At 37.8% G+C, this 144179-nt stretch overlaps 8 protein-coding genes and 3 long non-coding RNA genes across 23 annotated transcripts; 5 read left to right on the forward strand and 6 right to left on the reverse strand.

Moving 5' to 3' along the window:
• Positions 1 to 23792: 23792 nt before the first annotated feature.
• LOC125139711 lies at positions 23793 to 27512 on the reverse strand. The gene is made up of 2 exons (XR_007138771.1): positions 27194 to 27512; positions 23793 to 24390 (listed from the first exon to the last, which is right to left on the reverse strand). It is a non-coding gene; the product is annotated as an uncharacterized LOC125139711 (long non-coding RNA).
• Positions 27513 to 31938: 4426 nt separating this feature from the next.
• On the reverse strand, positions 31939 to 48101 carry smad2 (SMAD family member 2). 4 transcript variants are annotated; one of them, XM_027141068.2, is made up of 12 exons: positions 47931 to 48083; positions 47504 to 47614; positions 45334 to 45786; positions 39697 to 39786; positions 39037 to 39230; positions 38580 to 38714; positions 38395 to 38469; positions 37450 to 37503; positions 37065 to 37277; positions 35927 to 36064; positions 35679 to 35823; positions 31939 to 34213 (listed from the first exon to the last, which is right to left on the reverse strand). In XM_027141068.2, the coding sequence occupies exons 3-12, from the start codon at positions 45567 to 45569 to the stop codon at positions 34090 to 34092; spliced, it is 1404 nt and encodes a 467-aa protein (XP_026996869.1). In that variant the 5' UTR covers positions 45570 to 45786; positions 47504 to 47614; positions 47931 to 48083; the 3' UTR covers positions 31939 to 34089. The 4 variants fall into 4 exon arrangements, with proteins under 4 accessions (XP_026996869.1, XP_026996870.1, XP_026996868.1 ...); XM_027141069.2 differs by lacking the exon at positions 47504 to 47614 and having other exon boundaries at positions 38407 to 38469; positions 47931 to 48100; XM_027141067.2 differs by lacking the exon at positions 47504 to 47614 and having other exon boundaries at positions 47931 to 48100.
• An 82-nt stretch (positions 48102 to 48183) lies between these two features.
• LOC113639290 (coiled-coil domain-containing protein 17-like) lies at positions 48184 to 55850 on the forward strand. Its single transcript, XM_027141066.2, has 13 exons — positions 48184 to 49176; positions 49415 to 49537; positions 49669 to 49780; positions 50016 to 50157; positions 51285 to 51398; positions 51535 to 51665; positions 51753 to 51872; positions 52088 to 52224; positions 52342 to 52421; positions 52545 to 52748; positions 53611 to 53833; positions 54304 to 54414; positions 55510 to 55850. Exons 1-13 carry the CDS (start codon positions 49072 to 49074, stop codon positions 55630 to 55632), a joined length of 1725 nt encoding a protein of 574 aa, XP_026996867.2. The 5' UTR covers positions 48184 to 49071; the 3' UTR covers positions 55633 to 55850.
• Positions 55851 to 57359: 1509 nt separating this feature from the next.
• si:dkey-88l16.3 (low-density lipoprotein receptor-related protein 2) lies at positions 57360 to 79870 on the forward strand. Of its 8 annotated transcripts, none has more exons than XM_047804991.1 (61): positions 57360 to 57493; positions 57833 to 57952; positions 58211 to 58441; positions 58545 to 58658; positions 58983 to 59102; positions 59203 to 59328; positions 59423 to 59626; positions 60140 to 60308; positions 60380 to 60548; positions 60802 to 61024; positions 61103 to 61222; positions 61592 to 61807; positions 61885 to 62205; positions 62310 to 62528; positions 62803 to 62832; positions 62954 to 63130; positions 63202 to 63405; positions 63483 to 63650; positions 63829 to 64044; positions 65124 to 65273; positions 65350 to 65526; positions 65607 to 65810; positions 65890 to 66039; positions 66119 to 66295; positions 66376 to 66579; positions 66664 to 66831; positions 66958 to 67173; positions 67512 to 67661; positions 67741 to 67917; positions 67998 to 68201; positions 68310 to 68474; positions 68569 to 68784; positions 69149 to 69358; positions 69436 to 69699; positions 69820 to 70035; positions 70315 to 70473; positions 70560 to 70826; positions 70910 to 71125; positions 71406 to 71558; positions 71656 to 71922; positions 72001 to 72216; positions 72674 to 72832; positions 72918 to 73088; positions 73162 to 73365; positions 73444 to 73611; positions 73716 to 73931; positions 74029 to 74258; positions 74471 to 74600; positions 74814 to 75007; positions 75333 to 75519; positions 75657 to 75872; positions 76048 to 76231; positions 76336 to 76537; positions 76726 to 76890; positions 76991 to 77197; positions 77386 to 77935; positions 78139 to 78270; positions 78472 to 78579; positions 78893 to 79367; positions 79489 to 79606; positions 79729 to 79870. In XM_047804991.1, exons 1-61 carry the CDS (start codon positions 57412 to 57414, stop codon positions 79750 to 79752), a joined length of 11595 nt encoding a protein of 3864 aa, XP_047660947.1. In that variant the 5' UTR covers positions 57360 to 57411; the 3' UTR covers positions 79753 to 79870. The 8 variants fall into 8 exon arrangements, with proteins under 8 accessions (XP_047660947.1, XP_026996872.2, XP_047660949.1 ...); XM_027141071.2 differs by having other exon boundaries at positions 70318 to 70473; XM_047804993.1 differs by having other exon boundaries at positions 67512 to 67577.
• Positions 79871 to 81508: 1638 nt separating this feature from the next.
• Positions 81509 to 84827, forward strand: LOC113639302. 3 transcript variants are annotated; one of them, XR_003439803.2, is made up of 5 exons: positions 81509 to 81658; positions 81761 to 81863; positions 82370 to 82659; positions 82827 to 82937; positions 84175 to 84827. It is a non-coding gene; the product is annotated as an uncharacterized LOC113639302 (long non-coding RNA). The 3 variants fall into 3 exon arrangements; XR_007138841.1 differs by having other exon boundaries at positions 81533 to 81658; positions 81741 to 81863; XR_003439801.2 differs by lacking the exon at positions 81509 to 81658 and having other exon boundaries at positions 81668 to 81863.
• Positions 84828 to 85454: 627 nt separating this feature from the next.
• On the reverse strand, positions 85455 to 87138 carry LOC113639298 (claudin-23-like). The gene has a single exon (XM_027141085.2). The coding sequence runs from the start codon at positions 87037 to 87039 to the stop codon at positions 86227 to 86229; it is 813 nt and encodes a 270-aa protein (XP_026996886.2). The 5' UTR covers positions 87040 to 87138; the 3' UTR covers positions 85455 to 86226.
• Positions 87139 to 92322: 5184 nt separating this feature from the next.
• On the reverse strand, positions 92323 to 94031 carry LOC113639299 (claudin-23-like). The gene has a single exon (XM_027141086.2). The coding sequence runs from the start codon at positions 93908 to 93910 to the stop codon at positions 93098 to 93100; it is 813 nt and encodes a 270-aa protein (XP_026996887.2). The 5' UTR covers positions 93911 to 94031; the 3' UTR covers positions 92323 to 93097.
• Positions 94032 to 101893: 7862 nt separating this feature from the next.
• On the forward strand, positions 101894 to 106959 carry parm1 (prostate androgen-regulated mucin-like protein 1). The gene is made up of 4 exons (XM_027141083.2): positions 101894 to 102110; positions 104662 to 105381; positions 105785 to 105863; positions 106154 to 106959. Exons 1-4 carry the CDS (start codon positions 102083 to 102085, stop codon positions 106224 to 106226), a joined length of 900 nt encoding a protein of 299 aa, XP_026996884.2. The 5' UTR covers positions 101894 to 102082; the 3' UTR covers positions 106227 to 106959.
• A 5884-nt stretch (positions 106960 to 112843) lies between these two features.
• Positions 112844 to 114515, forward strand: LOC113639301 (suppressor protein SRP40-like). Its single transcript, XM_027141089.2, has 3 exons — positions 112844 to 112978; positions 113091 to 113157; positions 113275 to 114515. Exons 2-3 carry the CDS (start codon positions 113098 to 113100, stop codon positions 113740 to 113742), a joined length of 528 nt encoding a protein of 175 aa, XP_026996890.2. The 5' UTR covers positions 112844 to 112978; positions 113091 to 113097; the 3' UTR covers positions 113743 to 114515.
• A 2622-nt stretch (positions 114516 to 117137) lies between these two features.
• spp1 (secreted phosphoprotein 1) lies at positions 117138 to 120046 on the reverse strand. Its single transcript, XM_027141088.2, has 6 exons — positions 119900 to 120046; positions 118803 to 118872; positions 118565 to 118624; positions 118338 to 118379; positions 117805 to 118074; positions 117138 to 117652 (listed from the first exon to the last, which is right to left on the reverse strand). The coding sequence occupies exons 2-6, from the start codon at positions 118854 to 118856 to the stop codon at positions 117398 to 117400; spliced, it is 681 nt and encodes a 226-aa protein (XP_026996889.2). The 5' UTR covers positions 118857 to 118872; positions 119900 to 120046; the 3' UTR covers positions 117138 to 117397.
• A 2124-nt stretch (positions 120047 to 122170) lies between these two features.
• Positions 122171 to 127400, reverse strand: LOC113639303. Its single transcript, XR_003439804.2, has 3 exons — positions 127125 to 127400; positions 122602 to 122753; positions 122171 to 122473 (listed from the first exon to the last, which is right to left on the reverse strand). It is a non-coding gene; the product is annotated as an uncharacterized LOC113639303 (long non-coding RNA).
• Between the last annotated feature and the right edge of the window lie 16779 nt (positions 127401 to 144179).

The raw sequence follows: 144179 nt of genomic DNA on the forward strand, positions 1-144179 counted from the left end.
TCCCACTACAGGTATGATTATGAAGCACAATAGGACGAGATTTCCTTCTGAAATTAACCAATAACTCGGATACGTGAACAAATGCCAAAGGAGCAGCGCTTGTCGCAACGCTCTTTTCCATTATTTCATCCAAATATCATCACTTACTCTTAATAAGTGGTCTGTAAAAGACTATCTGGGTAAAAATTGCAAAAAAATCAAGCTTATGAAAATCGTTTGAAAATGTATCTAATCGTATTACAGATTTTTTTTCCTGATTACATGAATCAGTCACACTTTTGTTGAACATTGGGACTTCATAACACATTTATAAGCATAGTGCATAAATATTAGACTGGATTTAAGGTTGATGCCAAAATCTGTTCATATACTGTACTGTATGTTTATGGACAATTCACTGTTTGCTTATTTTGTCTTTACTGAATGATTAAATTATGACTGTATTAGTTATTTGACTTTCACTATACTTTTTACCTGTTCATGGATGTTATGATATTGTCTTTAGTAATAATACACTTTCATGAAGTATTGAGAAACTATGATCATACCACTGCTGCTGAATACTCAATTCTGATTGGTCAGAAGGTCTTGGATATTGTTCTATAGCACTCCTTTGTATTGTAACATAAACATTAAAAAATGTGGGTAAAATGTAGGCTGACACAAGTCTTCAGAATAGAATGCTCTCTAGTTTCTTTGTAACATCAAGCTGCGTTTTATGGCATTTATTTTAAAGCAGAGAGATAAAGAGACGACGATGTAAGAGACTGTTTAAAGCTGTTATAAAAAAAATGCAGAAATGTAAAAAAAATAATAATAAACAGGATCTACGTTGATTTTTGGTCGTTCCACTATATTAACAGTAATTGAAAAGCATGATGTTTTTTTTTCTATAAAAATAAAAAATAGCATACATTTAAAAAAGTAGTCAGAACTTTATCAACTTTGAGATGATAACAGAAACTGTTTTAAACACTGTATTTAGTCTGTATTTAATTAAAACAGCACAACTTTTCAGGTTTTAGTCCTTACTCATGAAGCTGAATTCCAATATACATCCATCCATCCATTTTCTGTAATTCTTATCCTACACAAGGTCACAGGGAGCAGGAAGTCTACCCCAGGGGACTCTGGGCATCAGGCAAAAGAAACCCCCTGGACAGGGCACAATCTCACACACACTCACACACCCAGGCACAAGTCTCTGTCTAAATGTTGTGAACTTGCTTGCTATGAAATTTAAGAAAAATAATAATCTGGGTCATAAAAATTCTTGTCCCTTTTTCATGTAAAGACAAGGTCAAGTAAAACCACTCATTTCTAAATTCTCCAGCATTGCTTTATTAAGTTAGCTGAGTGGGGTTGGTAGCTCACAGCGGTTAAAAGCTAACTGTTAATAATAGATGGTTTTGTTAATTTAATGTATAGCTGTGATACAGACAGCTGTGGGAAGTGAAGACTCTTAATCCCATTAAATCTAAAGCATATTATTTACTAATATGAATTATTCAGTAACTACCATGATACTAATATGCAACCTGTGTTCGGAGAGGGATGAACGTAAGTGGTGCCTAAGGTTTTACATTTAGGTTTACATTTATTGTATTTGGCAGACATCCTTATCCAGAGTGACTTACATTTATCTCATTTACAAAATCAACATGAGCTTTTAAAACCGGCGTCAGCAGTCATAATGTCTGTTTTGTCAATGCTGATATGTTTAATAGAACAAGTCAAATATTCTATACTTTTCTATGACATAGCCTAGTCATAGACTCTTCTATTTGACATACTTTCCAATTAAATAAGGATTCGTTGAGTGGCACAGTGTGTGCAACGTATTATTGTCATCTTTGAGCTCCAGGGTCCACGGTTCAATCCTCAGATCAGGTTGCTGTCTGTATGGAGCTTTGTATGTTCTCATTCTGGTACTCTGGGTTTCTCCTTCAGTCCCAAAAAAGGTGGATTTGCTAGGGGTGTTTGTGGTGTCTGCAATGGACTGGCATCCAATCCAGGGGGTATTTTTCTGCTTACATGTGGTCTTTGAGGACAACAACCTCCTAATCAATACACAATTGTCAGACTGTAGAAAAGACATTATTCATAATAACACGCTCAGTTATTTAGAACAGTTTATAATCACACCCTCCAGTGTGACCCAAATAAGGATGAGGTTCAATTTTGAGTCTGGTTCCTCTCAAGGTTTCTTCCTCTTCCATCTAAGGGAGTTTTTCCTCACCACAGACACCTCAGTCACCTCAGGCTTGTTCATTGGGGATAAATACAAACATATTGAAAAAAATAAGTCTAATATTTATCTTGATCATTTGTATAATAAACTTTTTGTATTATATTTCTTATGTTCTGTTAAGCTGCTTTGAGACAATGTCCATTGTTAAAAGTGTTATACAAATAGAACCGAATAGAACTGAAATGAATTGAATTGAGTTACCATGAATAAGTCAGTTTTCATGATTAGAATTCACCTGGAGCTGAAATTTCTGAATGACAATTAGATTATTACAGTGTATCTGACCAAAACAATCGTAACTCAGTGTAAGTGCCTTATAGATCGAGACACCCACCGTATCCACCCCCCCGCCTTAACTGCCGAAAAACCACTTCGGATTGAATCAACAGTATTGGCAGCTTTCACATTACATCATCTGAAATGCATTGTTGTTGAAGCAGGGCCGTGTCCTCCCTGTCTACGGCCCAATCAATCTAGATGAGAATCACATTGGCCTTCTAAACAAAAATCGCTTGGAGAGATTTTTGGGCCAACGGTGTCACCAACCTGATTTCCAACACTGCCCTCTGATCTGAAGTGTCACAGGCCAGGGGGACACCGAGCGGTCACCACCAATCAATAGCCGGCACTAGGGTCACTTCACCTTGTATAAAAGAAAGACATTATATATTTATTTGTATAAGAGCTCGGGTTATACTGCTGCTACGCCAGATGAACCGTCCAGACTAATCAGACGTCAATCTCAAGAAAAATGTCAGCAAGACAGACAGACAGACAGAAGGTTAAATGAGCTGCTGTGTGAAACAAAAGCTTCAAATCATCCAATGCTAAGAAACAAAAAAAATGCAGTGTTACTGTTAATCTTACTATACTAGTTAAACTGAGGATTAAATAAGGTTTTGCAACATATTGAGAATTTCAGTAGATGATTGTTCGAAAACAAATTTAATTAAAATTAAAAGGGGGAAAATTTTTAAAATTGAAAATATATACCATAGATATAAATTAAACAGGTGATTATGATTTGTTATAATATTTTATATACCTTTTTAAGGTTAATATGTAACATCAATGATGTATTTACAAACATTATTTTCTTTCTAAACCCAAAAAGTACTGGACTGGCATCTGCCATCATATCAGCTCATTTTTTAAAAAAAGAAATATAAAAAAAAATACAATAAAACAGATTACAGAATAATTGGAAATCCTAAAGTGAGAAACACAATTTTAAATTTATTGATTTAATACATATTTTAAAATTGTTTACTGATATTAAAATTGTGTACTTTAAAGTATTACTACTCTGCTACATTTAATTGAATTGCTATTAGTCATTTCTTACTTTGTTTTATTTAAATAAATAAATAAATAAATAAATAAATAAATAAATAAATAAATCAAGCAAGCTTTGGGCTGAAGACAAATGTATACATTTCATCTTTGACCCGCAAATAAAATGTTATTTATGAATTAAAATTAATATTCATTTAATTAGTAAAATACAGATCAATAAAGCTTACTGTATTGACTTAATTGTGTAAGCAAGAAACTGTGTGTGTGTGTGTGTGTGTGTGTGTGTGTGTGTGTGTGTGTGTGTGTGTGTGTGTGTGTGTGTGTGATTATCTTCCTGTTTGCCTCATCAGCTCTATGATTGTACAATGCTTACATCACCTTAATTATATCCACACAAACAGCTTTACACATGCTTCACATGGCAGTATATTAGCATGCCATAAAGACATATGTCTCCTCTCCTCTGGCTGGTTTTCTAACGCCCTTTTTGGAGGGGGTCATACCCCGATTTGCGGCCCCACCCTGGACCCCCGAGTCAGGCCGCTGTGTTGGTAAATGGAGAGCTAAACAGATATATCCAAGCGTAAAATCTAAAAATGTCCCCAGTGGGAGCCTGAGGGCTGTTGTTTGAAATCAACTACATATCAATTCAGCGGCGTAGAGCGGATCCTATGATAAATTCTATTCCTCAGACACCTATAAATTACTGTCTCTCTCCCGCCCTCTCTCTCTCTCTCCCGCCCTCTCTCTCTCTCCTGCCCTCTCTCTCTCTCTCTCTCTCTCTAAACACTCGCCTGTACTCCTCCCCCTTGATTCACTATTTTTCCCTATCTTTCATTCCAGCGACCACAAACTATACCTTTAATGTTGTCCCCTGAGGCTTTTCCATGTCAACGAACAATTGAGTCTCAGCGATGTTCAAAGGAATATTTTCAGAGCTTGAGTGACAATATTAGCACAATCAGGACAAGATGGTGTGTGTGTGTGTGTGTGTCATTAATGCTCCTCACGGCCCTCCCCCTCATGCCCACCCTGGCTTGATCCTCTGCGTGTAATCCAGCAGTTCATTATCCTGCTGTTTTCTGTAAGTACAAGCTCAGATTGAATTACTATTGGCTCTATTGTCTATTTGGAATTCTCCTTCCATGTGGCTCTGCTAATAAATGGCCAATTTACTGCAGCTTTGTAAAGGCTTCTTCTGTGCATCAGTCACTTAATTACTCCCACACTGCTGCCCGGGCTTTTATTACACCACTGATACAGACCGGTCGAGGCCCAGTGAGCAGGGCAAAACAGCTCTGAGGAGGATGGAGGATTGTGGGTAATCCTGAAGCAGGTAGTGAATCAATATTTGTGCAAACACAGTAAACAGTACTTCACACTCAAAGTTGAATTTAACTTAACATCACTGCTAGAGCTACTTAAGTCTGAGTGAAGGTGAATTCTCACAGAATAGGTTTCTGCCAAAACATTTTCATTTTAAAATATACCTGTCTGAAATATACTAGTCTGAGTATAGCATTATTATTCATTTCACTGAATAGATAAATACATAGTAATGATGTAAGTGTAGAGGTGTGTGTAAACTGGTGGCTTTGGTCAGTTTTACACAATATTGTAATTAGTTTATTACTTAATTAGTCTATACTCATTCTGTGGAATTAAAATATACAGACTTTTGAATGTAACTTAGTTATATGCCATTAAAATAATAGATATTTTTATTAATGTTTAGTAAATTACAATATAGTATTATTAAAATATTAAGGCTTAGTCAAGAGAAAACTTTGATTATAATTTTATGCTATGTATTTTTTTGTTTTGTTCATAATTTTGTATTGTTTAATTCAAATGAGTGTCACCGAGCTGTATTAGCTTTAATGTAGTAGAACTCTTCATAATGCTTCTCTAATTTTTGTCACACACTACAGTTTTCCTTTTGACTCACGTGCAAATTAAAATTTAAAGTGCAATTTTTGAAAAGAGTGACTCAAGGTGGTGATCGAAACGCAATCTGTGACTTGATACCACTGACAACACTGGGTCAAAGCTAAAAACACACAAAAACGTAAATCGGTGTTCTGCCAATCCAACCCTACCACCATACACACCTCTCAGGATCCCCTGTCGAGAGACAAGGGAGAGGGAGAACTCCATTCTGCACTTCACAGTCTCCAGCCTTAAAGTATTGAGACTTCTTGTATTATGGGACTCAGCAGGGTAGTACAGAAATGGGCGAGAGAGAGAGAGAGAGAGAGAGAGAGAGAGAGAGAGAGAGAGAGAGAGAGAGATGCATAGCCTCAGGCCAAACCACATTCAGATGTGCCCATTGCGTCCAGCGGCCTCTATCTGAATGAAGACGGAGACAGAGTCGCTTCTTTCCCTCTGCTCACCAGCAACCAGGGGATTTGAAAATCTGGCAGGTTAACTGGAAAATCTCCATATGATCCAAATGTGATTCAAAATCCCATCCAAACAGCAGTGCACAGCTCGGCAATAATTTCCACTGGGGTTTAAATGCCCTCTAAATAGGAATGATATTGTTATTATATTGTTATTGTACTGTATGTAGAAGAGTCTGTAACACAGATTTACAAGAGAGAAGATAATTATTCTACTTGTCACTTCAAAAGTCCCAGTGGCTACTCGACTCCACTAAAAATATATTTGATATGCAGTCAGATGTTTCACTTATTTTGGTATTTAGATTCAATAAAAATAAAAGTGTGTGAGCTAGTACTACTGTACTACTACTGTTAAATTCTATTTAATTCACTTTTATTTGTATAACACTATTAACTATGAACATTGTCTAAAAGCAGCTTTGCAGAACATAAAAAATATAGCTGCAGGGTTGGGCTATTCTCTTCTTCTTCTACTACTCCTACTACTACTACTACTACTACGAAGAAGAAGAAGAAGAAGAAGAAGAAGAAGAAGAAGAATATTTAAACAAAAAAAAAATAAATTATATATATATATATATATATATATATATATATATATATATATATATATATATAATTTATATATAAATATATAATAATAATAATAATAATAATAATAATAATAATAATAATAATAATAATAATAATAATAATAATAATAATAATAATAAAAGATTATCCTTTATGTTCCTTGCTGTATATGTAGAATATTATTAGTTTGTTAAACATTTACATTCAACATTTGCATTATTTTATGTAGTATATAGGATAAATGATGACTTTATGGTCTCCTTATAGACCAGTCCATTAAATTTGCTAGTTTTGCATTTCGAGCTTTGTTATATATGATAATAAGAATAAGAATTAAGCAAAAAAATAATAATAAAACTCTACAAAATTAACCTGCACTGAAATAAACAAAAGTAAAGTCTAGTCTTTATTGTTTAAAGATGATCATGTTATCATTTTATATTATTTATATTTATACTGTTTAAATTAGTCATAGTCATGGATTCATGTCATTTATAAATTGATATTTTTTGCTATCAAAATAAACTAAAACCTATTTTTAAAACTATACAATGTGATTTTAATAACTTTCTTTAAAAACAAACAAAAAAAATCATGTTATAATTACACAAAAGATTTCATGGATATGTGACACAATGTATTAGAAGGATGAGTGGGCGGAGCTAAAGTCTTTAAGGTTATCCTACTCTGTTATGTTGTTTTCCAGAGTCATCATTTCTGTATGTTTTATGGGAAAAATCAGTTAATTGCATGTTTGTGCTACAGACATTTAGGTCCAAGTTAACATTTTCTTAATCATCTTATTACTTCTTGATATCCTGTAAAAATCCAAATGTTTGTCTAAAGTTAGTAAAACCTTTATTAACATATACTCACATTTGTAATCCACACTCGTTTGTACCTTTTTAACTTAAGCATGCTAATAATAATTAAGAAACTGATCTTGATAATAATGAAGCTAAACTATAGGATGTTCAATCAAAGCAGCACAGTTTTATTTAGCACATAAAACATGATTTGTACTCATGTTTGCAAACAACGTCATACTGATATTAAACAGTGAATCACTTTAGATGAATTTTAAGACTAGGGCTGGATATAATCTTTAAAAAAAAATACAGTGCGCTAAAATCTACAAGTTTGCTTTTGATATTATCACTTGCCAGCGTTAAAAATTATAAATAGTGCAAATTGGTAAAACTATCATGGAAATAAAATTGTCTAGTACTGTAGATGAGCCATGTCTGTGTTGTGTGATTTCTGAAGCCTTCTCAGATTAAGTTACTGTAGGTGGTGATGAGTTTATTTTAATAGGTTGATTAGGGAGCTTTGCATATTATGACATATTTAATTGCATTTTTAAATAAACATAATGTCTATTCCAATGGACACAGTGTCTGAATTGATTAACACATATTTTGTCCTGTAGAGATCTGGCATAGATGTGTCACACCCCTGTCATACAAATAGTAAATCAGTGCAAATTCTCATGGCAGAGGCCCAGAACAAGTCTCTTAAATCCACTTAATGACAATTAGATTGCGCGAATAGTCGTTTTTTACGCCGGCCGCAGATTAGCAGTGACAACGAGTGCAGCAGATGACTGATGAGAAAGAGGGGAGAGGTTCTCGCTAACACAATTCAGCATGATCGGTGATCATGAACTACACGTGTTAGATGATGTTCATGTGCATTATAAGATGAAATAGTGACAGACAAGAGCAAGACTCATTCGTTTTCATTCCAGTTGATTCCGTGTAATTATTTACTACAAAATCAGATTTTAACTCACAAATCTTATTCGCTTGTTACTCAGTGTTCTCTGTAGAACCCTAATAACCGAGAGTTCGACTTCCAGGTGAAATGATAAATCTTTCTCTTTTATATGTGGTCTTCATGCTATATTTTATAACATTTTTACTGAAGCTTAATAAATGAAGTTAAGCAAATATAAAAGATTTGATTAAGGTTTTTGGTCGGTAAAATATTTGTTAAACATTTTGACACAGATTCATCTGTCCCTAATTTCAGTGTCAGATTCAAATCAAGAGCCTGTCCTTGTTTCACGTGTTTTAAATGGAGTAATAAGAGGTAAATTGTTGCTTGGCAGGGCTCGTCATCTATAAAGCCCTCGTTCCAGGGGGACGACCGTGATGTACGTGTGCCTCACAGATTCCTACAAAGCAGACCGTCGCCTTTTACACCCGGCCTCAGATTCCAGCAAATTGTCTAAGCCAAGCTGCCAATTAACCCTGGGTCCCTCGCCAGTGGAGGGGAAGGAGGTGGGGGAAACTCACTGTTAGGTTAATTGCTTCATGTTACAGCATTGCAGTGTGAGCAGAGCTCAAGCTAGCCAGGGGAATCTCTTCAGAACACACACACACACACACACACAGGTGGATCCCATCAGATTTACACTGGACTTTATTGTAGGTCCAAAGCCTGGATTTACAACATTGAAAGTTATATATATTTAGATAATTATATATTTATAATATATTAACCTAAATATTGTGCCCACACTGTAAAACAGTCTTTTTCAATTAGTATTAACAAATTATAAAATGATTCAGGACTCCTGGCGTTGGTGTTGGCTTTCAGTGTGAGACGTTTGTTTTTCCCCCTGTTGGATATCTTTGCACAGAATTTTAGTAGTTGAAGATAACACCTTTGAATATTAGAGGCTTATAAACAAGCACTTGGGGCATCTCAGAGAGCTGAAATAGATTTGAAAAACATTTACTTTGAAGTTAGAAACATTTGTGTGAAGAAAAAAAAAACTAATCGTTTTTGGGGTTTTTTTTGGAATTTTAAAAAAGAAATTTAATCTAATTTTGAATTCTCATAAAATTACTACACAAAAGTACAAATCCTTAAAGCGGTGAATGTCTTTTTCCATGTAAGTCATAAAAAATATTATCTGGAATGTGACATAAAGAAGAATTCAATGAAAAACATGTGGACAACAAAAGAGAATTTTTTGGTATCTGGTATAAAGAGTTGATTGTGTCAAGTGTCCACCTAAGATGACTCATTATCTCAACCTGATCTCTGCCCTTAAAGATTACTCCAATTCCAAGCCCTTTCATCTCTGACCCTTGGCTCGCTTTTTTCAGAGTTAGACTTTATGGCTAATTCATGACGTGAGAAAGTGATATTTAGAGTAAGATCCCGCTGTAATTACACTCCAGCTACAGTGTAAAATGCACCATTCCTTTCTCTGTCTCTTTATCACCCTAGTTCTCACATGCCATGGAGGCTGAAACCAGACCTGGCTCCATCAGACATGTCATAGATGAACAACAGGTTCATTAAGCAGCAATTTTGACAGGCAGGATTTGATGGTTAGTAATGTGTAGCACAGTGTAGAAAGAAGTGTTGAGATGCTTCAGATGTGTGCAGGAGATTAAACGCCAAGAGACAGAAGCGCAGTGGTTCACGTATCAGACCACTCGGTGACACCAAACACAACCGCCCTGGTGTTTAGTTGGCAGTTTCTTGGACAGCAGCACATGAAAAGGTGGCACTCCTGCGTGAGAGATCCTGTGAAGTGATGACATACGCAGCCAGTGTTTACCATCAGCCTTGCAAACAGAGTGTTGGTGTGTAATGTGAACACAGAGCTGACCTGATGTCTGGCCGATGAATAAGTAACAATGAACTCTCTCAGGTTGCCTGTAAGGATCCATGTGGGCTAAGTACTGAGGGGTAGCCTGTAACAGGGGAATAAAGCTAGGCCATCGCAATGCTATGTTAATAATATAAACATATTTCAACCTAAATCAACTAAACCTAAAAGAGAGCTTTTCGATGTTTAATCATTATTTCACAAGACTTCTTTTGTTACCCATGCAAACGTATATGCATTTAAATGAAACGAGAATATTAATTATTGAATGGCAAGTGTGACAAAGAAAATGAGAGCAGATGCGTACATGACGATTGGTCATGTGACCTGAGGTCTAAGACGAGTCCAATTCAAGGTCAGCGAGAGGAGCTGAATTTCCATTAGGAGGATTGAAGTGCAGCATTGAGGGCTTAACGTAACACAATGAAGTACACAAACTACAGGATTAGTCTTTTTGATTCTTTAAGTACTCCTTTAACTCAAAAATTTGATTTCTATAAAGTTAATTCATACTGAATAGCGGATCGATAACACACAGATTGATTTTTGGGCCACGTTTGTTGAAATATAATTGAAAAACTGACACTTTGTGAAAATAAAAAAGGAGAATAACACACACGAAGAAATTCAAAACTCTGTATTATCCTCAATTACTGTAATATTTACAAATTATCTTTTTAGCCAGCACCCCAACATGCAAAAATCACAAAATTAAAAAAAAAAAAAAATCACAGGTTCCTAGCATTTAAGCTCAGTGTATGTCATAAAACAGGCTTAAACTGGTCATATCTTACATCCACATTAATAAATAATAAATTACTAAATGTTAACTAGTAAGTCTCAAGCCGAGAAACCTAAATGGTAAGCTAGCTGTTTTGCTAACTTAACTAATCTTGATAAGCAAAATGCATCTTAATATGCGAAAGAATTTATTTTTTTAACAATTTTCACTCCAGTTAAATAACATTTAAAGAATATTTCACAGCAAATGAAAATTTTGCTACTGAAAGTATAACTGTGTCTAACATTAGCTGCTAGTTATGCTATTACAATTAGCATCAAGTTGCACACTCAGATATTCACAGATTTAGTAAGGACCTGGGTATAATGATGCTCATAGACTACTCTAGTAACCACAGGATAACCATTACAGAAAACACCTGCACTTTATAATGCTGCTATGGGACACTTTGCTGTTATGAGGTATGTTTTTTTTTCCTGATGCTGCAGCTACATTTTTCTTCACAGCTAACAGTTTGTACTGCTTTCTCTTTTGCTTTCTAGTTAGAGGTATGATCATAAACTTGTCTACTTGTATTCACCCACTTGGGTGTTTAAAAAACATATTAGTCAGTTAATTATTCTAGATAGACTTTTAAATGACATCATGCAATAACAAGGTTAATTAAATTAATCACACAAAGACACTATCACACTTTTTAACAAGTCTGAATATGAGATCATTTATACCCTTTGCACCAACAATGGATTTTTGTTTGTTTCCTTGTTTGTTTGTTTGTTTGCTTGTTTGTTTATTGCTGTGTGATTGTTTTAGTTTGGTTTGTTTGTACATGGCACAAATGAGCCACAAAAAAAATGATGGCCACAAGCTAAAATCCTTGACATTTAATGAGTCGATTCAGAGTCAACTTGCTTTCAGACTGCAATCAAACTGCACTAAAATTAACTTATTAAATTAGCCTTGCTTCAGTGTATTTAGACCAGTCAGTTTGCTCCACACCATAATGTGATCTGAACCGCACTCATTCCAATGGGACAAATGTGACAGCACCAGAAAGTAGTGTTAAGACTTAAATTCTTATGTTTTTTACCAGATCAGCATGACATGCATTATAATATTTACAGATGGTTAATTGCTTTATATCACTATTGCTTGGGGAGAAGGAAGTGCACAGGACTTGTGTCTCCCCTTCTTCCCTGAGTGTGTGGCCCAGACACTGGTGGAAGTGCAAATGGGTGGGCCGGCATGTCACATTCACTCAGATGTCGTCTGTGTGTGTGTGTGTGTGTGTGTGTGTGTGTGTGTGTGTGTGTGTGTGTGTGTGTGTGTGTGTGTGAGTAAGTGTGTGTACACATCCTGCGACACCCTGCCCTGTTATTAAGCGTATGTAAACCGATCCAACACCCCAGAGGGGCAGGCTGACATGCTGCATATGTGTGAATATGTGTGTGTGTTTGTGTGTGTGGTGTGTGTGTGTGTGGGGTCAGAAAATGGAGTAATTAATTTCCATGCATCTCATTGCCAGAATTGCTTACTGATTCAGGGAGCAAGATCAGAGATGTCAGTGGCTAAATTGAGTCAGAGGCCCTGAGCCTTTTTGCAGCCACTTGCCCAATTTCACGCACCTTCTTTCTGATGAGGTAAGGCAGGGATCGGGACGGGAGGGCAGCCGCTCTGATGGACACAGCGAATTGGCCCAATAAATTGCGCCCCGTAAAAAGCAGTGTCTTGTTCATTAAAACACAGTGAATCCCGATTGCTATTTATTAGGAGGCTGCCTGACCAGACAAGATGTTTAATCTAGAGAGCACGCACCTCACCTCGCCTGGGCCGGTCGGCCAAGACAACTCCATCCAGCGGAAAAAGATATTCTTATTTATTAACACAAGGTGACAGGTACTGAATAAGTTGTTTTTGCTGCTCAATTCTTTTGTCCAGAGCTCTTTCCATGGGCAGTAAATTGCAGGCCTTGCTTATGAAGGGGGGCTAAATTAGCCATGTCTGTCTTTTTAAACTAAAGTTGACAGCGCAGTGTTCGGTCAAATGAAGCATCTATACGTACATAAAAATAAACTAAAAAAAGGTTTCTGGCTTAAGATTAAACTCTGGATAATATCTCTGGAAAAATGTATATTCATTCATTCATTCTCTCATTCATTCTCTCATTCATTCTCTCATTCATTCTCTTTCTTTCTTTCTTTCTTTCTTTCTCTCTTTGGCACCAATCCACTGCAGAGAGAAATAAAGCTTTATTTCATTGTGTACATGATTGGAAACTAATGTCGCATAATTAGCCATTAATTAGCAAACAAAACAATTCATTAGAGCATCGTTTAGTGTTCTCATACACCCACTTTCTATTCTAGGTGTCATCTGATAAAACAATGCGCTTTAAAAATGTATTTAAACTATTAATGTAGTGCTGCCAGTATTTCTGGAGTGTGAGAAACTCTAAAACATGTACCACATAACGTATTGTATTGTTATATTAAGAAAATAATGCTATAAGCATTTAACCAATATACATTTAGACTGTATATATTTAAAGACACTCAGTATTCATTATTATAGAAGGGCAGGTAATACCTAAAATAGAAGGCAAGAATATGAGAACACTTACATGTTAATGTCGCCTAATACAGAGATGGGGGACTCGAGTCATATGACTTGACTCGAGTCAGACTTAAGTCGCAGATTTGAGACTTGATTGACAAATATTGAAAAAAGACTCGACTTGGAGAGAACTTAAACCAACACTGGTTATCCTGTTTATTGTTATTGACATGCAACCAGTCCATCAATATACTTTATTGATGCTCATTGACTTCCATTGATTTGGGATTTTAGCAGTAACAATGACGAATAAACTAGTTGTTAAGAGAAAAACAAAAAACAATGTCACATCTATCTATCTATCTATCTATCTATCTATCTATCTATCTATCTCTCTATCTATCTCTCTATCTATCAGCATTTTCTGGTTTTAGATGTTGCTTGAGAAATACGAGCTGAAACAGATACACATCATAGTTCTTTTTCCTGAAGGGACTTCCCGCTGTAAATAAATAAATAAATAAATAAATAAATAAATAAATAAATAAATAAATAAATAAATAGTACAATATAATATTTATTTGTTTGTTTGTTCATTTACTCATTTCTGTTTTAAGCTCATTGTCTTAAGCAAGACAGAGAGGTCTCAGTCTCAAACAAACACCAAAATATATAATATATATAATATATAAATAATGGTGAAAACATTAAATTGCTTTATTTATTCCTAATTAAATATAAAAAATGTTCAGCAGTTGAAATGTATCTACAGGGCATGAATCTGGCAACAAGCAGAAAGAAAAAGCACTTTTTAGCTACATGAACACAGACGGTCTGTTTCTCAGTATCACCACGCAATTCCTGACAATGCCAGAGGTAGCAAAGACAACAAATAAAATAAAAAATAAAAAAAAATCAAAGGAAGAAAAAAAAATCATCATCAAAAACAATTTTTGAGGCAAAGGTCCCATTGTGTTTAGTCTCGGAGTCGTCAAAAAAATGGAGTGTATTCCCAGTGCCTGGACCTGCTAGAAGGATTCCATCCATTTTATGTCTCCAATCAATATTTATGAATCCCTGAGGATTTGTGGCATAAAGCACATAAACAATCAACGGAGTAGATGGGTCAGGCCGTCCGTGCCTCATGCTAAAGAACACTCAGCTAGCCCTAACCACTTCATTCAAATGAGAGAGGCCTCCATTAGAATTGGCATCTCCATCTAGAGATGCATAAACACAATGGGTCTCTACAGCTTCTAATAGTATCAATGAATGACGGGCAGGAAACCCCGTCACCACTGGCTGGAGTACGAGATCCTATATAGTGTCTATATGGTGTGTACTCATTTGAATTACTGGATGTTGGAATGGGAATTACCACTAACCAGAAATGATTCAACTCTGTACTATTTAGGTTAAGGACCATCAATTAAGCATAAAACATATATTACAATAACTACAGTGAAGCTAAAAGGTAAGGTGAAGATACAGAGCTACAGTGAGTAGTAGACAATAAAACACATTTATTTACTTTAATACATATTGGTTACATTTCCTGTTTGTGTAACTGATGTAATTGATAGTAAGTACACCTGAATAGATTTTAAAGCAGCTGATGTTTCCTTTCCTGAATTTGGCTGAAGTCTAACTAAAATGCAGTCCAAATATTTATCAAATTAAACAACTTTGGTTAATATATATTATATATATATATATATATATTTTACAATTTAGAGTTTGGAGCATTTGCGCTCTTTCCGTTCGTTAACATGTACATTCAATCTAACAGACAAGCCTCTCTGACATCACTAAGGTCTCCCAGCTAATTGATTAATCAACAATTACTTGCCTTTATACGTCCAAAAACAATGTTTGTCCTGATCTGTCTCCTTTTTTTTGTTTTAGAGTGCACCTATCAGCTGTGCAGGTGAAAACATGGCATGTAATTAACATGTCATAATCAAAATGACTAAGTTTGACATATTGTAATCACTGCATGGAGATTAGCCTGTAGCCAGGGGCCATCCATGCGGCCTGTTTTAATATCATTTGCATAATGAAAGCCCAGCGACAGTAATAGCTTTCCTTTCTCTTATTATCATCTTATTTCACCCAGGGCAGAGAAGACTGCCACTGTGTCTACCCATTACCTTGGAGGAACTGAGAGACAAAGTCACGCTCAACTCTGGCACGTGTCTTACCGAAACTCACTCAGCTGGCCAGAAGTGCACTTTTAGCATGAGACATTTCTGTGGCTATTAAGAGCCAAAGAGCAGAGTTGAACAAAAGGAATGAATGTGTCCTTATCAAGTCACCTTGCTGAATTAGGTCTAACCAACCCAATCTTACTAGAAAACTCTTGGAAGTTCTAACGGAGAGCAAAATTGGATTTCATTGGATTTTATATAAATCAAGATTTATAAGAATTGCTAACTGAATGCTAACCAAAATATCATACACGGTCAGTACTATAGTTATACTATAGTATAAATCTTTGAAGTCAATGATCAATTAACAGACACCTTCTCAGATCCTACTGGACTCTAAACCGAGCTTTATTAATTAAAGTTAGACCTTGAGGTGCAAGTTATTACCGTTAATATAACTTTTTTTTATATTAATACTCCCTTAGAGTGCACACATAAAAGCATAATGCATATTCATTCATATTCATTAAATTCTTTATGCTAGTCAGACTTGAGATGGATCAGCAGTAGAGGTAGGGTTGTGACACCAGTCAATCACAGGAGATCACAGTACGGTTTGGAAATGTGGGAAGAAACAACTAAGCCCTGGTAGACAAAGAGAGAATATAAAATGTACACAGACAGCACAAAAGTAATAAAGCTGGAACAAGGATCAAAAAGGGGATGGATCCATCTACTCACTATAACTGATGTAAATAATATTTCCCAAAAAGCACAGTTACATTGTTAGTGATGTTTTTGTTGATTTTGTCTGCAAAGAAATGTGCTTTTAAAACAACAGATTTCAAAATATTTCAACGGCCATTCTTCCATCATCTCCCGAGTCGAGCCCTGTCCACAGTTTACTTCATTATTATTACTATAAACAAAATGATTACTATAGGTAAAAGACTAAAAGTCATAAATCATAGATGTTGTTCAACAAACATGATAAATCCATAAAGCTTTATCATATCCAGCAAAATAAAGGTTGAAAATTGTTACTAATTCCTTATACTGTATTTATTCCTAAATAAAGTTTTCAGTCCTTGCTTGATAAACCTATTGAACTTATAGAACCCATTAATGCATCAAGCAGGTATGTGCGATTTTTTAAATCACAAATAAAATACACTCCCGCTTAATTTCAAAGAAATTCTGACCACTCATTCTTACTTCCAAAAACAAACTCCACCAGCATCAATAGTAGTTCTGACCATTCCCACTCAATTCCAAACGAACTCTGACTAAACCCACAAACTCTACTCCACACCTACTCCAAAAAAATACAAAGAAATTCTGGTCAAACCCACCTGGTTGGTCCTAAAGAAATTCCTACCTATCCCACCAACTCCTGGAATACTGACCAGTTCCACATATTTCCTTCAAATTCTGACAGAATTCTACAGAACATTTGATAAATGCGACCTGCAACTGCAGTTACTTATTTATTTATTTTTTTGCATGTACCCACAGAAATGTTTGTAAAATACCAATTAAAACTGAAGTGACCTTGATCATAAAGCATTGAAAGCATAGACTTAATATGACTGCATGAACGTGGCAATCCTGTCACATCCACTGTGTTAATGTGGATATCAACACATAATCAAGACACCACTGTGTCAATAAGCATGGCTTTTCTTTATCTGATGAGCTTCATGACTCCTCTTACAACCATTTTTGCATCCCAATCCAAATGCCCACCTATGATATACCCTAATATACTCCATGCTTCTATTCACTCTAGTTACTGAAGAAATTGGTGACAACAGAGAGTTAAGGGGACACAAAAAATATTAATGAGATACTAAAATCTTCTAATCAAAGAATTCATGGCTCACTCATCTTCCCAGGAGAGCAGAGCTGCCCAGAAAGCAGGAAAATTTGTCAGGATTTAGTTCAGATCTACGTTGTCTAATCCACACAGCAATAGGCACTCACCTTGCAGTTAATATAATGCAACAAAACAGCAGTTTAAGGTGTAAAGGTGTAAAGGTGTAAAGGTGTTCATTTCTTATTTTGTGCTCATAAAAATTTTAACTGACATGAAGCAACATGCTTTCATTCATTATTATTATTTTTATTTTTATTATTATTTAACCTTAATTCTCTACTGAACATCAGTATGTAGCGCTGATTTCTTTCTTCTGATCTTATCCTAATAAAGAACAACATAAGACCTCGAACGACGGTGCGGGTTAAAAGTGAGGTGTTTCTTTCCTACCTGAAGAAGACAAAAATTAAATTGCATATCGAGATATAAAATCAAAGCACAGCGAGCGTGCAGGACTGATACGGTGAACGAAAGAGTGTTCTCACATGAAAGGACAAAGATGAAAAAGAAGGAGCTGAATGTTAAAACCGATTGAATGTTAACTAGACTGTATTCATCTGCACCAACCTCACACCTGAGGCCATGGATCTGAATTAGTAACAAGAGACTAAATACCACAGTATAGGCTTCTTATACAGGCTTTCATTATAAACTGAATAAATTATAAAAAAAAAAAAACATAAAAAAAAAATCTAAATAATACACAATCGCTTTATGATGAGCACAAAAATTATGCAGGAAAACTGTCTTTTGTACTGCATGTGCTTTAAGTCTACTCCACTATATTAACCAGCTTTCCAACACTCTATTTATAAGACTGTTACAGTTATAACCAGAAATCAAATTAATGTGCCGTTTCGTCTCCACAATCCCATTGATTCCTGACAAAAATAAAATAGCAATGAAACGAATGCGCCATAAAAGCAGGATCAAGTTTTGCGCCAGCAAGACGCGAAGGATACCTCGGCTAATGTAATTCATCGTAACCTCCCTGTTGCCACATCTATGAAGCCATAAAGCTCTGATCCGAGCTCCAGAGAGTGGGGTAGGGTGGGCACCCAAACCCAGCAGTATTGACAAAGACATGCATTTGCTAAAATGATAATGAATATTTCATGTGGACAAGGGTTTCAGAGCTCCTTGGGCGGATGTAAATAAGTGAAGAGCATATGATATTTACCCCAGCATAAAACATTGATGAGAGCCAGGCCTATTTAAGAGGGCTAAACATGACATGGTGTTTACACTAGGGTCAGACAGAGGGGTCAGCCAGAGCCACGGGCCCCTGCTCTAAAGAGCAGGATAACGTTACAGGACCAAAAAAAAACGCAAATATTGCCACTGCAGCAGTGACAGCCATCAGGATAATACACCTACTTAGCTGTCCTGAAGTATCTAAGTATCTCGAAGACTCTCTCTCTCTCTCTCTCTCTCTCTCTCTCTCTCTCTCCCTCTCTCTGAGTGATTGAGTGAGTAGTGCTACAGTAATAATGACTGTAAGATGCTGCAGAGTCTCTGAGCCAGTCTCTGTTTATTCTGTCAGCTGCCATGATGTTAGTCAGACCAGCAATCATAGACCGGTTCATGCATCAGCGCCACCACTATAATCATGATCATAAAGTTGTCAGGCGACTCATGCAGGCCTCATTCTCATGTCACCTGAGACCAGAGCTGTCTCGTTAGCTAATCGAGGCTCCTCGGCATTAGCAGATCGAGAACGCTTAAAGCTGAGGGCCATTTTAAGTGCGGTCAGCGGAGGAGCGTAAATACTTTGGCAGCGGTTTGAGCTGCTGCATTATGTATTTTGCGGGAACTAAACAAAGGCGCTGTGGTCAGGCCGCAAGACCTGTTCAGGCCCCTCACTCAGAGAAAATGCATCTCACTCACCGCATGAATACTGCCTGTTTGAGTGCATTACATCTCCACTAGCCACAGCCATATGATACAAGGCTGAGTGGTAGTGTGTGTGTGTGTGTGTGTGTGTGTGTGTGTGTGTGTGTTGCACATGATAAGAAATAACAAATACGATCCTTCCTACACCCACACACAAGTCAACAAGAAAAGAAGTCAAAGCAAAGACACAGTAAAAGGTAAAATGGGACTGCATGGTTTAAAAACTCCGGCAGCTCCAAAGAGGCAGAGTGAGTGAGAGACAAGACGGAGCCACATTACATCTTGATCAACAGATGACTGATCATATTGAGCGCTGGCCATCTTTCACAAGCCCGTTGTTTGATGACAGAACGGCGAGTTGCCTACGTGCATCCATTTCCCACAATCCCTCCTCCCCCCTCCCCTCCCCCTGGGGCGGGAGCATCAATAACCCAGGCGGCCGGCCGTTCGGGAGGACAGGAGAGGGCCTGCTTTGCCCCGGGGGCTCCTGCTGCGAGCCCCCACCATTACAGCCCGCCCATCCGTCATCGCCCCGACCCCGCCTGAGGTCACCGGTCTCCTTCGACCAGCCGGGGCGTGATGGGACGGTCCGAGGTTCTGCCCTCTCGTCATATCTTTATACAACACACATATATCACAGAGTAGTACATGATATACAGCCTTCAGATGGTATAACGTTAAATGGACAGTTTAAAAAATACAAATGTTTCTACATGATTAAAAAATATTTCATACTATATCTACACTACACCAAATAGATTTTAAGGACTTAATCATTCAAACACTTGAAGTACTGCATCATATCTTGATAACATTACTAATCCCATACACCAATGGTACAAGGCTCAGCACAGTAGGCCCTGCATCGCTAATTGAATGTAATGACCCGTGGCTGTTGTCCAAAGCCTGGCACCTCCTGAAGAAAACAAAGCTCTTCCCCTCCCACAGGCCAGGCGCAGCACCTCACAGTGCCTTCAGCTTCCCCTCAGCCTCCACACCATCTTCAAATCTTATTCAGTTTTGGGTTATAGCACAAGATAGCTCCATGAGAACAGATACAGATGGGACTCTGAAGAAATCCAACAGAGATATATTTTCCATTCATTCCAAAGAGAAAGAATATGTGTTTAATCTTTAAAGACACTTCGTCAGGCAATAAAGCATTCCTAATGTTCACTGGAACACAGGGATGCTGTAAGAAAAACAAAAATATTTGTCTGGGTAACAAGAAGTGTTTTTTCCTTGTCATGTTTGATCAATATTGATCTAATAAATGAATGTCTGAAGGACTTGTGAACTGGTGGTAATCATCATCATCAATATCATCATCATCCTGAGGCATCTAGAGATCTACCAGCTCCAGTTAGACTCTGCGACACTAAAGACGAGATGTGAACTCATCAATACAACATTTATATGACTGTATATTTATAATCACACCCTCCACTGTCACCCATATGAGGATCGGTTACCCTTTGAGTCTGGTTCCTCTCAAGGTTTCTTCCTTTATCGTCTAAAGGAGTTTTTCCTTGCCACTGCTGCCTGAGCCACCTCAGACTTGCTCATAGGGGATAAATACACACGCATTGTGAACTAAATATATATTAATCTTGAATTTTGTATTCTATTAATCCTTATATTATTCTTTATATTAACCTTTTTTTTCTGTTTATGATCTGTAAAGCTGCTTTGAGACAATTTTAAAAAGCGCTATACAAATAAACTTGAATTGAACTGAATCATTATCCTCATGTTTTAAATTCTTTGTCCAAAATCTCAATTCAATTCATTCATTCATTCATTTTCTACCGCTTATCCAAACTACTACTCTCGGGTCATGGGGCGTCTCAGGCGTCATCGGGCATCAAGGCAGGATACACCCTGGATGGAGTGTCAACCCATCGCAGGGCACACACACACTCTCATTCACTCCCACACTCCCACACTACGGACAATTTTCCAGAGATGCCAAATCAACCTACCCTGCATGTCTTTGGACCGGGGGAGGAAACCGGGGTACCCAGCGGAAACCCCTGAGGCACAGGGAGAACATGCAAAACTCCACACACACAAGACAGAGGCGGTAATCGAACCCCCAACCCTGGAAGTATGAAGCAAATGTGCTAACCACTAAGCCACCATGCCCCCCCCCCCCCCAATTCAATTCAAATATATTAATATTTTAGTTGTCAGTATTTTTCTAGCACTACTCTTTCCATTTAACACTGTGATTTTTTAGTAACTTTGAATAATCTTAGACCTTCTGCCATTTTTATGTGGACTTAGGAATTGGTTTTGCTAAATATGCTAAATCTTAGTCTCATCCTAGATGAATAATAATGCTTGTGTTGTCTAGTGGTAATGCATTTATATGCAAATCTATTTTCCAGACATATCCTACAGATAGCACACAAATGTAAGGATGTCTTTCTTTTCTGAAGCATCACAGTTTCTCATCTCTGGAAGTAAAAGGCCCAAACACTGCTCTAGCATGACAATGCACCTGTGCTCAAACTGAGCTCCAAGAAGACATGGTGTAGTTTCAGGCTGGATTGGAAAATTCAGGCTTGAATGTCCTCCGCAAGGCGCTGACTCAACCCCACTGACTCAACACCTATAACCTGGAACACCAAGTGCACCCTGACCTCCTCACACAACATCTTCCCAGAGTACATCTTAGAAGAGTGGAGCTTATTATCAGTGTTGTAATGTAACGGAGTACAAATACTTCGTTACTGTACTTGAGTAAAAATTTCACGTATCTGTACTTTACTTCACTATTTAAATTTATGTCAACTTTCACTTTTACTCCACTACATTTCCTAGATAAAATGTATACTGTTACTCCGTTATATTTCCACTAAGCATCTCCGTTACTCGTTACTACAAAATAAAATCAGAAGAAATGTGTGCGACTGCAATAAGGGAGCTTTGGCGAATCACTGCTGTATTACGCAGCTCCGCGTGCGTTACGGAGAAGCACAGGCACGCGCAACGTGCGCGCGGATTCAGAGATGGAGGCGTTTATCTATAACGGCGGCAACGAAAAGCAGTGAAATGTCACTGTTCTTATTACCAGAGTTGATAGCACAAACAAAATATTAATGCAGTATCAATACTAAATAAAAATGTATTGATTTGGTCTTTGTCTTGTGAATATTTGTTTATTAATGACTGCATTCATTGGACACACTGTTTGTAGAGAATGCACACATACATGAACTGATTTGATTCAAGACTGGCATCATTACATCATGCATAAAATTTTGGTGTCCACTTTTGCCATTTAATAATACCATAACATTTGGCTTACTATGTAGTCATATAATAAAATGGGTTTTAGCCCTCAGTGAGAATTTAAAACAAGAAGAGTTTTATATTCTCACTGAGGGCTAAAACCCCTAAAGATGAAACCCTAGAACCGCCCCTGGTCTTATGCCTACCGAGAATCACTGAAATTTTACTTTTACTTCAAATATAAGTACATTAAATATCAGAAAATTACTTTTGATACTTAAGTACAGTAAATATCAGATACTTTAAGACTTTTACTTGAGTAATATTCTAAAAGGTGACTTTCACTTCTACTGAAGTCTTTTTCTAGTACGATACTTGTACTTTTACTCAATTATTGCTTTCTAGTACTTTATACAACACTGCTTATTATAACAACAATGGGGAGTAAAGCTGGAATGAGATGTTCAACAAGCACTTATATGTCTGATAATCAGGTGTGAACATACAAAAATGGATGATTTTTCATTACAAAAACTGGTACTTAAACTTCATATTGGCTTTCATGACTACAGGTCTTGTGAAATTTAGAATGCAGACATAAGCAGAATATGTACAACTCGGAGAGACAGACAGTAATCCAAACTGTAACCAGAGCTGTGAGATGGCAACGCTACCCACTGTGCCACATTACTGCCTTCTGGCAATCTTGTTCACTCTTAAAAGACATTGGATATTGGCTACACTAAACCAGTACATCTTAATCTGTATTCAAAAAAGCACCTACAGCCCTAACATCCATTATTTTGTCTTAAACACCACTGCAGAGTTCAGGGGCTATGTAAGAGAGCTGTGACTAATCCTTCAGATTAACAGCAGACCTGTCTTAACTGGCTGAAATGCTCAGGATGGGCTGTGTTGCTTCAGGAGATCAGCACGATATGCTTATAAACCTTTTTATACTGTTTACATTATAAGTAGGACTTTGCAGTCACAAGCAGCCAAAGTATGTTGAATTAGACTGGGAGAGTGTTATTCACCTACAGTATTTCCCTTTTTTGGTAAGGATTCCTATCTAAAGAGAGAGCAGAACAGGTTTCATGTCTCCTGTTCTACAACTAGTTCCTTTGACTCAAAAGTTTTAAATCGGTTTTATGTCTTGCATTCTGGAATAATGACAAGGAAGAGGAAGAGGAAGAAGAGGAAGAGGACATTTAATTGTTGATCATTTCAATTCCGATTTAAAGAAAAAGCAGGGCAGGCTTCATGCCTCCTGTTCAACAACTCCTATGAAGAAGTCATCTAATTGTTGATTATTTCCCTATAATTTTCTGCTTCATCATTTTTATTCCTTACACACATACACACAGCCAATTATCCATCTCTCTTTTCAGTAATAAAAAGACCATGATTGAGATTAATTAGCAAAACATGAGCCGATGTAAATGACTGAAGTTTCCACCACATAAGAAGCCATTTGCAATCATGCAAACTGGCTAATAAAGCGTCGTCATGAAAAGAGCTGTTATCACAGAAGGTGAGAGAAGGTGGGGGAAAGCTGTGACAGTAAGCCTGCCTCTAACTGCTCACCGCGTAATAGGAGAATCCTTCAACACCTGAGACCATCACACTTTCTCAAGGCCTACGGTTCCAGTCACTACATCCTCCACTCTCTCTCTCTCTCTCTCTCTCTCTCTCTCTCTCTCTCTTTCGCCTTCCTTTCTTTCATCTCTTCTTCAATTCTCCGATGGCTCCTCTTCCCCATTTGCTGAAGGGATGTCTCTTCTCCAGGCTAGAGAAAGAGGACAGAGGATTAAACAAACAAATACAAAGCTTCCTCAGGCAATACTTAATAAAGGCACACATGGCTTTCTTTTCATCTTCTCAATAGCTACAGCCAATGCACATGAAAAAAAAAACAACAACACAACACTCCAGTCATCTCGTCCTCTCTAGTCTGCTCTCTTTGTCGCACTGGAGCCTTGGATCAGTGGCGCGAGGTCTACATCAGTACATCACATCAAGTAGAGGTCACTTCCTTCTGCTGCCTTACCTTTTAATTAGATTGCCAGCTGGGTTTTGGTGCTAAGCTTTAGACATTAAGGAATACAACACAGAGCATGTAAGCAAATTCCAGGTTAATAGCTACGCAGACATGTTCTGAATTGAAAACACAGCAGTGCAACCTAGAATCAAGACATTGAGAAATATATCCATGAGCACACGCTTTAAGCTTTGAGTAAACTAGTCCAGACATATCGACAGAGAATCAATCAGACATGAACAGAGCAGTAAACGACCACTGGTCAATCCAGCCTTGTCGATGTGGCGCCACTTCAATACTGATTTTCCCTGGGCGTCGTCATTTGCCCTTGGGTAATTCCTGTCTCCACATTAGTTGCTGCTCCATTGGGTTTACTTTATCAGCTCAAGAAAAGGTCTGTAGGTCAGCCCTCAGGGTGCTGAAGCATCCCGACAACATTGCCTGCCAGTCAAATGTTTTCACACAACATTTTAGGTGACAACAAGGAACTGGAAAAAGTTTAGATCTTACTCGAGTGCTCTAATAAGAAAATAAATTTCTCTTCCACTCAAAATAATGCCTACATTATGGATAGGTTCCCAAAAAAAAAAACAAAAAAAAACGTAGGACTGTTACATGTTTGGAAAAACAGACACTGTTTAGGAAGCAAAAAAAATTTAATTTAAATAAAATTTGGTACAGACCTAATCCTTGATAAAACCTTGTTTAGTATTTTCTTTACCATGTGTGTGTTTAACTTTTTCACTAAAATTCACATAATTTGATTTTAAAACATGATTGGAAACTTATCCATAGACTTGAAGAACCTATATTCAGAAACTTTTCCCAAAAAAACACAGCAAAATAAATCCCTTAGCGGGGGAAAAAAATGCATAAATCGTATTTCATTCGTTCTTTCATCTTCAGTAACAGCTTTAACCTAGTCAGGAGAAAGATGGATCCAGAACGTATCCCAGGAACAGTGGGAGTGAGGTCGGAATACACACCCAGATTCTTTCACACACATGCACGCTCACACACACACACACACACAGGGCAACTTAGAGTCACCAATGGTACTACTAGTATTTCTTTAGAGGTGGGAGGAAACCAGAGGACCCAGAGGAAAACCACACAGACATGAAAAACATGCAAAATTCCACACACACCATAACCTGAGCTCAGGATTGGATCCATCAGTATTCTACCCTGCATTTAAAAAATTTCAATATATACCACTTCAGTTCAGTTTTTCTGAGTCTGGAGTGTTGATCAGACTTTATCACTTGATATGATGTATGGTGTATATATTAGTAAAGAAAGTCGACACCTAGTTGTTCCTGCAAGTGGAAATCATGTATGTGTAGATGTTTAAAAAGACCTTCAAGACCTGCTGATAACGGTACTGAAACATGGCCGTCGTCTGACTTGACACATGGATTTTGGAGGGAGGAGGTGCATTTGCATATTTAAGGATCAGATGACTCCCCCTTTCCCTTAATTGAGCTCCTGCGTTATTAATTTTACTGTTAAATACTCAAAGAATATGCTTCTTAAGCTGCTCTCATTAATAAGCCTCCCCTCCAAGTAGCCTGACTAGGTAAGAACCATTGGCGTGGCTAATTATTACCTTCACGTGCGAATGCCGTTAGTCATGCTTAAAGTGTACTTTTTCCTTATTTAATTAATTAAAAAAAGAGCATCTATGAACTTTAAATTAGTCTGGTGTAAAATAATCTCTTTTTGTCATTTAATAATTAGCAGTCGACGCAGCGGCTGTATTAATTGCATTTAGGCTGACGCCCCGGGAGACGGACATGGAGGACGGGTCACTCTGCCATCTCTGCTTTCCTGAAATAGCGAATTCCCATGTATTGAGAGAGAGAGAGAGAGAGAGAGAGAGAGAGAACAAGGAGAGTAAAGAGAATCAACTCTTTTCTGCGTGCCGTCTTTAAATTACCCCTGGGAATGGGAGGCAACCCTTAATTAGCCTAGCGCCGTGGTAAAATTGATTGAAATGCAGCACATCAATTATTAAACGAAACAGTTTTTTATAACTCCCCCACCCCAGTGTGTAATTCTTTAGGTGGGAGAGGGGTGCACTGAACTGGAAGGGTGGTACTGCTAAAAACAGGCTACAAAATGAGGCCCCAAATCTGTCTGTCCCATCATAAGATGCATACAATTAGCATAGATTCCTCCTCGGTTTATATGGTTTGAAACTATGGAACACTTATTTAAAGTGCAATGGTAAATTAAGGGAGAGTGAGACAAAATAAAAAAAATAAAAAATCGAAAGACTGGATATTTATCACCACAGGAACAGTGTGTTAAGCTGTCATGTCATACACATGTGGCCTAAATCATAAATATATACAATTATCCATATAAACACAATCTCCTTAAAAAAGCAAACCAAAGTACTGTAGTTAGCTAGTACTTTGCTCAGAAGCAACAAAATCCTAGTCAACTACTAATAAAGAAAGGCTGCGTTACCAAAATATTCAGATCTCCCTGACCAATCCCCTATCACTTAACCCCAGAGATCAAACCCAGTTAGATGGCTACTTACCTCTCTGGAGAGTCACTACATCCATTTCAGGAAAAGGTCACAGTAAACACGAGTTCTTCCTTTCATTCATGCCTCTCACTCATTTCTTGTTCAATTGTTTTCTTAACCTAACTCATTCCCAGCAATCTGGCAACCCAAACTTGAACGTCAAAGTAAAATGATTGAATGAATGAATGAATGAATGAATGAATAATCTGAACCTGAGGCTAATACTGTCAAAATCACTATATCACTACAGTAACGCTTGTAATAATAGCCACTCTTAATGAGAGACAAAAGCTTTCATTTGGAAAGCAGTAATAATCGGTTTAATTGCTTTAATTACCATGCCAATGAAGAGCACTACAGAATCACAGCTCATCGGCCCAGCTGTTGTCCCTAGTGGCTCTTTTCTCCTGATGTGCTGCCACCTAGTGGACCTTGCAGCTACTACAGCCTGAAGGACTGAACTGCTCAACCTCTGTGTAAAGTGACAACCAGTTGAAAAAAAATATTAAAATCTATATTTATATTTATGAACAGATTTGTGGTGGATCCAATGTCTATCCCGAAAACTCTGGACATGATAGTGAAATAGATGGATTATCATGCATACACCTCATTCGCAACCACCTTTTGGCATGTTTTTGTGTGTTGAGAGGAAACTGGAGAACCCTGGGGAAACTTCAGTCAGTTAGCAACCTAAGCTTCGGATTGAACCAGAGACTTTAGAACTGTGATGCTGCAATGCTAGACCTCAGAGCTTTACATTAAATTTTTAAATTGTGTGTAACATTTTGTTTTGTTTTTCAACACTGTGGTCACTCAAAATTTGCTTTAATCTATTAACACTTGAGAAGAGCTAACTCCAAAAGCAAATACATCTTGCATAAAATCTTGCTTCTCCAGACTAGGGTCACTGCTCGGGTCACCATCTGACCCTGAGACGTCCTGCATGTCCTGGACATTGTCAGTGCTTACAGTGAGTGGAAAACTCATTTGGGCCTAATTAAATTTTTGCAGCAGCCCAAGACTCCTGTTACCGCTCCAGACCTTTGCCAAAGAACTAGGAAAAGGCCTCCAGAAGACATCCAACACTTCACACTGGACAAGTCAGAGGGTATCGCACAAAGCAATCCGGGGAAGCCATTGTGGAACACAGTGGGGTCAAGTATAGGTTAGGGCCATGTTTTAATTAGGGGCCATAACTTATACATGATAGGTTTTCCTTATGGCCAAAAACTGACAATAGGTTTCTCTCAAGCAGTTCGGCCAGGACAACAGTGAAGACGGAGACCATTGTCTGAGCTCAAGAGGGGTAAAATGTAAAGAAATCTTCCAGCTACATGTTGAAAGTTCACCATTATCATTCACCAATATCATATTCACTCACTGGCAAAAGCATAAATTATAAAACATTATGCAACTTGGATAGATTTTAATTGAAAGCTATCCATTTCTTTACACTTCCAAGAAAGATACAAAAAAAGCAGCTTGATTACAATTCCAGTAATTCTGTAACCTACAGTAAATGTTCATTTGGTTGAGGGAAATGTTGTGCTCCATGTTAACGTGCCACAAGGGGAACTAAAATGTGAAATGCTGCCTAACCCGAAGGCTAAATGCTACATAAATTATGTAAGCTCACTTTCCTATATAACGGTGTGATGTGGAGAAACCACAAAGTACCAGGCCACAGAGAATGGGTTTAATGTGTGAGAGATGTTTAACGACAATGCAGTTAGTAAGCTTTTAGCTAAAACAGTTACCACTTAATGGGAAGTACCATATTAAGAAATTGGTTTATGTCTCGTGCAGAGGTACATGATTAAAATCTTTAAAATGTGTGTTACATTACAGCAATATGGAAGCTGTGTGGAGGCATTTGCCTGAAGAGGAAAGCAGAATCCCTGCCAGGCTCCTGCAAAATGAAAATTGTAAGATATCTTATAATCTTTGTAGCATATGAAAAGTGCAAAATTTGATTTTCAGTCACTGATCACCAGAACTAAGCAGTCAGAGATATGGGACTTTTTTCCTGCTTTTGTTTATAAATCTTCACTTAATCACCCAATGGGATGAAAAAAAAAGGTGTTTAAATAGACTATATTTGTTCAATTATTGAATACAATTACTGAATAAAAACAAAAACAAAAAAACTTTAATTACAAAATGAGTTTAGAATTAGCATCTACAAAACATTGCCGTTTCCATCCATTTGTCAGCCTTTGGCGACCCCTAATGGGGAACATGAGCACGTGTTGATCAGAACCATCTGTGTCTTGAAAATATACTGTATATAGAACACTACCTGAGAAACACTGTCCTAAGCTTGGACCTTGAGTATCTCCATCCTGCACGTTTCTTCAGGTTTCTGAGACATGCTGAGAATCATAATACTTTATTAATTCCCATGGGGAAATTGGGTTCATCACCACAGCTCCATGTCACCAAAATAAGAATACAAAAATAGAGAATTGCATACACAAGATAATATTTACTTAAAAATAAAAAGTTAGGATTTAAATAAATATTGCAATAAAGTTATATTGTTGAAACACTGAGATGTGCTGTTGTACAGATTAATTATAAAGTCCCATGGACACAGGTAGGAAGGATTTCCTGTATCACACTAAGGAGCACCTTGGTTGGAAAAGTCTGCGATTGAACGTACTCCTGTACCTGTAAGACATCATGGAGCGGGTGGAGGTTGTTTTCTGAGATGGCCAGTAGCTCAGACAACATCCTTCTTTCTGACACTACAGTCAAAGTCCAGCTACGCTCCCACACCATCACCGGCCTTACAGACAAGTTTGCTCAGTCTGCAGCCACAGCATGCAACAACAAAAAAGATAGCACTGGCTACCACAGACTCAAAGATTATCTTTAGCATCATCCTGCCTCCTCAGAAAGTAGAGATGTCTTCAGAGTTCTTGGTCCAGTCCAGTTTATTATTGATGTGAACTCCTAGGTATTTGTAATCCTCTACCATGTCCACATGGACATCATGGATGGAAACAGGGTTCATAAGTGCTTTAGTTCTCCTCAAGTCAATCACTAGCTTCTTTGTCACATTAACTACAGCTAACAAAATTATCCACTGCAATCTTGTATGTACTAACCACCAGATATGATCAACTATAGCCAAGTCATCAGAAAATTTCTGAAGATAGCAGGGCTCAGTGCAGTAGCTGAAGTAAGCAGTGTAAAGGGTGAAGAGAAAAGGAGACCGAACAGTCCACTGTGGAGCACCAGTACTGCAAGTGGACATCCTGTGGTCTGTCAGTCAGGTAGTTAACAATCCAGGACACGACTGAAACCTCTACCGAAACCTCGCAGTCATCTTTTCAGTAGAGCTGGACTGGAGAACATGACTCTGCTTTAAGTAAATTTTGCACGACTGAATAAATGGAATTAATTAATTAATTAATTAATTAAAATCAATTAAAAATAGTGAGATGAAGTGACAAGTGCTTTTAAGTATTGAAAAATAAATTAATTTGCGATCAAAGTTAAAAAAAAATAAAATAAAATAGGATAACCTTAAAATAGTTTTATTTAAAAAGAATTAAGTGTCTCATTGGATACCACAACTTGATTTGAATACATTTTTATGCATCACATACACCAATCAGCTTAAACACCAAAAAACACGTGCCTAATATTGTTTAGGTCCCACTTGTTCCAACAAAACAACCGACCCTTCAAGGCATGGACTCCAGAAGACCTCTGAAGATCCTAGAAGTCCTGCAAGTTGTGAGGTGGGGCCTGCTTGGATCGGGCTCTCTTGTCCAGCACATCCCTGTGTGGCAGGAAGCATTAACTTGCTGTGAAAGAAGCCACTGACATGAATGTCTATTGTTGTCATTAAGGGGTGTTCTCAGTCTGCATCAGTGTGATTACATCCATATAAATACCGTGACCTAAAGTTTTCTAGCAGAACGTTGCGCAAAGCATCACTCCCTCCTCCATCTTGCCTTTTCACCAAAGTGTAAGGTGGTGCCATCTCTTCCTCACATAAACAATGCATATGTTCACCATTTGTCCTTCCTTGGATCACTTTTGGTAGATAGTAACCAACGCATACCAGGAACACCCGGAAAGACCTGCTGTTTTGGGATACCCATTCTTTTAGCCATTACAGATCGGGCCTTGTTCGAGATCTTCACACTTTTTTCCTGCTTCAAACACAAATACCTGATCATTCACATGCTATATTCCTCATCGTTGTGTGCTTAAAATCTATGAAAATGACATCAAATCTGTATTAGGAGACAGGACACATTTGCTGTAAATAAATGAAAAACAAGGGGGGGGGGGCAAATCTGGGTACTAATGTGAGGTAAATGAATTTTAAAAATTTAAATTACACCAGAAATCTGGTGAATAAAACAACTTCATGAGAAAACTCCTGCCTTAAGTGAATTAAAAATCTATATATATGCACCAATATTTTAATAAAAGTAACACTTTTTAAGAACATCACATCAGATCTTAAAATGGGGGAAATTTAAATTAAAAAGAACAAATTTAATTGAACATTTAAACCTTCTCATTGCTTGTGAAACTCCAATTATGCTAACAGACATTTCACTGCTTTGTATTTCACATTTATTATAACCACAGTTTTTTACACCACCCAAACCCCACTCAGTAACACAAGCATAAGCATTAGGAACAGAGCTTTACTGGAGATTTCCTCTTGCTTTATTGATCAACTACAAAAATAAAATCAGAAGCAACGTAAAAAAGTCAAACAAGTATGCTCATGAGAATTAAAACTTTATTAGTGTATTTATGAAGTCTGCATATGCAACACGCTTGAAAAGCTTATCTCCTGATAACGTTCATGTCCTACCAATACATCTGTCTAATGGTAAAATAAGCTCACCAACTGTTAAATGCTTTGCCAAAATAAAAGAAAAAAAAAAAAAAAGAAAAAAACATTAAAAAATAAAATTATATATATACACATATACTGTATATGCATATATGTCTGGGCCACTTTACAGTTCTATTTGGTTTTCTTTCAACACCCAGTCAAAACCGGCAAGCAGAATGTTCCCAGTGTCTGAACGGTTTCAAACAGGCCACAACTTCTTTGTCTTCTCCACACTCGCTGCAATTAAAATACAATCGCAAGTGTAATAAGATCAACAAAAACTAAAGACAGAGGTGGCAGCAGGGGAATGAAGATTTCTTACATCTTGCCACCGTCACAACAAGTAAAGGAAGGCAGACAGCTAGATCACAGTCATTAGTAAAGTTGTACAACATGAACACACACTAAAAGTTGCACAATTCATCTCGTAAGACGCTGATCATTTGAGGAGTCTTTTTTTTTCTTCTTTTCCTTCTCTCACCCGATTAAGAGTGAAGAGAAAAACACTGCCATTTTTCTGAAACATTTGACAACAGGTAGATGTTTCCCCCCCCGTTTAATGAACCATAGGTCATGGAAAAGCATCCAGGGCAGAAAAGAAAACGAAAAAAAAAAATAAAAAAAATTATATTTACACGTTAAAGAATATTTGTGGGTTTTTTTTTCCTGAACTAACGAACTTAACCATGCCAATAGAGGATGAGGAGCTGAATGTTTGGTGCGACAGCTTCAACAGGAAACTGAGGAGGAGAATATAAAGACGTGAATTGTTCAAGATTTCGACTGACAACTTTTTTTATTTTTGTGACAGGACGTTTTCATCATGAAGCCATGTTCCGTTAAAAAGAGGGCATGATCTAAAAAAATACTCAATTCTAATAAAAAGGAAGAGAGCAGTAAAGATTTTAAATATATTTATATATAAAAATACATGAAAATACAAAAAGTAGCTAAAAGAAAGATAAAGGGGAAAAAAAGTGTGATTGTGAAGAATAACCTACTTTAACACCTAAAGCTTAAACGGTTGGATTTTTTTTTTTTTTTTAGTTTTTTTTTAAAGATATGGATTGTGTACTCATTTTTATTACTTTTTTTTTTTTGTCATTTTTCTTCATAAAGAAAGATTTTCCTCATCCCAACTCAGAACGCTCCAGAGTGATCTAGTGAGTATTCACCTTATGAGGGCGATACAGAGACAGAGGTGAAGAAAATATTGGTCCGGGTTGTTTTTTTGTTTCTTCGTCTTCTTCACATGGTTTCCTTTTTGCTAAAACATTCCTATCTGTTCACATTGGATTTCAGAAGAAGCATGCCATAAGACAGCACCCTGAACATATAAGGCAACATTCTTTCATAGTGGTTGGGTGCAGCTATCAGGAACAAGAAGTGAGTAAGGTGTCTTTTGGCGTTACTTTTGAAGAAGGAAAGGTTTTGGTGGGTGGGAAGGACTAAAAAGCAGTAATACTTTTTTCTTTTTGTTGATTAGTCTCAGCAAAAGAGATCAAGCTTAAGCAATATGACATTTTGCCAACAGAAGGTAAGCTCTTAGTTAAGCAAAGTACAAAATCAGAAACATTTAGTTTACGTGATCACCTCAAGGGGAAGGAATGCTTTACTGAAACATCTGTGCCAAGTTATTAACTGCCTTCTGTTACTTCCCTAACACACACACACACACACACACACCCCTTCCCAACCTTTATAAGAAAAGGAGAAAAAAAAAATTACATTTCAAATTCTACCACTAATACATTTAATATTGAGGATTTATGGGGGGAGCGAATTAAAGGTGCATGAAGCTGATGTGACAGCAAGTGCCATGTTCAGTTCCGAAAAGTGAGAACATCAGGGGGGAGTGGGAGGGGGAGAGAGAGAGAGAGAGAGATAGAGACTACAAAGGAGAGAGAGAGAGAGAGAGAGAGAGAGAGAGAGAAAGTTGGGGATTATAGCACGTCTGTTGTTCTACTTGTCGTTTCTTGTGATTGTGGACTTTGCAGATTTCAGGGAGGGGGTGTGGACATCATCGTCATGGCGATTAGGACATACTGGAACAGCGGGCGGTGGGAGAACCCATCTGGGTCAGAACCTTATCCAGCCACTGCAGTGGTCCATTCAAGTGCAGCTCGATCCAGCATGGAGTGCTCGTCACAGTCTGCCGTCTGACACACAGAAAAAAGAAAAAAAAAAAATGCTCATTGGTTTTCTTCCAACAAAGAGCACATTAAACATCTCTCAACTCTCATTTATTTATTTATTTTTATAAAGAGACACGCAAGCGAGTGAAACAACGCCGGCCCCTCTCCTGTGTGCCCCACAAACAAACTCATCAATCTTGGGTTATTTATATCATTGGCCTTTACCTGTAACCACGAGGGAGGTCGTACATGTTGCACAGTCGTGAAAAGATTCTACTCCACGTAGATTTGAATAATTTATATTTTTTACAAAAAAAAAATTTTTTTTTTTTTTAAAGGAACCAAATATGTGCATTTATTTGAGGTGATCTACCTTTCAGTTCTGCGATCAAATTCAGTAATTAGTTATATGTTGCAGAAAACATGCAAAAGAATGGCTGTTTTCAGCCTCAGGATCTTCTATCCGGCAAAAAAAAAAAAAAAAAGTATACCGATGTGTCTGGGTTCCATGTGGCATTTAGGTTGAGAAGGACCACATACGTCTTCAAAACATATGCTCTAAAGTTGTTGTGTAAAATTTCCATAAAGGAAAAGGCACAAATCTCCAGACTTGTTTTGTAAGATTCAATCCACCAGCCATTATCCAGGATGAACACAGGATGGCAGATTCCATATCAGTGTCCTATTAACACTGATAAAAATGAAGAGAAAGGTGTCTTAGTATGACGAGCTGAAGGAGAAAGTACCTTTAAGCTGCAGATACTTTAAACGTCCTCCACGAGTGTAAAACAGGTGCAGGGCTACTGCACTGTCTGGATCTACAAATTCTTCTAATTGCATGAGAAAGGGATGTGACAAAGGTTTTGGACTGCTGATGGGAAGGTTGTGAGATCAAATCCCAGGTCCAACATACTGCGACTGCTGGGCCCTTTATCAAGGCCCCAATTAGAATAAAATAAAATAAAATAAATAAATAAAACGTACGTTTCTCTGGGGTAAGTGCGTAACTGCCGTAAATGTAAAGAAAGCAAATCTATCGGCTGACATCAGTCAACAGTAGACCTCATTAAATATTACTGAGATGAACTAGTGACAGGAAAGTAAGGTCTTACTCATCTAGAAGACCTGTAAATTCATGTCTCTGTGGTTACAGAGAAACGTACATTATTAATCAAACATTTCTCTATTAAGATGCAGTTAACACTGACTTTTCAAAAGAGACATGGTTAAGAAATGTAGACTTTAAAAAGCGAGTTTGTAATTTAGATGTTAATGAAGAAAATCTTACTGAGAAGAAAACACCATAAAGTGGTCTTAAGAGGCTCAGACTATTCTCATGCCCCGTTTACTAACTAACATTAGTAAGATTTTATAAGATCGAGACTTCCAGACATTCTAACGCTAGTTAGAATAGAATTATTTAATGTTTAGCTCATTCTTTCGCAGTGACAAACACTCAAACCCATACAGACGGAGGAGTTCACGGTACCTGTACTCCGCCCCCCAGCCTTTCACAAAGCTCATGCGGATGGTGCACATTCTGGTGAGCTGATAGACGGCCTCGAAACCCTGATTGACCGACTGAGCCAAGAGTGCAGCAAACTCCTGGTTGTTGAAGATCTTCAGGTTACAGCCTAAGAAGAGTAGAACGTGATGTCAGTAATATATATTTATTCAGTGTTAAAATGTATACCCAAACCTGAGATACAGTCTGTAATTAAGGGAGCGAAGACGTACCTGGGGGGATTTTACAGACGGTTGCAGGGTGCCAGCCGTACCTCTGGTTACAGTTAGGGCTTTGTACAAAGATGGCGCTGTCGCTTAGACACTCAGCAAACACTTCTCCTCCGATATAATACAGCCTGACTCCACGACCTGCTCACGACACCAAAGCATCGTCTCACATGAGAACCATCATGTTTACTACACCTCCAAAACTGTGTCTAAATATTTACCTATTCACTGCCAGACAATGACAGGTCTGAGGGTTAATGAAACCTTTTTATGATTATTTTAGTATGTGCACATTTCCAGCCAAGTAAACCCCAACAGCTAGGTACATGCAGTCACTTCCAGCCTAAATACAACCATATCACCATTTTGTCCAATATTGACAATGTCTGTTCTGCAGATACCGTGCCTTCCAAGCTTGGAGAGTTATTGCCACACTGACAGACAACACAAAAAGACGCATTTCCAGATAACCAAGTGTGAACAAAATGTGCTCTTTGAAAATATTTAGAGGAGAAACTATAGTGACTTCCTATAATAAGAAACATTTTAAACATAAAACTGAGCACTGGTAATTGCACAGCGGCAAGCAAAGCTATAGCCACAAGCTAGATGGCTGGTTTAGAAATATGTGCTAGATTCTACGATAGGCAAATTCCGCACATTCCAAATGTTCCGTTATGCTATCAATGAAATGACAAAAGTGGAACGAAACCTACTCGAATGTACCTAATATAGCCAGATAATGCATCCCACTTATATATATATATATATATATAAAAAAAATGCACACATGCCTTAATTTAAACCTGGGCAATGAGAAGCAAGTGTGCAGCGATTTAAGTACACAATTAGCACAAAGCACTAGCAGCTACAAGTTTCCAGTACATGATGTGATGTTTATATCGGCAAAATACTTAGCCGTGATCAGGAAATGAACGTTAATGCAGGGTGCGACTGAAATCTGCACCTCCCTACTATTTAAGTGAGTGATTAATGGCTCCTTGTTACTTAAAGTAAGAAGCCTGTACTTTGCACACCTATTAGTCCATTTGCCTAGTTTGGTATCGGAGTTTAATGTGTATCCACCCATTGCTGGACTTTCTCTTCTCCACCCAGTATCTCCTACTGCTCATGTGTGTACCTATGTGCCTGCGAGTCATCTCCACGGTGGCGTTGCGATTGACGTTGGACAGCAGGCCCAAGCAGAAGCGCTCAGAGTTGGAAGGATCTGTGAATCCATCCACAGTGAGGGAAGGCTGCGAGGCGTGGAAGGTCTCCCCGACCCGCTGGTTCAGCTCATAGTAAGCTATGGAGCACCAGAAAGCAGGCTCGGAGTAGGTCACTGGTTGCAAGTCTACAACAAAAACACACAAATGTGTGCAAGATCATATCGTATCTGCTTAGTTATGAAAAAGACCATTACAAAATGCGGCACCAAGCATGGTGTTACCCATTAGCCCTTGCACACAAAAGAGAGACATTTTAAAACATCACAGGGAGATATTGAGGGGGAAATCTTCCCTTACCCATGCCATGGTTAACAGGTGAGAGTGTGCTTGGCGACAGTTCTGCAGGGGAGCCTAGCGGAGAAAGAAAAGATTTAAAAAGGCCAACTTATTCAGTTTAGCCACCTACAAACATACGGACTGCATGCTATAGTAGCTTTTACACATGTTCCTATAATGAGCTTTATTTCAAATTAATACAAACTGTACAATTAAATTAAATGTTAAATTAGTCATAGAAATTACCCTAAACTAAGCTAAAACTAGCCTAGCATAAACACTATACTTAAAGCTAGCTTGAAAACATTACATAAAGAAGTGAATAACTTTTTTTAATGAATGTCAATTAGATTGTTGACTTGATAACTTGATAATGTTAATTAAATTATTAATCAGATGACTTGGGACAAGCAGATTACATGTAGGGAATATTAACTTTTCCTTATATTAGCACCATATCATATGATTGGTGATGCTCTGGGTTGTTGAGCAGACGTTCTGATAAAAGGGATCACAAGAGAATGGGCATAATGGAGCTTCCAGGTAAGCTATAGTACCTCTAATATCCACTCATTACAACTGCAGTGAGCAGAAAAGCATCTCAGATTGGATAACATCAAATTTTAAGGTAGATGTTCTACTCCTGACAGGATTCAACTCCGGTCAGCCAAGAACAGGAATCTAAGGTGACCATAGGCATAGAAAAAACATCCGAAACACTCTTTATAAACTTGGTGAACTGTTCCTGACTGCCTGAACATAGCAGAGCAGAGGCACATTTATTTGCCCAGTAGGGACAGCTAATGAGATTTAATGAGTATGTATAGGTTATTATATTTGCCATATCATTCTAGCCTTCACTATATATTTTTTTATCTCTATTGCTGAATAAGACAACATGAAGTGTAAGCACAGACACACACACACAGTCATTCCCATGCAGTACTGGACACTGTGGGAATGTACCTGTGTCCATACTTTGATTCATATGCTGGTCACTGGTCTCTCCATCCTCACTGATGTAGCCTGGTGGAGGAGTTTCTATGAATACACATAAGAAATACACTTAAGAAAACTAATCCACAAAGTATGTATGCGATAACGAGATCGTCAATTATTGCAGGACCACGTAGAAATCATGCAGTTCTCACCTGGTATATAGTTGTTGGGGGGTTCGATCCCTCCGGGGAAGTTGGTGTTTTCGGGTATGGAATGGGTGTAGTCATCCAGAGGAGGCAGTTCAGTCAGAATTTCTGTGTGTCTTGGCACGAGGACAGGTGGTAAGACTACAGAAAGGGGAACAAAGCCACCATTCAACATTAGTATATTATAGTATTCGTGTGACGTGACTAGAATGATAGAAACTGTGGTGAGCTTCACATGATAAATCACAATATAAATCACGGCAAAACCTTTTTAATAGATGATGTATTTAACATGAAGGAAAACAGGAATAGATGGAATAGATGATACAGCTACATTAATATAGATGTGTGCAAGATTTTATCATAAAATCGATATTATATATTTCCAGCCAGGCCCCAATAAGCAGTTGTTAGCACATTTAATAATACCCCAATGAACAGATGAAAGCAGTCGCTTGGTCACCTGGTGTCTCCACCCGCTGGTAGTGGTAGGGGTTGACGCACACTTCGTCCTTCTTGAGGTTGAAGGCGAACTCGCACGTGTCGATGGCGCGCAGCTCGTGGTGGCTGTGCAGGTCGGGCCATCGCCACAGGCGGCAGTAGATTACGTGAGGCAGCCCCTTACGGTGAGACACCTGCAGGCGTCCGTCCAGAGATCTAACCCAGGCACAAACACAGGAAAGGACAGAGAGGAGGAGAGAAAGAGCAGAGGAAGACAGGGAACGTGCCAAACAGTCAGAGGAAGGAGAACATGGATGGAGAGAGGGAAGAGAGCTGGTTTAGACCTCAGTTTGGTTCGGCATCTAGTACCAAAGCAGATCAGAAACCACGTCCTCATTTTACTTATATAACTAATCTACTGTTACAGCTTCTCCAAGAGGATGTGAGTGTATGAATGAGGAAAAAAACATTAAGTGCACAATTTTAATTAATACTAGCTTAGCATTGTACACTAGATCTATCTAAACTAGGTTAATCATCGTGAAAGGCCTGAGAAGTTAAAGTGAAATACACAGCCCCTGGAGAAGAAGAGGAAGCCTTCTGCGCCCTCTCTCTCCGAGCCGACGGGGAAACGGAGCGCGGCCCGGGTGAGTGCAGCACAGTGACAGGAGAGGATAGTCACCTGGTTTGGTCAGGGTAGCTGTATAGGCCTGAGGTATCCCACTGTTCTATCGTATTTGGAGTACTCAGTCCCCAAATTTCAGAGCAATTGCTGTGCACAAAAAAAGTAAAACAAACAAAAACAAAAAGAACACAAACACAAACAAAAAAAATGATAAACATGGGGCATGATTCATTCAAAAATACCAAGATGACATAGCATGGGAAAGATATGGGTGTCAATTCTTTTATTGGAGTTGTTCTGCATTACGCAGTTCAACTCGAATAAAAGAAGCCACTCAAATGGTGAAAATCACATACAACAGTGAAATGGAGAACAAAACAAATGTACATATGAATTCTTATTACAGCGTTCAGTCACAGTGTGAGGAACAAAACATCCAAGGGACTGCTATTATAGGAAAATAATCAACTATAAACGTTTGATTTGTTTCGAATAACAGTCCCCAAGTGTTTTATTCGTCTTATACCACAGCAGTCTGCAAACTATAACCATTTTTAAACGCATAAAGTGCCGTAAGAAGTTAGCGTTACGTCGAATACTGAAGAAAATCCGAAGAATATGTTAGTGTGTACAGCAGATATATAAAACAGTGGTTCCTCCTCCAGTCTCTTTTCTGAAGAAAAACTGATGGTTGTCACGTTACCAAGCAACCGAGAAGTCTTTCCTGTTTCCTTCAGAAAACTTACTGATCGTTACAAAAGTGCTGGAGATTTCTATTGTGAATGTTAAATAATCGTCTCCTTACGAAAAGGCTATTAGTGATCGTGTTCTAATATCGTCTGTTATACAAATTACAGCCTGTACTACAGCTGGCACGTCAGTTACCGTCCGACCAATTAAACTTCAGCGGCGCTGTGGTATAAACTTCATCGAGGCAGGTTGAGGAAACGGTAATAAGTCGGTTTTCATGACGAGTTTGATTAGATTGACATTTAAAACATGCAGCACAGGACAAAAATGGAGTTGAAAAACAATATGATCCATTTCTATGAAATGCACCACATTTATTTCATACCAATAATCATCAAACAGTAGATACACACAAATTACTGGGTAACACTATAAAGAGACTTGGAATGAAATTTTGAGATGATCAGGTTTTTCTTTGCTTAACTGATTCCCCAAGACTATAAAACATCATTCTGATCCTTGCTTAAAAAAAAAAAAAAAAAAAAAAAAAAAGGTTTTTTTTTTTTTTTTTTTAAACTCCCAAAAACACAAGACAAACCACAGGCATTTTCCTTCAAACGCTAAACATCCAGTGATGATTCGTTTCTGGAATTTTTTTTCCCTTTCTTGTAGAATTTAGTAACACGTTGCCTGGTAAAATCAGTTTAAATAAATCAAGGTTGTATTAGATTAACAGATCAGAGGAAACCCAATAGTACCACTAGTACTGGATAGAACACGTACCTTCTCTTTAACATACTAAAGCTTTATCAAACAGCTGTAGCAAACAAAAAGGGTAAATCTTAGTCTTTTCTAATAATCTGGACAAACAAATCTGACAAACCAGGATCATTTTTAACCCACGCTAAACAAAAAGCATTATAAAATGAATTGCATCAGCAGCAAATGATAACAAGGAAGCAAAAAAATGATTACCACAAAGAGTGACAGAATGATCAAGACCATTAATTCATTGTGTTTTGCTTTTGGAGAATGGCATCTGTTTAGGTCATTTCATGCTCTTGGTGTTTTACTGCTGGAGTTTGTATGGTCATGAGGAAATGGGGGAAATGGGGGCATATAGCAAAACTGAAAATAAAGGCAAGAAAGGAAGTGAAACTACCCATGTCCACACTGAGTGCCATGTGCTGAATCGGGGAAATAGAGCCAACATTCAATACAGCAGTAGCTGGAAAGCATTTCACATTTGAGCTTCCATTGATCTGGTTACAGTAGCTAATTAATACAACGCCTACATATAACAAATCGTAGCAGTGTTTGACCATCGTGATTATGGTCAGCACCTACTTTGCACGCTATTTAAACACAAGAGGAAAGTGTAATACGAAAACAGGAACTTTCATCTTTTCATAAAAATGCATTCTTTCAGTTCCTCTGAAGCGGATGTATATACGTAAGCTATACCATGTCTCTAGCTTCTACTAGCGAGCTCTTGAGCTACACGTTACACATCGTTATTAAGTTTTCAGGTTTACACTCTGGTCTTATTCCTAATCAAATTTTTATCTTGCACGCATTACTCGAATCCTCTCCTACTCTAGAGTCAGGATCTTCAGAAACACTATCCACAGAAGACATATCAATTCTAATTCCCAATGCAAAAGCAGAGCTACTGTTACGCCTCGGTAATGGCGTCACTGTTTTTGAGAACGGTTGACACTTTTTGATTGTCTCCCGGTGACTGGTGGGGTTGAGCGATGGAAAATATCCAATTGCATCGTCCCAACACGTAATCGGCACTAATCCTAGACGGATGAGAGCATCGGTAAGTCCAGTAAACGGAGAGAGCTTGACTTAAACAGCGTGTTAACAGAACAAACTGGAATTTTAGGAGCTACTGATTTTATGATCTACACCATTCATGCGTTTCATAAATCAGTAGTAAACTGGTAACTGGTCTCAATCACAAATTAGTAGTTTGAATAAAAATGTTAACTAAAAGCAGAAATCTTGAATTTAATTGTAACTTTTACTTAAATAAGTTTTTTTATTTTTCTAATTTGCCACATACTTCCTGCCAGCTTCCTCTTTTCTGCTCAGTTTACTTCCTCTGATAAACCCATGTGCTGACACGAACTACATTATGTATGTTTTAAGCCAGATTCATCGATAATATTAAGTGAATAAGAATGACAGCTAAGGGTAATTGATTAAAACCATTCTACAGTGACTACAACCCTGCTGTAAATACACAAGTATTTTATATGAGGGTTTGGCAACGTAACCACATTTTTTTACCCTTAAAATATTGCTCATGTTACAAAGGCTAGAGGTTATAAACAGTCCTTTAGTGTCGGGGTGACCACCAATCCACCACATGGCCTGAAGATTTCATCTGCATGCATTCCAGAGGCTAAAACCAGTTGAAACATCTCTCTGCACACTTATCAGAACCAGGATAAAACCAAGCTGCTGCTCCCTTATCATAGCTGCTCTCCTGACAGGATAAGATATCTGTACTACTTGAGGAAACAATATTTTGCAAGCATCCACACCACGTCGTAAGGTGTCCTGATCTCAGAACTGACCAGGGATCTGATTAAAATAGCAGGATGGCACGATGCACAAAAGAACAGTATGTTCTCAGGCTATAATCTTCGCTTATGTCTGTTGAAACTGAGCAACGCTGCTGATAAGTCTTCTACTCGAGTTGCGTCCTCTGAACGTGTGCCAAGTGGTCGTCTTTGTAATCCTGAAAAAGGTAGAGCTAAACCCATCACTTCACAAAGGGTCTCTAATGTATAGTGCTCTTTGGGTTTAGGTTATGTTAAACATAACCTAACTATGCCAGTGTTAAACTTAAAGGCACTTAAAACACACCCAACTCAATGTGTTTAATCTTTCAGATTTAAAAAGCTAATTTTAAAAATGATCTGTCTGACAGCTGCCTAACTCACATCCCCTGACAAAAATCAATGTGCCAGCTTTAGGTCACTGTTGCTCATCTGCTTTAGAGGAGCGATGCGATATCCTGTCTGCTCAAAAGATAATGTCATCTGCACTGTGTAAATACTGACCTGTACGCCGTTCCTCCCTCCTTCGCCAGTAATTGATGGAATAATGCGCCCATGCAGTCTGCTTCCTCAGCAGATTTATTGAAGGGGATGAAAACGGGGCCTTGATACAGTACCAGCACATAGAGGCAGCCAGACAGCAGAGTGATCATGTTACAATCAATAGGCTTTAGAAATGCAACCCCATCACCCTGGCGAGGGGTGCAAGCAGGAGAAAAGTGCTCACTTTGCATCCCTGCACTCACTGGAGGCATGTCTGCAGATACACTATCTGTGCTGCTTCTCAGAGGACCTGCGCTGATAGCTGGGACTTCCAGAAACTGGCCGGAAGTCGCACTCTCTTAGATAAGGGTTTGTTTTCCTCAAAATAGGGCAAACAAAAACAACAAAAGCCGAGATCTAGCGCTCTCCTTTAGCGATGTAAGAAGTGTTTGAAATGACTAACGAAACACATGGCGAGCAGCTGCTGTTAAGAGATTTGAAGATTAATTGTCCATGCTCTCAAACCAATAAACAAGGCCTAATCAACATATCAAACCTACAGGGAAAAAGAGTCGCTGCCAATCCACCTCCACACTTCCTACTTACATCAGCATGTAACAGCTGAATACATCTCCACAGCTCCTTAAATGCTTCTGGAGAAGTGCAAATCGAGAGGATTAATCATGCATTTGTTATATAGAAGCAGTTAAAAATAACCATTTAGCACATGAGAGACTCTATGAATCAAACCAATCAGATTCGTGTGCCAAGAACAAGAAGTGTTCTGACAAGAAAATAAATCCATTAAATAAATAAAAGCTGTGAGAGCATACAAGTCAGTATACGCTGAAGGTGCTAAAAACAGTTGATTGTTACAACAAAAAATATATATCTATTACAAATAAGCTTGGATTTATTTTAAGACGAATGGTGAATTAAGAAGCAATCTGTCTCAGTATTAAAGTCAAGAGCCACAGAGACGATGATGCCTTCAGCCATTCCCACCAATCTTCAAGGTTAGAGGACTGATTAGAACAGAAAACATGCACCGGCAGCAAATTTTCCCACCCTGTGAAACCTCCCTAGACAGACTCTCAAGGAAAGCCGGAAAGACGGTGAACTGAAAATGGCGAGTTCAAAGAACCCCAAAGATCTGACCCAGGTCTGCTGCACCATTTAGGAGGATTACTAGGAATAACTGCAGATAATTGAAGCTGTAGGACTAAAGCCCTTTGACATCAGATTGAAGTACACAAAAAAAATGCAAATATTCATATAATTCACTAAAGCTCACTAAACAGAGTTACACATTTCATGCTCTTTGATTATATATCGTATATACAGTTGAACTGTCTGTTCATTGGATTGCGATTTTAGATGACTTTCACAATTATATATACGTCATTAACATACCACAAAAAAAAAACAGTGATAAAAAACTGAGAAGTAGCACTGTTTTCATAAAACACAAGGTTTCAATTTGTTGAGTCTAAGAAGCTGGAAGCCACTGTTTTCTCACGTTACTGATAGAAGTCACTGATGGTTTATAGCAATCATTGTGAACGGAAGAAGGTTAAAGCCTGACTCCATGACTGGCCATCAAAGTGCAAATGAGATGGGATGGATGTAGGACATTTGAATAATTATTAAATAAATAAATTTTAAAAAAAGGAAATCCAACTGAGACTTGAACTGAAGTCAGTACGACACAATGGCACATATATATAATGCAAATAAATAAAATAAAGCAATCCTAAATCTAGGAAAAGTGCACCATCTTGATTTAAATACTTAAGCTGAACGCATTTCCTGTTCAAACTGTGCATTTTCCTTTCCAAAATCACGCTGACAGGATATGAGCAAACAAACTGCATGATAAGCTGAGATAGTAAGTAAAGCTTTGGCATGGGGGTGATGTAAATGTGTGTTCTCTTTCACACTGGCATACCTGGGGATGGTCACACACTTGGTGTTGCAGTTCTGCGTGGTGATGGCTTTCTCCAGTTCATCCAGCTGTCCTGTCTTCTTCAGCTTCTTCACCAGGCTCTTAACTGCCTTCTCACACCACTTCTCCTCCTGACCATTCTGCTCTCCGCCGCCTGCTCCGCCCGAGCCACTCGCAGACTTCTTCCAGCCCAGCAGGCGCTTCACCACTGGCGGCGTGAATGGCAAGATAGAGGACATCCTCGGGTGGTGTTATGGTTCAGCCGTGAAACACGGGACAAGGTTTGGGGGTAAAAAAAGAAACTGGACGAGAAACCCGCTTTCCCAAGAAGACTTTGGGAAAGAAGGCCACCAGCCCAAAGTGGCCTCAAGGTCCTGAGGGAATGTTAGTGGGGATGTAGGGGCAGGAGAGGTACTTAGGGCTCAGAATAGGGAAGAAGGGGGGTTGAGGAGTTACCTGAGCGAGGAGAAAAACAGAAATCAAATAAAGACTGATTACAGACCAGGAAAAAAAAGACAGGCTCAAAAGGATTAGCCAGGAACCTACATAGTGTTTGCACAGCATAACCCATGAAGAAGAAGAAGAAAAAAAAACCAAAAAAAAACCATCATTGTTACAGTTTCACATGCATTACAAAGAACACTATAATGCAATTTAAGGCAAATTACACCAATTTACCCACAAATTAAAAGTAGATAATAACAATAACAACAACCCTAAAGCATAATATGAAAATACAGGAAATAATTGAAGATAGTTACACATTTTGCAAATGAATAAAACCGCTAAGCCACAGCGTCAACGAGGAACAAACGGCAGCTTTATTCATCCAGAGGTTTATTTACATAGGAGGTAACATGACGTAATTACTCCTGGAGTATTTTTGATTGTATTCCTGTATGAATCTGTCATACTTAGAAAGCTTACCCCGAAGGTTTTACATGCAGAAGTAATTCCAGGTAAAAATTCATAACGTGTGAACTAACACAAGCCTTTCCCAGTTTAAACAGTAGGAAGAACCCTGCGGTAAGAGAAGAGCTGAGATTTCCTTGTTACATGCTACCATGAAGTGACTTTGATACCCCCTCTGAAATCACACAGGTTCTGATGGGGAAGTGGAAGTAAACATTTTAACAACAGGCCTTTTAGTTTCCCAATAACACCGATATCTAATGCCAGATTAAAACGTACACAGGCGAGTGCAAATCCTTTTTTGGTATTGTGTCCGAAAACAACAAGTAAATTGGATTGGACTGCGTTGTGTTTACTTCTCTTTTAGCAAGGTGCTTGATTCTGATCAGTTGGACGCGGTCATTTCTCCTTTCTTTTCAAAACAGTGGGTCAGAGCTGTTAATTCCCGAGTTTGGAAAAAAAATAAGACGTGATTTATTGGTCTGTGGAATCGTTTCATAAACGATCTTCCAAACCAAGTGGACGAACCGACGCTGATTGATCGATGTCCAGTTTTGCTTGTGATTTATTAAGGTTGAATTTTCTCTCTCTTTCTGTTTACATGGACACAATGGAAAAGCACAAGGTCTGTACGCCTGCTGGGTTGTTTTTAGTTGAAATAAAAAAATTTTTTTTTACATGTACACAGCTGAAGAAGAGAACGAGGACAAAATAAAACGAGTGGGTGTCCAGGAAAATAGAAAAGCGCTAGAATTCAAAACGAGTTCATCCTAAAAAAAAAGAAAAAGAAGGGACAACATGAGCAAAGCAGAATGAAGCGCTCCGGTGATTCGTGTCGGATTTAAAACCCCACGTATCTCAGAAACGCTATAAAGGCATCATAGCGTGTATTATACACAGTGGAGCGTTTATTATAACGTGTCTTGGCTTTCTACACAAAAAAATCGATGGACAAATTCCAGTGAAAGACTTCTGGCGCTGTCTGAGCTTCGTATTACAGTCCATTACACTCAGCATCAAGATATTTTATAACATAAGATTTTTTAATCATTTCACTCGGTCAGATAAAATTAATTACGCCTCAATCAGGTGTAATTAGGAAACCAGATGAAAAAGGAATAACGAGGAGAGAAAAAAACAGGCCCGATGATGAAGCAGCACGGAGCAAGTTGTTGTTGTTATTATTGTGTATTGTTTGTTTGTTGTTTGTTTATTATTATTATTATTATTATTATTATTATTATTATTAACGCGTTCTTACCTCGATTTAGATGTTTGTTCTGTGGGAATCGAGGTGTTCAACGCCTGCATGAAACACTCCTGGGTTTTCTGGAGCAAATCGACCCCGTAAACGTTGAGGATGCTTCGGCGGCTACAATGAAACAAGCCCAGAGCGTGAACGCGGCTACATCCGGACGCGACTGCTTAGGGTTTTTTGTGTTGTTTTTTTGCTTTAGGATACAATGATAAAATATAAACAAAGCGCCCCAGGAGCATCGGAATGCTGCTACAGAAGCGTTCGGTGATGAATTAACTCAACAACTCGGCGTCCCAGTCGAAGCCCTGGTCGATATAAACACCGAAAACCGCTAGCTGAAGCTTTGCTACTTTTGTTTGACAGAAAAATAAACAGGTTGGAGACCTGGTGTTTGCTTGCAGTCAGTTTCTCTCAGTACCATTAAACTCACCTTAACGACGACTCGTGTCCGAATATTCAAAACCGTCCGGTCAACAAGCAGGAAATAGTCTTCCGGATGTTTTTATTAAATTTAAAAAAAAAAAAAAAATAGTTTAGACTGTATTTTCCTTCCCCTATAGCCAAATTTCAGCAGCAAGACGACGGCCTCTCATGCAGCCAACCTAACCTTAATGCGCGCAACGCGATACTTTCCCGCCCACGATCCCGCCCGTGAATTGTCATTGGTTGATACAGAAACCTATCTTGGCGACAGTAGAATAAGTTCTCTTATACGATTAGCTTAACGCGATGTCATTCGTGTTTGACGTCACGTATGTAAAGTATTAGTGATTCCTATTGGGTAATCGGATTCATCTCGCCGTGTGTGATGTTTAGATTGCAGTATGAAGCTTTTGATTGGTTAATATACCTGTCCATCTACTGACTTCATAATAGAAGTGAACGGAACAGGGGTGGGGCGAGTGTAAGTGGGTTAGAGCCGTCAAAAAAACCGACAAGGTATTCCTCCGCCATTCAACAAAGGAGGATACATAGGGCTTAGTTTTATTTTCTGTAACTCTGGTGTCCCTTTTTTCTACTCCGTCAGTCTACATTCAATCGGTTAATATCCAGAGAAGCCATTTTTTGTTACAAAAATACAACACTACATTCCTCTTGACTGTTATGCTGTTGGGTTGCCAGATAGTATCAAAACCCTTCACATTGCATTCGGTTTTTATTTATTATAATTCTTTATCAAGTTGCACATCTAACTAAACACGTACAGTATATCCCATTGTAGGTAAACATATATTGTACAATTTGTATAATGTATACAAATACATCTATTTATAAACATTCCATGTATTTATAATTACATCACTGCTGAATTATTCAATCTTTTGGATCAGAAGCTTTCTTTTAAGATTTCAAATTCAGAGTTATAGGAAGTCTTAACATTGGAGAACTTTGCACTTTTCTGTTTATCTGAAACTTGTATTTTTCTTTGTTTTTATTTGATTTAGAGAGAGTAAAAACTATTCTGAGTGAATAGACTGAACATGGCAACCCGGCTTCTGGTTGCCAGGGGTTGTTACTGAACACATTACCACAACACATTTTTTTTATTCTTATTCCCATTAACCTTCATCATGGATTCATTAATTTGTGTAAAGTGTAATATGACTTTTAGATCCATGTATTTTCTGATGAAACACAAGGAGATGTTTTGTATTGGAGCAGTTTCTCAACCAGAGGTACAACTCTGTCAAACTTTATATCTAGAACATTACATTATGATGGGTTTTTTTTTAGGTGTAGTTTCTGTGGTATGCTTGTCTAAGATATTGCATTGTGTTCAATTTGAAATAAAAGGATAGTCAAAGACAAACTAACATCTGTCAGTGTTTATACATTAAACAATAGACACAATTTTAGATTAAAAATAAAAAAAGGTTCCAGTGCTGTGACAATGATTAGAAAATCTTTATACAGAGTCAGAAGATAAGAGAAAAGATCAGAAGGCACCAGCTACACCGATATTTCCCCAAGATTCAGGCTCTTCAGATCATGCAGTCATCTCATCACGATCCTAAACCTGAACCTTACAACAAACCAGTGAGTATTACACACACGGTCCCAACAATGTTTCACAACCTGTCGTTTTTAATTGTGTTTTCTTAACCTTTGTTGTAATTTCAGTGAATTTATTATTTGTTATGAGTAAGTCACTGTGTATATTTTAACAGACAGATCCCGCAGACAGATCAGAAGTTCACCTTAGTCAAGACCTGGCTGAAGTTCATGAATGCAAAGGAGTGCTATCTGATGGGCCCAAACGATTGGACATGCAAAGACAAGGTATTACAGATCGCCTTCCTGTTAAATAACTACTAAGGAGGGGGAAAAAAAACAAAAGAGGGCTACTAAAACCCAGTCCTGACACAGGGTAAAGTGTGTGTTTATTCTGAATTATAAGCCCTACTTTTTAAAGCCTCGTAAAAGCATGTTTATTGGGTGTAACATTGGATGTGCCAACATGGAAAGCTGTCTTTTATTTTAAAGTAGCAACATTTATTTCTGCATCTGATTACAGAGTTTGATTACAAGCTACAAGAGTTAGCTGCTCAAAATGGGAAAGTGGCTGAACTCAAAGGAATGCTGTTAGAGCTGAAAGAACAGGAGCAGAGAAACATGGCGTTACTGAAAACTCTAATGGATCATCTGCAGCAGAATGGGTTAGTTCCATCAAATAATCAGGGAACTCGTCCTGGCTTAAAGAAGGAGCCAATAACAATTAGAGCTGAGTACTGCCTAGAAGGTGAACTACCATTTCACTCACATTTTTCTATCAAAAAAAAGGTTTAGTGGATAGCACGTTCGCCCCATGCCTGTGTGGTTGGAGGTTTGAATCCTGCCTCTGCCATAATGTAAATGATTGTAGTTTGCATGTTCTCCCTGTGCTTTAGGTGCTGGGTCCTCCTCCCAGTGCTTTAGGTCCTCTGGCTACTCTTGTTTCCTCCCCCAGAAAGCCATGTGTTATAGGTTGATTGGCATCTCTAAAGTGTCCAGCAATGTGTTGACTCCCTTCTGCACTGGAATAGGCCCAAGGCTTCTCAGAATGTCCTGAAAGGATTTGTCCTGAAAACCTGCCCACTGCTACTAGACTTAGAATATAAATAGACTAAATTTAAGAACTAAGTTAAATAGGAAAAAAATAAATGAAAATTATAGGAATGGGGGGGCACAGTGGCTTAGTGGTTAGCACATTTGTCTCACACCTCCACGGTTGAGGGTTAAATTCCTGCCTCCGCCTTGTGTGTGTGGAGTTTGCATGTTCTCCCCATGCCTCGGGGGTTTCCTCCGGGTACTCCGGTTTCCTCCCCCGGTCCAAAGACATACATGGTAGGTTGATTGGCATATCTGGAATATTGTCCGTAGTGTGTGAATGTGTGAGTGAATGAGAGTGTGTGTGTGTGTGTGTGTGCCCTGCGATGGGTTGGCACTCCGTCCACGGTGTATCCTGCCTTGATGCCTGATGACGCCTGAGATAGACACAGGCTCCCCGTGACCCGAGAAGTTCGGATAAGCGGTAGAAAATGAATGAAAGAATTATAGGAATTAGAGGTGATATGCAATATAGGTTACATGTAATAAAATGAAAAGTGATATATTAAACATCCAGGTGAGTTACATGTATGTATACATATGTATATATATATATATATATATATATATATATATATATATATATATATATATATATATACACGAAGGTTATATTATATTGTTATGTTATATTGTATTGTCTTGATTATATAATAAAACAGTGACATTAGTAACAAACCTGCATATTTTTTCATAGGCAGGACATTCATCAACGTAATGACCCACACCTTCACATGACTAAAAGTGAGGAGAGAGTAATAGAAAAATACATTCCTGTTTATAGCTGTGGAGTGCTTTCTACGGAAATCAGGTATTTGAAGATTCCTCATAAAGTCGTGTTTCAGCCACACTGATGTGACTCACATTATTGTGGAACTAACTTATGAAGCAACTTGGAACTTTATCTACCAAAAACATTAGTGTAACTTTATCATTCTTTTCCACAGTACTCTTCATCTCTCCTATCTCCAGAGTGGAGGAAATGATCCTCAAATCCTGGCTCACCTGCAGCATTTGTTAGACGTGGCTATTAAATTAGAAATGCAGGCTGGGAAAAAAACTCTTCTCAAAACTAAACGTCAGAGCGAATACTTCCGCACGTTTATAGTGTTGCTATTATGCTACTGTGTCATTTAAGATAATAAGTGTTTGTGCTATTATGCAGGTCAAAGGGACAAATATCTGAGCAGAGAACTTGTGTCTGTAGAGCTGGAAAATCAGTGCTTGGAAGACGAATTAATGAAAATGGAGTTAAGAAAGAGAACGTCAAGAACAACTTCAAACTGTAATGTTTGAAATATGTGGTAGAAAATTGAGGCTGTCTGATGAGAGTTTGTACTAGTTATGAAAGTCTATACATTACCTAATATCTTAGGAAAGTTCATTGTGGTATAATTAACCACAGTATTGATATCATCATAATGCCAACCCTATGTTGATTCTTTAAAATGATGGTAATAAATTCAGTATGTATGTAAATAATTTTCATACTTTTTTTAGTTCGACCTGCTGAGCAGGAGATGAGAGCTGCGAAGATGAACATTGAGCTGTTAAACAACGAAATTGAGATTAATCATCTGAGAAAGCAAATTATGAGCAGAAAAATGACACCGTCTTTAGTGACCTTTCCCCCTCTGGTAAAGGTTAATTAGAAATAAACACACGTGATTTATGTATGTATAGCATTTAATTGCATGCAGTTTTACTCTTTTTACTGTCACATTTTCTTGTCTTCTTCATCGTCACCTTCACAGGAGGAACCCAGATCACCAACTTTAACCAAACACCTCATGAATCAATCAGATGGATTGTATCCGAGTCCCTATGACCCAAGGTCGGTCTACTGTCCATCAAACATTAGTATCTCTTCTAGTATTTCATTAGAATTTCGTTCTAATTTACTGGAACATTGAAAGGAATGTATTACAGTTCTGGTTTCTCTGTATTTCTGTTGCAGGACAGGTTTTGTGGTGTTTTATGATTTCATCTTGGGATTGTGCAAGTCATACAGAGTTTGTCGGCTGATGGTGGGGATATACAGTGGGGATGTATGTTTGGGAAGCCCTTCCATATTACCCCCAGTTTACTGTGATCCTTTCAGCTCTCCTCAGCATAGTGCAGAAGGAAAGGCTATACTCGCCAGTAAGCAGGCAGTACCAGGGTAAACACATTATTCCATTGTTTCCATGGCTTATATCTTTGGATTTAAACACTTAGTGCAGGGGTATCGATCATACAGTCCACAGGCGAGGGCCAGTCATATAAAGGTTTTAGTATGGCCTAGCTAATACATTTTTAAGAGTTTTTATTCAAAATTAAAATTGTCTCATCAATAAGTCCCTGTTATTTCACTTCTGGCATATATGCATATATATATATATATATTGAAAAGGAGAGAAAAGGTAGCTGTTATATAAATATATAATTATATAATTATATACTATTATATAATTTCTGGATCAATATCAATAAAGTAAATTTTTATTAGATAGAGAATAATAAAAGAACAGTAATTGCATAGGTTTAGACCCCATACTAAATCAGACCTCATCATCTTGAGCAGATTTCACAGATTGCAAACACTTTTTGAGTTGCAGAAACTTTCTTGATTTGCTTTTGTGTCAGTTAAACTTTTAGGCCCTTAGTGTCAGTTTGCTTTGCCTTTCTGGCTAGCATTGCATAGCAGGCAGTTTCTTAGTCTTCCAGATCTTGCCTTGACTTTCACCCTAACCCTTAACCGCTGTTTTATAGGTACCAATTAACTTCATTTTCAAATCCTCCGTCAGCTGCTTAGATTAACTCATTGGTGCTGATTGTTACTCTTGAATGTTTTTTTTGACCTACTGTACCTAACAAGTCCTAATATACAATGTATGTATGTATGCATGTTCTGTATGTACTTATGCATGCATGTATATGAACATGGCTTTACAGTTATCATGAGAAGACACAATCAGTGGTGTGTGACAAAAGTCTTGTCGATCAAGTCAAACTGCTTGGTTAAATTGTCTAACCTTGACCAGGGTCCAGCCTGCTTCGTCAATCTCTCTAGTGATGCAGCTGCAGGCATCAGGAGGTTATGATATCTACGGATATGAAGTGACACACTTAGCACCACGAGGCTGGATGAAGCTCCATCTCTTCGACCATCACGATCGTTTGATCACTGGGAGATGGAAAGTACCCATTCGTCTGCTTCCAGCCAAACCCTCAATGACAATGGCCGAAGTCAATTCTGTTCCCCAGGTTTATTCAGACACAAACACTCTGTGCTTTTATGTTTTAATTGTTAGTCCACTTATATATAATGCACTAATTACATAATCACCTGTTGTATCATTTTTGGAAAATGAGACATGTTAGAGGATTATGCATAATTACAACCAAACCTAAATGGGTATGCTAAATAATAGCAGTATCAATGATAACAATATCAGTTGAGAGATTAATTTGGGATATGTATTTTTAGGTACTATATTTTAAATACCTATTGATATTATATATCTAGCACCTCTTTTATTTAAGCTAGGTTTTTATCCTATATTGGGCTACAATTAATGACTCATACAATCTTAGTATTCTACCTCAAATTCTTTTATTTAATTTCACATTTTTATATATGTCTTGGACATAATTTAAGTGTAATATAAGCTTGGTTTATTTTAATCATTACATTTTAAATCATTGACCTATGATTGTACTTGTTTGCAATGTAGTTGGACAATGCAGAACTATACCTAAGAATCGTTAACACAAGATATGCTGAGATTCAGAGCTCTGTTCCAATTAGCATCAACAATACTGGGATCTACCAATTCCCTCCTGTGGTAAGTGTCTCACCTCTCAATGGCTGCTCATTGTGTGTGTTCACTGCTGTGTGTGTGCACTTTGGATGGGTCAAAATGCAGAGAACGAATTCTGAGTATGGTTCACCGTACTTAGCCGTATGTCACGTCACTTTCAATATTTTTCTCAAGCGCTTTATGCATTTCTCAAAATGTCCTGAAGAGGGCAGTGTTGTCCAACTATTGTATCCCATCAATTTACCAGAAATTAGTATAATGTTACAAATCTATTTGTTGTGCCAACCCCTGTGAGCCATAGTTGCCAAAGGGGATTTCATTACATTCTTTACAAACAATTATCATTAGTAAAAATTATTATTGGTAAAGTCAGAGCTTATCCAGTACATTCCAGAAGTAGAACAATGATTATACAGGGGGCTGAGGTCAAGAAGGTGCAGGAGTTCAAGTATTTGGGGTCAACCGTCCAGTGCAACGGGGAGTGTGGAAAAGAGGTGAAGGGGCGAGTACAGGTGGGTTAGAGTTGGTGGACAAAAGTGTCAGGTCACAAAAGTGTCAGCAAGAATCAAAGGAAAGGTCTATGACAAGACAGTAGTGAGAGCAGCTCTGCTGTATGGGTTAGGGACTGTAGCGGTGAGGAAAAGACATGAGGCAGAGATGGAGGTAGCAGAGATGAGGATGTTGAGGTTCTCTTTAGGATTGATGAGGATGGACAGGATTAGGAAGGAGCACATCATAGGGACAGCTCAGGTTGGCTGTTTTGGGGACAAGATCAGAGAGGATAGCTTGAGATGGTTTGGACATGTACAGAGGAGGGTTATATTGGTAGAAGGATGTTGGAGATGGAGCTCCCAGGTAAGAGGTCAAGAGGAAGGCCAAAGAGGAGATGTATAAATGTGGTAAATGGGGACATGAAGGTAATTGTTGCCAAGGATAGTTATGTGGAAACTGATGATTCGCTGAGGAGACCCCTAAAGGGAAAAGCCGAAAGTAGAAGACCGAGCACGTCCACACAACCACTTATATGATGATCTAGAGTTTAATACGAGCCAAATGTTGCCTGAAAATTCAAAGTGTAGTACACTAAATGTATCTGCAATTATGTGCTTCCTCTTTTAGCAAACTCCTAGACACCCATTAGGCATACAGGAGTCTCATGAATCAATCCAATCTCCAGATGATCAGAGTGAACAGGTCCATGATTCAACCTTCAGTCAGCACCTTGTAAACACTGCTTCATAACCTGAAGTGACTTTAAATTAACCTTTGTAAGCTGAAAAACCATTCTAATGTGAAATGTGCAACACGCTGTCTGTCACTGATCAATAATATGGTATATATATATATGGCAAACCGAATGTGTTGTAAAACATGGTTGTAATCAAATATAAATATTAAATAGTAAAAATCATCTTGGTGTTATTGTATTCGCCAAAATATCTCAGAGAAATAAAAAAAGTATAAAAAATATCTCTGTATTTCTACTGACTCATTGACGTCTTCAGATCGACCAAGAGAGCCACTGCTTCATAAGTGACCAGAGGTGGACTTTTTTCAGCCTATAAAAAACACTTACATTTCACATACGTCTATTAACTGCAAATATCAGAATCAGAATCAGCTTTATTGCCAGGCATGTTTTCACATGTGAGGAATTTGTTTTAGTGTCAGAAGCTCCACGGTCTCCAACAGAATGACATATACAGTATAATTGTATGTACACATTTACAGATGTGAAATGTGCAGTTTAAATATACATATGAAATATACATATACAAATATAGACAATTGTATGCACAAATTTGCAAGTGTGAGAAATGTGCAACTGAGGTATACAATATATACAATTTGTATGTACACGTGCAATTGTGAAATGTGCGGTTGAAGTAACAGTAAACATTTAGACAAAATGTATGTATGTATGTACAGATGTGCAAGTATGAAATGTGCAATTGAGGTGTACATAGTACAAATATTAGATGTTGTGTGTTCTATGGTGTTAATTGTTCATCAGATGGATTGCTGAACAATTAACACCATGGAAAACACAACACCTAATATTTGTACTATGTATACCTCAATTGCACATTTCATACTTGCACATCTGTACATACATACTGTACATACATTTTGTCTAAATGTTTACTGTTACTTCAACCGCACATTTCACAATTGCACATGTGTACATACAAATTGTATATATTGTATACTTCAATTGCACATTTCTCACACTTCATTCATTCATTCATTTTCTACCGCTTATCCGAACATCTCGAGTCACGGGGAGCCTGTGCCTATCTCAGGCGTCATCGGGCATCGAGGCAGGATACACCCTGGACAGAGTGCCAACCCATCACAGGGCACACACACACTCTCATTCTAAGTGCAAATATGAAGAAAAAAAATACATTATTACGTTTCATTGTACATTACATTATCTATCTATCTATCTATCTATCTATCTATCTATCTATCTATCTATCTATCTATCTATCTATCTATCTGTCTGTCTGTCTGTCTGTCTGTCTGTCTGTCTGTCTGTCTGTCTGTCTTTCTATCTATCCTTCTGTCTGTCTGTCTATCTATCTATCTGTCTGTCTGTGTGTCTATCTATCTATCTTTCTATCTATCCTTCTGTCCATCTGTCTATCTATCTATCTGTCTGTCTGTCTATCTATCTGTCTGTCTGTCTATCTATCTGTCTATCTATCTGTCTGTCTATCTATCTATCTATCTATCTATCTATCTATCTATCTATCTATCTATCTATCTATCTGTCTGTCTGTCTGTCTATCTATCTATCTATCTATCTATCTATCTATCTATCTATCTATCTATCTATCTATTTATCTATCTATCTATCTATCTATCTATCTAATTTATGATGACAATAAAGGAATTATGTCCTGGGCGATACCATTATTTCGTCTGCCTGCCTGTTACATTGACCCCCCCTATCATGCCTCGCTTGGTTGCTTCCATCTTAATGAGCCCATAAAAGGTGTTTCGTCATTAGCGGTAATGAGTTTGACCCAGACTGCACAGATGGCCTTTCGGCACCTCTACACACTGGTAGCAGTATTAAGTGTAGTCTTAACACAAGGTAACGTTTTTCACAGCGTCTTGGTAATATGTCAAATAATAAAATACTTAACTAAAGTATTAATAAATAAATACAAATGCATAGTATTGTAAGTTTTTCCACGGTACGTTACTTGCATAGTTATTTTATTAAGCATAGCGTGAAAACTTTTAATGAGCTATTTTTCTTTCCACTATGTAAACACTATGTTAATTTTCATGCTAATTACCACAGGATGCTAATCAGACTATAGAAGATGCGCGTGCACTTTTGACGCCAAAAAGGTTCACAGGTTCTCCAAGGCCTCTGCACTGTGATCCATAGAGATGTTTGTGGTTGTTTTTGTGTTTTAACTTATAGGTGAGGCTGGAAGATGTGGCCGCAATCACTGGCAGTGTGATGATGGTGCCTGTATTGTCCACTCATGGAGATGTGATGGAGAAGGTGACTGCCTGGATGGATCTGATGAGATGGCCTGCTGTAAGTGCTCTTTATTTTGTTGTGTGGGGCAGTTCGAAAACTGTAAAACACCTTTTAATTGGGGGCATAATAATCTTAGATTGCTTGGTTTTACTGTATCGGTTACCAAAATGCAGACCACGTTGGTCAAACTAGTAGGCCATCTTTACCATCTGATTAAAAGGAAACCTTCAGTGTTTCAGGGGTGAATGTCATGCAGTCTTGCCTACTTTAGCTACAAAATTAGTGTACTTAACTTTTATATTAAATATCTTGCAGCCTGTCCCCCAGAGGATTTTGAGTGTTTTGATGGCATATCGTGTGTGATGGGGTCTGCGGTGTGTGATGGCCAAGCTCAGTGTGCGGATGGGTCTGACGAACTAAACTGCAGCCAATACGAGGGCTGCATATCTGGTGACTGGACATGCAAGAACAACATTTGCATCCCGTTGAGTCTCAGATGCGATGGATTCAATGACTGTGGAGATGACTCTGATGAAGAAGGCTGTGGTGAGCTGAATTGTTTTTTCAGCTATTTTAAATGTGGATTTTTTTTTTTCTTTTTGTGCCTTTTTAGCTAATTCAGCAACTATTGTGCAAACTTGTGCACCAGGACCTTGTGGAGATCTGAATGTGCGGTGTCCAAACGGAACATGTCTGACTCTAAGAGAGAGGTGTGATGGTGTTGCTCAGTGTTCTGATGGAAGAGATGAACCTGTTACATGTGGTATGACTTTTTTTTTTTTTTTCTTCCCTTTCCTTTTACCATGCACACAATTATGACCAAGACATGAAATGAATTGTTTTAATTTTGTTAATTCCTATTTAAGGAAGGTTTGGAAAGCCATGATTGAAAGAGCTGCTGTTCCTTTTTAACCTTTTACCATTAATGATCTTCACTGTAAAAATCATACTATTTTTTTGACTTGGCTTTTCAGTATACTACTGAAATAATGTAATGTCAGTCTGTAAGTGTAAGATCTGTTTTGAAATTTAATTGGGGATTAAACTTTTTTTTTTTTTTGAATACACAATCATAACCTTTTTTCAGGTAAAAGGTGTAGAGATAAAAATGGTGGCTGTAGCCACACGTGCACTGACCAGCTTTGGGGAGCAATGTGTTCTTGTCCCAGTGGGATGAAGCTCTCAGCAAATGGAGCAAAGTGTGAAGGTGTGTTTTCAGTGTGGCCCCCCAAAGTATTTTTAAGACAATTATTGATGGCCAAACTCTGGTGTAATGATTTTGTGCGGTGGATATTTTTCTTGTGTAGATCTTGATGAATGTGCCCAGCCTTATGGACCCTGCATGCACACGTGTGTTAATAAAAAAGGATCTTTTCAGTGCTTCTGTCAACCAGGGTTCCAACTACAAGGTGATAACGTGTGTCAAGCACAAGGTATGCTCAAGAAATCAAATTTTGTATTCATCAATAAGGTACAGATTGTCGCATTTTTTTTTGTTTTGTTTTGTTTTCTTCTTTCTTTTGTAAGGAAATGAGACAAAACTTCTTACCACCAAGAAGGGACTTCTTGGCCTGATCACTGTAAAGGATAGAACGTTCAAGACTCTCGGTGTGATTAACAGTAACCCAGTGGCTCTGAATTTTGACCTTGCACGGAACCTTGTTTTTTGGGCTGATGGGAATGGAAGCATCTATAAAACACAAGATCAGAAGAGCAAAGTCATTTATTCAGGTTAGTTGGACCCGATGAGGGCTGTTATGTTTTGTAGTTAGTTTGTGCAACCATGGTAGGCTGTATTTAAGGGTTTATAGGAACTGTAACTGGTTCTCTGCTATGGAATTTTTTACTGTTCTATTTTAAGTGGTTAACTTGAAAAAAAATTAATAGTAAACAGGGTTTTAATTGAATTATAGCTGTAATGGACATCTGAATAGGTAACTAATACTGATGTCTTGCTCTAATTTTAAGCAGCCAACTGTCTGTGAATGAGTAGTTTAGTCGTTTATGATGTACACTGAAATTAAAATGAAAGTGGATTGTGATTGCCTGTGTTGGTTATTGTGAGTTTAGTTTATTCCACTTACTATGCCACACACATTACAGAGGAAAACTGGCTTGATGTTTATTGGAATGAATACTTTTCTTGTGAATATTGGTGGCCTTTCAAATATTTGGAAATCCTTTTAATAATTATAAGAATTTAGCTGAATTATTGCCAATCTTTTGCCCTTTTCCCATCACTAGGACAGACTGGCATTAAGTCTCTAGCTGTTGACTGGCTCAGTGGACAACTTTACTGGACAAACTCTGTACTGAAAGGCATTTATACAGGAGCCGCTGATGGAAGCGCTGTTGGCATAGTTATGTCCAAAAAGACAGATCCAACAGAGTTGGTGGTTCTTCCCACTGAAAGGTGTGTGCTTTTTATATGGACACGTACAGTAGAAGTATATGATGATTTCATCTTTATTTCTGTTTTTGTAGCACCATGTTTTGGATTAATAAGGGACCAAACATCGTAATGACTATTGAGAGAGCTGGGATGGATGGCTTCTTGAGGACCTCGCTAGTTGTGGTCACTGCACAGTTACCAAGGGGCCTTACGTTAGATGTGGCGGCACGAAGGTTGTATTGGTTAAGTGATTTTAGAAAGGTAGGGGCTTGTTCTAATGACTCAGATTTATTTAAATGACTTTTGAAAGACGACGATGCAATAAGATTGTGGGCTGTGTTCATGCTAGTGTATATAGTCTCTAGTCACGTTATTTTACACGAGTTAATTAAGAGACCTTGCTATTTAAGTAATTATATAAATACCTCCCATTATGGAAAGCCTGTACAAACTGGTTTGATTTGTCCAAGTATGTTTTTAACAATGTCTTCTGGTGTTTCAATTAACATTGCAGTCAGTTGAGACTGTAAAGGTTGATGGTACAGGACGGTACACCTTCCGAGAACTCTTTAATGGACGGACTGGTCAGAATCTGGCTGTGTTTAATAGCTGGTTCTACTGGGCTGATGACAGGCGTTTGTGGCAAGCTCCAGATAACCAGCCTAGTCAGAAGAGTTTTGTTCTGAAGGGGGAGCCATCATCCATAATGGTCTATCATGAACTCCAGCAGCCTCAAGGTATGTCTGCTTCACTTGTAGTTTGCTGCACATGATTTGAATGTGTGCAAGTGTTGTAACAGTGTTTGTTTACCACAGGTGTTTCCCCATGTAGAAAGTCAGGCTGTGTACTCTGCATGCCCTCCCTAAACAACCCTGCTGGTTTCACCTGCTCTTGCTCAGAGGGAAAACTTCCTGTGCAAAGTGGTTCATGTGAACGTATGTTGTGGGAATTGTGTGTTAACCACTGCAGTTAACCCTTATGTGTACTTTGTGATGTCATTGTACATTTAGGAGGCCTAGTTTCCTCATATCTTTGTGTTTCAGCCATTTGAATGATTTGTGACAATCCATTACTTGACATACTTTGGAGAGATGCTTTTAGAATTTTCGCCAGGTCTTAATTTCTGTGTACAAATTTAACACGTGTGTTTTTGAAAGGGTACTGTTTTGCAAATGTTGCAGAAGGGTTAAATCATAACATTTTACAATATTTAAGTATTAAATGGTTTTGAGCCATTACTTTTCTCACCCTTGTACCATGAGTCACATTAATTTATTTAAAAATAACTTTAATTTACCTCTTAGGTTTTAAACTTGCTTATGCGACACCCACAAGTGTATACACGCTGGAGTATACAACGGACGGTCCTATAAAATCTATACTCTTATCTGATGACAACATTCAGACCTTTGACGTGGACTGGAAGAGAGGATGGGTTATTTGGGCCAACCTGACAGGCCACGTGAAGGCCCGATTGCTCAGAGAAGGCCGCTCTGAATATATACCAACCATGAAGCCTGGTAAATTGGATTTGTGTTCTACTTGTCCATATTATTCTAAATCTGAAAAGTTTATTGACTGGGTTTGTTTTCTAAAGTGTGCACTGTTCGGGTTGACCAGAAGACTGGAAACTTGTTTTGGGTGTCCTGTGATGAACTTTCTGTGGGTGCCACCCATATTAGCTTCCCTGATCAGAGCATTTCAAACCAGTTGTACCAGGCAAGTGGTGAGATCGATGACTTGCTTGTGGATTGGCAACAAGGTCAGTTGTATTGGCTGGAGGACGGTCAGATCATTAACATGAAGCTAGGCCTGTTGGGTGGAAATGCAAAAGCGATCTACAGCTCAGTGGACAAAAGTGTCAACCGCATTGTATTGGACAGGAAAGCTCGTAGCTTTCTTTGGAACTCAGAGAATGGTCTGTAGTCTTTTATTTAAAAAAATATGTTGACTTTACATATTGGCACATGCAAGTTTTTGTCATGAAGTTAGCACAAACAAAATCTCTTGTGCCCTTTTCAGAACTGCAAGTACTGAGTCTAACAAAAATGAGAAAATACTCTGCTGGTAAAAGATGGACTTTTCCAGGCTTGATTGCAGCTGCCTATGAGCCCTATATTGTGACTGTGCTCAATGATGTCATCACGGTGTGGAAGCGGCAAGATGGATCACATGTGAATGCTGTTGCTGTGGAGAGTGACATTGTTGAAATAACCATAGCTCTGAATGAATTTCAACAAGGTCTGTAATTTTTTTTTTTTTTTTTTTTAAATAAACCCAATATAGATTGTCATTAACTCAGATTTTATTCTATACAGCTAATCATTTCCATTTCAAAAGTATTACCAAAGCTTTGTCACCTGAAAACTGGTGCAGTACCCCACTCATTTGGTTATAATTTATATTATACAACTTTATTTTGTACACAGTAAGTATTGTTCTATACATATTTTAATCTGTGTAGTGCTGCTTTAATTCTCCCCCCACCCCCATGTGCCCATCTTTCTTTCCACAGATGCACTAGTGTCTGCTCCAGAAGTGAAATGTAAGAGGCCCTCGGTTTTGTGTAAAGACGCACTGTTGTGCATACTGTACCACAGGCTATTGTGTGTGCGCAGTATTTCGTTCACTTAAACTTAGCATGTCGGTTTTTCCTTTCTTTTTAGCTCCTGTCAATATGACTCCTAGAGTTGAAACTAGTCCTGAACAAGCCTGTAAAATCCCTTCGGTAATGTGTGAAGGCTCGTCACTATGCATCAGTGAATCTCAGCTGTGTGATGGGATGTTGGATTGTCCTGATGGGTTTGATGAGCTTCACTGTTTACATGTCTGCTCAGATACAGGTAATATGTGAATACAGCACATCTCTGAAAGTTTCCTATTTAAATTTCTAACTTCCCCCTCCTCTGTGTAGCCCACTTCCTGTGTAAGAACAAAAGGAAGTGTATTGAACGAGCCCTGGTGTGTGATGGTCGCTCTGACTGTTCTGATGGTTCAGATGAGTCACAATGTCCTACATGTCCTCTGCACTGTGATGAGGGAACGGTGTGCCTGACCAGCCAGCAGTTCTGTGATGGACAAATGGACTGTAAAGATGGCTTGGATGAGAGGAACTGCTGTAAGTTCTGTTTTATTAAATTTTATTTAACAGTAACTGAACATGTGAAAGGTTGATTTTCTGAATGAATTTTGTAGATCAAGATGGCAAAAAGGCTACAGAAGCAGCAGCCCTGAAATGTCCTCTGGGCTTCAAACCATGCAGAGATGGAAGTGAGTGTGTTCTTTACAGTCACTTCTGTGATGGAGAAAAGGACTGTAAGGATGGGTCAGATGAGAGGGGCTGTGAACGGCGATGTAAAAAAGGTATTTGCTGAAATTATAACTATTGTTTAAAGTAATTTTTGACTAATATGCCAAGCATAAAGTTGTTCAAGGTAGCTTATTGTTTTAAATGTTAATGACTGACAGCTGCTTATGACTTTTTTTTTTTTTTTAATTCCCCTCTTCTCCTCGCTCTCTTGCCTGTTTTTCCATACACCAGGGCAGTTTCAATGTGCTCATGGGAGGATGTGCATAGACAAGAAGCAGGTGTGTGATGGGACTCCTCACTGTCAAGATCGCTCTGATGAAATGGACTGCTTTACACAGACCAAGAGCTGTAGCCATCGCTGTGACAACAAGACTCGCTGCATCCCTGATAACTTCCTGTGTGATGGGGAGAGAGACTGTGTGGATGGCACAGATGAGGCAGATTGCAGTGAGTGTTTCTGTATTGTCATCTTGTCTAATATTTTCTGTTGTACTGTTATGTTGAATAATCCAGTGATTAAGGCCACGTTCACACTGCAAGTCTTGATGCTCAATTCGTATATTTTGCTCAGATCTGATTTTTTTTGTTTGGCTGTTCACATTACCTTTTTAAAATGTGGCCTGTATCAGATACTAGTGTGAAATGTTTGCTGTTTCGAACTGAACCGCATGTGAAAACGAACAATAACGATGTCACACGCAGCACGCCGTTGTGCTAAAAAGTTAGCAAGGTTATGAAGTATTGTATCATCTGGTGCAAGAAAACATCATGTAATGCTATAATGTGATGTATTCAATGCAAACATTATGAGCTGGTTCACGTAACCACTTTATATAACTCAACACAAACATTACCAGTCACGTTTCCGCCGGCTCATAATTGTGATTAATGTCGATGTAAATTGACGTAAAAGTCGCATCAAATCCACCTTGGCTGTTTACACTGCAGTCACATTGGGAAAAACTCAGATTTGGGTCTGAGTCAGGACCACATATGGAAGTGGGCCAGATCTGATTTGAAAAAATCAGATCTGGGCCAGATTTGAGTGTTCACACTACTCCTGAAGAAGTCTGACCTGGTCACTTGACCCCAAAATATCGGATTTTGGCCACTTTTACTGTGCCTGTAGTGTGAACGGGGCCTAAATCTGAGTTTGTCAGTGGGGTTGTTTTGAGGATAATGCTGATCCACGAGTCTTGAAAGGATGAGCATGTTGAGTTACTTCTATGATGAGCAAAAACAGTTGATGGTCCCACGTGTGTAGTTACACTTACCATTTATTGTCCCATGAAGTAAATGACAAACTTGAGAACGTAAGGTGTGGCATGTTCCGAAAGCTGTGAGTAGAGCATTAGGATAAATTGGGAAGCTTTGTAGGCTGAAAGGAGCCATAAGAGTAAAAGCAGGAGTAGAACGTGTACACCCTGACAAAGGGAGAGAACAGATTATCACATTTATCTTGCATTTGTTTTTTACAGCTACTGAGACAACTTCACTGCTTATAAATTTCTGAATGCATTTTACAGACAAGAATAACCAAAATACAGGAGCTCTGAAATGTGCTGTCGGCTCCAAATCATGCAGAGATGGAAGTAAGTGTATCCTCAACAGTCACGTGTGTGATGGAGAGAAGGACTGCAAGGATGGGTCAGATGAGAAGGACTGTAGACGCAGTTGTAAATACACACTCCTTCTAAAGATTTTTTTCATATTGTATCAGATACATTTTAATGACTGATGCTTTGTTTCCAGCTTCTGTTACTGTGGCTCCTAGAGCTGAAACAGCTCCAAAACCAACCTGTAAAAGCCCTTCAGTAATGTGTGAAGGCACGTCACAGTGCATCAGTGAGACTCAGCTGTGTGATGGGGTGTTGGATTGTCCTGATGGGTTTGATGAGCTTCACTGTTTACATGTCTGCTCAGATCCAGGTAATGTGTTAATGCAGCACACCTCTGAATCTGATTCCCATAGAAGTTTCTGACTTTTTTTATTTATTTATTTTTTGTAGCCCACTTCCTGTGTAAGAACAAGAGGAAGTGTATTGAACGAGCCCTGGTGTGTGATGGTCGCTCTGACTGTTCTGATGGTTCAGATGAGTCACAATGTCCTACATGTCCTCTGCACTGTGATGAGGGGATGGTGTGCCTGACCAGCCAGCAGTTCTGTGATGGACAAATGGACTGTAAAGATGGCTTGGATGAGAGGAACTGCTGTATGGGGTTTTAATTATTTATTTATTTTTTTAATTTATTTCAAAACTGTGGGTAAATTTCTGATTTTGTATTTTATAGACAATGGTAACAAAGATACAGGAGTTCTAAAATGTGCTGTGGGCTTCAAACCATGCAAAGATGGAAGTGCTTGTATCCTCTACACTCATGTGTGTGATGGAGAGAAGGATTGCAAGGACGGGTCAGATGAGGAGGACTGTAGACGCAGTCGTAAATACCCTCACTCACTCCTCCTAAAAATTTTCATATTGTATCAGATACGTTTTAATGACTGCTGCTTTGTTTCCAGCTTCTGTTACTGTGGCTCCTAGAGCTGAAACAACTCCAAAACCAACCTGTAAAAGCCCGTCAGTAATGTGTGAAGGCACGTCACTGTGCATCAGTGAGACTCAGCTGTGTGATGGGGTGTTGGATTGTCCTGATGGTTTTGATGAGCTTCATTGTTTACATGTCTGCTCAGATCCAGGTAATGTGTTAATGCAGTGTTTGAAACAACGCTACTGCTTCGCATCAAATCTCTAATGGTTCCCTGTTTACTTGGTTTAGGCCACTTCCTGTGTAAGAACAAAAGGAAGTGTATTGAACGAGCCCTGGTGTGTGATGGTCGCTCTGACTGTTCTGATGGATCAGATGAGTCACAATGTCCTACATGTCCTCTGCACTGTGATGAGGGGACAGTGTGCCTGACCAGCCAGCAGTTCTGTGATGGACAAATGGACTGTAAAGATGGCTTGGATGAGCTGAACTGCTGTAAGTTCTGCTGTAATAAATGAATTTACTTAACAGTAATTAACTGAACATGTGAAAGGTTGATTTTCTGAATGCATTTTGTAGATCAAGCTGGCAAAAAGGCTGAAAAATCTTTGCCCCTTAAATGTCCTCTGGGCTTCAAACCATGCAGAGATGGAAGTGAGTGTGTTCTTTACAGTCACTTCTGTGATGGAGAAAAGGACTGTAAGGATGGGTCAGATGAAAGGGGCTGTGAACGGCGATGTAAAAAAGGTATTTGCTGATTATAACTTTAGTTCTATAATTTTTTAAAGCAATTTTTGACTAATATGCCAAGCATATCAAGTTTGGTAGTTAATTGTTTTTTTTCCTCTCCTCACCTGTTTTTCCATACACCAGGGCAGTTTCAATGTGCTCATGGGAGGATGTGCATAGACAAGAAGCAGGTGTGTGATGGGACTCCTCAGTGTCAAGATCGCTCTGATGAAATGGACTGCTTTACACGAACCAAGAGCTGTAGCCATCGCTGTGACAACAAGACTCGCTGCATCCCTGATAACTTCCTGTGTGATGGGGAGAGAGACTGTTTGGATGGCACTGATGAAGCCGATTGCAGTGAGTGATTTCTGTATCGTCATCTTGTAGTCTATACTTTCATTTTCTGGTGTACTGTAATGTTCTGCTAAAACTTTTTATTTATTTTGGATTAGTCAACATTTGATTTTGAACATCAATAGCAAGTGTGATGTTCTGAAAGCTCCGAGTAGTGCATTAGGATGAATTGGTCAGATTGGTAGGCTGAAAGAAGCAGTAGGAGTAGAACATGCACATCCTGACAAAGGGAAAACAGAAATCACTGCATGAAAAATGTAATTGAGATGTGAAATAAGATCCTTATCTTTGCAGCTACTGACAAACTACACTGCTTATTCATTTCTGAATACATTTTACAGACAAGAATAACAAAGATACAGGAGCTCTGAAATGTGCTGTCGGCTCCAAATCGTGTAGGGATGGAAGTAAGTGTATCCTCTATAGTCACGTGTGTGATGGAGAGAAGGACTGCAAGGATGGGTCCGATGAGGAGGACTGTAGACGCGGTCGTAAATACACACACTCCCTCCTAAAAAATTCTGATTTCATATTGTATCGGATACATTTTAATGACTGCTTTGTTTCCAGCTTCTGTTACTGTGGCTCCTAGAGCTGAAACAACTCCAAAACCAACCTGTAAAAGCCCTTCAGTAATGTGTGAAGGCACGTCACTGTGCATCAGTGAGACTCAGCTGTGTGATGGGGTGTTGGATTGTCCTGATGGGTTTGATGAGCTTCACTGTTTACATGTCTGCTCAGATCCAGGTAATGTGTTAATGCAGTGTTTGAAACAATGCTACAGCTTCACATCAAATCTCTAATGTTTCCCTGTTTACTTGGTTTAGGCCACTTCCTGTGTAAGAACAGGAGGAAGTGTATTGAACGAGCCCTGGTGTGTGATGGTCGCTCTGACTGTTCTGATGGTTCAGATGAGTCACAATGTCCTACATGTCCTCTGCACTGTGATGAGGGAACGGTGTGCCTGACCAGCCAGCAGTTCTGTGATGGACAAATGAACTGTAAAGATGGCTTGGATGAGAGGAACTGCTGTAAGTTCTGTTGTAATAAATTAGTCCAGTTAATTGTCTCTGTTAATTATCTTTAAACAAAGTTTGGGTTTTTTTTCCCTTCCTGTCTCTTCTCGATGCACTTTGTAGATAAGGCTGGCAAAAAGGCAGAACCTGCATCTCTAAAATGTCCTCTGGGCTTCAAACCATGCAGGGATGGAAGTGAATGTATCCTCTACAGTCATTTGTGTGATGGGGAAAAGGATTGCAGGGATGGATCAGATGAGAAGGGCTGTGAACGGCAATGTAAAAAAGGTAAACAGCCTCAGTAAACTTGCAACAGCCTCTTATTTTAATTTTGGTGTGCCATGTTTGCTGTAAAACACTTTTCTCCTTTGTAATACACCAGGGCAATTTCAATGTGCTCATGGGAGGATGTGCATAGACAAGAAGCAGGTGTGTGATGGGACTCCTCAGTGTCAGGATCGCTCTGATGAAATGGACTGCTTTACACAAACCAAGAGCTGTAGCCATCGCTGTGACAACAAGACTCGCTGCATCCCTGATAACTTCCTGTGTGATGGGGAGAGAGACTGTGTGGATGGCACTGATGAAGCAGATTGCTGTGAGTTTTAGCTGTATCAGTCATAACCACACTATCAAAATAAATCAGTTTAGAGGATGTTTCTGCATTTACAATAGTGTTGAATAGACTTTAAAGGTAAGCGTATTTGTGAATGACCTCAAAGTTCAGGACAGTCATTATGATATTTATCCAATGTATCAAAGGATATGAACTGTTTGGTACATGACAAGGTCAAGTAAAGCTAAAAGTAGAGCATCAGAATAATCGAGCACTGTCTACGGTTGAGACAAGCCATACAGTAGGTACAGAGAAGTACAGGTATTCTGACACAGGGTGAGGACAGTATTGGGTATTATCATGCAGTGATAAATGGATGTACCTTATCAGATCTTTATCTTTACAGCTACTAATCATGGATCTACGATGAACAGAAAGGCCTCTTCTGAAGTAGGGTCAGTAGATTTATCAGCTCACCCTCCAGACTGTAGAAGCCCTTCAGTGTTGTGTGAAAGCACAGCCTCATGTATGTCTCCAATTCAACTCTGTGATGGAAAGTTGGATTGTCCTGATGGTTCTGATGAGCTCTCTTGTATAGATTCGTGTCTGAAGATAGGTAATGTGCACTCTTATTGTTTTTACCTGTCTTAGTTAGCAGACCATATGGGAGTAACACTTTACTGTATTTTCAAGGTGACTACCTCTGTAAGAACAGGAGGAAGTGTATTGAGCGATATCTGGTGTGTGACGGACGCTCCGACTGCTCTGATGGGTCTGATGAGATGGAATGTTCTGCTGCTGCAATGCCAAAAGAAGCAGCAGCCTTAAAGTGTCGTTTAGGCTCAAAGCTCTGTAAAGATGCTAGGGACTGTGTATTGAACACCCATGTGTGTGATGGAGAGATTGACTGTAAGGATGGCTCTGATGAAGAGGGATGTGACCTTCAGTGTAATCCAGGTCAGATGTAAAGAACTTGTGTTGATTCACTGTAATCGAGTGTCTCTGTATTTGTTCAAGTTCTCTTAACCACTTATCAGAATCCTTGCTCAAGTAATTTCAATGTATTTGATTATCCAGGTCAGTTTCAGTGTAGTCATGGCAGAAAGTGCATTGACCGAAAGCAGGTGTGTGATGGGATTCCGCAGTGTCCAGATAACTCCGATGAAGCAACATGCTGGAAGCCGACAAGAAGCTGTGCGCTGCGTTGTGATCAAAACAGTCTCTGTATTCCAGAGGTTTTTATCTGCAATGGGATCAGGGACTGCTGGGATGGATCAGATGAAACTGACTGTGGTAAGTCAACTTTATGACCTTGATGGTGATAAGGGGTCAAGTCTTCACCGTGAGAAGATCTGCAGGCTTATTTGAATGATCTTGCTTATTAATAGACTATTAGTGTTTTAGTGGAATTTTCCTATATTAAATACTCAAAGAATTTGAGCAAAGTGCATTAGGAATTTGATTCTACAACTTAAAATGTAAATGGGGGGGGGGGTGACACATTTGCAAAACCTCTTCCATAAACGCTGAGTTTAAAAAATTTTACACTCCTCTCTACTACTTCATTTTGAGCAGGCAACCTTGGACCACCCTCTCGCTGCAAAACTCCACTTATACCATGTCTGGCAACCCCAAAGTGCATCTCCCGGAGTCAACTCTGTGATGGCAGAAAGGACTGTGCCGATGGGTCTGACGAAAGACCATGCCTTCAGAGCTGTCCTTCTAATGGCAGTAAGATTTAAACACCCCACCCAAACATGCTTAAAAAAAACAAATCTGAAGAGTCCCATCATAAAATGGAATCTGTTCTCTTCTAGATGACTTTTTGTGTAAAGATAGGAGAAGATGCATCAACGGGAAACTGGTCTGTGATGGACGTGTGCACTGCACTGATGCTTCTGATGAGGTGGACTGTCCAACCGTGGCTGCTTATACCTCTGGAGCGGCTCCCGTAAAGTGCCGTTTGGGTTTAAAGCCCTGTATGGATGGCAGTGACTGCATCCTGTACAGTCATGTGTGTGATGGAGAGGCGGATTGCAAAGATGGGTCTGATGAGGAGGGCTGTGATGTTGATTGCAAAGCTGGTAAGAAAACGTGGAGCAAAATTTGATATCTCTTGATCTCTGGTTCTTACCTAAACAGATTTTCTCCTCTAAACCATTTCTAGGGCAGTTTCAGTGTGCGCATGGAAGGATGTGCATTGACGCTACCCTTGTGTGTGATGGTAAGCCACATTGCCAGGATCGTTCTGATGAAATGGACTGCTTCACACGAACCAAGAGCTGTAGCCATCGCTGTGACAATAAGACTCGCTGCATCCCAGAAAACTTCCTGTGTGATGGAGAGAGAGACTGTGTAGATGGCACTGATGAAGCAGACTGTGGTAAAAGCTTCAAATTATGCTTGGTTCTTATTCTAGATTGGCTATGCAACAGCATGTTAAATAAAACACATTCATGATCATCTCCAAACAATTAGTTTGTCTTATTAATGGTGTGTAGGGTTTTTTTGTACACGAGCAAATGTTTGAAAGAAATTGCTTGCTTGCAGTACTCCCTTAGCTTTATTGGTATCAATGCATGATCAGGCAAAAACAGATGTACTTCCACCCATAAGTTGTTTGCTTGTTTTTATTAATATGAAATTAATATCCTCTTCTTTAGGTTATCCTCCACAGCTGAGAAGCTGTGATGCACCTTCTGTGTTGTGTCAAGGCGGAAAACTGTGCATCTCTCAAACTAAACTGTGTGATGGAAAGCGTGACTGTCCAGACGGCTTTGATGAAGAATCTTGCATCAAAAGATGTCCAAAAAGAGGTGCTGAAATTGTTGGTCTTGGTTGAAATCCATCCCATTACAAATTTAGGAAGTGTGATGCATTTTATTGATTTGTTTTTGTTTTATTCAATGTTAGGTGACTTTCTGTGTAAGGACAGGAGGAAGTGTGTTGGGAGTGGTTTGGTCTGTGATGGTCGTTCTGACTGCACTGATGGCTCTGATGAGGAGGGATGTTCCACTGTGTCTGTAAAGCCTAATATCACTGGTCCAGTAAAGTGCCGTTTGGGCTGGAAACCTTGTAAGGACAGAAAGGAATGTGTGCTCTACAGTCACGTATGTGATGGAGAGGTGGACTGTAAAGATGGCTCTGATGAAGAAGACTGCCAATATCAGTGTAGATCAGGTAGTGTATATAAACATCTGTTTAAATCAATTCTATAACAGCATATGTTTATCATGCCTTTGTGCAATTTTCCCCCAGGGCAGTTTCAATGTGCTCATGGGAGGATGTGCATAGACAAGAAGCAGGTGTGTGATGGGACTCCTCAGTGTCAAGATCGCTCTGATGAAATGGACTGCTTTACACAGACCAAGAGCTGTAGCCATCGCTGTGACAACAAGACTCGCTGCATCCCTGATAACTTCCTGTGTGATGGGGAGAGAGACTGTGTAGATGGCACTGATGAGGCAGACTGTAGTAAGTGCTGTTTGTGTTCAAAACACAACAGATTTGTGCAAACAATGTTTTCTACTATGGAGAAGGGTAATTCTTTTGCCCTCTGTGATGCTTTTGTTTTGTTTTTTTAAATTAGATTTGATTCAGGAACAAAATACATTTTTGTAATTCAAGGTCATTTGGCAATGGTCATGCACTACTGCAATATTTTTTTTTGCAATTCTCTAAGGCTTTTAAATCTAACACCATATTATGGCACATTTCAACCAGTATGTCCCTTGTGGAGCTGTGTTTAAAATGCTGCTTGTGGCATTAACACTTGTATACTATTCTTTATTGGTTGCACTGAATGGCACAAGGGCTGAAGTTTAAGACTGTTTACAGATTAGCAACATTAGTACTTCAGTTATAAGTACCTTTTTAATAGATTAATTTGATTTACATATTAAATATTTTTCCTGACTTTTGTATTTTATAGGTAAGGGTGATAAGAAATCTTCAGGAAAGTCATCTCTGAAATGTGCTGTGGGTTTCAAACCATGTAGTGATGGAAGTGAGTGTATCCTCTACACTCATGTGTGTGATGGTGAAAAGGACTGCAAGGACGGGTCAGATGAGGACGACTGTAGACGCAAATGTACTAATCAGCAACTTTTACCATAACATCTAGGCATTTTGTTTGGTATCTCCTCTATTTAATTTGCTGTATTTGGGTCCCCCAGTTGTTCCTGTAGCTCCTGCTGAAACAACTTCTGCACCAGTCTGTAAAAGCCCCTCAGTAATGTGTGAAGGCACTTCGCTATGCATCAGTGAGTCTCAGCTGTGTGATGGGATGTTGGATTGTCCTGATGGGTTTGATGAGCTTCAGTGTTTACATGTCTGTTCAGATCCAGGTAATATGTGAATACATCACACCTGTGAAACTGGTTCCTATTCAAATTTCTAACTTCCTCCTCCTCTGTGTAGCCCACTTCCTGTGTAAGAACAAAAGGAAGTGTATTGAACGAGCCCTGGTGTGTGATGGTCGCTCTGACTGTTCTGATGGTTCAGATGAGTCACAATGTCCTACATGTCCTCTGCACTGTGATGAGGGAACGGTGTGCCTGACCAGCCAGCAGTTCTGTGATGGACAAATGGACTGTAAAGATGGCTTTGATGAAAAGAAATGCTGTATGGGTTTTTTTGTTTTTTTTTTGCTGTTATCAATGTATTCTGCAACCTGCTGCAATGTTTGAATGTATTTTACAGACAAGGGTGACAAAAATGCAGCAGGTACTTCATCCCTGAAATGTCCGCTAGGCTTCAAACCATGCAGGGATGGAAGTGAATGTATCCTTTACAGCCACGTGTGTGATGGGGAGAGAGACTGCAAAGACGGGTCTGATGAGAAGGACTGTGAACGGCAGTGTAAAAAAAGTAGGAATTGAGAAGAGGCTGATGACCTTGTATTGGTTTACAAAAAAGTAAATAGTGATTGCATTCTGCAATTTTTCTTCCCTTTCCCTCTTAAATACTTGCAGGCCAATTCCAATGTGCTCATGGGAAGATGTGTATTGACAAGAAGCAGGTGTGTGACGGGACTCCTCAGTGTCAGGATCGCTCTGATGAAATGAATTGTTTTAAACTGTCTGAATCCTGTAGCCATCACTGTGATAACAGAAGCCGCTGCATCCCTGAAACTTTCCTTTGTGATGGTGAGAGGGACTGTCTAGATGGCACGGATGAGACAAGCTGTGGTGAGTGCTTGGTTGTGTGGGTTTGTTTTTTTTTTTTTAATATAAATTATCTTGGTAACAGATTGGGTGTAATGCGTGTCAAATTTGTTTGTTTTAGGAAAGGAAGAATGTTCACGTGGACAATTTCAATGTGCCAGCGGGCAGTGTGTATCTGCAAGTGTCCGTTGTGATGGTCATGCAGATTGTCATGATCAGTCTGATGAGAAGAACTGTCGTAAACCTCCACACTGCCCCCTAGAGCTGCGCTGCCCCAATAGCCATGTTTGCTTGGTGAAAGAGTGGTTCTGTGATGGAGACAAAGACTGTAGTGATGGATCTGATGAACAGGTGTCAGATTGTTTTGTGTTTTTAATCAGATTAATCAGACACGCGCATGCGTTTTGTTGGTCTTTGTATTTGTATTTTACATCTAATTTCTCTTCTGTAAACATTGTAATTGTCTGCTTGCGTAATAAAAAACATAAATCAGATCAATGGGAAATGATGCTCAGATCTCCTATAGATCCTTTTTATTTATTTATTTATTTTTTCCCTTCTAGAGCTGCATGTCCTCCCCCATGAAATGTGGAATGTTCCAGTGGTCTTGTGCATCTAAGGATCAGTGCATTCCTACATTTTGGAGATGTGATGGAGTTAAGGACTGTAAAGACCAGAGTGATGAAGCTGGATGTGAGTACACATTTAAAAGATGCTTCATTTGTATTAAGATGTATAGTGATTAGTAGTAATGGTAGCTTTTAACATGCATGCTTAGCTGTAATATTTTCATGTACTGGACTTTATCTGATTTTGTATTGGAGTGGAATAATTTTGGATAGCTGTTCTAATGTAAGTGTGTCTGTTGCAAAAGAACTTAACCATACACATTGCATTTGGATTTAGGTGGCCCGGTGAAATGCCCCTTGAACATGTTCAAGTGTGGCAGTGAGGAGTGTTTGGACTTCAAGCTGGTGTGTGATGGCATTGCTAACTGTCTGGATAAGTCCGATGAAGGCCCAGGGTGTCTCGGCAACAATTGCTCCAGCCCACACCCACGTCAATGCGAGCACATCTGTGTCAACACGCCCCAAGGAGCGGTAAGTCATTCTAACTTCCCTATATATTTACATGCATACATTTTAAATTTGTTTTGGAAATAAACGTTGAAGCCAGTCTATTATGCAGGGTGGCTTTATTTCAGGTATAAAATTATTCCAGTGCCAGTTCTGGGAACATTTCAAGATGCAATTAATTTTAAAAAGTAATTTTTCTTAAATAACTAGCTTTTTAATGTTACCTAGCACTCTAGCATTAAGTTAAAGCTAAAACTGGTAATTATATGAACTGGGCAGCCTTTTAAGATATTATATAGTTAAGGAAGTGTGTTCAGATTTGTTTGGCTTTTTTTTCTTCAACTTTCAGAGGTGTGGGTGTCAAACGGGCTTCAGGATCCAGGAAGATGGAATATCCTGTGTGGACATAGATGAATGTACAGAAATTCAGCCTCCTGTCTGCAGCCACAGTTGCATGAACATCCATGGATCCTACATATGTCAGTGTCCTCCAGGTTTTATACTGGAGCCAGACGGCAACAGCTGTAAGGCACCAAGTATGTACAGTTGATCTTCAATGGACTGAATTGTCTCGCCTTTGTGATTCTGTAATAAATTCACACGCAGTTATATCTATTGCAAAATCGTTTGTACCCAATATATAGTGAATATTCCTTCTCTTCCTTACTTGCAGAGGAGCCTAGTCTGTTGGCATCAGTTCAGTATGAGGTGCTGTTTATAGGCCTGAGGAGCAGCAACATGCAGATGCTACTTCCCCCAGGCCAGAAACCAATCTTTTCTCTGGATTATGACTTGAGAGAACAGCGGGTGTTCTGGGTCTGTCTGCAGGAGGAAAGCATCAAATATGCAGTGCATGGAGAAAAGGGCCAGATCAGGACACTTGTTAAAGGTTTGAAATATGATGCAATTTAATGAGTAGTTTCTTTTCTGTTCAATAAATGAGGGCAGAGTTGTTGGTGAATTTAACAATGTTCTTGCCATTGTTAAACCAGTATCAGTCTTCAAACTGATTTATGTATAGATATTTTCTTTAATCTGTCCACAAAATTCTTCTACCTAAATAGATGTGAAAACCGACTCGATTGCAGTAGACTGGGTTGCAGGAAACCTGTACTGGGTGGATGGAGCTGCTGGCCAGATTTTAGCTGTAAGGATTAGTGACCGTGTAGTGAAGCGACAAGAAGTAACTGTGATTCTAGATGAAGACCTGGAGCAGCCTCGTTCTCTGGTGCTTCTGCCTCAGAAAGGGTGAGCTATTTTTCTTGCAGTTGCACTTGTAAAGAGATTTGATTATAATTTGTTCAAGAATTCAGGAGCTGTTTTTGAGAACAGCTTTATTCATATCTTTCTAGGATAATGCTGTGGTCAGAGATTGGGAAGGAGTCTCGGATTGAGCAAGCTGGCATGGACGGTTCAGAGAGGAATGTGCTGCTCAGCCATGGTTTAAGTTGGCCTGTAGCCTTAGCTGTGGATATTGTGACCGACAGAATCTACTGGGTAGATGAGAAGCTAAAGTGCATAGGTTCAGCCACAATGAATGGCGAGGATATCAGGGTAAATGAAGTTTAACTTCTCACTTGATGCATAATGTCCAAAGACTTAAAAGCTCTTTTGCAAGACTTATGGTTTTAGGAAAACTCTCTAAGAAAGGTGGCCTGTGTATTTGAACCTAAAACTTTCAATGTGTACCACTTTGTGCTATCAGCTGGCAAGTAATTATTTACCTCCTTCCCTGTGTGAAGATGCTGCAGTTGACCGAGACTTCAAGCCCTTTCTCTGTGGCAGTGTTTAATGACCTGGTTTACTGGTCTGACACTGAGCGACTGGCCATCCATGGCGCTCACAAAATCACTGGCAAGAACCGCAAAGTTATTCTTAAAAGACCTGGCCAACCATTTGGGCTCAAAGTAAGCAATTTATCTCCCTTACATGGTTGGAAAATTAATAACTTGATTTCTATATTAAATGTATATTTTTTAAAATTAAGACTTTGTTCCTTTATTCCAGGTTGTCCACCCCCTTGTGCAGTATAATGTGGTTAACCCCTGTGAGAGACTCAGATGTTCTCACATGTGTGTGCTAGCCCCAGGCATCCGTGCATTATGTCGTTGCCCAGCAGGACTGCTGTTGGCTGAGGATGGATTGACCTGTAGCTCACCTGAGAACTCTTCCAATTCCTTCCTTCTGCTTCTTTCTCCTACTAGACTCACAAAGGTATTAAAAATGTTTTAACTTTTGCTCTGTAAAGCTGCTTTGAGACAATATTGTAAAAAGCACTATACAAATAAACTTGAATTGGAAAAAAGGCTATTGCTTTAAAAGATGGTATGAAATGTTAGTCTTACAGTTGTACCATGTTTTACAATTAATATTTCTTAAAGTACAACTTCTGCTTTGTATAGGTTTTCACTGGAAACCTGCACGGGCAGGCTGGACTAAAGCAGTGGCCTGCCCACAATGCCCAGTCCCTCCCTGGCATAAATGAAGCCTCAGATCTGGACTTGGTTCTTAGTGACAACATGCTCTATGTGGCAGATGTAAGCCAGGCAGCTGTGGCTCAGATTAAACTGGGTGAGTCCACATGGACACACGAGGGCCTTATGTTGCATTTACCAGGGGATGCGTTGATTGCCCTGGCTGTGGATTGGATCACACACAACTTGTATTGGAGCAGCAGCAAGAAGCCTCAGATCTATGTCACATCAGCAGATGGGAAGTTCACTTCTATGGTTCTGCAGGCTGGGTTTCAGGACGCCACATCTATTGCCCTACACCCACCCACTGGCAGGATGTGCTTCACGGCCATTGGGTCATTAGGGAAAGATGCTGTGCCCCAGGTGGACTGTGCTGCTATGGATGGCCAGAATCAAATGTTGCTTTGGAAGAAATCTCAGCTTCCCAATTTTCTGACTTTTTCAAGCCAGGGTACAAGAGTTTATTGGGCCGATATTGGTAAGTTTCAAGAGGTGAAGGACTGCAGTGTTGCTGTTAACCTCCTTAATTTCATGAGACAATTTTTAACATGACCATGTCTAAATTTTCTATATTGCTCAGGATGGTTTGTTTTTATACATCAGTGTCCTGGATCATGTAATTTGTTGGTTAGATTCTTTTATTTTTTCTTTTAACTAGTCCACTACCTCTCCCTTTTACAGCCACTGAAGTGATTTGCTCCGTGAACATTGATGGATCGAATTACAGGGAATATAAATCTGGAAATGGCTCTCCTTTAATTGTGTCTTTAACCCAAAGTGAAAATGTACTCTTCTGGATCACCCGGTACAATGGTAAAGCCTGCATCTGCTTATAGTTCACTTTGGGTAGTTTATTTTATTTTTATGTATTTATTTCTATTCCAGCAGATGGCATTATGGTGTTTTTGAAACTGTTGTTGCACACATGGTCTATAGCTGATGGGATTCTTTGTGTTTTTTCTTTGTGTGAGATGGTTAAAATTTCTCAGTTGTACTCTAATGACTTCCTCGCAGGCACAACCAATGTGTGGTACAGTGATGGCATACAGCCCAAGAAGTTGTGGTTTGAAGTGCAAACAAACATAATAGCAGTGAAGGCATACAGTACAAACAGCCAGAAAGGTAATCTCATTTGTGCATTTCTGTTAGTCCTTTCTTTCTCTTCTGCTGCATCTTTTCTTGCTGCTATTCTCCAAGTTACACCCAGAGGACTGTTTGAACAAGTGAGGTCATGTGATACCTGCTATCTTGCAGAACCAGTTTAAGTGGCTACATTTTCAGGCCTCTCCTTTTTACTCCATGACCACACAGCAGTAGAACTAGTCCAACAACGAGATGCATACTTTGCAAATTACTGTAGACACTTCAGAACTATTAGTTGTTTTGGTCACATGGACATTGATTTAATTGTTCTTTTTTTTTCTCTTTGAATCAGGAACCAACCCATGTGCAGAGAATAATGGTGGTTGTAGCCACTTGTGCCTGGCATACCCAGGGGGACGTACATGCCGCTGTACACAAGGCTACATCACCATAAATGATGTCGAGTGTATTCCTGGATTACAGTGTCCATCAGGCTCTAAGCCTTGCAGAGACCAATACAAGTGCCTCTCCACCACCAGATTTTGCGACCAAATCCCAGATTGCCAGGATGGCTCTGATGAAGAAGGCTGCCACATTAAGGAAAATGAGTTGTTTGTTGGCACAATGGCTGGCAGGTCCTGCAATTCTGAGTTCTGTAATGGCCAAGGGCGCTGTATGATGCAAAAAGGGAAAGCAGTCTGTGAGTGTGTGCAGGGTTACAGTGGGCAGTTCTGCCAGGATGAGGCATCCAGTAGTGTTCCTGTTGTCCTTACAGTTATCTTTATTGTCTGCCTAGTTATTGCAGCTGTGGCAGTTTTAAAATGGAGGTATGTCAGTATGCTCATCTGTTTACTGAATTTTTTTTTTGAATTTTCAGGCTGTGGATGAAGACTAGTCTGAATACTGATGTGGTTCATCCCTGCCTTTTTTTTTTTTTTTTTTTTGCAGAAGATGGAAATCAAGAGGCCAGCCCATGGATAAGGAAACACTCATGAAGGACATGGAGGAACAGGAACAGGAACCATGCTCTGAGAACTTTTCAAATGAACTCTACAACCCAATGGAGGTAGCAAGTTCAAGCTTAAATTTAAAAGTAACCTAAACTTTAGAATGTATATCTATTGGACTCTGTATTAGATATTCTACATGTATCACTATGCTCTTCCTTTTCCTTTTCTCTCTCTACAGGAACAAGCAACACCTGTTGGTTGATTTATTTAAAATAAATGTTAGTGGGTTAAAAACTGTCTTGCTTTTCCTTTTCAATGGCCTGGACAACTGAGCTGCTGACTCGACCTTTTCCTATGCAGTATTAAACGGTGTGAACATACCTTGCAGTTGTGTAGACTTTGGCATCTTGTTTGTCCTGTTCAACATACTACAGTTGCACTTTAGACCTGTTTTGTGGGTCCAGACTGATTTGTTACTCTCCGACACGGCCACCGCAGACAGATTAAAGATAAACACATTGCTCAGTATATATTCTATTACTTCCATCCATAAAACCTGACTAAAGTACTAGTATAGCCACAACAAAGATTCTCTCTATAAAAGTTCAATTGTGAAATAGGGTCAAGCAGAGTGAAGTGATTGCCCTGAATACACTCACTCACCAAGTTACCCCAATATACCCACTTGTTTAATTATTTGATCCGGCAAACCTCATTGCAGTGCACAAAATCGGGCAGTGCTTAGGTTTCGGTCCAATTGTAACCCTACCACAGCAGGTGCAGGAGAGGCTAGTTTTCATCAATAGAAATAGATTTCCTTTTCATGAACAGTATAGTGAACTGCAGTAAGCTGTACCGTAAAATTCATAAGTTATAAATTGTAAGATTTTACAAATGAAACTAGGCATAAGAGGAAGAAGAGAATCAAATTGTCATGTTGATTAATTTGAAAAATAAGGCAAAGCACAAGTACCGCTCTATGCAGAGGTTTTTTGTTCTTTCAAGCATGGTCAACAAATAAAAAAAATAAAATAAAATAAACCTCTCCATGCATATAGACACACCTGAAACATCTTTCATGAGTTGGATCTTTCAAATACACAACAATGTTTAAAGTAATTCTGAGGTGCATACACGTTGTACATTAATGGGAAGTCACTATTCATGCTGTAGAAAGAGATTTGATATGACCTCTATGTCTACACAAACTAATAAGGGTACAGGACAGTGCCCACATTTCTCTCTGTATCTGCTGCCATCACATAATGGACAACTGGAGGTTCGAATTGTATGAAATTTGTTATGAAATATCATTGATGAAGGTGGCTATGATTTACAAGATGTTCTGATGGTGAAGTTGAGGCAGAAGAGTCTGAAAGGGTGGACAGTGCATGATCATAATGAGAGATACATTCATGGGAAAAAAATCAGACCTCACAACACTTAGGATTAAGTGGAAAGCTGACTGTTCTCAAGGTCACAGTCTCTCACTAATGCTCTTGTGGCTTCAGGGGCTAATCTCCACAGCCATGAAGCAATATATTGCTAGTAGAGCAGTGGCTATATCTACTACATTTCAAACAGGATGTTAACAGCTGTCAACATACATAGCTATATAGTACATGTACATAAATGTTGTGAAAATATGAAGTCACGACTACAAATATCTCTGAAGTACACACCTGTTGGAAAGAGACAAATAAGATAAATAACTCCTACATCTATTCTAGCAATTGAAACCCATACCAAATGTTATTTTGACATGAATCTTGTAATGTAAATAAGGTCATGAAAGACAGTAAAAACCGATCAAGGAAGTCAATCTGTAAGGTTGTAATAAAATCAGTAAGTTTTAGCATGGTCTTGAGGTGATTTAGAATATATACAAGCGTTAAGAATAAGATGGATTTGTTTGGCAGATAAAAAACATCGCCTGTAGTCATGTAGCAGGTTTATGCTAACATGTTAATTCTGCTTGACGTGGTTCCACGTCCTTACATCCATTAGCCCAACACTCAAACGCTCATTTTACTAATTAGACATTTAATCAACGTAACGTATTTAAACAGCGTCGTGTATAAAACTACTAGTTCTCTCTCATAGTTCCCCCTGTGTGTTCGAGTGCGCATGCGTGTACGAGTGCGCATTTTTTTCACCTGTGATTGCAGGTATGTACTTGAGTGTGGAACAGGGTGCGGTAAGGTTTCACTCATCCTGTTGTTCCCGGATATTCAACCCATAACTCGTTAGTTGATCTGTTTATTTCACAGCATTGCACAAATTCAGTGGACACATTAAAACAACCTGTAAGGTAGAAGTTTAAAAACTTCTACCTGGAAGTTACATTCAGTTTGGATAATAACCTGAGAAACGGTGAGTATGCAAGATCATTATGTTTGTGGTGTTTACACCTGGGCAGTTTAGTAGGTCAGTTAGTTACCAGACTACTGCACACAGCATAAAAAAAAGATCTTTAAGATGATCATTTTGTAAAGTTTTGTAAAGTTTTTTTCTAACTAGTTATGCTTTCTAGTTCAAATATTAAGTTACACCAACTTTATGTTGCTATGTAGATAAGAACTCGGTTTTAATATTGTAAACAATCCAAATATTATCAGTTTAAAATCTTTGACTTTTATGTAAAGTGATTAGAAATTGTGAATAGAGCTGGACAGAAGACTTTTTGTCTGTCGGATTTGTATTTATTTATTTTTTCTTTATCCACTACTTGTACATTATGTTAATACAAAAAAGTTATATATTTTACAATGTAATTATCAACAACTCACTCTGACACACACACAAAACCTTAAGATATTCAAGCGAAATGTAAAGACTGATGTGATTCTTAATAAAATGACATGGCTTTGTCTTTGCAGAAGTGAACAATGCCTAATCTTTCCAACAACCTGTTGGGTGATGGAGCGCTGAGTCAGAACTTGTTGACATGCAGCGCTCAGCGCTGTAATAATGTTGGGGATTGTGTAATTCGGAACGGATTGCAGGTTTGTAAGTGTATGCTGGGCTACAGAGGAGACTCGTGCAAAGAAACGGTCAATGAAGGACTAGCCGTCCCTCTCACACTGGGAGTCCTGGGTTTCATCATTGCCTTTATTATCCTGGCGTTTGCTCTAGCATTTGTCCAGCAAAGGAGAAGGGAACGTATATGGTAAGATCTCTGCAGTGTCTTTCTTTTACTTTGTCTACATTTTTTATCTTTACTTTGACTACATTTTTATCTGAACATTTTTTTTAATCAAGTGCATTAATTCACTTTCATTTCAAAGCGTGGGAACATTCATTGGTGTCAACTTTCACTTCTAACTGTCCTCCTAGGGAAAAAACTAACGCGGAAAAGGAGGCCTTGAAAAACAATGGAAATGTATCTCACACAAAAATAGGTTTGTGACCACTTCACTCCAACACAAGATAAACCATCAATAAAAGGTATTTTTAATTTATTTTGCAATGATTTCTGTAATAAACTATTTTCATATCCCCTGTTGAATAAAACATGCATCTGGACAGCTATGTGTGAACTGAATGAGTGAGTCTTAAGGTTTTTTTTCCCTACAAACTTAGAAATTGGAATAACACCTGGAATCATACACTCCGATTAAACCCATATTATGAATACATATAATTCAAGATTTGTTAATCTGTATAAATTCTGTAGATGTCATTGTTATAGTTGAATATGCATTTTTATTTAGCTGTTTTTCCCATCATAATCAGCATTAAAGATAGTAGCAGATAATTTGCACCTCGAGAGCAGGGTGAATTATCCACTCTTGCTCACTTTGCAATAGCTGGGATGGAAATAATTTCTTGATGATCATGCGAGTGCTTAGATTTTTCTGTGCTATTGCAAATTGTTTTAGAACAGTAAAAAATACTAATCACAAACTGGGGGGAAAAAAGTGTGATATGTGTGATATTTTATTTCACCTAGCCCTAACGTCCCCTAACCTTTGCAGAGTCTGTTGTATTACAGTTAAAACATTTGGCTTGTAGCATGCAAATATTTTAGTTACTTTTCCCAACGCATTCAGCACTTTAAGACTACCCAAACATCTAGACGGATTTTGTATGTACTTCCAGTAAGAATGCGTAGCCATGGTCAAAAAGGATTTCCAATACAATGGGCAGCATTTTTAAAAGTCTGACCACCTGTAAATATTAAAAAACAAACAAACAGAAAAACGGTTTGGCATTTTAATTTGCCATTTTCCTGAATATTTAGAGACAAATAAAATATTCAGACACACACAAAATCTTCAAGTAACACCTACAGGGGGAAAAAAAGTATTTAGTCAGCCAATAATTGTGCAAATTCTCCCACTTAGATGAGAAATGATCACAAGAATGGTAATTTTCCATAATTTGCAAATAAATTCATTAAAAATTTCATTTCCTGGATTCTTCCCCCCCATTCTGTCTCTCATAATTGAAGTGTACCTATGATGATAATTTTTGTGTGGAGTGGGAGAACTTGCACAATTGGTGGCCGACTAAATACCCACTGTATATATGATGGAATTATTAGATTAGCTGCAAATAAAGCTGATGCCATTGAATAGGCCATATGATTCATGATGTTTACTTTGTATTGTTGTACTGAGCAAGTTTATTTTAAGTGCAAGTGTTTTCTGACTGATCTTTGTTTTTTGTTTTTTCACCACAGGAAAAAGGGAGTTTTTGTATGTCTAAAGTATTTCAACGAAGATGAATACTCATTGTCGTTGTTTGCTTGGAAGCATGCCTTAAAAGTTTGGGACCTTTTATGCTTAATACAAAATCCTCATTTCTGCTTTTAAAGGAAAGAAAACAGGTGTCTTGTGCTTGGGGGCTCCTTGAAAGACTCAGCTTGCTGAATGGTAATGACTGATATTTTGCGTATGCCTTCCTGTTTTGCCAAATGTGTTCTCAGTGGGGTTTTTTTTTACATGAAATGTCAACGATACTCTCAATCACGTACCACTGAGACAATGACTATGCAGTATCTTACTTAAAATGTCAAGTATTTCTGAAATGTGTTTTTCTTTACATAGTTTCAGATCCTGCTGGCCAGTTGAAACCATGCAGCATTTTAGATTAGATTGGCTTAGAGATTTGTGTTTTGGGTAGTTTGGGTAGCTCTTGTACTTTTGATGAACACATTTCATGTTACTTAAGCCTTTTGACAAAAGCACTAGAATTAGATGGTCCACTGTATTCGCACTTCAAAATCTGGCCATGAAAAAAATCGTTAATCGCATTTTTATGTTCCAAGGTTTTCTTTTTAAACTTTGTCTTTAGTTCACTTATTGTTACCTGAATAAAAAGCATGTTAGATTACTGTGCCTCATGCTCAAGTTATTTTCAGAATTTGTTTGGTATTAAATATCACTCATTTCATCAACCACAGAATTTAAAGTCAAAACAATTAACAATGAGGTTGTTTTTCCTGTAACAGCACATCCTTTTGTGCATGATATGAGGATATAAGCCATGCATGTGTTAATAAAAACTGAATATGATCTGTTAATTCATTAGAGAGGAAACCTACTTGGAGCTAAAACATCTTTTAAAACATGTTAAACGGCTTTACTTTGTTTATATCAACATTTTCGCCTGCAGTAATTATGTATACAGTGTATGATCAAATGAGTTACTGAGACATCTTTGGGTCAAAAACCGTGAAAGAAGATAATTGGTTGTTTTAGTCAAACTCATTTTAATCAACCAAATTTGATATCTTTTTATATGCACACAAAACAGGAATTTTCCTCTCTTCCTGTCCCCTATAAACACCCTTGCTTGAGTATTTAAAGTAAAGCCACACCAAAACCAGACAGACCAGTCTCACCTGATTCCAGAGCTAGTTTTACTTAAGCTAGTCTCTTATGCATTAATTGGTCCCTGAAACCAAAATTCAAACTAGAAACAAAACGATCTCAAATGACGTTTCATTGACAACAGACATATGTATTAATAACTGCTTTTTTAATTATTAATCCACAGTGCTCAGGTCCCAAATTCAATACATTATCTACAATATTTACAAAAGTTAAAGCATTAAATACTGTGTTTACTTGTGTCCAGTGCCATTATATAATTACACAAACAACTGTTTACCTATGACACATGACGGGCAAAAGATTTTCTCAGAAAAAAACAACAAACAAAAACAGACCCAAGTCTGTCAGATGTTCCCACTCAATCTGGCACATAACCAAAGTAGATGTATAAAGTAAAATCATATTTCCCCTCGGCAGTAGTGTTAATATACTGGATTACAGACGTCACTGTATTGATAAACATGTGATATTCAGAGTAATGTAACATTTGAACAACGTTTTATTCACAGTAAGAAGAGATTCATCCTTCATAAGAAGTTATTTCTCCAAGAGATTGGGGAACCTTCACATTGTGTTCATGTTCAAGTCCAGTATTATGTCAGGAATATGAGATTAAAGCTAGATCTAGACATATGATTTAATATAATATCAACTGAGATCATCCTACTGTATCAGGATACCTTTGGATAAAGGGTAAACTTCTAAATCGATAGAAAATATATTCCATAGCTTATATAACCTAAATTCCTGATGTTTGCGCGTGTTAAATAACCAATCGAACCTTTAAACTTTATATATCTCTATATGACCAACGCTTATTAGTCTGTAAACCTGCCCAGAAGGAGCCTTTGTGCGCTCCATATGGTTGAGAAAGATAAAGTCTGGATAGTCCTGCATCACAAATCCGCGTCGTAAGGTCTTCCGTTGTAGGCAGGGTTCACTGTGCCTTTTCTCTGCGCTTTAGCTCTGGGGTAATCGAGTTCGTCGTCCACCGAATATCGGGAATTCGCTACGCTCGAGCTGCTCGGTGTTGCGCTCCTGGGTATGTTGTTGCGCGGGTATGGAACGGGATTAGGCGCACGAGAGCTGTAACGGGGCGCGCGCGCTGGTTTCGGCGGCTCCTCGCGATTTCGTCCACCGCAGCATCGACAGAAACCCACGCATACGACAATACCAGCAAGCACTTCCATGATACCACCGATGTAACCCAAAACTATGCAATAACCCACCCGGATGTCTGGGTTTTGTGCGTTGGAAAATGTTGTAGTAGTGTTGAGGCTGGTAAGCTTATTCGTGTACCAAGAGATAGGGATGATCGTGAGCACACCTGAGCAGAAAATCAAAATGCCGCCAATACCGGCGAGGACCCACCGCGGACGCCGGTCAGTCCAGCAGCGCGTGGCCGGCGTCAACACGGCTAGACCGATTGCAGTAACGATCAACGACGCGATCATCAATCCCTCTGCCACGGGAATGACCTGGTTGTTAAAATATGTTTGATCGTTGCCTCGCAGGTTGCAGGTAATAGAAGAGGATATGGTGGAGCTCTGGCAGATGTCCCAGATGCCCTGGTTGATCACTACGTCCACAGCCTGGTTGGCAACGTTATAGATCTGACGCCATGCGGGCGCAACTGTGCTCGTCAGGTTCAGGATCCATCCGCAGGGTGCAAGCACCAGTCCGAATATCAAGATCCCTGGTGTCCTCATCGTGGAGCTGGAAAGGCGCGACGATCCCCTCGTTCCCTCGTTCTCTCACGCACAACTTGCTCCAAACACTCGCACTTTGGCTTATAAACAGGTGACGCGAGAGTGAAACTGAGGGTGGATCCTTCCATTCATGCTTGACATCAATAGCCCCGCGGAACAGTGCAGCGCTCTGATAGGGAAGTTTCGTTAAACGCTGCATGCTTTGAAAAGAATTTACATAAGTTTCAACGTTTCAACTTGTATTACAGGATTTGTACGTTTTCCCCTAGAGCTAAAAAAATGTATGTAGGCTACTTTTGCGCTTGGAACATTATTAAATTCTAAGATAATTTAGCAACAAACACTATATATAAAGAGATAAAACAATATGTGGCCACTTAATATGTATTTGTTGATTTGTCCTCATTCACCTATGAACACAAGAAGCACATGAACACAAGAAGCACGTGACACTACATTTACATTTACATTTAAATTTATACCATTTGGCAGACGCCCATAAGCAAAGTGACCTACAAAAGATGCAAAAGGTGACAGACGGGATACCATCAACTTAAAACTCTGCTGGGAGTTTTTTATATATAATTTTTTATTTGTAATTTTTTATTTTACATAATCCCTAGTTTAAGTGTTTCAGGAGAGGTAGGTCTTCACCCATCTTTTGAAGAGAACCTGTGACTCAGCTCTTCGGACATCTGGGGGAAGTTCTGGAAAGATTTTGGACCTCCACTGAGATGAGGCTGTCTCTGTGAGGATCCTGAGGCATCTATAGATTGACCAGCTCCAGTTAGACTCTGGATCAAGATTGCTATACTAAAGATGAGATGCCAACTCCATGTCTTTGAGGATAACAATGTCCTCATCAATACAACATTTGTCGGACTTTATATTATAATCACACCCTCCAGTGTCACCCAAATGAGGATGAGGTTCCCCTTTGAGTCTGGTTCCTCTCATGGTTTCAACCTTTACCGTTCAAGGGATTTTTTTCCTCCCCACAGTCAAGTGAGTCACCTCAGACTTGCCCATTGGTTATAAATAAAAACACATTTAAATATATTTAATATTAATCTTAGAAATAATTCTGAATTGAATTGAACTGAAGTTCATTTCATCACATCAGTGCCTGAACAGAAAAAGAGTTTCGAGGTATACCTACCTGTTACCCTGAGAGATGGTTGGACCAGTCGAGCAGTTTTAAAATGTAAATATTAAAACATTCCTGTGCTCAAAATTAGCTTGGTAGTTTCAACAACACCTGCTAATTAGCTACACAAGTAAAGTTTCTTCATGGATTCTTTGTATAGTTCAAACTGCTTTGCTTCTTCATGGGACACTCCATCTAATCTGGCTGTCTGGCTGTCTGAGAAAAAAAAAAACGCTGAAGTTCCTTTACGTACATGCATCCTCCATAGATTCAGTGTTCATTTTAGGGGGATTTTACTGACACAACAAATTCTTCCAAGTTTCATATGTTACCACAACAATATTGTTTTACATTTGAACAATAACTAGGCAATAAAATCAAAATGTCTGTTAGATTCCCTGTAAAACGTGGTACAACAAAAATCTTTCACCACTGTTTATTTGCTGTTATGGCAAGAAACAAAGTTGATGCTGAACAAATCTGATGACATTTTAAGATATAATCAAGTTAAATTCACACATTTGTTTAGCAGAGCAATTTTCATCACATTTCAGATGCATCAGAACCTAAAAAGTGCTATAAAAGAATGGAATAAAATAGTATAGAATATGTATTTTACAGTTCTGTGATTGATGATATGGATATTATTTGAGCACAGACACAGTACAGAGGAAGAGGAAAGGAATGTCTACAATGTGCCTCAAAACCAACGGATATCATTTCATCAAGATTCCTGCTCATCAAAATAACACAGTCAGCTCTAGACATCTCTGCTCTTTAAATGAATATACATATTGTTTCAAAGTAAAAGTAAACAGAATGTTCTTATCATCAGACCTATTTTTAGGCAAAATCAATCCCCAAAGTTGTCTTTAAACATAACATACACATTTATGCACCACTAATTAAGTACATTTTCTTTCCTTAACTGTGTTTTCAACCTCCACTGAGATGAGGCCGACTCCAGTTGGACTCTGTGATACTAAGAGGAGATCTGAACTCCATGTGATCCTTACACCAATACAACATTTGTTTGACTGTATATTTGTAATCACACCCTCTAGTGTCTCCCATATGAGGATGGGTTCCCCTTTGAGTCTGGTTCCTCTCAAGGTTTCTTCCTTTACCAATTTAAGGGAGTTGTTCCTTGCCACTACTGCCTGAGCCACCTCAGACTTGCTCATCGGGGATAAATACATATACATACATACACAATGTGAACTATATATATCTTGAATATTTATTATATTAATTCTTTATATTATTCCTTATCTTTACTTTATGTTCTATGTTTATGTTCTGTAAAACCTCTTTGAGACAATGTCCATTGTAAAAAGTGCTATACAAATAAACTTGAATTGAATTGAATTTTCATAAATGTGTACATAGTAGTAGTTATTTCTGACTTTTTTTTATTTACTTTCTGAATATAAGTACATTTATCTTGTTTTAATCCTTTACATTTTATTTCTTCCACTAATCAGGTAAGTCCAGAGCATCATTTCTGACAGCATATATATATATAACATGAACATCTTGATTTAAAATAGTCTAGGAAAAGCCATAAACTGGTATCTGAGTACAATACGACACTGGCTGTTCAAACATTTTGCTTTGTCTCCATCTTGTGGTGATTGATGGAACATATCAAAGCCACAAACAACATATTGTGTTTGAACGTTAAATTTTTATTCTACAATTGCTAAAAACGCAAAGGTGATATGTTTAGACATTTGAGTTTAATACAAAATATAGATTTATTATGTACTAAGTATGCAAAATATATCAATGTTTGTATATACAGTAAAGAATTTCATTATTCTGATAGCATATTTCTAATAAACTGTGGGGAATGGGAATGAAAATGATCAAATTCAGCTTATACAGGCCACATTACACTTAGTCCAATACTGATTGCTATAAAATAAAATAAGTTTGGCAGATAAAAGCTCTATAAAAGCTTCTTGACTTAACTTGACTTGATATATGGTAAAAGTATGTGGACACCTGACTATCACACTTATACTGTATGTGCTGGTTTTACATCCCATTCCAGATTTTGTTCTTCTTTGCTTTTATAATAATGTTTACTTTTCTGGGAAGGCTTTTCACCAGATTCAGCAAAAAAAAAAAAAAGTTAGTTGGTAGCTGGTCAGGACTCAATTACATCTTTAATAATGTTGAGTGTAATTTCCATTACTGTAAAAAAATAAAATAAATAAAAGACAAAAATCATCCCCTGGCTAAAGTTCTGGAGGTGAAAAGTTCAAAAACAAAAAAGCCAAAATTTTATTTTGAAAACTTCAGCAATATGTGAACAAATGGATTATGCTTATTAAATTTATCTTTACTGACAGGATGGTCTCTGGCTTTTCATTGCACTGAACCAAATCCGTCCAGTACAGAGCAATTCAGCCTATAAAGAAGATATAGATATACGTCTATACACCGTATCTCACAGAAGTGAGTACACCTCTCACTTTTTTGTACATATTTTATTATATCTTTTCATGTGACAACTCTGAAGTAATGACACTTTTCTACAATGTAATGTACAGCTTGTATAACAGTGTAAATTTGCTGTCCACTCAAAATAACTCAACACGCAACCATTGATGTCTAAACTGCTGGCCACAAAGTGAGTAAACCTCTAAGTGAAAATGTCCAAATTGGGCCCAATTAGCAATTTTCTTTCCCCGGTGTCATGTGATTCGTTAGTGTTACAAGATCTCAGGTGTGAATGGGGAGCAGGTGTGTTAAATTTCACTCTCTCCTCTCACTGTCTTCAACTAGACACTGGAAGTTCAACATGGCACCTCATGGCAAAGAACTTTGAGAACAATTTAACAACTATTACTGTTACTATGTAGGTACTATGCAATGACAATAAAGTTCTATCAATCAATCAATCAATCAATCAATCAAGCAGGCAAGCAATCAGTCTATCTATCTATCTATCTATCTATCTATCTATCTATCTATCTATCTATCTATCTATGGACCAAAATTAGTTTTTAGAGCAAAACATCATATATATATAAAAAAGCTTTAAAAGTAAAAAAAGTGTTAATGGTACCAAAGCTGCACACTTCCACATGGCAGATAGCTCACTGATAAAGGCCTGTTTTCACGATAAAAGGCGTGTAAAAAAGAGAAAACATGCGTTAACAGGAACAGCGACTTAAAATGTCAAGTATTTCTGAAATGTGTTTTTCTTTACATAGTTTCAGATCCTGCTGGCCAGTTGAAACCATGCAGCATTTTAGATTAGATTGGCTTAGAGATTTGTGTTTTGGGTGGTTTGGGTAGCTCTTGTACTTTTGATGAACACATTTCATGTTACTTAAGCCTTTTGACAAAGGCACTAGAATTAGATGGTCCACTGTATTCGCACTTCAAAATCTGGCCATGAAAAAAATCGTTAATCGCATTTTTATGTTCCAAGGTTTTCTTTTTAAACGTTGTCTGTAGTTCACTTATTGTTACCTGAATAAAAAGCATGTTAGATTACTGTGCCTCATGCTCAAGTTATTTTCAGAATTTGTTTGGTATTAAATATCACTCATTTCATCAACCACAGAATTTAAAGTCAAAACAATTAACAATGAGGTTGTTTTTCCTGTAACAGCACATCCTTTTGTGCATGATATGAGGATATAAGCCATGCATGTGTTAATAAAAACTGAATATGATCTGTTAATTCATTAGAGAGGAAACCTACTTGGAGCTAAAACATCTTTAAAACATGTTAAACGGCTTTACTTTGTTTATATCAACATTTTCGCCTGCAGTAATTATGTATACAGTGTATGATCAAATGAGTTACTGAGACATCTTTGGGTCAAAAACCGTGAAAGAAGATAATTGGTTGTTTTACTCAAACTCATTTTAATCAACCTAATTTGATATCTTTTTATATGCACACAAAACAGGAATTTTCCTCTCTTCCTGTCCCCTATAAACACCCTTGCTTGAGTATTTAAAGTAAAGCCACAGCAAAACCAGACAGACCAGTCTCACCTGATTCCAGAGCTAGTTTTACTTAAACTAGTCTCTTATGCATTAATTGGTCCCTGAAACCAAAATTCAAACTAGAAACAAAACGATCTCAAATGACGTTTCATTGACAACAGACATATGTATTAATAACTGCTTTTTTAATTATTAATCCACAGTGCTCAGGTCCCAAATTCAATACATTATCTACAATATTTACAAAAGTTAAAGCATTAAATACTGTGTTTACTTGTGTCCAGTGCCATTATATAATTACACAAACAACTGTTTACCTATGACACATGACGGGTAAAAGATTTTCTCAGCAAAAAAACTACAACAAACAAAAACAGACCCAAGTCTGTCAGATGTTCCCACTCAATCTGGCACATAACCAAAGTAGATGTATAAAGTAAAATCACATTTCCCCTCGGCAATAGTGTTAATATACTGGATTACAGACGTCACCATATTGATAAACATGTGATATTCAGAGTAATGTAACATTTGAGCAAAGTTTTATTCACAGTAAGAAGAGATTCATCCTTCATAAGAAGTTATTTCTCCAAGAGATTGGGTCACCTTCACATTGTGTTCATGTTCAAGTCCAGTATTATGTCAGGAATATGAGATTAAAGCTAGATCTAGACATATGATTTAATATAATATCACCTGAGATCATCCTACTGTATCAGGATACCTTTGGATAAAGGTTAAACTTCTAAATCGATAGAAAATATATTCCATAGCTTATATAACCTAAATTCCTGATGTTTGCGCGTTTTAAATAACCAATCGAACCTTTAAACTTTATATATCTCTATATGACCGACGCTTATTAGTAGTAAACCTGCCCAGAAGGAGCCTTTGTGCGCTCCATATGGTTGAGAAAGATAAAGTCTGGATAGTCCTGCATCACAAATCCGCGTCGTAAGGTTTTCCGTTGTAGTCAGGGTTCACTGTGCCTTTTCTCTGCGCTTTAGCTCTGGGGTAATCGAGTTCGTCGTCCACCGAATATTGGGAATTCGCTACGCTCGAGCTGCTCGGTGTTGCGCTCCTGGGTATGTTGTTGCGCGGGTATGGAACGGGATTAGGCGCACGAGAGTTGTCACGGGGCGCGCGCGCTGGTTTCGGCGGCTCCTCGCGATTTCGTCCACCGCAGCATCGACAGAAACCCACGCATACGACAATACCAGCAAGCACTTCCATGATACCACCGATGTAACCCAAAACTATGCAATAACCCACCCGGATGTCTGGGTTTTGTGCGTTGGTAAATGTTGTAGTAGTGTTGAGGCTGGTAAGCTTATACGTGTACCAAGAGATAGGGATGATCGTGAGCACACCTGAGCAGAAAATCAAAATGCCGCCAATACCGGCGAGGACCCACCGCGGACGCCGGTCAGTCCAGCAGCGCGTGGCCGGCGTCAACACGGCTAGACCGATTGCAGTAACGATCAACGACGCGATCATCAATCCCTCTGCCACGGGAATGACCTGGTTGTTAAAATATGTTTGATCGTTGCCTCGCAGGTTGCAGGTAATAGAAGTGGATATGGTGGAGCTCTGGCAGATGTCCCAGATGCCCTGGTTGATCACTACGTCCACAGGCTGGTTGGCAATGTTACTGAGCTGACGCCATGCGGGCGCAACTGTGCTCGTCAGGTCCAGGATCCATCCGCAGGGTGCAAGCACCAGTCCGAATATCAAGATCCCTGGTGTCCTCATTGTGGAGCTGGAAAGACGCGACGATCCCCTCGTTCTCTTTCACACAACTTTGGCTCCAAACACTCGCACTTTGGCTTATAAACAGGTGACGCGAGAGTGAAACTGAGGGTGGATCCTTCCATTCATGCTTGACATCAATAGCCCCGCGGAACAGTGCAGCGCTCTGATAGGGAAGTTTCGTTAAACACTGCATGCTTTGAAAATAATTTACATAAGTTTCAACGTTTTGTATTACAGGATTTGAACGTTTTCCCCTAGAGCTGAATATTTGATGTACTGTTGCGCGTGGAACATTATTAAATTATAAGATAATTTAGCAACAAACACTATATAAAAAAACAATATGTGGCCACTTAATGTGTTTGTTGATTTGTGCTCATTCGCCTACAAAAGCAAATCATCCCTGGGGTTTCAGAGGGATTGAGTTCTGGGCTCTGAATTCAGGCTACTCAAGTTTATCCACTCCAACTTTTTCATAACCTGACTTCATGGACCTTGTTTTGTGCACAGGAGCATTGTCATGCGGTAAAAGATTTTGTTAAGAACCTATTGTATAGAAAAATAACATTTTTAATACAACATCATACAAAGACCTTCTTTGTAGCAACATTGTGGGATAAGCCCACATGTTAATGTTGAGCTGCTGTACACATACAGTATATGAACACAAGAAGCACATGACACTACATTTACATTTACATTTAAATTTATACCATTTGGCAGACGCCCATAAGCAAAGTGACCTACAAAAGATGCAAAAGGTGACAGACAGGATACCATCAACTTAATACTCTATTGGGAGTTTTTTATATATAATTTTTTTATTTGTATTTTTTATTTTACATAATCCCTAGTTTAAGTGTTTCAGGAGAGGTAGGTCTTCACCCATCTTTTGAAGAGAATCTGTGACTCAGCTCTTCGGACATCTGGGGGAAGTTCTGGAAAGATTTTGGATCTCCACTGAGATGAGGCTGTCTCTGTGAGGATCCTGAGGCATCTATAGATTGACCAGCTCCAGTTAGACTCTGGATCAAGATTGCTATACTAAAGATGAGATGCCAACTCCATGTCTTTGAGGACAACAATGTCCTCATCAATACAACATTTACCGTTCAAGGGATTGTTTTCCTCCCCACAGTCAAGTGAGTCACCTCAGACTTGCCCATTGGTTATAAATAAAAACACATTTAAATATATTTAATATTAATCTTAGAAATAATTCTGAATTGAATTGAACTGAAGTTCATTTCATCACATCAGTGCCTGAACAGAAAAAGAGTTTCGAGGTATACCTACCTGTTACCCTGAGAGATGGTTGGACCAGTCGAGCAGTTTTAAAATGTAAATATTAAAACATTCCTGTGCTCAAAATTAGCTTGGTAGTTTCAACAACACCTGCTAATTAGCTACACAAGTAAAGTTTCTTCATGGATTCTTTGTATAGTTCAAACTGCTTTGCTTCTTCATGGGACACTCCATCTAATCTGGCTGTCTGGCTGTCTGAGAAAAAAAAACGCTGAAGTTCCTTTATGTACATGCATCCTCCATAGATTCAGTGTTCATTTTAGGGGGATTTTACTGACACAACAAATTCTTCCAAGTTTCACAAATTCACACATTTGTTTAGCAGAGCAATTTTCATCACATTTCAGAAGCATCAGAACCTAAAAAGTGCTATAAAAGAATGGAATAAAATAGTATAGAATATGTATTTTACAGTTCTGTGATTGATGATATGGATATTATTTGAGCACAGACACAGTACAGAGGAAGAGGAAAGGAATGTCTACAATGTGCCTCGAAACCAACGGATATCATTTCATCAAGATTCCTGCTCATCAAAATAACACAGTCAGCTCTAGACATCTCTGCTCTTTAAATAAATATACATATTTATAGTTTCAAAGTAAAAGTAAACAGAATGTTCTTATCATCAGACCTATTTTTAGGCAAAATCAATCCCCAAAGTTGTCTTTAAACAAAACATACACATTTATACACCACTTGTATAAAATACCCTGCTGTTTCGTTGGTGACGTAATATGTGGGCGGAGTGATAGACCTGCGCAGACAAGTTCTAACTAGTTCAGTCGCTACGGAAGAGGCGGATTATTGTTTGTTTGGATATGTGCATCCTTGAGACTAAACCACACATACATATACACACACAGACAAACACAAACCCAAATGGAAACTGAACATGATTCAAGTGGATTTTCTAGAATAAATCAGTGCGTTTGAACCATATATGTCATGGACAATCCATTATTGCATCATCCCATAACCTTCTGATCGAGGTTGAGGACAAGTGTTGACACATCAGCATCTCACACGCATATATCTAAAACAAAGTGGTCCTTCGAGCCGGATGTTGATATCTTGTCCTCATGGCAACATCAAAGGATTACAGGGAAGAGCAGAGTCATCATCCTAGCAGGATCCGATGGATTCCCGGACATCTGGAGGACTTTCTACTTACTTCCCAGTCACGGCATGCAGTTCCAAACCCCTTTCATGACGATGAAAGGTTTCATGATAATGTAGACGTGGAATATCACTCGGCAACACCTGAGAGGCTTCAAACTGAGCGCTTGACTGAAACAGAGAGGCTTCGTAGAGTGAAGGAAGGAGTATGGAATGTACAAGGGCAAATTAAGGAGTTGCAAAGCACATTGGAATCGTCTCTTGCACAGCATAAAGGTTCACCACGCATGCATCAGGGCTTATTTCATCCCCGTGCCACAGGTGTCGGACATCAACAATCAGTTCCTCACTCAGGCATCCAGAAACAGCCCATCCTGCAACGTAGTGCCAGCTTACCTCTTATTCGTGCAGACATTGAACTTAGTTCAACAACCCCAGATAATGTTGAAATAACAAGGTACTCCACACCATTAATTCCTGCACACCCATCGAGCCCTGTCATCTACTCTCAGCTACCTAGTCAGCGTTCAAATCAGTTATCAAAGTTAATACCTTAGGTTCAACAGTCAATGTCTTGTCCAGGATCTGTCCCAGTCCATAGGCATCCTGTAGTGGAATATGAGCCAAGACCAGAGTCTGCACCAGCATATATGGTGAATCCGCAATATGTTCCGCTACAGCCTACTGGTAGTCAGCAGACATCATCTCAAACAGAAATGCTGTCTGCTAGACAACAATGTGCATCACCAATATTATCATCTACCTCCACAGTGTATCAACCTGTAGTTGGCCAACAGCCAGTCTATGCATCAACTGTAACCCCTGTGCGGTATCATACTGCGCATCCTAATTTCTCAGAAGCTGAGTTAACTCATTCATTACCAGCATATGCCCCCCGACAGTCTGTACGATTCTCTGACACATATTTAATGGGTTATCAACCTCTCAGACCACCAGGTGCAGTATCTCAGCACCAGATGTATTCTGCACCATACTCATGTACTGCACTGCCAGCAGCTCAAGTTCCTAACATGGTGGAGATGGCTATTGCTTCCTCATACGGAATACCTAAACCTAAGCTGATCAACTTCTCGTCTGGAAGAGAAAGTGAATTTGCTTTGCTGAAAAGGGGACTTGATAGCGTATTGGGTCCTCATATGCACCTGACAGAAGACAGAAAGTAGTAAAGATTCAAGGCGCATCAGTTTCATTTGAACTGTCTACACCTGTCGATCCTAGCATTCGGCATAAAATACACACAGCATTTACTGCTCAGGAGCTGAACTTAGCCAAACAATCCTGCCCTGTGGATAGGTTGAAAGCAAAATTCAAACATCTCAAGGATATTCCCCTTACTGCTTACAAGGATGTTCAGCCACTGCTGTTGATCGGTTCTGATTACCCCGAACTCATCATACCAATAGCTCCAGTCTGTATGGGCTCACTAGGCAGACCTGTAGCTGTTAATACAAATTTGGGTTGGGCTATTCAAGGACCAGCAACCTTTCTGGATCAGTCATCTGACTTCACCTGTTTGAACACCTCCCTGTTCTGCTCTCCCACACAAGATCTATAACTTGTGGAAAAGTTATGGCAGGTAGATGTACTTCCCTTCCAAACGGTGAAAGACTGTACACGTTCCAAGCAGGATAAGGACGCTCTTAAAGTGCTGGAAACAAAGACCAAAAGAGTAGATGTAGATGGGGTATACCGTTATGCAACACCTCTTCTCCGCCTGAAGGATGCAAAGGTCTTAAATACTGGCCCAGAATCAGTTATGGCCCTCCTACGAGCCACAGAACGCCGATTGCAACAAAATATAGAATTCACCGAAGTTTATAATAATGAAATCCAAAAACTGAAGAATGCAGGATATGCAGTGAAGCTCACTCCTGAAGAGGCTAAAGGTACAAATGAGTCATGGTTCATTCCACATCATCTTGTACATCACAACGGGAAATCCAGAGTTGTGTTCAACTGCTCTTATCAGTATCAGCAAGTTTCACTGAATGATCAGCTACTTCCAGGACCTACATTAGGTCCATCTTTGCTGGGTGTTCTCCTCAGATTCAGACAGTATCCGGTAGCCATCAGTGGTGACATCCGAGCAATGTTCCACCAGGTTCGTCTCCTACCAGAAGATCATCCGTTGCTTCGGTTCTTGTGGAGAAATCTGGAAAGAGAGAGGAGCCCTGACATTTATGAGTGGCGCGTCCTACCATTTGGAACTACATGTAGCCCATGTTGTGCCATATACGCCCTCCAGCGTCATGTCATAGATCATCACGAAACCAACGAAGAGGTAGTGGACTCAGTATTACACTCCTTTTATGTAGATAACTGCTTGCAGTCTCTTCCCACAAAGGACCAAGCCAAGCGACTTGTTGACAAAATGAGACAGTTACTATCAAACGGCGGATTTGAAATCAGACAGTGGGCCAGTAATTACCCAGAAGTAATTGAACACCTACCCACTGAGGCACGGTCCGAAAACTGCGAACTACGGCTGACTGAGCACAAAACCGACCATCAAGAGTCTACCCTTGGGCTCTCTTGGCATTGCATATCTGACAGTCTGAGTTACAAAAGTAAAGAATTATCACCCGAGGAGCCCACCATGCGCAATATATACAGAGTACTAGCCTCCCAATATGACCCTCTTGGTTATATTTTGCCTTATACCACCCGAGCTAAAATCTTAGTACAAGCTCTGTGGAACAAGAAAAGAGGCTGGGATGATATCATTGAAGAAGAAATGCTAAAAAAATGGCAAGATTGGACTAGTGAGCTCCAGGTTCTGCCCAAAATAAGCATGCCAAGGTGCTACTTCCCTCTCTGTCCAAATACAGATCGTGGCACGGTTGAGTTGCATGTGTTTTGTGATGCATCTGAGCGCGCATATGGTTCGGTTGCGTACCTACGTCTGCAACTTGAGAAAGAAGTTCAAGTTATCAATTGATAACTGCCCCTAAGAGGCAGTTATCAATACCACGATACCAGTTATCATACCAGACTTCGTTGGTGACGTAATATGTGGGCGGAGTGATAGACCTGCGCAGACAAGTTCTAACTAGTTCAGTCGCTACGGAAGAGGCGGATTATTGTTTGTTTGGATATGTGCGTCCTTGAGACTAAACCACACATACATATACACACACAGACAAACACATAAACCCAAATGGAAACTGAACATGATTCAAGTGGATTTTCTAGAATAAATCAGAGCGTTTGAACCATATATGTCGTGGACAATCCATTATTGCATCCCATAACCTTCTGATCTAGGTTGAGGACAAGTGTTGACACATCAGCATCTCACACGCATATATCTAAAACACCACTAATTAAGTACATTTTCTTTCCTTAACTGTGTTTTCAACCTCCACTGAGATGAGGCCGACTTCAGTTGGACTCTGTGATACTAAGAGGAGATCTGAACTCCATGTGATCCTTACACCAATGCAACATTTGTTTGACTGTATATTTGTAATCACACCCTCTAGTGTCACCCATATGAGGATGGGTTCCCCTTTGAGTCTGGTTCCTCTCAAGGTTTCTTCCTTTACCAATTTAAGGGAGTTGTTCCTTGCCACTACCCCCTGAGCCACCTCAGACTTGCTCATCAGGGATAAATACATATACATACATACACACTGTGAACTATATATATCTTGAATTTTTATTATATTAAATCTTTATATTATTCCTTATCTTTACTTTATGTTCTATGTTTATGTTCTGTAAAACCTCTGAGACAATGTCCATTGTAAAAAGTGCTATACAAATAAACTTGAATTGAATTGAATTTTCATAAATGTGTACATTATTTCTGACTTTCTTTTATTTACTTTCTGAATATAAGTACATTTATCTTGCTTTAATCCTTTACATTTTATTTCTTCCACTAATCAGGTAAGTCCAGAGCATCATTTCTGACAGCATATATATAACATGAACATATATGAACATGATATATACATGATATATAACATGAACATCTTGATTTAAAATAGTCTAGGAAAAGCCATAAACTGGTATCTGAGTACAATACGACACTGGCTGTTCAAACATTTTGCTTTGTCTCCATCTTGTGGTGATTGATGGCACATATCAAAGCCACAAACAACATATTGTATTTGAACGTTAAATTTTTATTCTACAATTGCTAAAAACGCAAAGGTGATATGTTTAGACATTTGAGTTTTATACAAAATATAGATTTATTATGTACTAAGTATGCAAAATATGTCAATGTTTGTATATACAGTAAATAATTTCATTATTCTGATAGCATATTCCTAATAAACTGTGGGGAATGGGAATGAAAATGATCAAATTCAGCTTATACAGGCCACATTACACTTAGTCCAATACTGATTGCTATAAAATAAAATAAGTTTGGCAGATAAAAGCTCTATAAAAGCTTCTTGACTTAACTTGACTTGATATATGGTAAAAGTATGTGGACATCTGACTATCACACTTATACTGTATGTGCTGGTTTTACATCCCATTCCAGATTTTGTTCTTCTTTGCTTTTATAATAATGTTTACTTTTCTGGGAAGGCTTTTCACCAGATTCAGCAAAAAAAAAATGTTAGTCGGTAGCTGGTCAGGACTCAATTACATCTTTAATAATGTTGAGTGTAATTTCCATAACTGTAAAAAAAAAAAAATTAAAAAAGACAAAAATCATCCCCTGGCTAAAGTTCTGGAGGTGAAAAGTTCAAAAACAAAAAAGCCAAAATTTTATTTTGAAAACTTCAGCAATATGTGAACAAATGTATTATGCTTATTAAATTTATCTTTACTGACAGGATGGTCTCTGGCTTTTCATTGCACTGAACCAAATCCGTCCAGTACAGAGCAATTCAGCCTATAAAGAAGATATAGATATATGCCTATACACCGTATCTCACAGAAGTGAGTACACCTCTCACTTTTTTGTACATATTTTATTATATCTTTTCATGTGACAACTCTGAAGTAATGACACTTTTCTACAATGTAATGTACAGCTTGTATAACAGTGTAAATTTGCTGTCCACTCAAAATAACTCAACACGCAACCATTGATGTCTAAACTGCTGGCCACAAAGTGAGTAAACCTCTAAGTGAAAATGTCCAAATTGGGCCCAATTAGCAATTTTCTTTCCCCGGTGTCATGTGATTCGTTAGTGTTACAAGATCTCAGGTGTGAATGGGGAGCAGGTGTGTTAAATTTCACTCTCTCCTCTCACTGTCTTCAACTAGACACTGGAAGTTCAACATGGCACCTCATGGCAAAGAACTTTGAGAACAATTTAACAACTATTACTGTTACTATGTAGGTACTATGCAATGACAATAAAGTTCTATCAATCAATCAATCAATCAATCAATCAATCAATCAAGCAGGCAAGCTATCTATCTATCTATCTATCTATCTATCTATCTATCTATCTATCTATCTATGGACCAAAATTAGTTTTTAGAGCAAAACATCATATATATAAAAAAGCTTTAAAAGTAAAAAAAAAGGTGTTAATGCTACCAAAGCTGCACACTTCCACATGGCTGATAGCTCACTGATAAAGGCCTGTTTTCGCGATAAAAGGCGTGTAAGAAAGAGAAAACAGGCGTTAACAGGAACAGCGACATATCTACTGCGTCACTAACGGTTTCCTCCTTCATGTGTGCGCGCGAGGTTCAGTCAACCGCACGAGCTCAACATCACACACGCGCGCGCGAGAAAGAAACCAGAAAAAAATGAACGTCGTTTTTGTTGTCGTAGCAGGTAAGCTAACGTTTCTGTCTAACGACTAAATATTAGTTATAAAGAACCAAATCTTTGTGGTGTGAAGTTGTGTCTAAGAACGTTACAGTTTGGAGTTTAATGAGTACAGTAATTACAAATGTTATACTCGATACCCAAAGTAAAGGTGTTTATTATATAAAGGAGTAATAAAGGTTGTTATTATATACATAAAAATCAACACAAATAACATTTTGAATGGTAATTGAGGTTGTCATATTAGTAAACCATCCCTTTGTGATCTGGTACAAATTAGTGTGTGTTGTTAATGTGGGACACCTGAAGATATTGACTTCCTGTCTCTGTTTATTATGATCCTAATGTCATCTTTTGGTAAAGTTTACATTCTGTGTCTTTATACCAAACTATGTATATATGTGTTTATTTTCATTTCTGGTTTCACTTTCTGTCTATATTCATGTCATTTTGTTTAACTGTAAAACCTTAATGTCAGTTTTGTCTGAAATCAGGACAGATGCAAGTCTTTTAATGAATATATTTAGTTAGGATTTATTTTGCTCGTAATATACCCGAATATAAAACATTTTTATAAACGTATTTAACCTAATAACAAGAAGAATGACAACAACAAACTCTATAGGCCATTTACAAAGTGTGTCTTTTATAATGTGAGCCACCAGGTCAATCATCGAGTGAGTCTAGATATTGGATCGTTTCACCAAGTAATTTAGTCCTAAACTATATTTAACCAAACAAAAAATGACATATAATAAGAAACTCACCCAATGATGAACTCACTTAGAAGTTTTCATGATGTGTATATATACAGGATTAAACTTAAGTGGCCGACTTATACCAATGTTTACCATAAATCTATTAACATAATCCTGTCTCTGAATTGGTGGCTTAGTGGTTAGCATGTTTGCCTCACACCTCCAGGGTTGAGGGTTCGATTCCCGCGTCCGCCTTGTGTGTGTGGAGTGTGTGTGGAGTCCTCCGGGTACTCCGGTTTCTATCCCACGATCCAAAGACATGCATGGTAGGTTGATTGGCATCTCTGGAAAATTGTCCGTAGTGTGTGAGTGTGTGAGTGAATGAGAGTGTGTGTGCCCTGCGATGGGTTGGCACTCCGTCCAGGGTGTATCCTGCCTTGACGCCTGAGAGGCTACCCGTGACCCAAGAAGTTCGGATAAGCGGTAGAAAATTAATGAATGAATGTCTCTGAATTTTCTGGCACATTCTGCAACAAAACACACGATTATTTTTAATTTTTGGAGTCATATTGGAGTTATTACTAAAATTCCACCATGTCAGAATGCAGATATAAATCTTTCGTATCAGAGTAACACTACTTTTATTAAAATTGCAGTTAAATGTAAGCTGACATTAATTATACTAGTTATTGATTTTTGACTTAACCTGTGCAGTTAACTGGGTAATTAGCATTACATATATAGCCTGATATAATAGCCTTTGGGTATCACACCAGGATGTTTCATAAATCCCACCTTGAGAACTATAGATATAAAGAGTTGGAACAGTATCCTTCAAGGTGGTAAGCCATGTTTAGGCTATACTGTACAGGTTTTGTCAAAATTTTGCTTTTATACCTGACCATCTGATCATAACACACTCTGCTATGCTATTTATTTTCTTACTTACTTACTTACTTACTTACTTACTTACTTATTTATTATCTCATTCTGGATTTAGTCTTCCTTTTTGTTATAATAACCACAACCCTTAATGAACATTCTTCTGGAAATGCTTAACAGTAGATTTTGGACAGTGTCTTTTGGCATTTCACCATTCAGCCACAAGGGCATTAGTGAAATCAGGCAGTGACGGTGTTGGGTGAGGAGGCCTGGGGTGCAGTTGGCTACAACATTTATCCCAAAGAAATTCAAGTGGGTTTGAGGTCCGGGCTCTGTGCAGGCTTCTATGCAGGTCTGGCACTCCAAACATTACAAACCATGTCTTCATGGAGTTTGCTTTGTGCACAGTATCATTGCCATGCTGGAACTTTTTTGTTCCTTTTAGTGTCAGTGAAGGGAAAATGTAATGCTGCTTTAATGAATACAGTGTTTCCAATTTGTGGCAACAGTTTGTGGAAGATCTACTGTACATATGGGTGTGACAGTCATATGGGTGCCCACAAACCTTTTCTATTTTCCTAGCTTTAAAGAATTTTTTTCCATCTGAGTTAAGTTTAGCAGCCATAGTGCGTAATGTAACATGTTCACCAACATTTTATTTAGTGCATCTACATCCAGTTTTAGAAAATTTTGATTGAAACATCAGCGTTTTAGCGCTGATATGCCATTTAACTAAAAGCTACTGTTCCAAGGCCATAGGATGATGCAAAACTCTTAGGACAGCTAGAAATATGAGATTCATTTAGAGAATCTAATAATCATTATCAGATATGTAGAACACACTGTATCGGTTTACATTTGGCCAAAATGTTACTGGGATTCTCTCATACAGGGTGACATAATAAAAGTCTGCTGTAAGTGCATCATCCATAAAAATTGCATTTTAACTGTAACTTTAATGATCTCCATCTGTAAAGGTGTGATGCTAAGTTTGGGATGTGCTGAAGACCAGTCAACAACAACTGCATCTACCACTGAAAAAACTTCCACCTTCAATCAAACCATAAAAGTCACGTTACAGGATATAAGTACAAAAAGGTCGGACACGTCCAACAACAAAACCACCACATCTGCCACCAACACTTCTACCAATACGACCACAGTTGCCACCAACACTGCTACCAATACGACCACAGTTGCCACCAACACTGCTACCAATACGACCACAGTTGCCACCAACACTGCTACCAATACGACCACAGTTGCCACCAACACTGCTGCCAACACCACCATCATAAATGCCACTGAAACCACCGCCATCACTATCACAGATGCCACTAACACCACCACCAACACCACTGCCTCAGCTGTCCCCAACACCACCATCATTACCACAGATACCACCAACTCCACGACCAGCACTGCTGCCACCACCATCACCACCATTACCACCACCAACATCACAGCTGTCACTAAGGCCACCACTAAAGCCACCTCCATCATGCCAACAACAACTACATCAAAAGCGAATTCTAGTTTAACATCCATCACTTCTTCAGTGCAACCCCAGTTCTCCACTACAACCATTCTGCGGCCAACACAATCACGTTTAACAAGAAGACCAGTATCATCCACAATGCAGGCCAGTACAACAAAAGTCTCAAACAGAGCCAGTCCTGTCAAGGCATTGAGTTCAGGTAAGACATCTATTAGATCGCTCAACTTCAGAGCAAATCAGACAAACAGTATCTTTGTCATGGAAATAAAATTCACATTTAAATGTGGCAGTTCTGTTCATCAGTTCATTTAGTCCGATGTTATGATCTCAGAAGTTGAATAGAATGAATTTATTACCTAAATAAATAAATAAAATAAATAAACATCATCTGATTAATACGATTTGAGTGGTAAAAAATTATTTACATATGTGTTAAATATAATACACACAAAAAATAAATACATATCCCACAGGTAGTTCTATTGTACATAATACATACATTCTATTGTAATTCATGTATTAAAAAGGTTAACTGGTAACTGAACAATGTGTATTAATGGGAGTAATGCTCAGCATTTTAAGAGACTGTGCTTCCCCAACAGTGAGCGTCGCTGCCATCGTCATTGGTTTCATCGTCCTTGTGATATTTATACTGGGTGGAGTATATTACTTCAAAATAAAGTAAGTACATAAAGTGGTTTCAACCTAAATGGTGAGATAATTAAAGGTTTATATGTGATATGGTGTAGTCTTGACTGAACTAATTACTGTAGTGTTGTTTCGATTACATTTTTTTATATTCAGTTCTCATAAATGTCTTAAAATCAAAGCTTGGTATATGGGTATAACTGGGTAAAAAAGTCATTGATTTACCTGCGGTGCCTGTTTGTGTGTGTGTGTGTGTGTGTGTGTGTGTGTGTGTGTGTGTGTGTGTGTGTGTGTGTGTGTGTGTGTGTGTGTGTGTGTGACAGGCGCCCTTCCTATGGCCGTCTCTTGGATGACACAGAACACGGCAATTTCTTCAACCCCATGTTCGATGGCTAAGTGCCACTTCAGAAAAAGTTCTAGTATTGACCCTTTTCAGAGGGAAAGGATTTGGACCAATGGAGGCCTGCCATGGCTTTGAACATGTCGACAGTGACTAATCTAATGATCTGCTCTTTCAGGGAACTCATGAAACCAGTACAAATTAAACAAAATCTGATGGTCTTATGAATGAGATATTTTATGTGACAGATGATATGTGCACTTGATAGATGATATGTGTTAAATGATAGATAGATAGCTATATGCCAGTTCTGTGAAATGATTCTGTTATATCTTTAATAATAATTTATAAATCATTTTGAACATTTACAAACATGGTTTACTTCTTTAAGGAGGATTTGTTTTGGTTTCCAGTAGTTCAACTGAAGAGGATTTTGAATAATGATTATATACAGGAAAGGAATATATATAATAAAATACAATATAAGTATCCCAGATATAAATACTGGAAAAGTCCCAAGACCTTTTCACCAGTTGGATTATAGTTTGTTTTGTCCCTTTGACCTATTTGTAAATGTTGTAATTGAATTTTAATGTGGTTCCACCGTTTTGCTGGTAGCAAACCTTAGAAAAACACAATACTGTTACGTATATGCTTACAAGTATGATTGTGTGGCCATATTGTCCATTTCCAATCATTATTTTATTTGTGTTTTAATGTTTTCATATTTGTGAAAAGTTACTTTGAATAAATTGCCTGTAGCTCATTAATTAAACCTAATTTACTGAACTTTTCCTGTCATTGTTTTATTATATATTTTCACCCAACATTCTGACTGTCTGTTTCTTGTTATTTAAGATTCATTTGAGATGCTTTTTATGCCTTTGTGATAATGAACAGATCAGAGTTTTATTCGCTTGTCAATATAATAATAGGCATTAAGTGGTAGCATGCAATTACACATGGAAATGGTCAAGGCTGTAATTAGGGCCCAAAATAAAGCATAAAGCATAGGAAGAGATGGAATCACAACATCTGACTGTTTGACATGATGTTGAATGTTATATTACTGCATAATCTTAGTATAGTAAGAGAAGAAATACTCCACATGTAGTACAGTCGAAGTGTTGAAATGTGTTAAAAACTAACTGTGAATGTGTTAAATCTAAGCTGTACTGTTTCCTGAGTTTCCACATTGCCAAGTTTACTTCCTGTTTGTGTTTGTGACCTCATTTTGGGTTCCGAGTTAGACCACAATCACATCAACAGGACCTTGTACTGTAGCTGAAAATATGTCAGAAAATGTGACAATATATATGGGTTGACCTGGGAATGTCCGTCACATGCTAACATTTTGACATTTGAATTGATCTCAAATGCATGTATCTCAAATACAAGTAACATTTTAGGTTTACTATGTTTCACTATGACTGATTGCTCTCCAGCAACTTGGAACAAAACCTGACATTTACTGTGTGCTAATCACAATTAGCTAGCAAGGTTTTACCACCATGCTTGTAAAACTGCCTCTTTAACCAACGTGATCTGAATAAAAGCAGACAGCTAACACAAGATTAAATAAATAACTAAAAATAAATTTTGTAAAGTAAAAAAATGCAATTTTGGGTAAAGCTTTTTGTCTGTAAGAATTCAGCAGCATTTGCCAGGTTTTTGAAGGCTGTATGTATCCGTATGTATTTTTATTCTCATCTGATCAATACTAAAACAGCAATTGGGACATTAGTCTATAAAGCAAGACTGTAATTCATTAAGTATATAAATCTGTTTGTGCTAATGTCTGTAGCTATGACATGCATTTCCTGTATGAAACACAGGATGTGGCAATGTGGAGGTGAAGCAGGCCACCTCTCATTTCCAGTTTCTGTATATATGTGAGCTTCTAAGCAGGTTCTCCAACTGTCCATGTGGCTTTTTTCCCAGATTAGATATGCATGTGTGTGTGAATGTATGTGTATGTATGTGCATGGAGCCCTGTGATGTACTGGCATCCCATTCCAGGATAAATTCCAGATCCACTGTGACCGTACTAGGAAAAACGAATGAATGAACGAATGAATGAATGAACAGAGAACATCATGTTCATTTCTGTGGTGTTGTCACCTATTTGGGTTGGAAAAAGTGTTAGATGGAAAAACAGAGCCTTTCTACACTGTAGGCGTTCGGTTGTGTTTTAAATTCAGTTTTTTTCTATAATTAGTTTGTTTTCATAATCAGAGAATGTCGCCCACTGAAAGGTGCATGACGTTGTTAAAGGGCTCTTGTTTGATTTTGCAGCTCACACAAAGAGCTAATGAAAGGATGCTGTAGTGGGTAAGGGCTAATGAGTGGGTGCTGAAGAGAGAGGGCCTGATAACGATAATGATGACACAATTGGTTGTTCTTCCTCTACCATTGCTGCTCATCTCACTACTCTGACCAGTTTGGCACTGATTCATTTTGTGAAAAGAGAAACTGTGAAGAAATGTGCTGTATGTTCTGTGTGGAGCATAACCAAAAATCTATCCAACTTCCTGTAAATTCAGTAACCATTTTTAACCAAGAGATGTCACTAGTTCCTTTTTAAGTGGGTTATTTGTTCCTCTTCTCAACAAAATACTGTATATCAAAATGCCAGTGTAAAGGTTACTCATTAAAGGTTGTCAGTGAGTAGGAAATAATGCAGTTTAAACATTCAAGAAGATCAGGAAGAGCTCCAACTTAGTCAGCTGCATACACAATATGATTATTATCTGTCTAATAATTTTAAAACATAGGTTAAATGTAGTTTAGAACTAAATAATTTGGTAAAATTATTAAATGGAAAATGGAAATGATGAAAAATGGCCCTTAAAGAAAGTCCAGGGGGGAAGTAATGACAATTTATATGACCCTAGGCTTGATTAAATGCAGCAAGTAGATTATTATAATATTAGAAAAGGGGCACAAATTATCAGAAGGTTTTTACTGTCAATTTGGTTGCCTACGGCCGTGACATAGTATCTTGCATAAATATTTACCCCCTTGCGCTTTTCCATATTGTATAGTGTTACAACCTGGAAAAGATTTGGTATAATATGTCCACAACTAGCTCAATGGGGAAATCAGTATAGCTTGCAAAATTTAGAAATTTTGCAAGCTATACTGAAACAAAAAAAACTGTGCTTTTCTAAGTATTTTACACCATAAAACCCCTAGTTAAATTCTGTTGCAAAATAGTCAAGTTAAATTTTTATTGCCTTTCCTCTATGTAGTTTGCATACGCTGGAACAAAACGCCATTGTTCTAGCACCAGGATGCAACACATAACAGTGTGTGAGAACACATTAAAATGCAAATACACACAGTATGAGGTGAGGACAACAAATACACAGGAAAATAAATACACAGAACATGGTCTTATACTGTAAAATATTGAGCAGTGTAGCAACAATTAAAATAGCAGCAAATAAGTATAGCTGCACACACCATATTTCTGGGCCCGGAGTGACCTTTGAGTGTTAGTACGCGTTCATTTTGGATCACATTTGTGTAGTAATCCTATAATTAGTGCCATCAGTAGTCATATAATTAGTTGAATGGAGTTCACTGGTGTACTATTAAACTGTCACATGTTCCCGATATAAATACACCTGTTCCTGGAAGGGCCTAAAACAACTAAACAAACAGAATTATGGCTAAGGAGCTATTTAAAAGAAAATTCAAAGTTTTAACATCCCCATTATTTAGCAATATTAATTTGTGACTATGAGCAGTTTGGTTTGCATTATTGTTTTGAAATTTCATTAAATTGGCATGTGAATAATGGTAAAAGAATGGTCATTTCTAGTATTATTCTTTATCTATTATCACAGTGAAATTATAGATGGTAAAAAGTCACTAAAGCATCAGAAATCATAACATAATCTTTAATCTAAATATGCTGCAGTATTGATAGTGCATTGGAGCTGCTGTGAGTGTGCAGAGTCACTACTGGGTTAGTGTTTTTCACTAGCAGGCTGGTTACAATAGGTGGCAGTGTTGAAACATTATTATTTTGGTAATTTTGGGAACCAAAAACTATTATTAACAATTTTACTATTAACTGAAAAAATATTATTTTGGCTAATGAGGGAACTAAATAATTAAAATGCTATCAGGATATTATGATATCAGGAAATCTAAATATCTAAGAGGAAAAACACACAAAACACACAAACAGTATCAATGGCTCAGGATCAAACCAGGGACTTTAAATGACCATTGAATTAGGAAGCACCTTGTGAAATCACATTTAAATAATAAACTGTTTCTTATGCTGATCATTTCACACACACCTTCTCTCTTTGGTAGTGCAGAAGAATACGCAACAATTACAAAGATGCTCAATAAACAGTAATGACAGTCATGTAGGCATTAGTTTGTATTAGTATTTTTTTTTTTGTTTGTTCATTTAAGTATGCAATCATTACAAAAAATTCAACCACCTTTCATCCAGGAGAAGATAACAAGCCATTCACACCAGAACCAGCAGGTTCAGGGGCAGATTTTTCAGTACAACCATCGTCCTACTGAACTGTACACCACCATTAGGACTCTGATGTCTCACTGATGTTTACTGCTCTCACTGCCTGTAACCAATTCTGCTCCAAATCCGTATACTCATCCGTTTTTATCTCTATTAATGTTATGATCTCATATCCTTTGGTCTTGTGTGGAAAAACCCGATGCTCTGATATGCTTGGTTTGCTGCCATTTGCTTCTGTTAATCACTATTTAAATCATTTTTAAATAGAAGTATTTCTATTTTGATGAGCATCATCGTTTTCTGAATGACCTAGTCCCACAAGGTACAAGGGCTCCATTTTCATCCTTCGACTACAGTCCATAATCCATACTTATATACCTGTCGAAGTATACGTCAGGTAGATTGGTGTTGCTTATGGCAGCCTATAATTTAGATTAGATTAGATTAGATTAGATTCAACTTTACTGTCATTGTGCAAGGTACATGTACAGAACCAATGAACTGCAGTTATGCAGAAGTGCATGGATGGCTTATTTACAAGTGGCAGTGTAATAAATACGGGTATGAGGTTATACAGAAGGTGTAGTGATATGTACATATAACTGAATAAGGGTATATATAGTGTGGTTTTTATATAAGTATGATACAGTATGAAGTGGTATGACAGGTATACAGTAGCTGTACAAAAGGAATGTCATTATGAATATATATATATATATATATATATATATATATATATATATATATATATATGTGTGTGTGTGTGTGTGTGTGTGTGTGTGTGTGTGTGTGTGTGTGTGTGTATCATTCATTCATTCATTCATTTATATATATATATAATATATAAGTATAGACAATACACTGGTGATTGTTAACACCATATCAGCTGTTCAGTGCAGAAACAGCCATGGGAAAGAAGCTATTTTTCAGTCATTTGTTCTGGCTCTGAGACAACGGTAGCATCTGCCAGGTGGGAGAAGTGTAAACAGTCTGTGGTTGGGGTGAGAGGGATCTTTGATGATGATGCCCCTTGTCACACTTTGTCACCCTTTGTCACACTTCTGCATATTCTGGAATTCCTCCTATCTGCTTGGGTTTTTAAGAAATGACCACCATTCATGAGCATTACCTTGATACTTTTGGCTCATTATAATCTAGAATTTGGTAACATAATAACATAACTGCGGTCATTTGATGTCACGAACATTAAAAAGTATCCAAACATGTGAGCAATGGTGGATGACAACTTCAGACTGGAAGACGCAGAAACCTGTGGCGAGCTCTGACGACAGTGGAAAATTTCCTGATCATTTGTATACTAGAGGTTTTGGGGCGGCGCTAAAGACAAGTCTGCTCTGGTACAGCTGTTAGAGTGGAAACATAAGGGCTATGGTGAAATTCACAATGGAATGAGAATGGACTGGTCCATTCAACAAAGTGACTAACCGAATTGGCATCATTTATACTCCGATCTCCAAAGCAATACACAACACAAAGTGATGCTGTCATTAAAGTGCATTTAATTTCTAATAACTGAAACCAGTTTTCTTAATCCTGGTCCTATAGTACCCCTACCCAACACATTAGTGATTTCTCTAAGCTACACACTCATTTTATCACAGTTCAGTATTAGTAATTGGCAAATCATTTGAATTCAGAAAGCTGAAAGCTTTGAGTCTGGTTTCTCTCAAGGTTTCTTCCTCATATCGTCTCAGGGAGATTTTTCTTGCCACCATCACCTCTGCCTTTCTCATTAGGGACAAATGTATTGTTTATATTATGAATTTATATATTACTGCAAAACTGCATGATGACAATATACCTTGTTAAAGTGCTATACAAATAAAATTGATTTGAACAAACTCTGCTTTCGGCAGAAAGTAAGATGCAGTTTATTTCAGATTTAATGATGAAAATTGTTGAAGGATAATACTTGTAATACTTTTTTCTAATGTAATAGATATTCTGTGGTGTTGCCTTTACATTAAGGTTCTTTAGGAATCAGGGACAGGTGCTGGGTGTTTTCTTTCAGTTGTTTAAATGGTGTTTGTCTTGTTCCAACCCAAGCTGAAACACAAGGAGTGATTCAAACTAATGTTTAGATTTCCACACTGTAATTAGACAGATTAAGTAAGGCCACTGACGAGAGCCAGATGTCAGAGGATATTGCTCAAAGCTTACGGAGCATCACTTATTCATCAGACTGTGGAGATTCCTAAAAAAACCCACCCTGATCAGTATATAAACCCTTGCAACTCAGAAACAAAGAGATACTGGAATAAGTGGACTGAGCACTGAAGCAAGGTAACGTTTGGTTTGACTATCAAAATTCTTTGAACGTTGTGTTTACTTTAAACCTCTGACATAGTATATTGCCAGGATGTTTATTAACATTTGTTATGTTAACCTTCTTTAGCTGAACGATGTGGACGTTGAAGACAGCACTGTTGGTGTCACTCTTAGCTTTTGTTTTTGCCAAACCAGTAAGTTTTGTTTACTAATCAGCTGCTAAACTATCTGTGCTATAACTAATTTGAAAGCAGATTAAACCAAATATCTATGACATTTTTAGTCATTGACATATTTTGCTCTGTTTCCAGTTTTATCCATGGAATGTAAATAGACGTCTGCCAATAAACAGGGGCGTTAAGGAGTCCATGGAATCAAATGAATCCAGCAACAGCTCAGACAAGAGTGATTCAGATTCATCTTCTGAATCTGATATGTCTGAGTCCAGGGAATCTAGTGGTATTGGAAGCAGCGACTCTGAATCCAGTCAGTCTGCATCATCTGAGGAGGATTTTCTCACCACTGCTGAACCAGAGACCATGAGCAGTGTTACTGCTGAACCTGAGACCATGAGCAGTGTTACTGCTGAACCTGAGACCATGAGCAGTGTTACTGCTGAACCTGAGACGATGAGCAGTGTTACTGCTGAACCTGAGACCATGAGCAGTGTTACTGTACTACCTCCGGTGATCACAGAGGGACACATCACATGTTTTACTGTGCATAAGGAAACTAAGCCTAGAGGAGACAACTTCGAGTCTGTTAAACTGAAAATCTAAAATTTAGTAAAGTCACATGAATGTTTAGCTCATTTACAGTACTAGTGATTTGCTTGTTTGATCAGGCAGGTTGAAATTTAACTTTTTTTGTTTTGTTTTGTTTTGTTTTATTGCACTTTATGTTATTGCAGATTTTATATACCTTTTTTTTTTACAGTATCATTATTGTACTAAAGGTTACACACTGCACTGCACTACACAAATGTAGTAGACTCAAATATTTTTAATGCTCTTTTGATCTTGTGTGTTAGATGAAATAAAATTGTGAAAAGAAGTCTTTACTGCCAAATGTATAATGGATTTGGTTCTAGACCAAAACTGAGGTTGATGACTCAAGTCACAATGAAAATAACCCAGCAAGTTTCATGAGTAATAAAACCAGGTTTTGTTTTTGTAACAAACAAAAACCTAAGCATAAGTACAGTAGACATTTGTTTTAATTATTTCAAATGGTAACTAGCTGACATGAGGCAGATAGATTTTACTATTCAGAATGAATGTAAGTTTTGACTTGAGACCAAGTGCCTATTGAGTATATTGGTATAATGAGTTTAAATGATGAGTATAACGATGAGTATAAATCAGTTCCTCCCTAGATCAGTTCTTTACTGGGTGTGTAAATGTTAATAATATTATGAACTTGCAATATTTTAACTGCTATTTTTTTTGCACTTGTACTCTTTCTAATTTCTGCTGTGGTCCAGAAAAAAAACTATTATATGTGTGACTCCATTTCATGTAATATCTTTCAATAAACTAAAATTTGTAATCAATCTGGATGAAAAGTTGAAACCACCGTATAATTATGACTTCAGTTTCTCAACTATTAAATAGATATTTAACATTACTTATGTTCTGTAAAGCTGCTTTGAGACAATGTCTATTGTAAAAAGCGCTATACAAATAAACTTGAATTGAATTGAATTACACTTAGCAAAGCACAACTACACTGTTATTATTGTTAAGTGAGGTTTTTTTTCTGTATTTTAATTTTTCTTTCACTTAATTTCGTCAGTAATTACTTTCTAATTGCTCAAACCTCTAATCACTTAAAGTATCAGACAGTGTTATGGTATAGAATCTATACTATAGATCAATAGAAACTTTAATAAGAATGAGGCCTAATTTCCATTGTTGCAATCAAGCCAGTTTGTATTATGATAACTAGATATTCGCATACAGATAGATGGTATAACCGGTGTTTGCATTATGCTAGCTAGCATTTGAGAGATTAGGAATAAAGCTAGCTAAATTAGCCTTGGCTTGTGATTTTCCATGTTTCTTTGTTCTTTGGTGAAAGAGGTGTACCAGGAACTAAATCAGACTGTGGTTTGTAAATGAGGAAGATGACTTTTTCTTGTGTTATCCGTACTTTCGTAATTTAGGTAACACTTATATTTTCTATTTTTCCTTGGGTGAAGAATTTAAAAGTTAAAAAAATTTAAAAGTTTAACTATTATCAGAAAATGTATTTAGATAAATACTTTTTCCATCTGTGGCTACTGAAGATGATAAACAGTAAAATAATAATAATAATAATAATAATAATAATAATAATAATAATAATAATAATAATTATTATTATTATTATTATTATTATTATTATTATTAATAATAATAATAATAATAATAATAATAATAATAATAATAATAATAATAATAATAATTATTATTATTATTATTATTATTATTATTATTATTATTATTATTATGAGGGAAATCTACAGCTAAAGCTCTCTTTAGCTCTCCTTTCATAGCGGGTTTTAACATATATAACGATTACAGCGCCCTCTTGTGGTTTGATCATTTTTATGTTTCACAAAGTTTGCCTTGATTTTTCTTGAAGTTTTGCACTGTTATCTTTCCATGAATGTTTGAAATGTATCTTTTGATTCCATGTTTAAAGGTGTTGTATTGTAAATTCATTATAATAGACATACTGTGAAAATTGTTAAGGCTTCTGTTTATAGGCTTGGATATTACACCGATCAGCATTAACAATAAAACCATTTACAGCATTTAGCAGACACCCTTATCTAGAGCGACTTATATTTTAGTCTCATTTTATACAACTGAGCATTAGGCTTAAAGGCCTTGCACAGGGGACCAGCAGTAGCAGCCTGGTGGACCTGGCAATTGAACTCACAACCTTCTGATTGGTAGCCCAGCTCCTTAACCACTAGGCTACCACATCCCACAAACCACAGACAGTATATAAAAGCATTGGTTATCTTATTACAGTCCAACGCGCAAAGGGGTGGGATTATATTAAGCAGCAAGTTCTGCTGGGAAAATTTGTATTCTGGCATTCATGTGGATGTTTCTGTGATGCATATCACGTACCTGCACATTGATGCAAACTAAGCCCTTTATTGCGAAGGTATTCCCTGATGACAGTCGCCTCATTCAGCTGGATAATGCTCCCTGCCACACTGCAAATATTTTTCAGGAATGGTTTGAGGAACATGACAAAGAGTTTAAAGTGTTGACTTACCCTCCAAATTCCCCAGATATTGATCTGCTTGAGCGTCTGTGGGATGTGCTGGAAAAACAAGTCTGATCCACTTACAGGACTTAAAGGATTTCCTGCTAATATCTTGATGCCAAATACCACAGCACACCTTCTGATGTCTTGTGTTAGGTCCAACACAGCAAGCACCATTTTCAGTTTGGGAAAAATTGTAGGGAAAAATGTTTTTCACTATAATTTATATCGATCTATATTTTGATATTAGACCAGTGATGTCCAATCTTATCTGGAAAGGGCTGATGTGGGTGCAGGTTTTCATTCCAACCTAGCAGAAGCCACACCTTATTTATTGGTTGTTCTTGGCTTTCAGTAGACTCCGGTGTGGCTTCTGCTTGGATCTAAAGAAAACCTGCACCCACACCGTCCTTTCCGGATAAGATTGGACACTGCTGTATTAGACCTTTTAGATTTTTTAGACCAATCAGCAGAACTCATTTGGTAGGATGGATGTCATGTTTACATTTTTAAAATATTGAGCTTTTTCTTCTTATTATTGGTGTTTATTGATGGTTTGTTCAGCACGAAATAGGATTGATTTTGTTTTTTTGTACAGTGTTGACTGAACAGAGTCTGATTATTTTAGAGATGCGATGAAATTAGTTTAATGTTTTGCTTTGTATAATCTGACTCTAAAATTGCACACAGACTTCTAACCACTGTCGAAAGATTAAGACAAAGGCTACAGGGAACAGTGTGCTATTGACAGTTCCATCAGTTTCATTCTATTTCATTGTAGACGTGGTGTACAATCTCTTAATGTGCTCATACGCTTCCAAGTCTAATTACTTGCATTTGTGCATTTTAAAATAAGAATGGAAAAAAGAACAATAAACATGTATTACTATAAATGAACAACCGGTCAATGTTGTTTTTTGAAAAAGAAAAAAGACTTTATTCATAAAGGATAATTCATGATACAATGGCGAATAAAATATATTACATAAACTTATTATAAGTGATTGTGCAAATGTAGATTTGTTTAAAAGAAACAGATTTGTTTAACAGTTAATAAAATGCAGTCTCGGTACTAGACCGGGTTTGTCTGAGCTGTATCTTTGCGTTCTGCTACTTATCACATGAAGTGAAGTGAGTCACTTGTCACCAGCAGGTTTGGGGTGGGTGTATTTAAGCGATGATGACATCAGGGTTCTTGCTCTTGAGCAGTGCAGGCTGCTCGCTGGGATTGGTCTCCTCACTCTCGCTGCTCTCAGACGAGTTGCTGTCGGTCGTGGTGGCGTCGGTTGTGTCCTCTTCGCTGCTCTGGCTGTTCTCGTCACTCTCCTGACTGGGACTAGCAGAGGAAGCTGCCTTCTGCTCTTGCTGGCTTGTGTCATCACTATCCGTGCCACTTGAGGCATCCATTGCCTGGTCCTGCAGAGTCTGAGAATCAATAGAAATTAAACTTAACTGAGACTTTTCCTTTGTTTCATTTGAAATACATGAAAATATGAAGCAACATTCTCAAATGAATAGATTTTATGATTAGTCTTACGCAAAATGGGCCTGAACGAATTTGAATGCTGCCTGTTTACCTTGTACACCTTCAGATCCACACCATCGTACTCGGACTTGTCAGATCCATATGATTTGTAAGAAGAAGGTCCTTTCTCAATGTTGTTGCCATCCACATAATAGACATTCTTCTTGTAGTCACTCTGGTAGCCCATACTGTCTCCACGGCCATCAATAATGGGAATTATCGTGGTCTCGATGAAAGGAGGAGAACTGGTGGGCCCAGTCTCGTCGGACTCATCGCTGTCACTGTCATCATCATCATCATCATCATCGTCATCAACAGCATCCTTAAGAAACATCACAGAAAATAAAAGCCAGTCTGTCATACCTTTTGAATGCATGTGCATAATATTATCTTAAATTGTTATTTATTTAGTCTCAAAATCTGTAAAAAAAAAAAATGAGTAATGCATTTGTGAGTGAGATGTTACCCTGTCACATGCGACCTACTCACACTATTACAAAACCATTTTTAGTCTGGTCCCTTTTATGAGGAAAGAGTGTCTCATAAGGACAACAGACAGGGTGAGTATTAGTCTGAGTGTCTTACCTCTTCAGAGCTAACATCAGCAACCGCAGCGTCTTTCAAAGCCTGAAACAAAACCATCAGTGTGAAAAAAGAAGCACAGACTTTAAAAATACTGTATGTTCCAAGTACAGTAGCTATTATAAAATACTTGAAGTGAATTTTTTTAATTGATGCCCTGAGAGGTTGAAACGATCCCCACAGCCGTGTAGAGGTGCGTGTGAAAATGATGCTATGTTCAAAATCCTCACCAGAGTATCAACAGGCTGCACGTCAGAGCTCTCTGAGCTGCTGCTGGCTGAACGTTTCACCTGAAAATGAACCACAGAATCTCATCAGACAGGAATACTGTGACACAAAGACATTTTTCTGTCAATTTATTCAAATATTAGATTATTGGAATGTTAGATTTGAATTGAGTTACACAGAGCACAACATGCCCAAGGTAAAAGTACATTTAGTGGTAACATTTGTTTGCTCTGAACTTACAGGGTGACAATAGACCGCTGCGAAAAGGAGCACGAAAACAACGACGGCCTTCATTTTCCCTCAGTGTGTTCTAGAAAAGTAGATCGGTTACATATTAGCTTATTATTTTTAGATCAGATTTTTTCAACATGATGCATCATACGGGAGTAAAGAAGTCATGCAGACATGTAATAAAAACATTCTTTCCTTCCATATCAACATTTCAACACACCGAGAAGTTTGACTCAATATAGACCTCGTAATGGTCAAAGTATAAACTGCCTCAATTAGCTTTTTGGTCTTGTACATTCTTCCACAAGGCGAACCCGCTGCAACGAATGTGTGTCCATATCGGGCCAGCCACTATGTTTTTGGCAGATGGGGAACAGTTTCCCTTCTAAGTGCATCCAGCTTTCACCATGAAATAACACCCATGTTTTCCTTTTTAGCCACGATAACACTACATCAACTATAAGCCGAAGTAGTGAGTGTTTTGCCTCAGCTATAATAATCTCTTTCCAGTGTGTAATTCTTCGAATTATATCTAGACAGCTGCCAGACACCAGAACTAGAAAGTTATATTTTAGTAAATGTTTCTCATTAGAGGCTTTATTATTACAAAACAAGACTTTCATTTTGTGTCTTTGAAGGAAACATGAAACATGATGTAAAATACTAAAGGCTTAAAGGAACGTTGTACTGGCTGCTTCAGAGGTTTGTCAGTTAACTGTTGTTATTATTAGTCTTTGGCATGAGACTGTAATTGGGTGGTTTGTTGCTGAAATTAATGAGTCAGCTGACCAACATAGCTTCCATCTTCTATTATTCACATTTTGACTCAATAAACTACACTTTTAATGATTTAAATTAGCTCTGTTGTTTAATACGATTGACAAATTTGATTCTTTGGTTTATTTCACAAATTCACATCTGGACAGAACACAAAAAGTTCAACTTTTCTCTGTGCTTATTGCATAAGTTATGTTCTGTATAAATGCTATAGGTGCAGTTTACAATATAAACTGTCCATAATTCAGTGAATTGATTCAAGCACTAAACAATCAGGACACATCTAAAAGTGTAAAAGTACATTATGAAGAATAAAATTCATATCTTACCTGTTCCTCAGCTGTTGTGAATCTAAGCCACTTGCTGCTAGGTCGTAGAGGATCGGTCACTACTTTCCAAGTCTCTTGCTTGCAAGCTTGTTTTGTTTTGATGCTCACAGCTGCTTGGCTTTTAAACCCTGCTGCTGTTGGATTCGGCCAATCAAAGTGCATCCTGTGATGTCACGAGTTTTACCGCTGCTGTCCCACCTTTTCTACTCCCACTCTTCCTGTGGGTTCTGTGGCCAGCCAATGCAAACATTCAACACCAGGCATAGCAAGCTAGAAAAAAGGAACATGTCTTGGAACGTTTTCAATGTTATAGACATTTTTCAGACTGTTTGTGAAATGCCACTTTTTGTTGGCAGCCATAGTATCAATTGTACAGACATATGCTGCACTGACAGTCAGTCTTTTGCACTTCTTTAATGGGTTAAACCCACATTAATATATAGGAGTGGAAAGTAAGGAACTATATTTATTCTCATTATAGTGCATGAGTACATGGTTTTGCTGTAGCTTAATTTTTAGAAATGACCTTAATTTAATCTTTTTTTACATTTACTTGTTTAAAAAAAATACTCAACTTTACTTTACTTTACTTTACTTTGATCAAAATTTCAGAGAATCTCTATTAATTTGTCCCTAAAAAACACAGTAGTTTCTGATCGTCTCCATTTAGATTGCTAAGTGTTTAGTCAGCAGCAGCAATGCCTAAAAGAGTGGAGACAGATAAACATCTTTGTCCAGAGGCTCTTCTTCTTGTATCTAATATTTCTTAGTTTTAAATTCGTCAAAACCTTCACTTCTATTCATAATAAAGTTCAAATAACACAAGTAAAACCTGCGGAGAGCTCAGCATCTAACCTGCACAAGCTTCAACATTTAAAATATTAAACTAATGTCATACATGTGTTTAGAAGCATGTACTGTAAGAATTATCATTAGCTAGCGAATGCACCTAGCTAGAGGAAGCCTTTATTTTGTCACATATACACTACAGAACAGTGAAATTCTTTCTTCACGTTTCCCAGCTTTTGGAAGTTGGGGTCAGAGTGCAGGGGCAGCTATGATACATCACCCCTGGAGCAGAGAGGGTTAAGGGCCTTGCTTAAGGGCCTAACACTGTCAGCTTGGCGGTCAAGGGGCTTAAACACTGATCCTCCTATCAACAACGCAGAGCCTTAATCACTTGTGCCTATTACCAACTGCCCCATCATTTGCTAGGCTAATAAAACCCAACAGCATTTAGCTTATATAGCTATCCAGCTTACATTACCCTTTTTTGTATGCTGTTCACAATGGAGGCAGTGCTGAATTCAGCATACTTCACCTGCTTAGTCCAAATTTTTCAGAAATTCAGATAAAAAACATCATTTGTAAAGTATTCTCAAAGTGTTTTTATCAAAAGTCTTATTAACACTTGCTTTTTTTTACTAAGTTTACCCATCAGTGTGTTTTGTACTCTTTACCCCACTGCTGATAAAGCACTATGAATAACTGCTAATTGTAATTGTAAAGTGTACAAACTGTGATTAATTAATCACTTAAATTAATTTACCTGCTTTAAAATCAGAGACATTGTCACGAAAAAATAACAGAGATTCTATTTAACTGCCACTGAATAATTCCGCTTGATCTAGACTAATTGTGAGTCATTGGGTTCAGCGCAAGCCTGACAGCATGACACATACAGTGGAAAGTGTTGAAACTCAATGTTCCTTAAATGCAGCTCTGTTCCCTTTAGGAACAAAAAACTCCATACAAAAAACTGCACAATATTTGGTGAAGCCTTGTGTTAGAAGGACAACAGCTTGAATTCCTCAACATCATATTGTAATGTCTAATAAAATTGGAAACTTTAGGTTGCAGTAGGATCCTGGACCCCTTTCAGTTAAATTTACAATAGAGTCTATCTTTACAGTGTGTATTATGTTATAATGTTTTTTATTGCAAAAATGAAACACATTGTTAAATGAGTAGATTTGTTTAGAGATCTTTTTTGTTTATTCCTCAAATATATTTCAGCTTTTAGATTAATTGGTGTACAGGCTTTTAGAATAAAAGTTATTTGTGCTCAACATTGCATTATACATGGTCCTAAAATATGAACCAAGCTCTTGAATAAGTTAATTTGTCCTCACTTGTATTGTACAATAGATAGATAGATAGATAGATAGATAGATAGATAGATAGATAGATAGATAGATAGATAGATAGATAGATAGATAGATAGATAGATAGATAGATAGATAGATAGATTTTTTTTCAGATTTGCAGATCATTTCTGTATATGGAGCTGTTTCATGAATTCACTACTTTTTTTTAATGCATCATGGTCCTAAAAGCTCCTAGGGTGTAAAAATTTCACCATTTCCATGTGTTGTGATTCATCCACCAATCTAACGACAGTATTTATTTGTCCTGCCTTGAAATCATAAGCAAATATCCACTCTGTGCAGCATAACATCAGAGTTACTACTAGGTCTTGGTTTGTCATCATGAAGAGCTTCGGATTAAATCCTTCTTTTGTGCAGAAACAGTTCTGATACATGGTTCTATTGTTTGGTTTGTAACTGTGTATTTCTGTAAGAAAAATAGAAGAAAACCACAGACAGTAGGACATTCCAGGTTTGTACATCATGATTCGTCATTACAGAGTTTTTAATTAAACAGAACATCTAAGTGTTTATTAGGGTTGATGATTTGTCTACCTGTCATATGAGCTGCACCTCAAGGCAACGATAAAGCATTCTTCAGGAGTGATTGATAGATGATTTACAGCTTGTGCAGTCTTCTACTGTACGATGCCTCATGTAACGATAGTGAGTTATAGAATCTGTGCAAAGTGTTGACTAAAGGGTAGCTGCAGCAAGAAAAAAATCACAGAGAAATAGCTTCATCAGACACACTAATCTTAGGTTGTCATCTAGAAAGACTTAGATGCGTCAAAACATGTTATGTTGAAGTGCCTTTGGACTGAAGAGAAAACAAATCCAATGTTTTTTCAGGGCTCGGGTTCTTGGCAAAGGCGAGAAGTCTATAGTTTGTGTCTGGAATTTTCAAATGTTAAAATAAGCGTCTCGCTGTACAGCTTTGGCTGCCAAGCTGCCCGTGGTTCCCAGACGGATTAACACAACGACACCACCACATTACCACAAGATTACAGAAACTTTCCCACTTTCTGCAATAATCACACAAGTGAGCTTTGCAGCACATAACCTGCTGTCTACACATTCAGCATAGATCATGAATTCGATATCTCATGGCCAGTGCATTACAATGTGACAGTAGATTAATAGATTAATATGGCTTTTTAAAGCAAACTGATGACAAATCTCACACTGAACTCAACAGAACATTTATGAAGCTAATAGAAAACATAAAATGTATTAATTTTGAAACTGAAAATCAGAATTTCAGGAATCTAATTTTTGATTATTGAACACAGCTTTTCAAAATTTTGGTTAAATCAATAAAGGCTCAATTGCAACTAGAGTGTCTTACTGCATAATTCGACCCTAGTCTCAGGGTACTGAGATTTCATACAAAAGGAGTCACTTACTCATAACTAAAGTTTTGTAACTTTTCACCCAAGTTGTATCAGGTGAAGACGACAGTGAAGTCTTATTAGTATAGAGCTCATGGAGCATAATAAATAATATTAAAGCCTGCTTGATCATTGGCTCCAATTTTACCATTTGAGTTTTGTGGAAAATCAAGGAATATTACACAGGGCTTTAACGGAGCCCGGGTCCCACAGCATTGGTTTATGAAGCTGATGTCACCTTTTATAAGAGAAAAACTTGTAGTGCTACAGGTTCTGCACCATAAAATGCAACTCAAGCCATCAATCTCTGTGGTCAGTTTGTTGGAAATATTATGGGCATTCAAGGTTTGCGCTTAGCCACATAACTATTAGGTCCTGCACCATTAAACAGTATATGAGAGTATTAATAAACGGTAGGAAAGATTATGTGGTCAAGATTACGCTTTTTTATGAAGGGCAATAGCATTGTGTCATATTAATCATTAAACTGTAGAATAACTCTGTTTAGCAACTGAAGAGGGGAATGACAAGAACCAATCATCAATAGAATCATTATGACACTCTATAATATAGCAATCGGCTACACATCATGTTTACATGTGTGTAGAAAAGTGCCAGTGGGTCTACAGGTATAAAATGCAGTCATCCCAAGTGTGCCACAGCGTGTATTCCTGAAAGCTCTGGGATTTTTATGGGTGGTTTTAAGTGTTAGGCTCATAACCCAAATATCTGATTGACACGTTGCCTTGTTAGGCTGTACCTCATTATGTTAAATTCTTAGCCAGGAAATAGATTGTCTATTGTAAGTTCATGTTAAGAATAGTTTATAAGGGATTTCCTTATGAGCAAAACAGAAAGAAAAACAGGATTGGAGCAGCAAAGTGAAATCGCTGTCTGATATCTCAGAGTGCAAATTTAGTTTATGTTTTCAAGCATCACTTCTCAGACAATAAGTCAATTGTTATAAAATTGCATTTTGTGACCTAATGTGTTAATGTAAGATATTTTTATGCAGTGTTGCGTTAATGCTTGTGAACAGAGCTGTAGTTAATTAGTCCGGATTTTAAATGTTTTCTATAATTCATTGGACTTCACATGTACAAAGTGTAAAGAAGTTCATCCTTTTTTTTTTCAAGAAAGTATAGTAATCGGTGCAGTCCATTCAAGAAGCCGACAACGTCTATATTTGAAAAGGATTGGTTTTTTTCAGTCTGATTCTTGATTCAGTCTTGTTTTCATTTGGATCTTGAATTTTTTTAAGCCCCTTAAGACACAATCTTGACTCAATCTCAGCTAGTCCCGGTATTGAGTTTGAAGATGTCCTGTTGGCTTCCTCAAATCAGGACCTTCAGTGTGCACTGGGACGGTTTGCAGCCGAGTGTGAAGCGGCAGGGATGAGAATCATCACCTCCAAGTCTGTGGCTATGGTTCTCAGCCGGAACAGGGTGGCTTGCCTCAAGTGGAAGAGTTTAAGTATCTTGGGGTCTTGTTCACGAGTGAGGGAAGGATGGAGCGGGAGATCGACAGGCGGATCGGTGTATCTTCTGCAGTGATGTGGTCGATATACCGGTCTGTTGTGGTGAAGAAAGCGCTATTTACCAGTCAATCTACGTTCCTACCCTCACCTATGGTCATGAGCTTTGGGTCATGACCAAAAGGACAAGATCCCGGATACGGGCGGCCGAGGTGAGTTTCCTCCATAGGGTGGCTGGGCGCTCTCTTAGAGATAGGGTGAGGAGCTCGGTCACTCGGGAGGAGCTCACAGTAGAGCCGCTGCTCCTCCACATCGAGAGGAGTCAGTTGAGGTGGCTCGGGCATCTGTTTTGGCACTCTTTTGTCCAGATCGGCACAGCCGATGCACGAAAGTCCCATAACCCAGATGTCAACAGACGGACACCATACCAAGTCCTGTTGGGTCCATACTTCTAACACAAAGGCCAATAATTCATTGCTTTAGAATACAGATTTATTTCAGTCATGCTTCAGAGTGACTTTAAGTCCTTCTCCAAAATATTTTGGTGTTTATCACTGGACTAGGGTAAGTACATTATACATTAGATGCATTGTGACAGAAGCTGGGTTCCTAAGCAAAAGTTAAGACCTTTTTGCTTTAAACTTAACAAAAATTGGCTTATGATTCTAGTGAATTTCAGAATTATTGCAATCAGTGCTAGTTCTTGCAGGTCAAGGCCTTGGTCCCAGTGGAAAAACCGGAAAAGCACAAAATCATTTAAAGAACAAAAACCTTTTTATCAATCCCGTGTCTTTGCATTTGCCTATTACCATTGGCATTACAAGTAATTTCTCCTTGAATAAAACCTTTCCAGAAATTTGTTTATCTGGTGTATACACTATACCAGTCCCTGTGTTAGTTGTTATTATAGCAATATAAGGTATCAATAAACAGTATTTCATTAATAAGTTCATAAGTAGAAGTAGATTTGAGAATTCAACAGTGCTGTGTTAAAAAGTCAGAATGTAATTGTACCAGTTTGTGGTCAGTGTCATTTCCTGATATAAGCATCAATGTTTGCTTTACAGCATGTATTTTTTCATTATAATGCACGGATCATCATTAGTTACCTGTTTAAGAAGGTGCCTCAGTTATTATATTCAACTGAATGCCATGTTGTTTTTGTCTATTAAGCCTTTCGTACTGTGGAGCATGATGGGATAGGTTAATGTAAAAGATCCCATTGTGCTATTTTCCGTTGGTATATTTAGCACATCATTTCTTGTTTTTAGTATTTGACATTTGTTCAGATTTTCCAGTAGGTCTGGAAAAAGCCACACTTCCCCATTGCATGGCTTTGTGTGGGAATCCATATGTATTACACTTTATACAGGTCTTCCTGTTTGTTGAAGTAACCAGACACAAGAAATGCATTTAGTACACACTAAGGAAATGTTATGACTTATTTGTTATTTTACAAAGTCGATGTTCCGTCTTTGCTTGCAGTTTTAACAAAACACGGTTTGAGTCCAACAGCAACCCAAAAAAGAACAATAAAGTTAATCTTGTGGAAAAACTCTTAAAACAAAGGGACATCTCAGCCTTCGAGAAAACAATTTTGCCCTGTTACAAAAAGCTTAAGCAGATGTTTGAACAACAGTTGGAGAATTAATGAGACACATACTAAATGAATACAGTTTGTTTGGAAAATGTGTCCATTTAAAGGATATTAATACTTTAGTGTGACAAGGTTGTGTTTGGTTTAGCGAATAGCCACAAATATTTAGGACCTTTTCAACATTTTGCACAACCACCAAACTTTGTGTTGACAGCGTGGCCAATGATCTGCTTTTTTGGTGTATTATTGTATTAAAGCTTTGGTCAAGAGCAGCAAAAATGGTGCCATGATTCTGTCTGCCTAAACAAGGACTTTAAATGGATATAATCTTTGTTGTTGAAGTAGTAATAATAAGCCTTATAATTGCACATTTTTAATTTAGTTACAATTTTTGGGCTTTTATTTGTAGACAAACTGAAAGGTAGACATGCCGAAAGGTGCGTCAGTGTCACATTGTTTACTGGAAGATAATTACAGTCTAAAAGGTCCAGAAAATAACCCATGGACAGTGCAGATAATTTTGCTTCAGCGAAAGACTTCAGAAGAAACTGCCTAAATCATTGTTTATATCGGTGTGTTTTAACATACATGTGTCAGTGTGTGATATTATACACACCCTGCTATGATGCAGTCTGATGTATTTTTGGCTTCCGCCCCCACTTTCCTCCATGACTGGACCACCATGCTTCCTGTCTCTCAGACTTGTCTTCACCGTCCTCTGAGTCACTGCACTGAACAAACTTCATGTTCCTCATTAGAAGGTTAAGGACATAAAGACTTACAGTATGTGTTTAAATAAATGAACCTTTTTTAATTTAAGCTCTTTGTAGTGCAATAAATTAATATGATTGCTAAAATAAAATGATAGAATAAAATAGAATAAAAAACATGCAACGCCATACAACAGAATGCAAAACAATGTGAGAAAACAGAATAGAATGTGATAGAACAAAATAGAATGCCTAGAATGTAGAGCTGTAGTAAAATGGTATAGAATGCATTAGAATAGACGACTATAAAATTTAATATTTTTAAATACAACTAAATAGAATAGAATGCAACACAAATAAATAGTAACAGAAAATAATAGAACCCAACGGAATAAAATACAATATGCAATAAAATACAATTTGACAGAATAGAATAGAACAGAATGGAAAACAATGTAATAGAATAAAATGCAAAATAATATAATATGACAGAATATAATAAAATACAATAGCTTTATTGCCACTGTATAAGTATGATATCTTTATGTTTCTCCTTGTATCCAATTATTTTAAAAATATTTAAAATAATAATAATAATAATAATAATAATAATAATAATAATAATAATAATAAGTTTACATTGTATTTTCAGAGTAACACTGTGTGATATTTCTATGACAGATTTTGTGTATGAAAGATGAAATAGTGCCTATAAATATGGACTAAATTTAATGACAGGACGGCATCGAGTCATGTGCAAATCAGTTGTTTGCACAGAATACTGAGGTACCGTCATCTGGTTTATGTTTGAAGGCAGCAGGATGTAGTCTCTTTTTATCATATGTATCCCATAATACTGTGCTTCACCCATTCTGTAATAAGAAAAATAGAGCAGTTTGTATTAATAAAGCATTTATCAATGAAATAACAGATATATTCATATGCTATTCAGTGTACCATGCAACTAGCATACTTTAAACGTTAGTGACTGCTAGTGGTATCAGCCGGTGATGCATGTTGTCTTTGAATACCACATCAAGCAAGCTGTTTTCTGTTTTAGACAAACCTAAATAAAAAACACATTTAAAGTGTTGCTGTGGTTGTCATGGCGAGCTCTCAGTCAGCACTGGTTCCTGTTTCCAGACCAGCAAAAATTTGGTCATGGAACCATTACGGATTCAGTGTTTCAGATTCACTTGTAAAATGACTTTTTTTTTCATTAATAAGGTGCCAGTGGTTAATCTTGAACCATGCTACTTGAACCAACACTATAAAGAATGTGGTTTAGTGACTGTGATGGTTCATTGTCTAAAAACTCCAAAAGATTACAATAATTTACATAAACTTTAATTCATTAAAAAAATTTTATTCATTAAAAATTGCCTGCACTAGCATTATCTTGCTGATAAATAAACTACCTACAGTACCATAGCAATGTGGGGCTAACAAACAAACTGTTATCTTGAAGTACAGCTAGCTTGGATTACAGTAAGAGGTTTTCATTTGATTAAAAACAGATGCCTTCTAGCATGCTATATAACTATGTTAAGTAAATATGAACTAAACAACCCAAAGAGCTTAACAAAGACACTTAGATAAAGGGTTAGACATAAAAAGGGATAAAAAAAATTGTACATATCTAGTCCCAAGTACTGGTCAGAATACCAAGAACAGATCAGAACCTTGAGGGCATTTACTTTCCAATGTTAACAATTTTAGCAACTATCTGCCATTAAAATAAGACAAACAGTGTTGAAATTGTAAAGGTTATTGCTCAAACATTGAAAATCTGAATTGGGGTGAAAACAAGTATTTAAGTGAATGAGCTAGAGTACTTACTGTACTGTATGCTAATGCTAACACACCATTGCTACAGCTACTACACCAACAGAGTAAGAGCTAAAAGCAATATAATATTCTAGATTTTTTGTGTTTAAATAATGATATATTTTGTACTGTGTAAAGACACCGATGGATTTGTCTTTGGATGCTTCTCAAAGCCAGAGGCAAAACTTGTAAAAACCCTTCACGGTTATTATTTTTATGCTGTTCATTAGTAAACTCCCACGTCTGATTATGTCATGGTTTGGCTCACAGCCTAGTGGAAGTAGCGGCCATTAAACAGACTTAAAAATCTTCTTGAATTCTACTTAGACTAATGGACTGATGATTGTCCTGCTGTATTGATCTTCTATGCAAATCTTTTAAACTACTGGGTAAGGTATTGTACTGTTTAAAAGGAAATCTGTAAAGCAAGCAATAATTTGCCTTTATGTTTCAAACTGCACAAATTATGTTAGGTAGGCAGGTAGGCTTCTTTAAGAACTTGATATAGATCTTCAGTCTCTGTTGCTATGCCAATTATTCCATATGGCCATAATGATGGTTTTTATGACACATTTTCTTTTACTTTATATAGTTAATGTGTATTACCATGTGTTAAAGCAGAATAATTGTGACACAATAATAGTACATTGGTGAAACTGTAAAGCCCAAGATACTGAGAGATTAAGCCTACAAATATATATGAAACACTCTTAATTTTGTTGACTTTTAATTGTTTCTTTTAGACAATTGTTTGCCAGTGGTTCCTGCTTCTGTGATTTTTGACCTTGTTTTCATTCATTTTCTCTGAAGTGAAGCGTTTAGTGAAATATATTTAAGCAAAGATGAAGTCAGTCAGTATTTAAGTAGGATACTTTACCACAAACATTGAAGCAAATGCTGGATTGAGCATTGCAGGGCATAGGCAATGCACATCCTAAAGCACAGTTCAGTAGAGGAAGTAAGATTTTGTGTTTAGTGATGGCGTCATTGTAAAAAAAAAAACTGTAGAGGAAACAGTAAGCCAGCATGATATGGTGTCTACCATCAGATTTTCCAGATTTCAATAGAGATTATTACTACAGTAGTAGGTTGTTCTTCAATGTTGTTTGTGTCTGTATGTGTGTGGGGGTGTTTAGTAGAATAGACCAGTGGACAGTTTCATATAATTTGGAAGTCTATGAATACATTCAAAGCATTTAACTTAAATTGAGAGAAAGATCTAATCACTGATCACCACTGTTCCCAATGAGGAATCAGTAATCACCATCATTCCAAATGATCTATTAGTGATTACCATAATTCCCAGGTAGTCATCTCTAATCACCATCATTCCCAATTTAGAAATTACTGATCACCACTTTTCCCAATGGCCAAATAATCACTGATTACCATTGTTCACAATGACTGATCATTAATAACCATCATTCCCAATATCACTTATTACCATTGTTCCCAATGACCAATCACTGACCACCATCATTATCAATGGCCAATTATTGTTTGTATTTGGTCCATTATACTATTGACCAATATCATTGCTTCTTTATTGGCCTGAAATTGTCATCTGATATGCAAATGTTCATCATCTATCTTCTTGGAACTTTTAACATGCTTTAGCTAGTTTTCTCTGATAAGACAGTAACATCAGCAGTAACATTTCCTAAAAGAAAGTGGTTTAGAATGCCCAAAAGTGAATAACATTTGAGACATCTTGAGCTTCTCCGTTAACACATACACTTAAAGCAAACCTTATGCAATGTCTAAATCAGCTATTAAATTAGATGTTTGTAAGGAATCGACTTATTCTAAATCAAATCACATCATTGCAAATCAGTGGAAAATTTTCTCTGGCTAAAGTCAGTGTCAAAAATGTTAACTTTATTAACTCCATTGTAAAAGTTTTACAAAGTTTTAAAAATTACTGACTGCATCCATAATGTGCTTTATGTGCATATTTGTGTGTGAATGTGGATAACATGGAACATGAAATTTAACTGTTTCCCCTGTTAGAAAATGTGGATGAGAGCAGAAAGCAAATTTGGATTTGGGATTAGTGGGTGTGATATGGAGGGGCTACAAAATATTGAGCTTTAACAGACTTCGTGTTAATAGCTGCTGTTAAATTCCCTCCAATATTTTTCTGTTGAGGAAAGACTGTAAATTGAGGCTTGGAGTTTAAGAGTAGTGTTAAAATCCTGGTTTTGACTTATATGTGTGTGTAAATATATGGACTCATTATGTTATGTGGATATTTTCCCCTTGAGCTTTTGTATTGGATTTTATTTTGGGGTTTACTAACTTTTGTATTCCACATAAAATCCATATTAGTCTTGTAAAGGTAGAAATCACAAGAAATAAAGTTGCAGCAAAATCATGGTTTAGTGTTAATATGATATTATATGAAATGATTATATAAAAATCTGGAGTGTACTCTACTTTAGCCAACATCTTATCACATATAAACATCTTTGTGTTTGTGTGTCAACTTACTCTTAGATCTTACACATTTTCTCTTCTATGTCTCAGGCTTATAATTATAGGACAATAAAGGGAGATTTTCATGCTTTATAGTGATATAGTTACTCTGCCACACAAGAGCTCCGTGCCAGGTTTTCCCCAGACAGCTCGAAGCAACATTCTCAAAATATTCAACTAAATACATCTTCACTACTCTTGTGAATTGTCCATTAACTGCAATGTTGCAATAGGTCTAACCTGAGGAATTCAAATATATACATTTCAGCACAACTCTCATGATGTCTCATAAAACCTTGCCAAAGGCGACACAGTGTGTGTGTGTGTGTGTGTGTGTGTGTGTGTGTGTGTGTGTGTGTGTGTGTGTGTGTGTGTGTGTGTGTGTGTGTGTGTGTGTGTGTGTGTGTGTGTGTGTGTGTGTGTGTGTGAACCAGTGAACACCTGAGTATCTAAAGCTGTCTGTCTCGGCTATGTCTGATCCAACATCTTTTACAATTTATCACAATACTGACTATCGAATCCGATTAAAAAGATTTATTAAGGTTTACAGGATGAGATTACAGAAAGGGTGTAACATTAATTAGGTAGCAAAAATAGCCATGGGTTTAACTATTTAAACAGTGCAAAGCTGCTGCTTCCTAAAACTGTTATTGCTTAAACCCATCTGATGAAATGCAGCCAAATTATAAGATTACAGAGAAGTTCATGTTTCAAAATGAAATTCTAGTTGCCTCTTCTTATCAACCTTTCTGACTTATTTATGTCTTTTTTATTGATTAATTTAAACAAATGATATACAAACGGAGTTTTTGGGGGGGGGTTGTATAAAATATGTCCTTTTGTTTCTTAGCTTAATCTCATACAGCATATAGGAGAGAAATTTAATGTTAAATAAATGATCCCAATTATATTTCACTTTTTTAAATTCAAAGGTGCTTTTAGGCTCTATGGTGGTTAGTGACTTCATATTTCACTGAAGTATAAATATGAGGTGGCATAAAGGCCAAATTCCCTTAGTCATTCACCAACAAAGGAAGATTAGAGAGCACACAGAGTAAATTAAACAAAAGCGTGTTGTTTTAAATAAGACAATGACTAAAAAACAAACCTCGAAATACACAAAGGCACTGTTAGGGAAATAAGTGAGAGGTGTAATAGAGAAGTTAAAGCAGCATTTATAGAGAAAGAAACAAAATAAAGAATAATTGCAGAAGATGTGAGTATTTTGGGGTTACATCAAGGGTCTCTGGGGCATGTTTCTTACTGTCATTTTCTTTTTCCGTTAGGGACCCAGCACTTTGCCACAGAATTATCCACACAACAATTATAATTGGTTGCCTTAACAGGATGGACAGGCAGAGATGGGACGTGTCTTTACTGGACATTACAGTATATCTATGAAACTCATTCACACAAAGATCTTGGACATGATGCTTTTGATATTGAGTCACATTCCTCTCTTTATAAACTTATAAAATGTTTTATGAATGTTTTTTTAATATATAAATGTTTCCTATTTGTTCTACAATTTTGTGTTTATGTCTCTGTCCTCGAAGTCTGCCATGGGTGGGATGGGTTGGGGAGTGGATCCTTGGCTTGTTGGGTTTCTCTTTGTTCTGTAATGTTGTTTTACTTTATTATGAAGAAATGAAAACTCAATAAAACAGTTGTTAACAAAAACTTATTTTGGAGTTACCAAGTCTCCAAATCTACAATTAGACACCACCATCATCTGAAAAGAACACAACACTTTCACTAACAGGAACTTTTACTGGGATTAGGGTTTTATGGTTAAATGAAAAAAACAAAGATGTCTTTTAACAAAATGTTCAAGTAGGATGTAGTGTGAAAAGAAGGATGGTCATAGAAAAGAGAGCCAAAGTTAAGTTCGGTGAAGGGGTTTGATGTTGTGGGACTGTATTTTCTAGAAGATACCACCAAGAGTTCCTCTAAGATACATGGCATCATGGACAACTTGCCGTTAAAGGACACTGTATATGAAAATTTGTCTGATTGGATCATTCAGCAAGACAATGCTCCGAAACATACATCCAAATCCACACAAAAAGGTAGAATAGGAAAACAAGCGTCCCAAAACCCTTATTCTTCTAACTATTCACATGTTATAGAAGAATGGCAAAAAGAGATTGCACAAAGTGCTATATGCAGGTCAATGCAGTGTCAGCTGTGACTTATATCTGTACATAGTTATATTCAAAAGCATTAATAAAGGAATGGTTAAATGATGTTTCATGGAATTACATGCAACTACCATGCTTTCAAGAATCTGACCATTCCTGACCTCACACGCTGGAGTGTGTGGGGGGAATTCCATAGCCGTGGCCATATCAGGACTACTCAGATGCTCGGAAGCCATCAGACACTCTGGTGTTACCAGGAAAACTATTCACAGACTGTGCATATTCATACTTTTTCCATTCGGGACATTTGTGGTACTGTAACTTGAGAGGTCAACGCTTTGAGTGTGTTCAAATGTATGTCCTTTTATATCTGCCAATAAACGTTTGCTCTCCCAATTTAAATTCATGACCATGCTCATATTAGACTGCCATTTATATCATATTGTACTGTAAATGAATGCACATAAATGTTTTAATGGATGTGGTTCATATAAGGCTGTGCTGTAAAACTCCAGTTAAAGAAAACGACACAATGTCTGCTTTTACTGAGGTTCAATGATTATCATTGAAAATATTGTGTAATGAGTTTACCACCAAGCAAAATACTGGGAAAAGAAGTCATAATATGGTGGCTATCGGCAACCAGTGGAACAGCAGAAAAATTATAAAAGGAAAATTTTATGATATAGTTAACACTAAGAGAAAATAGAGGGAGGAAAATCTTTAGTAACGGACATTTCGGGACTGAAATCATACCGTAAATGTTCCAGCATTACGTAAATATTGTATTAAAGATGATATAAAATACACATTAGCATTACTGAGTGGCTTTCTTTTAAATAAGCAAATTTGAATTATTTATAGTTGGAAAACCTTTTCCGTCATACAATAATATTCTTTTTATTCTCTCCTAAATGCTAAATTTATTAGTATTTATACCACAGCTCTGTTCTGCTAAATGCTCAATTCTGATTTATTCAAAATACAGTACAGACCAAAAGTTTGGACACACCTTGTCATTCAAAGAGAACATTTAGTTCATAACAAAAAAGTGTGAAACAAATGAAAATATGTCATATTCTAGGTTCTTCAAAGTTCTAGGTTCTTTTGCTTTGAGTACTGCTTTGCACACTCTTGGCATTCTCTTGATGAGCTTCAAGAGGTAGTCACCTGAAATGGTCTTCCAACAGTCTTGAAGGAGTTCCCAGATATGCTTAGCACTTGTTGGCCCTTTTGCCTTCTCTCTGCGGTCCAGCTCACCCCAAACCATCTCGATTGGGTTCAGGTCCGGTGACTGTGGAGGCCAGGTCATCTGGTGCAGCACCACATCACTCTCCTTCATGGTCAAATAGTCCTTATACAGCCTGGAGGTGTGTTTGGGGTAATTTTTTTTTCACACTTTTTGTTATGTATGTATATATAATTCCACATGTGTTAATTCATAGTTTTGATGCCTTCAGTGTGAATCTACAATTTTCATAGTCATGAAAATAAAGAAAACTCTTTGAATGAGAAGGTGTGTCCAAACTTTTGATCTGTACTGTATGTTTAGTGAAATTTCTATAACGCAAATGTGTTACATGGTCGATGCTCCATATTAAAAGATTAAAAAACATCCAGTACAATTTATATGGTGAACTTTTCTGTGAGGATATGAGGCTATGTATAGTATATGTAATGCTTTGTAACAGCCAGGTTTAATACTATTATCTTAGATTTCCCAAAACAGGAAAGGCAAAAAAGTGAGGCTGAAATGGGAATATTTATAGCTGCTATAACACAAGAAAAAACAAGAACTTACTTCATGGAAGTTTTAAAATGTTAAACACAGCTACTACATTCATGTATTCAAAGTATGAAATGTCTCTATGAAATATATAGAACCTGTGATTATTGGTAAATAGCTCTGGGATGAGAGAAATAAAATCTTTCGGGATTAGCTGTAAACAAATTTCAGCAAGTGTCAGCAATATTTTTTCAACAGCACACCCTGGTGTTTTATTCCTTACAAGTTTTGCATGTTCTAACTAATGGAGTATTAGCTATATACAAAGATGCTGTTGTCATGGTTACACCAAATCGGCACACACCTATGTATCCTACAGTATCAGCCACTACACTTCACCGGATCAGGTAACATGACCGTCTGCAACTGTGTCATCTGCTAATGAGGTTAATGAAGTGTTTAGTCACATCTTGTACCTCATTCATTGTCAAGCTTTTGTTTTATGTTGTTGTTATTATGCTCTATAGTCGATGTGTTTTCTTCTGCCTTGAGATCCTAGTTCATGCCTCATGTTTATAGTTTCTGTATTGTTCATGTTTCATTCAAAATAATTAATAATTATAATTCTCACTTGAATTTGCCTCCTCTTCACCTTAGATGACATTTGTATTCATGGAAACTGGACTGTGTGTGTTCCTAGATCTATTCAATATAATTCACTTTATTTGTTTTATACATTTAACAATTCACATTGTCTTGTAGCAGCTTTACAGAATCATAGAAACAGAATAAAATTGTAAAGTTAAATGACAATTTATCTCTAACATTTATCCCTAATGAGCAAGCCTACCACAATGGTAAAAACTCTCTGAGACGATATGAGGAAGAAACCTTGAGAGGAACCAGACTCAGAAGGGAACTCATCCTCATTTGGGTGACACTGGACAGGAAATAATGTAAATGTAAATAATTTCCTTGCTACAACAGTTTAGATTCAAGTGGAATTGTGCAACCAAGAGCTCCTGAGGAACTAACAGGTCAGTGCAATTTCTGAGTTCAGTAGAGACTTAAAACTAATTCCTTCCTGCCCAAGCCTTCAAATGATCACTGATGAAGATGGTGTAATAGTCTCCAAGTGGTTCTCTCCACGGTAATCCCATGGGTCTTCTATGATCTCTGATCTCAGAGATTTTTAAGAAAAATACACAAGACTTACAGTAACACTAATTCCTTCCTGCCCAAGTCTTTAAATCTTCACTGATGAAGATGGTGTAATAGTCTCTAAGTGGTTCCCTCAGAGATTTTTTTATGAAAAATACACAATATTTCCAAACTTTTATAGACACCTGCCCATCATACCATATGGGGTTTTTTAAACATCCCTTCTTAGATGAACATCCCATCCCAGAGGAAACCACAGGAGAGAACACGGACGGAAACATCACAGACACTGTAACCCAATCTTAGGATCAAACCCTGTTTACTATTTCATTTAGGAAATTAGTTTCTTTATAACCACCATTTTCCAGATTTACCTTTGCTAAGAATATTGCTAATCATTCCTACCAGGCTCTCAAGTGTTTTATATAGTGATTGACTTCATACATACATCAAAAGTGATTTTAAATAATTTTGAATGGTTCCCAAAGACTACCCAAGTAGTGTAAAGCCACTGATGATGGAGAGAAGCCATCATCAGAAAGCCTCTGCAGTTTTGCACTTTTCTAATTTCAGTGTGTGGGCGCGTTTAAAGGTCACCATCCAACGGCTGCAAGTCAAATTAACTTGCTCTTTTCATGTCACTCATTAACACAATTTATTAAAAGGAAAACAGATGTGTGGGGTATGACATGAAATTGTGCCACATGCAAAAACATCCGTGAAATTATTATTTAACAACACTTTGTTTCAAGACTTCCACCACCTCCAAAAGATATTTTAGATACTTGTAAACAGAAAAGCATGCAACGTTCTTTTCTTGTAACAATATATCTACAAGCTATATTTTTTTTCCGTTGCTGAACCTCACAGGTCGTCACAAAACAAATTAGGGAATAGAAGCCTACAAAAAAGCCTTTATTTTTGTAATATTTATTCATTACAGCACGCTGAAATTCCTTCTTTGCATATTCCATCTTTTGGTTGGGGTCAGCCATGATACAGCATCCCTGGAGCAGAGAGGGTTAAGGGCCTTGCTCAAGGGCCCAACAGTGGCAGGTTGGCAGTTCTGGGGCTTAAACCACGATAACAGAGCCTTTAACCACTTGAGCCACCTCTGCCCCATAGCCAGTAGGTGTCCATTTTTTGTTTTCAGTGCTATTCATTCAAGGATATAACAAATTTGAAGTTCATTCTTTTGTTTACCGACTCAAAACTTCTAACTCCGTAAATCAATCTTAATTATTAAATAACAGAAATCCAGAAGTGAGGTCTCCCTGCCGTGACATTGACTGATTTCCGTATTTGTGTAAATTGTGTACACGATTTCATAATGGAGACCAATTTTCCCTATTTCGATTAATACCCATTTACATTAATATGTTATTTCATTGGGTTAAACTATTGGTTAAACAAATCAAATAACTAATCTAACTAGATTACTATAAATATGGACTGACTGTGACTAATACTGAGTCTGATAAACAATTAAAATAGTAGCAATTAACATACCTAATCATATTATCCAATAAAATCTCCCCAGGATGTTGCCCCTGACAGGAAATGTGCTTACACATGACCTATAATTCAAGAGGGCACACAAAATTGTATATGGAACAGAATATTCTCAAATGATTTAAAAAAAAAAAAAAAAAAAAAAAAAAGCTAAGAGAAAAGTAATTTCAACCTTTTACATTTTGAAGCGGTGTTGAAGACCTACTTATTCAGGAAACACTTCAACTAGCACTTCTTTCCTTATCTTTTGCATTTAAAAAAAAAAAAAAACCTTTGACACTTTTTCATTGTAACTTTGAACAAATGTTTTAAACTCATGGTATCCAACCTAGTGAACCAGCATTAATGTATTCAATGTTAGAGATTTAAGCACTTATGCACGTCGCTCTGGATAAGGGCGTCTGCCAAATGCTGTAAATGTAAATGTAAATGCAAATGTAAATGTAAATTTAACACTTCTTACTCTACACAGCCTAAAGACTTGCCAGAATAATAACTTCAGATGAAGCTCACACTACAGTGAGTCTGGGATTTTGCTTAATTTTGCGTTAACAAACGTTCAATCTGGGAATAGAGATGTGCCTCGCTGAACTAAGGTATGACTGCTTGGGAAGGCCTATAATTTTAACTATCAAATTGTGTGTGTGTGTGTGTGTGTGTGTGTGTGTGTGTGTGTGTGTGTGTGTGTGTGTGTGTGTGTGTGTGTGTGTGTGTGTGTGTATGTGTGTGTGTGTGTGTGTGTGTGAATCATGGTGGTCTACTGTAGGTTGCAGTGTGTGGGAGAAGGCTGCTTCAGTCTGGTGTAAAAGCCAATAAAACTGGGTACTAATCCCACAACACACACACACATTAGCTCCAGCTGACCTCCACACTAGGGACAAGCTTATATTTAACCTTATTCTGTGTGTTTTAGCAATTTGTGTGTCAGACAAAAGTGATTAACATTCCCACTCACTGTGTGAATGTGGAACAGTGTATTCCTAATGGACAGCTTGTGGCACTGCTTGAATCACTGCTCACAGGGTAGTAAGAAGGTTGTGTTCTTTTGTCTCCAGTGTTAAGTTAACTCAGCACTTTAAGGGGTTAACACTAGTGCGTTTACCGTTTAGAGAGTGTTTATGTCTGTTTAAAGCACCACAAGGAGACAAGATTATACCACTTAAAGAAAGCTGAACAGTGTTTGGGTTCATGTATTTAACTTTGTACATAAACCTGCAGGTTACATCAACAATATGAACAGGAAAAAGTCGTCATTTCATGCATTCTCATGCTAACGGTCATAGGTGAGACAGAATGAGGCTTGAAAGTAAGCTTGAATTTAAGAGGTTTGAAAGATGAAGTTTGAAAAAAATGACCATTTTACGTTATGAACGATGTTTTTTGCTCCCTTCCATGCAGGTAGTTGAAATGAGATACTGAGTATTTTATTGTTTTATTTTATAAGAAAGACTAATAGAGAACTTAACCAAACCATTTTTTAAAATAAAATATAAAACAAAATGACCACATACCATAATTCTGGTAACAAGTAATGCAGTTATTGAAGGCATGTAATTGTAAGGTAATATAAAACTTTGGGTAATACAAAACTATTTTTGTCATTGTATTGATAAATTATGTTTGCCCTCCAGACAATACTTTGCCACAAAAATGCAAAAATTATGGTTGGAGGTTTGTTGAATCATAGCACAGGATGTGGTCATTCATTTTTTTGTGTTATTGTTGTTTTACTGCAGTGTTTTGTTCAAATTGTGTCTACACAAGGTACCAGGAATGTACTACTGTCTGTGATCCAATAGTCCAATGAAAGAAATAACTTGATGTTTTTCATTCATGAATTTTCTCTTTAAATACATAGTATTTTTAACTGATTTGTTTACTTCCTACAAAGTATAAGGTGCATTATGGGTGTTCTACATCCTTACTATACATTTGTAGAGCATTATGGGATATCTAGAAAATGCTGCATAATCAATATCCTTACAGTTTTTAGGAATACAGCTAGTTAAGCTTGAGTATGTGTTGGTTCACAGACTGAAAATGATACTAAAACCAAAATGTGGGAAGGATAAATAATAGTCATTCTATAGATTCCCAAACATGACGATGTCTTCCCAGTTTCCTGAGTCACATGCTGTCCACAAATGGTGGACCAAGCATTTGTCTACCTACACTGAGAGTGGGTTAACTCTCACAGGAAGTTCCTGAGAGCGAGATGCGGTGTTGGTTTTGCTACCACTGGTACTGCTTATGCGACTGCGCCCCCGCAGGGATAATTACAGTGCAGTGGAAAAGCAGAATGACTGACAGCAGTTGTGCCCGCCTTCTGAGAAGTAGACTTATATGACCATCATCTGTGTGACACCCACAGTGAAGAAGAAGCTTTTATTTGTGTAGCATGTATGATAAAGCACAGTGTATTTTTTTCTTCACATAACCCATCTTTGAAAGTTAGAGTCAGAGCACAGAGTCAGTCATGTTACTGAAGCAGAGCAGATGTTGGGGCCTTGCTCAGGGGCACAATAGTGGCAATCTTGCAATCAACACAGATCCTCATCCAGTTGAGCTAGCACATCCCATCCAGTGCATTTCCTCAATGACACTTTTCATTTATTCAAAATTTTCTTTTTTTTTTTTCTTTCTAATATGCAAAACACTTTCCGTTACATTATCCATGTTCTCACTTGGATGAAAAAAACAGCAGTGTTTGCCAGTGTTCTATACAACCACTCTTAAATTGAAGAGTGGCTGAGCACTTAAATATGGTGTTCGAGTGCTCTTTTTGGTACCAGTTAACCAAAATCAAATACCAAGCCAACATTTGTAAACATTGGACAAGTATGATGTTTACAGAAATCATAACACCAGGAATCTTGTTTTTCAGACAGACCGTCTAATTATGTAATAAAGTGATTTAATTCAAGCTGTGTTGACTCTTTAAAGTTGAGTCTATCCAAACACCCGTTTCAATTATCGAAACCACATTAAATAGTCATTATAAAACCTTGGTGTTAACTCAACCTGCTTGAAAGTCAATCCTGCTCCCTGAAACTTTTTAAATTCTCCAACACGGAGCTTAGTAAAGCAGGATCACCCTTATAAAATACATTTTATTATTTTCCTTGTTCTTTGACTTGTGTTTAAATACGAATCGGCAATTAGCCAATGAGGAAATCTTGCTATTTTGTGAGCAGGAAAATTTGTCATGATGGGGAAACTCCCAGTTTAAACTCTGCAAACTGTCCTTCCTTAACAAATTTGCATTTTCAAAGATGCAGAGCTGATTAGGACTAAAGATTAGGACTACTATAGACTGCCAGTGAAAATCTCTCCTGTCTCATCAAACTGAACTGATAAATATTGAACATGTTTAACCCCTAAACTGCCATCTGCCATGTTGGTTTTGATCGGAAATCACTTTTGTTCATGAGCTATTCTGTGAAATGCCAGGTTTTATGACATCGCTGAAAATATATGAGCATATTATCATATTATAGATATTTATCTGAGCACCTGAAAGCCGGCTTTCCTTCCATTTTATTTGTATAGTGTTGTAACTCTAGATACTGGCATAAAGCAGCTTTACAGAAATTGATCCTAAATGAGTAACCCAAAGGTAACAAGGAAATTCTCCATAGATGACACAAGCAAGAAACCTTGAGAGGGTCAAAAAGAAAACCATCCTCATGCTAGTGGGATAAAATAATCACTCTTAAATTAGTGTCAAGTCAAACTAGTTAAGTCAATAAGCATTTATTTGTCATTTCAACCACATATAGCAGATTATAGTACATTGTGAAATGAGACAAAGTTTCTCCAGGACCATGGTGCTTCATAAACAACACAGAGCTAAGGACTGAAAGTAGGTTGTCCTAGCCACATAAAGTGCATCGTGTGCAAACTAAACAAAGACAGTGCAAACAGACAATAAAAAACACTACAGGACAACACACAAAATAGCGCCGCCCAGTGTGCATTCTGTGTATTGTACAGTACATTGTAAAAAAATATATGTATAGGGTTGTAAATATTGTGCAAGAGAAGTGTTGTGAACACATTTACACTTAAAGGTTTATCGCAAACATATATACACTTCTGTTATAGCAGCAGTTGGATGAGGTACACTAAATCCCAGCAGTAATAAATGTATTGAAAGGACCTTCAGGGTAAATGTTACAGTCTTTATGATTAAAGCAGCAGTTCTTTATTACAAGCCAATAATACTCAGGTGAGTTTACTTCTGTTTCTGAGAAGTGCTAAACTTTATTGTATCCATGTGAGACCGTTGACAGAAGCAGAAATTGAGTTACAAATACAGAAGTATGAATATAGGTTTATAATTCTGGTCAAATATAGTAGTTGGGGGATGATTGGGGGAAATACTGGGGGAAATAATAAGTGTGAATGGTGTCAATAAATCTGGAGTCAACATTTTTAATATTATATTAATATATTAGACATTTTACTATGAGGTCCAGGCATTAAACTATATACTATGTAGCTTCAGATTTATTTGATACAAAAGGCAGGCCATGTATTCAATGTAGTTGCACTTGCCAGTCTTTGAATTTAATGTGATTCTTTGAACACAAACTATTTAAATTACGGTTGCATGTGTATGAGAGATATTATGTTTACATGCACTGCCTATAGAGGAAATTCTTACATGCTTTTTGCTGTAGTCTCTCTGTTGTAAAACATAACTTAAGCTATTACGGTTTAAATATAGGAATCTTCTGGCCTTCTTTGGCTTTTTAATAGGGTTTTATCTTTTATTTGATGCTAAACTTGTTTCAAGTGCTGACTATTTTAAGAGGCAGTCATGGAAGGGCATACTAAAATGCTTTTTTCCATTTTCTGTGAGAAAAGAGGATCCCATAAAGCGTCTGTTTCAGAGACTTTATAAGATTGCAGGCGGGTGCAACGAAGAGCCTGGAAAAGCCCAATGTTTAACGTGAAACTACAACACTGTCTTTTTTCTTTTATTGTAGCATATTCAGTAATTATAAAGTACATGTCCTTATACCATATCAGTTGTATTATATTGTAGTTAGCAGCTCAGCTGAGGTTTTGTGCAATCCAAATTATTCTTCATACATTTTGACCATTTTCTGTTTTTTTAGGTTTTGCAGATGCTGTTAGTGAAGTAATCTGAATAGTGCAATAATAAGGATTATTATTTTTTTCCAAAACACATCATACAGTACTGATTTATAAGGAGGAACACTTTTAACAGAAGCATTATAATCACTTATGATGGCCATCCCAGTAGCTACACTTAATTTATCTGAATACCCTTTTCACACATTCACTTAAACTCCAATTAATTACCAATTATTGTTTACGTGAATCAGATTTGAAAATTGTCATGTGATGAGAAGTTACAAAACATAAAGATATGGATTTAAGCTGTATTTATTTGTCTGTATAACACATTTTAAAACATGTATGTTTTCTGTTATTTATTATTTCTTTGACAAAATTCCATGACGACAAAGATAAGATCATCTTCACAAACCGTAAATATCTAAATAATCTACCCTTCACTTTTCTGCCTCTACCCCTGATTCTGCCCACACTGCTCAGAATTCAGCAATCAAGCCACAGAGTGCAAATTCAGGTCAAAGATGTATGCAAAACTTTGGTTTCCACTTCTGGTATCACCAGGGGAAGCTACCTATGTATGGAAAGATTTTGCACTAACAGTCAGGTTAGCTGTGTCTGTGGGGTTGACCCCTCTTCGTGTGTTCATAAAACCACAGTTACAATCGTAACTGGAATTTCCTTTCATTCAAGGTGAAATGTGCAACAACCAATGTAATTAGTGCAAAAGACTGCACCAATGCGAATGAGTGTGTGATATTGTGTGTTTACAGTTCTGTCAGTTCATGCTCTGTCATGCCATGATGTATTCACACATTTGTTCTCATTATTATGCTCCAGATCCAGCACGGTCCTGATCAGGATAAAGTTACAAAAAATGGATAAATGAATGAATTACTATCTAACCATCAATTTTCTGTACCTATAATAGAACTCCACATCCCTTAGACACAAGGCAGGGAACACCCTGGTGCCATAGCAGAGCACAACCAAATACATTCACACAATTTAGAGAT

This window comes from Tachysurus fulvidraco, chromosome 20 (genome assembly GCF_022655615.1).
Source record: "Tachysurus fulvidraco isolate hzauxx_2018 chromosome 20, HZAU_PFXX_2.0, whole genome shotgun sequence".
NCBI classification, from domain to species: domain Eukaryota; kingdom Metazoa; phylum Chordata; class Actinopteri; order Siluriformes; family Bagridae; genus Tachysurus; species Tachysurus fulvidraco.

Coding starts and splice junctions, on each gene's coding strand:
- smad2 (XM_027141067.2), bottom strand. CDS start 45,569: ATGTCCTCTATCTTGCCATTCACGCCGCCAGTGGTGAAGCGCCTGCTG. Junction 39,231..39,696: donor AGCTACCCTGACCAAACCAG/GTGACTATCCTC, acceptor TGCCTGGGTTAG/ATCTCTGGACGGACGCCTGC. Junction 34,214..35,678: donor GGCTGGGGGGCGGAGTACAG/GTACCGTGAACT, acceptor TCTGTGTGTCAG/ACGGCAGACTGTGACGAGCA.
- LOC113639290 (XM_027141066.2), top strand. CDS start 49,072: ATGGATTCATTAATTTGTGTAAAGTGTAATATGACTTTTAGATCCATG. Junction 52,749..53,610: donor AGTAAGCAGGCAGTACCAGG/GTAAACACATTA, acceptor AACCTTGACCAG/GGTCCAGCCTGCTTCGTCAA. Junction 53,834..54,303: donor AAGTCAATTCTGTTCCCCAG/GTTTATTCAGAC, acceptor TTTGCAATGTAG/TTGGACAATGCAGAACTATA.
- si:dkey-88l16.3 (XM_047804991.1), top strand. CDS start 57,412: ATGAGTTTGACCCAGACTGCACAGATGGCCTTTCGGCACCTCTACACA. Junction 73,366..73,443: donor CTTTGATGAAAAGAAATGCT/GTATGGGTTTTT, acceptor TGTATTTTACAG/ACAAGGGTGACAAAAATGCA. Junction 78,271..78,471: donor CTGGATCACCCGGTACAATG/GTAAAGCCTGCA, acceptor ACTTCCTCGCAG/GCACAACCAATGTGTGGTAC.
- LOC113639298 (XM_027141085.2), bottom strand. CDS start 87,039: ATGAGGACACCAGGGATCTTGATATTCGGACTGGTGCTTGCACCCTGC.
- LOC113639299 (XM_027141086.2), bottom strand. CDS start 93,910: ATGAGGACACCAGGGATCTTGATATTCGGACTGGTGCTTGCACCCTGC.
- parm1 (XM_027141083.2), top strand. CDS start 102,083: ATGAACGTCGTTTTTGTTGTCGTAGCAG. Junction 102,111..104,661: donor CGTTTTTGTTGTCGTAGCAG/GTAAGCTAACGT, acceptor CCATCTGTAAAG/GTGTGATGCTAAGTTTGGGA. Junction 105,864..106,153: donor GTATATTACTTCAAAATAAA/GTAAGTACATAA, acceptor TGTGTGTGACAG/GCGCCCTTCCTATGGCCGTC.
- LOC113639301 (XM_027141089.2), top strand. CDS start 113,098: ATGTGGACGTTGAAGACAGCACTGTTGGTGTCACTCTTAGCTTTTGTT. Junction 113,158..113,274: donor CTTTTGTTTTTGCCAAACCA/GTAAGTTTTGTT, acceptor CTCTGTTTCCAG/TTTTATCCATGGAATGTAAA.
- spp1 (XM_027141088.2), bottom strand. CDS start 118,856: ATGAAGGCCGTCGTTGTTTTCGTGCTCCTTTTCGCAGCGGTCTATTGT. Junction 118,380..118,564: donor TGCAGCCTGTTGATACTCTG/GTGAGGATTTTG, acceptor GTTTTGTTTCAG/GCTTTGAAAGACGCTGCGGT. Junction 118,075..118,337: donor CTGATGTTAGCTCTGAAGAG/GTAAGACACTCA, acceptor ATGTTTCTTAAG/GATGCTGTTGATGACGATGA.